The following is a 144179-nucleotide window of genomic DNA, read 5'->3' as shown; positions in this document are numbered from 1 at the left end:
AATGAGTCCATGACAATGGCTATTCAGATCGATAGGCGTTTGCGGGAGCGCAAACCAGTGCACCATCTGGCGGTGTCCACTGAGAAATCGCCAGAGAGTATGCAGTGTGATAGAATTCTGTCCCGAAGCGAGCGGCAGAATTTTAGACGGAAAAATGGGTTGTGTTTCTATTGTGGTGATTCTACTCATGTTATATCAGCATGCTCTAAGCGCACTAAAAAGCTTGGTAAATCTGTTTCCATTTGCACCTTACCGTCTAAGTTTATTCTATCTGTGACCCTGATTTGCTCTTTGTCATCTATTACCACGGACGCCTATGTCGACTCTGGCGCCGCTTTGAGTCTTATGGATTGGTCCTTTGCCAAACGCTGTGGGTATGATTTAGAGCCTTTGGAGACTCCTATTCCTCTGAAGGGGATTGACTCCACCCCATTGGCTAATAATAAACCACAATACTGGACACAAGTAACTATGCGTATTAATCCGGATCACCAGGAGATTATTCGCTTTCTGGTGCTGTATAATCTACATGATGATTTGGTGCTAGGATTGCCTTGGCTGCAATCTCACAACCCAGTCCTCGACTGGAAAGCTATGTCTGTGTTGAGCTGGGGATGTAAGGGGGCTCATGGGGATGTACCTGTGGTTTCCATTTCATCATCTATTCCCTCTGAAATTCCTGAGTTCCTGTCTGACTATCGTGACGTCTTTGAAGAATCCAAGCTTGGTTCGTTACCTCCGCACCGAGAGTGCGATTGTGCCATAGATTTAGTCCCGGGTAGTAAATACCCAAAGGGTCGTTTATTTAATCTGTCTGTGCCTGAACATGCTGCTATGCGTGAATATATAAAGGAGTCCTTGGAAAAGGGACATATTCGTCCATCGTCATCTCCCTTAGGAGCCGGTTTTTTCTTTGTGTCAAAAAAAGACGGCTCTTTGAGACCATGTATTGATTATCGGCTTTTGAATAAAATCACTGTTAGATATCAATACCCATTGCCGTTGCTGACTGATTTGTTTGCTCGCATAAAGGGGGCCAAGTGGTTCTCTAAGATTGACCTTCGTGGGGCGTATAATTTGGTGCGAATCAGGCAGGGGGATGAGTGGAAAACCGCATTTAATACGCCCGAGGGCCACTTTGAGTATTTAGTGATGCCTTTTGGTCTTTCAAATGCTCCGTCAGTTTTCCAGTCCTTTATGCATGATATTTTTCGCGATTATTTGGATAAATTTATGATTGTGTATCTGGATGATATTCTGATTTTTTCGGATGACTGGGACTCTCATGTCCAGCAAGTCAGGAGGGTCTTTCAGGTTTTGCGGTCTAATTCTTTGTGTGTGAAGGGTTCTAAGTGTGTTTTTGGGGTACAGAGGATTTCCTTTTTGGGATATATTTTTTCCCCCTCTTCCATTGAAATGGATCCTGTCAAGGTTCAAGCTATTTGTGATTGGACGCAGCCCTCTTCTCTTAAGAGTCTTCAGAAATTTTTGGGCTTTGCTAACTTTTATCGTCGATTTATTGCTGGTTTTTCGGATATTGCTAAACCATTGACCGATTTGACTAAGAAGGGTGCTGATGTTGCTGATTGGTCCCCTGATGCTGTGGAGGCCTTTCGGGAGCTTAAGCGCCGTTTTTCCTCTGCCCCTGTGTTGCGTCAGCCTGATGTTGCTCTACCTTTTCAGGTTGAGGTCGACGCTTCTGAGATCGGAGCTGGGGCAGTGTTGTCGCAGAAAAGTTCTGACTGCTCCGTGATGAGGCCTTGTGCCTTCTTTTCCCGTAAATTTTCGCCCGCTGAGCGGAATTATGATGTTGGGAATCGGGAGCTTTTGGCCATGAAGTGGGCTTTTGAGGAGTGGCGCCATTGGCTTGAGGGGGCCAGACATCAGGTGGTGGTATTGACTGACCACAAAAATTTGGTTTATCTTGAGACCGCCAGGCGCCTGAATCCTAGACAGGCGCGCTGGTCATTATTTTTCTCTCGGTTTAATTTTGTGGTGTCATACCTACCGGGTTCTAAGAATGTTAAGGCGGATGCCCTTTCTAGGAGTTTTGAGCCTGACTCGCCTGGTAACTCTGAGCCCACAGGTATCCTTAAGGATGGAGTGGTATTGTCAGCCGTTTCTCCAGACCTGCGGCGGGCCTTGCAGGAGTTTCAGGCGGATAGACCTGATCGTTGCCCACCTGATAAACTGTTTGTTCCTGATGATTGGACCAGTAGAGTCATCTCTGAGGTTCATTCTTCTGCGTTGGCAGGTCATCCTGGCATTTTTGGTACCAGGGATTTGGTGGCAAGGTCCTTCTGGTGGCCTTCCCTGTCACGAGATGTGCGAGGCTTTGTGCAGTCTTGTGACGTTTGTGCTCGGGCCAAGCCTTGTTGTTCTCGGGCTAGTGGATTGTTGTTGCCCTTGCCTATTCCTAAGAGGCCTTGGACGCACATCTCGATGGATTTTATTTCAGATCTGCCTGTTTCTCAGAAGATGTCTGTCATCTGGGTGGTGTGTGACCGTTTCTCTAAGATGGTCCATTTGGTTCCTCTGCCCAAGTTGCCTTCTTCTTCTGAGTTGGTTCCTCTGTTTTTTCAAAATGTTGTTCGTTTGCATGGTATTCCTGAGAATATCGTTTCTGACAGAGGGACCCAATTCGTGTCTAGATTTTGGCGGGCATTCTGTGCTAGGATGGGCATAGATTTATCTTTTTCGTCCGCTTTCCATCCTCAGACGAATGGCCAGACTGAGCGGATTAATCAGACCCTGGAGACATATCTGAGGTGTTTTGTGTCTGCTGACCAGGATGATTGGGTTGCTTTTTTGCCATTGGCGGAGTTCGCTCTCAATAATCGGGCCAGCTCTGCCACTTTGGTGTCCCCGTTTTTCTGTAATTCGGGGTTTCATCCTCGATTTTCCTCTGGTCAGGTGGAATCTTCGGATTGTCCTGGAGTGGATGCTGTGGTGGAGAGATTGCATCAGATCTGGGGGCAGGTGGTGGACAATTTGAGGTTGTCCCAGGAGAAGACTCAGCTTTTTGCTAACCGCCGTCGTCGTGTTGGTCCTCGTCTTCGTGTTGGGTACTTGGTGTGGTTGTCTTCTCGTTTTGTCCCTATGAGGGTCTCTTCTCCTAAGTTTAAGCCTCGGTTCATCGGCCCGTATAAGATATTGGAGATTCTTAACCCTGTTTCCTTCCGTTTGGACCTCCCTGCATCCTTTTCTATTCATAACGTTTTTCATCGGTCATTATTGCGCAGGTATGAGGTACCGGTTGTGCCTTCCGTTGAGCCTCCTGCTCCGGTGTTGGTTGAGGGTGAGTTGGAGTACGTTGTGGAGAAAATCTTAGACTCTCGTGTTTCCAGACGGAGACTCCAGTATCTGGTCAAGTGGAAGGGATACGGCCAGGAGGATAATTCTTGGGTGAATGCATCTGATGTTCATGCCTCTGATCTGGTTCGTGCCTTTCATAGGGCCCATCCTGATCGCCCTGGTGGTTCTGGTGAGGGTTCGGTGCCCCCTCCTTGAGGGGGGGGTACTGTTGTGAATTTGGATTCTGGGCTCCCCCGGTGGCTACTGGGGGAATTGAACTGGTGTCTTCATCTTCTCTGTTCACCTGTTCCCATCAAGATGTGGGAGTCGCTATATAACCTTGCTGCTCTGTTAGTTGCTTGCCAGTCAACAATGTTATCAGAAGCCTCTCTGTGCTTGTTCCTGCTCCTAGACAACTACTAGATAAGTTGGACTCTTGTCCATGTTTGTTTTTGCATTTTTGTTCCAGTTCACAGCTGTAGTTTCGTTACTGTGTCTGGAAAGCTCTTGTGAACAGGAATTGCCACTCTGGTGTTATGAGTTAATGCCAGAGTTTTAAAGTAATTTCTGGATGGTGTTTTGATAGGGTTTTTAGCTGACCATGAAAGTGTCCTTTCTGTCTTCTGCTATGTAGTAAGTGGACCTCAAATTTGCTAAACCTATTTTCATACTACGTTTGTTATTTCATCTTGATTCACCGCCAATACATGTGGGGGGCCTCTGTCTCCTTTCGGGGTATTTCTCTAGAGGTGAGCTAGGACTAATATTTTCCTCTGCTAGCTTTATTTAGTCCTCCGGCTGGTGCTGGGCATCTAGAATCAACGTAGGCATGCTACCCGGCCACTGCTAGTTGTGCGTTAGGTTTAGTTCATGGTCAGCTCAGTTTCCATCTTCCAAGAGCTAGTTCCTATATATGCTGATGCTATGATCTCTTGCCATTGAGATCATGACACCTAACCCTACCCCTAACCCTAACCCTACCCCTAACCCTACCCCTAACCCTAACCCTACCCCTAAGCCACCCCCCACCATCAAGGTGATAAAGGGATCCAAACCCTAACCCTACCCCTAACCCTACCCCTACCCCTACCCCTAACCCTACCCCTAAGCCACCCCCCACCATCAAGGTGATAAAGGGATCCAAACCCTGCCCCTAACCCTAACTGTTATGACCCCAATGGCGAGGGTCTCAGAGGTACGTGGAAGTCTGCAGAATACAAAAATCCAGCTCATAGGGCAGTGGTAACTGGGTTGACCATATATCTACTCCTAACGCCAACACTAGAAGTAGCCGGGGATCATTCCTACGTTGATTCTAGATGACACGCTCCAGCCGGAGAATCTAGCTACCCCTAGTAGAGGAAAACAAAAGACCTTTCTTGCCTCCAGAGAAGGGGACCCCAAAGCTGGATAGAAGCCCCCCACAAATAATAACGGTGAGGTAAGAGGAAATGACAAACACAGAAATGAACCAGGTTTAGCACAGAGAGGCCCGCTTACTGATAGCAGAATAAAGAAAGGTAACTTATATGGTCAACCAAAAACCCTATCAAAATCCACACTGGAAATTCAAGAACCCCCGAACCGTCTAACGGTCCGGGGGGAGAACACCAGCCCCCTAGAGCTTCCAGCAAAGGTCAGGATATTGATTTGGAACAAGCTGGACAAAAATACAAAACCAAAACAAATAGCAAAAAGCAAAAGGCAGACTTAGCTGATATAACTGGAACCAGGATCAGTAGACAAGAGCACAGCAGACTAGCTCTGATAACTACGTTGCCAGGCATTGAACTGAAGGTCTAGGGAGCTTATATAGCAACACCCCTAACTAACGACCCAGGTGCGGATAAAAGGAATGACAGAAAAACCAGAGTCAAAAAACTAGTAACCACTAGAGGGAGCAAAAAGCAAATTCACAACAGTACCCCCCCCTTAGTGAGGGGTCACCGAACCCTCACCACGACCACCAGGGCGATCAGGATGAGCGGCATGAAAGGCACAAACTAAATCGGCCGCATGAACATCAGAGGCGACCACCCAGGAATTATCCTCCTGACCATAGCCCTTCCACTTGACCAGGTACTGAAGCCTCCGCCTGGAGAGGCGAGAATCCAAGATCTTCTCCACCACGTACTCCAACTCGCCCTCAACCAACACCGGAGCAGGAGGCTCAGCAGAAGGAACTACAGGCACAATGTACCGCCGCAACAAGGACCTATGAAATACATTGTGAATAGCAAACGACACAGGAAGATCCAGACGAAAAGATACAGGATTAAGGATTTCCAATATCTTGTAAGGCCCAATAAAACGAGGTTTAAATTTGGGAGAGGAGACCTTCATAGGAACAAAGCGGGAAGAAAGCCATACCAAATCCCCAACGCGTAGTCGGGGACCCACACCGCGACGGCGGTTGGCAAAGCGCTGAGCCCTCTCCTGTGACAACTTCAAGTTGTCCACCACATGATTCCAGATCCGCTGCAACCTATCTACCACAGAATCCACCCCAGGACAGTCAGAAGGCTCCACATGACCCGAAGAAAAGCGAGGATGGAAACCAGAGTTGCAGAAAAAAGGCGAAACCAAGGTGGCGGAACTAGCCCGATTATTAAGGGCAAACTCAGCCAACGGCAAGAATGTCACCCAATCGTCCTGATCAGCAGAGACAAAACACCTCAAATAAGCCTCCAAAGTCTGATTGGTTCGCTCCGTCTGTCCATTAGTCTGAGGATGGAAAGCAGACGAAAACGACAAATCAATGCCCATCCTACTACAAAAGGATCGCCAGAACCTAGAAACGAACTGGGATCCTCTGTCTGACACAATATTCTCAGGGATGCCGTGCAAACGAACCACGTTCTGGAAAAACACAGGAACCAGATCGGAAGAGGAAGGCAGCTTAGGCAAAGGAACCAAATGGACCATCTTGGAGAAGCGATCACATATCACCCAGATAACGGACATGCCCTGAGATAGCGGAAGATCAGAAATGAAATCCATGGAGATATGTGTCCAAGGTCTCTTCGGGACAGGCAAGGGCAAGAGCAAACCGCTGGCACGAGAACAGCAAGGCTTAGCTCGAGCACAAGTCCCACAGGACTGCACAAATGACCGCACATCCCTTGACAAGGAAGGCCACCAAAAGGACCTGGCCACCAGATCTCTGGTGCCAAAAATTCCCGGGTGACCTGCCAACACCGAGGAATGAACCTCGGAAATGACTCTGCTGGTCCATTTATCCGGGACAAACAGTCTGTCAGGTGGACAAGACTCAGGCCTATCAGCCTGAAATCTCTGCAACACACGTCGCAGATCCGGAGAAATAGCTGACAAGATAACTCCATCTTTAAGAATACCAACAGGATCAGCGACTCCAGGAGCATCAGGCACAAAGCTCCTAGAAAGAGCATCGGCCTTCACATTCTTTGAACCTGGTAAATACGAGACAACAAAATCAAAGCGGGAGAAAAACAATGACCAGCGGGCCTGTCTCGGATTAAGGCGTTTAGCAGACTCGAGATACATCAGATTTTTGTGATCAGTCAAGACCACCACACGATGCTTAGCACCCTCGAGCCAATGACGCCACTCCTCAAATGCCCATTTCATGGCCAACAACTCCCGATTGCCCACATCATAATTTCGCTCGGCAGGCAAAAACTTCCTGGAGAAAAAGGCACAAGGTTTCATAACAGAGCAACCAGGGCCTCTCTGCGACAAAACGGCCCCTGCTCCAATCTCTGAAGCATCCACCTCAACCTGAAAGGGAAGTGAGACATCGGGCTGGCACAAAACAGGCGCCGAAGTAAACCGGCGCTTCAACTCCTGGAAAGCCTCCACGGCAGCAGGAGACCAGTTAGCTACATCGGAGCCCTTCTTGGTCATATCCGTCAACGGTTTCACAATGCTAGAAAAATTAGCGATAAAACGACGGTAGAAGTTAGCGAAACCCAAGAACTTCTGAAGACTCTTAACCGACGAGGGCTGAGTCCAATCAAGAATAGCTCGGACCTTGACTGGGTCCATCTCCACAGCAGAAGGGGAAAAAATGAACCCCAAAAAGGGAACCTTCTGTACACCAAAGAGACACTTTGAGCCCTTGACAAACAAAGAATTTTCACGCAAAATTTTAAAGACCAACCTGACCTGCTCCACATGCGAATCCCAATCATCAGAAAAAACCAAAATATCATCCAGATAAACAATCAAAAATTTATCCAGATACTTCCGGAAAATGTCATGCATAAAGGACTGAAAAACTGAAGGCGCATTGGAGAGCCCAAAAGGCATCACCAAGTACTCAAAATGACCTTCGGGCGTATTGAATGCGGTTTTCCATTCATCACCTTGCTTAATGCGCACAAGGTTGTACGCACCACGAAGGTCTATCTTGGTGAACCACTTGGCACCTTTAATCCGGGCAAACAAGTCAGACAACAGCGGTAAAGGATACTGAAATTTGACAGTGATCTTATTTAAAAGCCGATAATCAATACAAGGTCTCAAAGATCCGTCCTTTATTGCCACAAAAAAGAATCCCGCACCAAGGGGGGAAGAAGACGGACGAATATGTCCTTTCTCCAGAGACTCCCTGATATATGAACGCATAGCGGTATGTTCAGGTACCGACAGATTAAACAGTCTTCCCTTAGGAAACTTACTGCCTGGGATCAAATCTATAGCACAGTCACAGTCCCTATGAGGAGGCAGTGCACTGGACTCAGACTCACTGAAGACATCCTGATAATCAGACAAATACTCCGGAACTTCCGAAGGCGTAGAAGAAGCAATAGACACAGGCAGGGAATCCCCATGAATACCACGACAGCCCCAACTTGAGACTGACATAGCCTTCCAGTCCAGGACTGGATTATGGGTCTGTAACCATGGCAGCCCTAAAACAACCAAATCATGCATTTTATGTAAAACCAGGAAACGTATCACCTCGCGGTGTTCAGGAGTCATGCACATGATAACCTGTGTCCAATACTGCGGTTTATTTGCTGCCAATGGCGTAGCATCAATACCCCTAAGAGGAATAGGATTTTCTAATGGTTCAAGAGTAAAACCACAGTGCTTAGCAAATGACAGATCCATAAGACTCAGGGCAGCACCTGAATCTACAAACGCCATGACAGGATAAGACGACAGTGAGCAAATCAAAGTTACAGACAGAATAAATTTAGGTTGCAAATTACCAACGGTGACAGGACTAACAACCTTAGCTATACGTTTAGAGCATGCTGAGATAACATGTGTAGAATCACCACAGTAGTAGCACAAGCCATTCCGGCGTCTATGAATTTTCCGCTCATTTCTAGTCAGGATTCTATCACATTGCATTAAATCAGGTGTCTGTTCAGACAACACCATGAGGGAATTTGCGGTTTTTCTATCACATTGCACCGAATTAGGTGTCTGTTCAGACAACACCATGAGGGAATTTGCGGTTTTGCGCTCCCGCAACCGCTGGTCAATTTGAATAGCCAGTGCCATAGTATCATTGAGACCTGTGGGAATGGGAAAACCCACCATAACATTCTTAATGGCTTCAGATAGGCCATTTCTAAAATTAGCGGCCAGTGCACACTCGTTCCAATGTGTCAGCACGGACCATTTCCGAAATTTTTGGCAATACACTTCAGCCTCGTCCTGCCCCTGAGACATAGCCAGCAAGGCCTTTTCTGCCTGAATCTCAAGATTGGGTTCCTCATAAAGTAAACCGAGCGCCAGAAAAAACGCATCAATATCAGCCAATGCCGGATCTCCTGGCGCCAGCGAAAAAGCCCAATCCTGAGGGTCGCCCCGTAAGAACGAAATAACTATTTTTACTTGCTGAGCAGAGTCTCCAGATGAACAGGGTCTCAGGGACAAAAACAATTTACAATTATTCACAAAATTCCTAAACTTAAACCTGTCTCCGGAAAACAGTTCAGGAATCGGTATTTTAGGTTCTGACCTAGGATTTCTGATAACATAGTCTTGTATGCCCTGCACACGAGTAGCCAGCTGGTCCACACTTGTAATCAAGGTCTGGACATTCATGTCTGCAGCAAGCATAGCCACTCTGAGGTAAAGGGGAAGAAGAAAGAGAAAAAAAAAAAAACTCAGAATCTTCTTTCTTATAATCCCTCTTCTGCAACGCATTAAACATTTAATACTGGCCTGGCAAACTATTATGACCCCAATGGCGAGGGTCTCAGAGGTACGTGGAAGTCTGCAGAATACAAAAATCCAGCTCATAGGGCAGTGGTAACTGGGTTGACCATATATCTACTCCTAACGCCAACACTAGAAGTAGCCGGGGATCATTCCTACGTTGATTCTAGATGACACGCTCCAGCCGGAGAATCTAGCTACCCCTAGTAGAGGAAAACAAAAGACCTTTCTTGCCTCCAGAGAAGGGGACCCCAAAGCTGGATAGAAGCCCCCCACAAATAATAACGGTGAGGTAAGAGGAAATGACAAACACAGAAATGAACCAGGTTTAGCACAGAGAGGCCCGCTTACTGATAGCAGAATAAAGAAAGGTAACTTATATGGTCAACCAAAAACCCTATCAAAATCCACACTGGAAATTCAAGAACCCCCGAACCGTCTAACGGTCCGGGGGGAGAACACCAGCCCCCTAGAGCTTCCAGCAAAGGTCAGGATATTGATTTGGAACAAGCTGGACAAAAATACAAAACCAAAACAAATAGCAAAAAGCAAAAGGCAGACTTAGCTGATATAACTGGAACCAGGATCAGTAGACAAGAGCACAGCAGACTAGCTCTGATAACTACGTTGCCAGGCATTGAACTGAAGGTCTAGGGAGCTTATATAGCAACACCCCTAACTAACGACCCAGGTGCGGATAAAAGGAATGACAGAAAAACCAGAGTCAAAAAACTAGTAACCACTAGAGGGAGCAAAAAGCAAATTCACAACACCTAACCCTACCCCTAACCCTAACCCCACCCCTAACCCTAACCTGAAATACGTGGCACTGAAATACGTGGCACTGAAATACGTTTATATACGTATATACGTATATAAGTGCCACGATATTTCAGTGGCCACGTATTTACGTGCCACGTATGTAAATGCCACGTATTTAAGTGCCACGTATATAAGTGCCACGTATTTAAGTGCCACGTATTTCACGTAAATGCCACGATATTTAAGTGCCACGTATTTAAGTGCCACGTATTTAAGTGCAACGTATTTAAGTGCCACATATATAAGTGCCATGTATTTAAGTGCCACGTATTTCACGTAAATGCAATGATATTTAAGTGACATGTATTTAAGTGCCACGTATTTAAGTGCCACGTATTTAAGTGCCACGTATATAAGTGCCACGTATTTAAGTGCCATGTATTTCACATAAAAGCCACAATATTTCAGTGCCACATATTTCAGTGGCACGCATTTAAGTGCCACATATTTACGTGCCACGATATTTCAGTGCCACGTATAACCACGTAGTTATAGTATTTATAGTACGTGGCACTTAAATACGTGGCACTTAAATACGTGGCACTATGACTGTCAGAAAATGTTCATTAAACGGTTAGGGGTGAGGTTAGGGGTAGGGTTAGGGTTAGGGTTTTCTTTTTTTGTGTGTTTCCTTGTGTTTTTCTATAAAAACGCATGCGTTTTTAACGCAAACAAACGCATGTGCTTAAAACGCATGCGTTTACATAGACAGCAATGCATTTTTTTGCCGCGAAAAAACGCATGCTTTTTTTGCGGCAAAAAAAAAAAGCCGCAAGAAATTACTACAGGTAGCATTTCTGCAAATGAACGCACGCGTCAAAAAACGCATGCGTTGCCGAAAACGCGTCACAACGCATGCGAAAAAAACGCATGCATTTTTAATGTTAAGTATAGGGGAAAAACGCATGCGTTTTTTGCGTTTTTTAGCGCTAAAACGCAGCTTACAAAAACGCAAGTGTGAAACCAGCCTAATACAGAGATCACCAGTGACATTAGGCTACGTTCACATTTGCGGTCCTCGCCGCAGCGTCGGGCGCCGCAGCGGCGCCGCATGCATCATGCGCCCCTATATTTAACATGGGGGCGCATGCACATGCGGTGCACTTGCGTTTGGCGCCGCATGCGTCCCTGCGGCGCCCGCGTCGGGGCGCAGAGGACGCAGCAAGTTGCATTTTTGCTGCGTCCAAAATCAATGAAAAAAAGGACGCATGCGGCGCAAAACGCAGCGTTGTGCATGCGTTTTGCCGTGTTTTGTTTGCGTTGTGCGCTGCGGCGCCGACGCTGCGGCGCACAACGCAAATGTGAACGTAGCCTTATACACATGAGATCAGGTAATACAGTGATCACAACTGCCAGTGACATTATACACAGGAGCTCTGTATATAGAATACAGTGTATAATGTCAGTGTACAGGTAATACAGGGATTACCGGTGCCATTATACACAGGAGCTTTGTATATAGTGTCAGTGTACAGGTAATACAGTGATCACTAGGGTTGAGCAACTTTTACTTTTTTGGGGTCGAGTTGGGTTTTGCGAAACCCGCCTTTGTTAAAAGTCGAGTCGAGTGAAGTCGGCCGATTATCGCGAAAAGTCGTGGATCGACCGAAACATGAAACCTAATGCAAGTCAATGGGGAAGCATAGTCGGCAGTGAGTGGAGGCCAGGAAAACACCTACAGTGCCCATTTTAATGGCAAAAACATCCATTCTTGTTACTGAAGCTTGTCAATATTAATTTACTTTATAATAATAGTTAGGCATTGGAAATTGGGGGTCATTTGGCTAAAGTTGTGGGGGTAGAGTTGGTTAAAGTTTTTAGTGGGCCCAGGAAATGTGGACTACGTCACGGCGGTGGAGCAGGGAGAGGTAAGAATTTCAACTTTGCAAGTGCTGTGATCCTGAGCAAGCAGGGGGGGCCCACTAATTCGCATTGGCACTGGCACAGGGCCCCTCACAGTACGGCAGTGTGTTTGCACAGCGGGGGTGCCTCCCACCGGCAGTGACACTTTTGCGTAGTATGAGGGGCCCTGTGCCAGTGACATTGCCAACGAGTATGCCTCCCCCCACCTGATGAAGGAACCTGCACTTTCATCTGCACCTTCCTCTTTGTCCCTGTGTAAGGTGGTATAGCATGCGGGAAGGGGAACCTTACTTTCAGCAGGGTCAGATTCTGGCTGTGTAGAGTGCAAGGGGAATGTAGTGGTCTGGGTCAATGTACCAGCAGACTCATCTAGCAGTGGCTGGGCAATGGGCAGGATGAGGAGGAAACACAGATATAGGGCCAAAGAATAAAGTAGGCTAAATGCAGTTCAAAATTGGTAACAGGACTAACCAGGCGGCATTGCTTTGTTCAGTGAAGGACAACTGTAATGAGAGGCTGACACAGTTAGTAGGCCCAAGTAAAAAAGTGGGCCAAATGAAGTTTAAAATTGGTAACAGGAGTAAACAGGCGGCACTGCTTTGTTCAGTGGAGGAGAACACCAAGGAGCGTCAGACACCGTTACTAGGCCCCAACCAAAGTAGTAGGGCAACTGCAATGTGACATTAAAAAATACTCAATGAGAGCCTGAAGGTTGAAGCTCAGACAAGGAAACCTGGAGGAGAACACCAAGGAGGAGGAGAACACCAAGGAGCGGCAGACACCTTTACTAGGCCCCAACCAAAGTAGTAGGGCAACTGCAGTGTGACATTAAAAAATACTCAATGAGAGCCTGAAGGTTGAAGCTCAGACAAGGAAACCTGGAGGAGAACACCAAGGAGGAGGAGAACACCAAGGAGCGGCATACACCGTTACTAGGCCCCAACCAAAGTAGTAGGGCAACTGCAGTGTGACATTAAAAAATACTCAATGAGAGCCTGAAGGTTGTAGCTCAGACAAGGAAACCTGGAGGAGAACACCAAGGAGGAGGAGAACACCAAGGAGCGGCAGACACCATTACTAGGCCCCAACCAAAGTAGTAGGGCAACTGCAGTGTGACATTAAAAAATACTCAATGAGAGCCTGAAGGTTGAAGCTCAGACAAGGAAACCTGGAGAAGAACACCAAGGAGGAGAACACCAAGGAGCGGCAGACACCGTTACTAGGCCCCAACCAAAGTAGTAGGGCAACTGCATTGTGATATTAAAAAATACTCAATGAGAGCCTGAAGGTTGAAGCTCAGACAAGGAAACCTGGAGGAGAAAACAAAGGAGGAGGAGAACACCAAGGAGTGGCAGACACTGTTACTAGGCCCCAACCAAAGTATTAGGGCAACTGCAGTGTGACATTAAAAATACTCAATGAGAGCCTGAAGGTTGAAGCTCAGACAAGGAAACCTGGAGGAGAACTCCAAGGAGGAGGAGAACACCAAGGAGCGGCAGACACCGTTACTAGGCCCCAACCAAAGTAGTAGGGCAACTGCAGTGTGACATTAAAAAATACTCAATAAGAGCCTGAAGGTTGAAGCTCAGACAAGGAAACCTGGAGGAGAACACCAAGGAGGAGGAGAACACCAAGGAGCGGCAGACACTGTTACTAGGCCCCAACCAAAGTAGTAGGGCAACTGCAGTGGGATATTAAAAAATACTCAATGAGAGCCTGAAGGTTGAAGCTCAGACAAGGAAACCTGGAGGAGAACACCAAGGAGGAGGAGAACACCAAGGAGCGGCAGACACCGTTACTAGGCCCCAACCAAAGTAGTAGGGCAACTGCAGTGTGACATTAAAAAATACTCAATGAGAGCCTGAAGGTTGAAGCTCAGAAAAGGAAACCTGGAGGAGAACACCAAGGAGGAGGAGAACACCAAGGAGCGGCAGACACCGTTACTAGGCCCCAAGCAAAGTAGTAGGGCAACTGCAGTGTGACATTAAAAAGTACTCAATGAGAGGCTGAAAGTTGTAGCTCAGACAAGGAAACCAAGAGGAGAACACCAAGGAGGAGGAGAACACCAAGGAGCGTCAGACACCGTTACTAGGCCCCAACCAAAGTAGTAGGGCAACTGCAGTGTGACATTAAAAAATACTCAATGAGAGCCTGAAGGTTGAAGCTCAGACAAGGAAACCTGAAGGAGAACACCAAGGAGGAGGAGAACACCAAGGAGCGGCAGACACCGTTACTAGGCCCCAACCAAAGTAGTAGGGCAACTGCAGTATGACATTAAAAAATACTCAATGAGAGCCTGAAGGATGAAGCTCAGACAAGGAAACCTGGAGGAGAACACCAAGGAGGAGGAGAACACCAAGGAGCGGCAGACACCGTTACTAGGCCCCAACCAATGTAGTAGGGCAACTTCAGTGTGACACTAAAAAATACTCAATGAGAGCCTGAAGGTTGAAGCTCAGACAAGGAAACCTGGAGGAGAACACCAAGGAGGAGGAGAACACCAAGGAGCGGCAGAAACCGTTACTAGGCCCCAACCAAAGTAGTAGGGCAACTGCAGTATGACATTAAAAAATACTCAATGAGAGCCTGAAGGTTGAAGCTCAGACAAGGAAACCTGGAGGAGAACACCAAGGAGGAGGAGAACACCAAGGAGCGGCAGACACCGTTACTAGGCCCCAACCAAAGTAGTAGGGCAACTTCAGTGTGACACTAAAAAATACTCAATGAGAGCCTGAAGGTTGAAGCTCAGACAAGGAAACCTGGAGGAGAACACCAAGGAGGAGGAGAACACCAAGGAGCGGCAGACACTGTTACTAGGCCCCAAGCAAAGTAGTAGGGCAACTGCAGTGTGACATTAAAAATACTCAATGAGAGCCCGAAGGTTGAAGCTCAGACAAGGAAACCTGGAGGAGAACACCAAGGAGGAGGAGAACACCAAGGAGCGGCAGACACCATTACTAGGCCCCAACCAAAGTAGTAGGGCAACTGCAGTGTGACATTAAAAAATACTCAATGAGAGCCTGAAGGTTGAAGCTCAGACAAGGAAACCTGGAGGAGAACACCAAGGAGGAGGAGAACACCAAGGAGCGGCAGACACCGTTACTAGGCCCCAACCAAAGTAGTAGGGCAACTGCAGTGTGACACTAAAAAATACTCAATGAGAGCTCTCAGGTTGAAGCTCAGACAAGAAAACCTGGAGGAGAACACCAAGGAGGAGGAGATCACCAAGGAGCGGCAGACATCGTTACTAGGCCCCAACCAAAGTAGTAGGGCAACTGCAGTGTGATATTAAAAAATACTCATTGAGAGCCTGAAGGTTGAAGCTCAGACAAGGAAACCTGGAGGAGAACACCAAGGAGGAGGAGAACACCAAGGAGTGGCAGACACCGTTACTAGGCCCCAACCAAAGTAGTAGGGCAACTGCAGTGTGACATTAAAAATACTCAATGAGAGGCCGAAGGTTGAAGCTCAGACAAGGAAACCTGGAGGAGAACACCAAGGAGGAGGAGAACACCAAGGAGCGGCAGACACCGTTACTAGGCCCCAACCAAAGTAGTAGGGCAACTGCAGTGTGACATTAACAAATACTCAATGAGAGCCTGAAGGTTGAAGCTCAGACAAGGAAACCTGGAGGAGAACACCAAGGAGGAGGAGAACACCAAGGAGCGGCAGACACCGTTACTAGGCCCCAAGCAAAGTAGTAGGGCAACTGCAGTGTGACATTAAAAAGTACTCAATGAGAGGCTGAAGGTTGTAGCTCAGACAAGAAAACCTGGAGGAGAACACCAAGGAGGAGGAGAACACCAAGGAGCGGCAGACACCGTTACTAGGCCCCAACCAAAGTAGTAGGGCAACTGCAGTGTGACATTAAAAAATACTCAATGAGAGCCTGAAGGTTGAAGCTCAGACAAGGAAACCTGGAGGAGAACACCAAGGAGGAGGAGAACACCAAGGAGCGGCAGACACCGTTACTAGGCCCCAACCAAAATAGTAGGGCAACTGCAGTATGACATTAAAAAATACTCAATGAGAGCCTGAAGGTTAAAGCTCAGACAAGGAAACCTGGAGGAGAACACCAAGGAGGAGGAGAACACCAAGGAGCGGCAGACACCGTTACTAGGCCCCAACCAAAGTAGTAGGGCAACTTCAGTGTGACACTAAAAAATACTCAATGAGAGCCCTAAGGTTGAAGCTCAGACAAGGAAACCTGGAGGAGAACACCAAGGAGGAGGAGAACACCAAGGAGCGGTAGACACCGTTACTAGGCCCCAAGCAAAGTAGTAGGGCAACTGCAGTGTGACACTAAAAAATACTCAATGAGAGCTCTAAGGTTGAAGCTCAGACAAGGAAACCTGGAGGAGAACACCAAGGAGGAGGAGATCACCAAAGAGCGGCAGACACCGTTACTAGGCCCCAACCAAAGTAGTAGGGCAACTGCAGTGTGACATCAAAAAATACTCATTGAGAGCCTGAAGGTTGAAGCTCAGACAAGGAAACCTGGAGGAGAACACCAAGGAGGAGGAGAACACCAAGGAGTGGCAGACACCGTTACTAGGCCCCAACCAAAGTAGTAGGGCAACTGCAGTGTGACATTAAAAAGTACTCAATGAGAGCTCTAAGGTTGAAGCTCAGACAAGGAAACCTGGAGGAGAACACCAAGGAGGAGGAGAACACCAAGGAGCGGCAGACACCGTTACTAGGCCCCAACCAAAGTAGTAGGGCAACTGCAGTGTGACATTAACAAATACTCAATGAGAGCCTGAAGGTTGAAGCTCAGACAAGGAAACCTGGAGGAGAACACCAAGGAGGAGGAGAACACCAAGGAGCGGCAGACACCGTTACTAGGCCCCAACCAAAGTAGTAGGGCAACTGCAGTGTGACATTAAAAAATACTCAATGAGAGCCTGAAGGTTGAAGCCCAGACAAGGAAACCTGGAGGAGAACACCAAGGAGGAGGAGAACACCAAGGAGCGGCAGACACCATTACTAGGCCCCAACCAAAGTAGTAGGGCAACTTCAGTGTGACATTAAAAAATACTCAATGAGAGTCTGAAGGTTGAAGCTCAGACAAGGAAACCTGGAGGAGAACATCAAGGAGGAGGAGAACACCAAGGAGCGGCAGATACCGTTACTAGGACCCAACCAAAGTAGTAGGGCAACTGCAGTGGGATATTAAAAAATACTCAATGAGAGTCTGAAGGTTGAAGCTCAGACAAGGAAACCTGGAGGAGAACATCAAGGAGGAGGAGAACACCAAGGAGCGGCAGACACCGTTACTAGGCCCCAACCAAAGTAGTAGGGCAACTGCAGTGGGATATTAAAAAATACTCAATGAGAGCCTGAAGGTTGAAGCTCAGACAAGGAAACCTGGAGGAGAACACCAAGGAGGAGGAGAACACCAAGGAGCGGCAGACACCGTTACTAGGCCCCAATCAAAGTAGTAGGGCAACTGCAGTGTGACATTAAAAATACTCAATGAGAGCCCGAAGGTTGAAGCTCAGACAAGGAATCCTGGAGGAGAACACCAAGGAGGAGGAGAACACCAAGGAGAAGCAGACACCGTTACTAGGCCCCAACCAAAGTAGTAGGGCAACTGCAGTGTGACATTAAAAAATACTCAATGAGAGCCTGAAGGGTGAAGCTCAGACAAGGAAACCTGGAGGAGAACACCAAGGAGGAGAACACCAAGGTGCGGCAGACACCGTTACTAGGCCCCAACCAAAGTAGTAGGGCAACTGCAGTGTGACATTAAAAATACTCAATGAGAGCCTGAAGGTTGAAGCTCAGACAAGGAAACCTGGAGGAGAACACCAAGGAGGAGGAGAACACCAAGGAGCGGCAGACACCGTTACTAGGCCCCAGCCAAAGTAGTAGGGCAACTGCAGTGTGACATTAAAAAATACTCAATGAGAGCCTGAAGGTTGAAGCTCAGAAAAGGAAACCTGGAGGAGAACACCAAGGAGGAGGAGAACACCAAGGAGCGGCAGACACCGTTACTAGGCCCCAAGCAAAGTAGTAGGGCAACTGCAGTGTGACATTAAAAAGTACTCAATGAGAGGCTGAAGGTTGTAGCTCAGACAAGGAAACCTGGAGGAGAACACCAAGGAGGAGGAGAACACCAAGGAGCGGCAGACACCGTTACTAGGCCCCAACCAAAGTAGTAGGGCAACTTCAGTGTGACACTAAAAAATACTCAATGAGAGCCTGAAGGTTGAAGCTCAGACAAGGAAACCTGGAGGAGAACACCAAGGAGGAGGAGAACACCAAGGAGCGGCAGACACTGTTACTAGGCCCCAACCAAAGTAGTAGGGCAACTGCAGTGTGACATTAAAAATACTCAATGAGAGCCTGAAGGTTGAAGCTCAGACAAGGAAACCTGGAGGAGAGAACCAAGGAGGAGGAGAACACCAAGGAGCGGCAGACACCGTTACTAGGCCCCAACCAAAGTAGTAGGGCAACTGCAGTGTGACATTAAAAATACTCAATGAGAGCCCTAAGGTTGAAGCTCAGACAAGGAAACCTGGAGGAGAACACCAAGGAGGAGGAGAACACCAAGGAGCGGCAGACACCATTACTAGGCCCCAACCAAAGTAGTAGGGCAACTGCAGTGTGACATTAAAAAATACTCAATGAGAGCCTGAAGGTTGAAGCTCAGACAAGGAAACCTGGAGGAGAACACCAAGGAGGAGGAGAACACCAAGGATTGGCAGACACCTTTACTAGGCCCCAACCAAAGTAGTAGGGCAACTGCAGTGTGACACTAAAAAATACTCAATGAGAGCCCTAAGGTTGAAGCTCAGACAAGGAAACCTGGAGGAGAACACCAAGGAGGAGGAGATCACCAAGGAGCAGCAGACACCGTTACTAGGCCCCAACCAAAGTAGTAGGGCAACTGCAGTGTGACATTAAAAAATACTCATTGAGAGCCTGAAGGTTGAAGCTCAGACAAGGAAACCTGGAGGAGAACACCAAGGAGGAGGAGAACACCAAGAGTGGCAGACACCGTTACTAGGCCCCAACCAAAGTAGTAGGGCAACTGCAGTGTGACATTAAAAATACTCAATGAGAGCCCGAAGGTTGAAGCTCAGACAAGGAAACCTGGAGGAGAACACCAAGGAGGAGGAGAACACCAAGGAGCGGCAGACACCGTTACTAGGCCCCAACCAAAGTAGTAGGGCAACTGCAGTGTGACATTAAAAAATACTCAATGAGAGCCTGAAGGTTGAAGCCCAGACAAGGAAACCTGGAGGAGAACACCAAGGAGGAGGAGAACACCAAGGAGCGGCAGACACCGTTACTAGGCCCCAACCAAAGTAGTAGGGCAACTTCAGTGAGACATTAAAAAATACTCAATGAGAGTCTGAAGGTTGAAGCTCAGACAAGGATACCTGGAGGAGAACATCAAGGAGGAGGAGAACACCAAGGAGCGGCAGACACCGTTACTAGGCCCCAACCAAAGTAGTAGGGCAACTGCAGTGGGATATTAAAAAATACTCAATGAGAGTCTGAAGGTTGAAGCTCAGACAAGGAAACCTGGAGGAGAACATCAAGGAGGAGGAGAACACCAGGGAGCGACAGACACCGTTACTAGGCCCAAACCAAAGTAGTAGGACAACTGCAGTGTGACATTAAAAAATACTCATTGAGAGCCTGAAGGTTGAAGCTCAGACAAGGAAACCTGGAGGAGAACACCAAGGAGGAGGAGAACACCAAGGAGCGGCAGACACCGTTACTAGGCCCCAACCAAAGTAGTAGGGCAACTGCAGTGGGATATTAAAAAATACTCAATGAGCGTCTGAAGGTTGAAGCTCAGACAAGGAAACCTGGAGGAGAACATCAAGGAGGAGGAGAACACCAGGGAGCGGCAGACACCGTTACTAGGCCCCAACCAAAGTAGTAGGACAACTGCAGTGTGACATTAAAAAATACTCATTGAGAGCCTGAAGGTTGAAGCTCAGACAAGGAAACCTGGAGGAGAACACCAAGGAGGAGGAGAACACCAAGAGTGGCAGACACCGTTACTAGGCCCCAACCAAAGTAGTAGGGCAACTGCAGTGTGACATTAAAAATACTCAATGAGAGCCCGAAGGTTGAAGCTCAGACAAGGAAACATGGAGGAGAACACCAAGGAGGAGGAGAACACCAAGGAGCGGCAGACACCGTTACTAGGCCCCAACCAAAGTAGTAGGGCAACTGCAGTGTGACATTAAAAAATACTCAATGAGAGCCTGAAGGTTGAAGCTCAGACAATGAAACCTGGAGGAGAACACCAAGGAGGAGGAGATCACCAAGGAGCGGCAGACACTGTTACTAGGCCCCAACCAAAGTAGTAGGGCAACTGCAGTGTGACATTAAAAATACTCAATGTGAGCCTGAAGGTTGAAGCTCAGACAAGGAAACCTGGAGGAGAGAACCAAGGAGGAGGAGAACACCAAGGAGCGGCAGACACTGTTACTAGGCCCCAACCAAAGTAGTAGGGCAACTGCAGTGTGACATTAAAAATACTCAATGAGAGCCCTAAGGTTGAAGCTCAGACAAGGAAACCTGGAGGAGAACACCAAGGAGGAGGAGAACACCAAGGAGCGGCAGACACCATTACTAGGCCCCAACCAAAGTAGTAGGGTAACTGCAGTGTGACATTAAAAAATACTCAATGAGAGCCTGAAGGTTGAAGCTCAGACAAGGAAACCTGGAGGAGAACACCAAGGAGGAGGAGAACACCAAGGAGTGGCAGACACCGTTACTAGGCCCCAACCAAAGTAGTAGGGCAACTGCAGTGTGACACTAAAAAATACTCAATGAGAGCCCTAAGGTTGAAGCTCAGACAAGGAAACCTGGAGGAGAACACCAAGGAGGAGGAGATCACCAAGGAGCGGCAGACACCGTTACTAGGCCCCAACCAAAGTAGTAGGGCAACTGCAGTGTGACATTAAAAAATACTCATTGAGAGCCTGAAGGTTGAAGCTCAGACAAGGAAACCTGGAGGAGAACACCAAGGAGGAGGAGAACACCAAGAGTGGCAGACACCGTTACTAGGCCCCAACCAAAGTAGTAGGGCAACTGCAGTGTGACATTAAAAATACTCAATGAGAGCCCGAAGGTTGAAGCTCAGACAAGGAAACCTGGAGGAGAACACCAAGGAGGAGGAGAACACCAAGGAGCGGCAGACACCGTTACTAGGCCCCAACCAAAGTAGTAGGGCAACTGCAGTGTGACATTAAAAAATACTCAATGAGAGCCTGAAGGTTGAAGCCCAGACATGGAAACCTGGAGGAGAACACCAAGGAGGAGGAGAACACCAAGGAGCGGCAGACACCGTTACTAGGCCCCAACCAAAGTAGTAGGGCAACTTCAGTGAGACATTAAAAAATACTCAATGAGAGTCTGAAGGTTGAAGCTCAGACAAGGAAACCTGGAGGAGAACATCAAGGAGGAGGAGAACACCAAGGAGCGGCAGACACCGTTACTAGGCCCCAACCAAAGTAGTAGGGCAACTGCAGTGGGATATTAAAAAATACTCAATGAGAGTCTGAAGGTTGAAGCTCAGACAAGGAAACCTGGAGGAGAACATCAAGGAGGAGGAGAACACCAAGGAGCGGCAGACACCGTTACTAGGCCCCAACCAAAGTAGTAGGGCAACTGCAGTGGGATATTAAAAAATACTCAATGAGAGCCTGAAGGTTGAAGCTCAGACAAAGAAACCTGGAGGAGAACACCAAGGAGGAGGAGAACACCAAGGAGCGGCAGACAACGTTACTAGGCCCCAACCAAAGTAGTAGGGCAACTGCAGTGTGACATTAAAAAATACTCAATGAGAGCCTGAAGGTTGAAGCTCAGACAAGGAAACCTGGAGGAGAACACCAAGGAGGAGGAGAACACCAAGGAGCGGCAGACACCGTTACTAGGCCCCAACCAAAGTAGTAGGGCAACTTCAGTGTGACACTAAAAAATACTCAATGAGAGCCTGAAGGTTGAAGCTCAGACAAGGAAACCTGGAGGAGAACACCAAGGAGGAGGAGAACACCAAGGAGCGGCAGACACTGTTACTAGGCCCCAACCAAAGTAGTAGGGCAACTGCAGTGTGACATTAAAAATACTCAATGAGAGCCTGAAGGTTGAAGCTCAGACAAGGAAACCTGGAGGAGAGAACGAAGGAGGAGGAGAACACCAAGGAGCGGCAGACACCATTACTAGGCCCCAACCAAAGTAGTAGGGCAACTGCAGTGTGACATTAAAAAATACTCAATGAGAGCCTGAAGGTTGAAGCTCAGACAAGGAAACCTGGAGGAGAACACCAAGGAGGAGGAGAACACCAAGGAGTGGCAGACACCGTTACTAGGCCCCAACCAAAGTAGTAGGGCAACTGCAGTGTGACACTAAAAAATACTCAATGAGAGCCCTAAGGTTGAAGCTCAGACAAGGAAACCTGGAGGAGAACACCAAGGAGGAGGAGATCACCAAGGAGCGGCAGACACCGTTACTAGGCCCCAACCAAAGTAGTAGGGCAACTGCAGTGTGACATTAAAAAATACTCATTGAGAGCCTGAAGGTTGAAGCTCAGACAAGGTAACCTGGAGGAGAACACCAAGGAGGAGGAGAACACCAAGAGTGGCAGACACCGTTACTAGGCCCCAACCAAAGTAGTAGGGCAACTGCAGTGTGACATTAAAAATACTCAATGAGAGCCCGAAGGTTGAAGCTCAGACAAGGAAACCTGGAGGAGAACACCAAGGAGGAGGAGAACACCAAGGAGTGGCAGACACCGTTACTAGGCCCCAACCAAAGTAGTAGGGCAACTTCAGTGAGACATTAAAAAATACTCAATGAGAGTCTGAAGGTTGAAGCTCAGACAAGGAAACCTGGAGGAGAACATCAAGGAGGAGGAGAAAACCAAGGAGCGGCAGACACCGTTACTAGGCCCCAACCAAAGTAGTAGGGCAACTGCAGTGGGATATTAAAAAATACTCAATGAGAGTCTGAAGGTTGAAGCTCAGACAAGGAAACCTGGAGGAGAACATCAAGGAGGAGGAGAACACCAAGGAGCGGCAGACACCGTTACTAGGCCCCAACCAAAGTAGTAGGGCAACTGCAGTGTGACATTAAAAAATACTCATTGAGAGCCTGAAGGTTGAAGCTCAGACAAGGAAACCTGGAGGAGAACACCAAGGAGGAGAACACCAAGGTGCGGCAGACACCGTTACTAGGCCCCAACCAAAGTAGTAGGGCAACTGCAGTGTGACATTAAAAAATACTCAATGAGAGCCTGAAGGTTGAAGCTCAGACAAGGAAACCTGGAGGAGAACACCAAGGAGGAGGAGAACACCAAGGAGCGGCAGACACCGTTACTAGGACCCAACCAAAGTAGTAGGGCAACTTCAGTGTGACATTAAAAAATACTCAATGAGAGCCTGAAGCTTGAAGCTCAGACAAGGAAACCTGGAGGAGAACATCAAGGAGGAGGAGAACACCAAGGAGCGGCAGACACCGTTACAAGGCCCCAACCAAAGTAGTAGGGCAACTGCAGTGTGACATTAAAAAATACTCAATGAGAGCCTGAAGGTTGAAGCTCAGACAAGGAAACCTGGAGGAGAACACCAAAGACGAGGAGAACACCAAGGAGTGGCAGACACCGTTACTAGGCCCCAAACAAAGTAGTAGGGCAACTGCAGTGTGACATTAAAAAATACCCAATGAGAGCCTGAAGGTTGAAGCTCAGACAAGGAAACCTGGAGGAGAACACCAAGGAGGAGGAGAACACCAAGGAGCGGAAGACACTGGTACTAGGCCCCAACCAAAGTAGTAGGGCAACTGCAGTGTGATATTAAAAAATACTCAATGAGAGCCTGAAGGTTGAAGCTCAGACAAGGAAACCTGGAGGAGAACACCAAGGAGGAGGAGAACACCAAGGAGCGGCAGACACCGCTACTAGGCCCCAACCAAATTAGTAGGGCAACTGCAGTGTGACATTAAAAAATACTCAATGAGAGCCTGAAGGTTGAAGCTCAGACAAGGAAACCTGGAGGAGAACACCAAGGAGGAGGAGAACACCAAGGAGCGGCAGACACCGTTACTAGGCCCCAACCAAAGTAGTAGGGCAACTGCAGTGTGACATTAAAAAATACTCAATGAGAGCCTGAAGGTTGAAGCTCAGACAAGGAAACCTGGAGGAGAACACCAAGGAGGAGGAGAACACCAAGGAGCGGCAGACACCGTTACTAGGCCCCAACCAAAGTAGTAGGGCAACTGCAGTGTGACATTAAAAAATACTCAAAGAGAGCCTGAAGGTTGAAGCTCAGACAAGGAAACCTGGAGGAGAACACCAAGGAGGAGGAGAACACCAAGGAGCGGCAGACACCGTTACTAGGCCCCAACCATTGTAGTAGGGCAACTGCAGTGTGACATTAAAAAATACTCAATGAGAGCCTGAAGGTTGAAGCCCAGACAAGGAAACCAGGAGGAGAACACCAAGGAGGAGGAGAACACCAAGGAGCGGCAGACACCGTTACTAGGCCCCAACCAAAGTAGTAGGGCAACTTCAGTGTGACATAAAAAAATACTCAATGAGAGCCTGAAGGTTGAAGCTCAGACAAGGAAACCTGGAAGAGAACACCAAGGAGGAGGAGAACACCAAGGAGCAGCAGACACCGTTACTAGGCCCCAACCAAAGTAGTAGGGCAACTGCAGTGTGACATTAAAAAATACTCAATGAGAGCCTGAAGGTTGAAGCTCAGACAAGGAAAACTGGAGGAGAACACCAAGGAGGAGGAGAACACCACGGAGCGGCAGACATCGTTACTAGGCCCCAACCAAAGTAGTAGGGCAACTGCAGTGTGACATTAAAAAATACTCAATGAGAGCCTGAAGGTTGAAGCTCAGAGAAGGAAATCTGGAGGAGAACACCAAGGACGAGGAGAACACCAAGGAGTGGCAGACACCGTTACTAGGCCCCAACCAAAGTAGTAGGGCAACTGCAGTGTGACATTAAAAAATACTCAATGAGAGCCTGAAGGTTGAAGCTCAGACAAGGAAACCTGGAGGAGAACACCAAGGAGGAGGAGAACACCAAGGAGCGGCAGACACTGTTACTAGGCCCAACCAAAGTAGTAGGGCAACTGCAGTGTGATATTAAAAAATACTCAATGAGAGCCTGAAGGTTGAAGCTCAGACAAGGAAACCTTGTTTAGAACACCAAGGAGGAGGAGAACACCAAGGAGCGGCAGACACCGTTACTAGGCCCCAACCAAAGTAGTAGGGCAACTGCAGTGTGACATTAAAAATACTCAATGAGAGCCCGAAGGTTGAAGCTCAGACAAGGAAACCTGGAGGAGAACACCAAGGAGGAGGAGAACACCAAGGAGCGGCAGACACCGTTACTAGGCCCCAACCAAAGTAGTAGGGCAACTGCAGTGTGACATTAAAAAATACTCAATGAGAGCCTAAAGGTTGAAGCTCGGACAAGGAAACCTGGAGGAGAACACCAAGGAGGAGGAGAACACCAAGGATCGGCAGACACCGTTACTAGGCCCCAACCAAAGTGGTAGGGCAACTGCAGTGTGACATTAAAAAATACTCAATGAGAGCCTGAAGGTTGAAGCCCAGACAAGGAAACCTGGAGGAGAACACCAAGGAGGAGGAGAACACCAAGGAGCGGCAGACACCGTTACTAGGCCCCAACCAAAGTAGTGGGGCAACTGCAGTGTGACATTAAAAAATACTCAATGAGAGCCTGAAGGTTGAAGCTCAGACAAGGAAACCTGGAGGAGAACACCAAGGAGGAGGAGAACACCAAGGAGCGGCAGACACCATTACTAGGCCCCAACCAAAGTAGTAGGGCAACTGCAGTGTGACATAAAAAAATACTCAATGAGAGCCTGAAGGTTGAAGCCCAGACAAGGAAACCTGGAGGAGAACACCAAGGAGGAGGAGAACACCAAGGAGCAGCAGACACCGTTACTAGGCCCCAACCAAAGTAGTTGGGCAACTTCAGTGTGACATTAAAAAATACTCAATGAGAGCCTGAAGGTTGAAGCTCAGACATGGAAACCTGGAGGAGAACACCAAGGAGGAGGAGAACACCAAGGAGCGGCAGACACCGTTACTAGGCCCCAACCAACGTAGTAGGGCAACTGCAATGTGACATTAAAAAATACTCAATGAGAGCCTGAAGGTTGAAGCTCAGACAAGGAAACCTGGAGGAGAACACCAAGGAGGAGGAGAACACCAAGGAGCGGCAGACACCGTTACTAGGCCCCAAGTAGAGTAGTAGGGCAACTGCAGTGTGACATTAAAAAGTACTCAATGAGAGGCTGAAGGTTGTAGCTCAGACAAGAAAACCTGGAGGAGAACACCAAGGAGGAGGAGAACACCAAGGAGCGGCAGACACCGTTACTAGGCCCCAACCAAAGTAGTAGGGCAACTGCAGTGTGACATTAAAAAATACTCAATGAGAGCCTGAAGGTTGAAGCTCAGACAAGGAAACCTGGAGGAGAACACCAAGGAGGAGGAGAACACCAAGGAGCGGCAGACACCGTTACTAGGCCCCAACCAAAGTAGTAGGGCAACTGCAGTATGACATTAAAAAATACTCAATGAGAGCCTGAAGGTTAAAGCTCAGACAAGGAAACCTGGAGGAGAACACCAAGGAGGAGGAGAACACCAAGGAGCGGCAGACACCGTTACTAGGCCCCAACCAAAGTAGTAGGGCAACTTCAGTGTGACACTAAAAAATACTCAATGAGAGCCTGAAGGTTGAAGCTCAGACAAGGAAACCTGGAGGAGAACACCAAGGAGGAGGAGAACACCAAGGAGCGGCAGACACTGTTACTAGGCCCCAACCAAAGTAGTAGGGCAACTGCAGTGTGACATTAAAAATACTCAATGAGAGCCCTAAGGTTGAAGCTCAGACAAGGAAACCTGGAGGAGAACACCAAGGAGGAGGAGAACACCAAGGAGCGGCAGACACCGTTACTAGGCCCCAACCAAAGTAGTAGGGCAACTGCAGTGTGACACTAAAAAATACTCAATGAGAGCTCTAAGGTTGAAGCTCAGACAAGGAAACCTGGAGGAGAACACCAAGGAGGAGGAGATCACCAAAGAGCGGCAGACACCGTTACTAGGCCCCAACCAAAGTAGTAGGGCAACTGCAGTGTGACATCAAAAAATACTCATTGAGAGCCTGAAGGTTGAATCTCAGACAAGGAAACCTGGAGGAGAACACCAAGGAGGAGGAGAACACCAAGGAGTGGCAGACACCGTTACTAGGCCCCAACCAAAGTAGTAGGGCAACTGCAGTGTGACATTAAAAATACTCAATGAGAGCCCGAAGGTTGAAGCTCAGACAAGGAAACCTGGAGGAGAACACCAAGGAGGAGGAGAACACCAAGGAGCGGCAGACACCGTTACTAGGCCCCAACCAAAGTAGTAGGGCAACTGCAGTGTGACATTAACAAATACTCAATGAGAGCCTGAAGGTTGAAGCTCAGACAAGGAAACCTGGAGGAGAACACCAAGGAGGAGAAGAACACCAAGGAGCGGCAGACACCGTTACTAGGCCCCAACCAAAGTAGTAGGGCAACTGCAGTGTGACATTAAAAAATACTCAATGAGAGCCTGAAGGTTGAATCTCAGACAAGGAAACCTGGAGGAGAACACCAAGGAGGAGGAGAACACCAAGGAGCGGCAGACACCGTTACTAGGCCCCAACCAAAGTAGTAGGGCAACTGCAGTGTGACATTAAAAAATACTCAATGAGAGCCTGAAGGTTGAAGCCCAGACAAGGAAACCTGGAGGAGAACACCAAGGAGGAGGAGAACACCAAGGAGCGGCAGACACCATTACTAGGCCCCAACCAAAGTAGTAGGGCAACTTCAGTGTGACATTAAAAAATACTCAATGAGAGTCTGAAGGTTGAAGCTCAGACAAGGAAACCTGGAGGAAAACATCAAGGAGGAGGAGAACACCAAGGAGCGGCAGACACCGTTACTAGGCCCCAACCAAAGTAGTAGGGCAACTGCAGTGGGATATTAAAAAATACTCAATGAGAGTCTGAAGGTTGAAGCTCAGACAAGGAAACCTGGAGGAGAACATCAAGGAGGAGGAGAACACCAAGGAGCGGCAGACACCGTTACTAGGCCCCAACCAAAGTAGTAGGGCAACTGCAGTGTGACATTAAAAATACTCAATGAGAGCCTGAAGGTTGAAGCTCAGACAAGGAAACCTGGAGGAGAACACCAAGGAGGAGGAGAACACCAAGGAGCGGCAGACACCGTTACTAGGCCCCAACCAAAGTAGTAGGGCAACTGCAGTGTGACATTAAAAAATACTCAATGAGAGCCTGAAGGTTGAAGCCCAGACAAGGAAACCTGGAGGAGAACACCAAGGAGGAGGAGAACACCAAGGAGCGGCAGACACCATTACTAGGCCCCAACCAAAGTAGTAGGGCAACTTCAGTGTGACATTAAAAAATACTCAATGAGAGTCTGAAGGTTGAAGCTCAGACAAGGAAACCTGGAGGAAAACATCAAGGAGGAGGAGAACACCAAGGAGCGGCAGACACCGTTACTAGGCCCCAACCAAAGTAGTAGGGCAACTTCAGTGTGACACTAAAAAATACTCAATGAGAGCCTGAAGGTTGAAGCTCAGACAAGGAAACCTGGAGGAGAACACCAAGGAGGAGGAGAACACCAAGGAGCGGCAGACACTGTTACTAGGCCCCAACCAAAGTAGTAGGGCAACTGCAGTGTGACATTAAAAATACTCAATGAGAGCCCTAAGGTTGAAGCTCAGACAAGGAAACCTGGAGGAGAACACCAAGGAGGAGGAGAACACCAAGGAGCGGCAGACACCGTTACTAGGCCCCAACCAAAGTAGTAGGGCAACTGCAGTGTGACACTAAAAAATACTCAATGAGAGCTCTAAGGTTGAAGCTCAGACAAGGAAACCTGGAGGAGAACACCAAGGAGGAGGAGATCACCAAAGAGCGGCAGACACCGTTACTAGGCCCCAACCAAAGTAGTAGGGCAACTGCAGTGTGACATCAAAAAATACTCATTGAGAGCCTGAAGGTTGAATCTCAGACAAGGAAACCTGGAGGAGAACACCAAGGAGGAGGAGAACACCAAGGAGTGGCAGACACCGTTACTAGGCCCCAACCAAAGTAGTAGGGCAACTGCAGTGTGACATTAAAAATACTCAATGAGAGCCCGAAGGTTGAAGCTCAGACAAGGAAACCTGGAGGAGAACACCAAGGAGGAGGAGAACACCAAGGAGCGGCAGACACCGTTACTAGGCCCCAACCAAAGTAGTAGGGCAACTGCAGTGTGACATTAACAAATACTCAATGAGAGCCTGAAGGTTGAAGCTCAGACAAGGAAACCTGGAGGAGAACACCAAGGAGGAGGAGAACACCAAGGAGCGGCAGACACCGTTACTAGGCCCCAACCAAAGTAGTAGGGCAACTGCAGTGTGACATTAAAAAATACTCAATGAGAGCCTGAAGGTTGAATCTCAGACAAGGAAACCTGGAGGAGAACACCAAGGAGGAGGAGAACACCAAGGAGCGGCAGACACCGTTACTAGGCCCCAACCAAAGTAGTAGGGCAACTGCAGTGTGACATTAAAAAATACTCAATGAGAGCCTGAAGGTTGAAGCCCAGACAAGGAAACCTGGAGGAGAACACCAAGGAGGAGGAGAACACCAAGGAGCGGCAGACACCATTACTAGGCCCCAACCAAAGTAGTAGGGCAACTTCAGTGTGACATTAAAAAATACTCAATGAGAGTCTGAAGGTTGAAGCTCAGACAAGGAAACCTGGAGGAAAACATCAAGGAGGAGGAGAACACCAAGGAGCGGCAGACACCGTTACTAGGCCCCAACCAAAGTAGTAGGGCAACTGCAGTGGGATATTAAAAAATACTCAATGAGAGTCTGAAGGTTGAAGCTCAGACAAGGAAACCTGGAGGAGAACATCAAGGAGGAGGAGAACACCAAGGAGCGGCAGACACCGTTACTAGGCCCCAACCAAAGTAGTAGGGCAACTGCAGTGTGACATTAAAAATACTCAATGAGAGCCTGAAGGTTGAAGCTCAGACAAGGAAACCTGGAGGAGAACACCAAGGAGGAGGAGAACACCAAGGAGCGGCAGACACCGTTACTAGGCCCCAACCAAAGTAGTAGGGCAACTGCAGTGTGACATTAAAAAATACTCAATGAGAGCCTGAAGGTTGAAGCCCAGACAAGGAAACCTGGAGGAGAACACCAAGGAGGAGGAGAACACCAAGGAGCGGCAGACACCATTACTAGGCCCCAACCAAAGTAGTAGGGCAACTTCAGTGTGACATTAAAAAATACTCAATGAGAGTCTGAAGGTTGAAGCTCAGACAAGGAAACCTGGAGGAAAACATCAAGGAGGAGGAGAACACCAAGGAGCGGCAGACACCGTTACTAGGCCCCAACCAAAGTAGTAGGGCAACTGCAGTGGGATATTAAAAAATACTCAATGAGAGTCTGAAGGTTGAAGCTCAGACAAGGAAACCTGGAGGAGAACATCAAGGAGGAGGAGAACACCAAGGAGCGGCAGACACCGTTACTAGGCCCCAACCAAAGTAGTAGGGCAACTGCAGTGTGACATTAAAAATACTCAATGAGAGCCTGAAGGTTGAAGCTCAGACAAGGAAACCTGGAGGAGAACACCAAGGAGGAGGAGAACACCAAGGAGCAGCAGACACCGTTACTAGTCCCCAACCAAAGTAGTAGGGCAACTGCAGTGTGACATTAAAAAATACTCATTGAGAGCCTGAAGGTTGAAGCTCAGACAAGGAAACCTGGAGGAGAACACCAAGGAGGAGAACACCAAGGAGCGGCAGACACCGTTACTAGGCCCCAACCAAAGTAGTAGGGCAACTGCAGTGTGACATTAAAAATACTCAATGAGAGTCTGAAGGTTGAAGCTCAGACAAGGAAACCTGGAGGAGAACATCAAGGAGGAGGAGAACACCAAGGAGCGGCAGACACCGTTACTAGGCCCCAACCAAAGTAGTAGGGCAACTGCAGTGTGACATTAAAAATACTCAATGAGAGCCTGAAGGTTGAAGCTCAGACAAGGAAACCTGGAGGAGAACACCAAGGAGGAGGAGAACACCAAGGAGCAGCAGACACCGTTACTAGGCCCAAACCAAAGTAGTCGGGCAACTGCAGTGTGACATTAAAAAATACTCAATGAGAGCCTGAAGGTTGAAGCTCAGACAAGGAAACCTGGAGGAGAACACCAAGGAGGAGGAGAACACCAAGGAGCGGCAGACACCGTTACTAGGACCCAACCAAAGTAGTAGGGCAACTTCAGTGTGACATTAAAAAATACTCAATGAGAGCCTGAAGCTTGAAGCTCAGACAAGGAAACCTGGAGGAGAACATCAAGGAGGAGGAGAACACCAAGGAGCGGCAGACACCGTTACTAGGCCCCAACCAAAGTAGTAGGGCAACTGCAGTGTGACATTAAAAAATACTCAATGAGAGCCTGAAGGTTGAAGCTCAGACAAGGAAACCTGGAGGAGAACACCAAAGACGAGGAGAACACCAAGGAGTGGCAGACACCGTTACTAGGCCCCAAACAAAGTAGTAGGGCAACTGCAGTGTGACATTAAAAAATACCCAATGAGAGCCTGAAGGTTGAAGCTCAGACAAGGAAACCTGGAGGAGAACACCAAGGAGGAGGAGAACACCAAGGAGCGGAAGACACTGGTACTAGGCCCCAACCAAAGTAGTAGGGCAACTGCAGTGTTATATTAAAAAATACTCAATGAGAGCCTGAAGGTTGAAGCTCAGACAAGGAAACCTGGAGGAGAACACCAAGGAGGAGGAGAACACCAAGGAGCGGCAGACACCGCTACTAGGCCCCAACCAAATTAGTAGGGCAACTGCAGTGTGACATTAAAAAATACTCAATGAGAGCCTGAAGGTTGAAGCTCAGACAAGGAAACCTGGAGGAGAACACCAAGGAGGAGGAGAACACCAAGGAGCGGCAGACACCGTTACTAGGCCCCAACCAAAGTAGTAGGGCAACTGCAGTGTGACATTAAAAAATACTCAATGAGAGCCTGAAGGTTGAAGCTCAGACAAGGAAACCTGGAGGAGAACACCAAGGAGGAGGAGAACACCAAGGAGCGGCAGACACCGTTACTAGGCCCCAACCAAAGTAGTAGGGCAACTGCAGTGTGACATTAAAAAATACTCAAAGAGAGCCTGAAGGTTGAAGCTCAGACAAGGAAACCTGGAGGAGAACACCAAGGAGGAGGAGAACACCAAGGAGCGGCAGACACCGTTACTAGGCCCCAACCATTGTAGTAGGGCAACTGCAGTGTGACATTAAAAAATACTCAATGAGAGCCTGAAGGTTGAAGCTCAGACAAGGAAACCTGGAAGAGAACACCAAGGAGGAGGAGAACACCAAGGAGCAGCAGACACCGTTACTAGGCCCCAACCAAAGTAGTAGGGCAACTGCAGTGTGACATTAAAAAATACTCAATGAGAGCCTGAAGGTTGAAGCTCAGACAAGGAAAACTGGAGGAGAACACCAAGGAGGAGGAGAACACCACGGAGCGGCAGACATCGTTACTAGACCCAACCAAAGTAGTAGGGCAACTGCAGTGTGACATTAAAAAATACTCAATGAGAGCCTGAAGGTTGAAGCTCAGAGAAGGAAATCTGGAGGAGAACACCAAGGACGAGGAGAACACCAAGGAGTGGCAGACACCGTTACTAGGCCCCAACCAAAGTAGTAGGGCAACTGCAGTGTGACATTAAAAAATACTCAATGAGAGCCTGAAGGTTGAAGCTCAGACAAGGAAACCTGGAGGAGAACACCAAGGAGGAGGAGAACACCAAGGAGCGGCAGACACTGTTACTAGGCCCAACCAAAGTAGTAGGGCAACTGCAGTGTGATATTAAAAAATACTCAATGAGAGCCTGAAGGTTGAAGCTCAGACAAGGAAACCTTGTTTAGAACACCAAGGAGGAGGAGAACACCAAGGAGCGGCAGACACCGTTACTAGGCCCCAACCAAAGTAGTAGGGCAACTGCAGTGTGACATTAAAAATACTCAATGAGAGCCCGAAGGTTGAAGCTCAGACAAGGAAACCTGGAGGAGAACACCAAGGAGGAGGAGAACACCAAGGAGCGGCAGACACCGTTACTAGGCCCCAACCAAAGTAGTAGGGCAACTGCAGTGTGACATTAAAAAATACTCAATGAGAGCCTAAAGGTTGAAGCTCGGACAAGGAAACCTGGAGGAGAACACCAAGGAGGAGGAGAACACCAAGGAGCGGCAGACACCGTTACTAGGCCCCAACCAAAGTGGTAGGGCAACTGCAGTGTGACATTAAAAAATACTCAATGAGAGCCTGAAGGTTGAAGCCCAGACAAGGAAACCTGGAGGAGAACACCAAGGAGGAGGAGAACACCAAGGAGCGGCAGACACCGTTACTAGGCCCCAACCAAAGTAGTGGGGCAACTGCAGTGTGACATTAAAAAATACTCAATGAGAGCCTGAAGGTTGAAGCTCAGACAAGGAAACCTGGAGGAGAACACCAAGGAGGAGGAGAACACCAAGGAGCGGCAGACACCGTTACTAGGCCCCAACCAAAGTAGTAGGGCAACTGCAGTGTGACATAAAAAAATACTCAATGAGAGCCTGAAGGTTGAAGCCCAGACAAGGAAACCTGGAGGAGAACACCAAGGAGGAGGAGAACACCAAGGAGCAGCAGACACCGTTACTAGGCCCCAACCAAAGTAGTTGGGCAACTTCAGTGTGACATTAAAAAATACTCAATGAGAGCCTGAAGGTTGAAGCTCAGACATGGAAACCTGGAGGAGAACACCAAGGAGGAGGAGAACACCAAGGAGCGGCAGACACCGTTACTAGGCCCCAACCAACGTAGTAGGGCAACTGCAATGTGACATTAAAAAATACTCAATGAGAGCCTGAAGGTTGAAGCTCAGACAAGGAAACCTGGAGGAGAACACCAAGGAGGAGGAGAACACCAAGGAGCGGCAGACACTGTTACTAGGCCCCAACCAAAGTAGTAGGGCAACTGCAGTGTGATATTAAAAAATACTCAATGAGAGCCTGAAGGTTGAAGCTCAGACAAGGAAACCTTGTTTAGAACACCAAGGAGGAGGAGAACACCAAGGAGCGGCAGACACCGTTACTAGGCCCCAACCAAAGTAGTAGGGCAACTGCAATGTGTCATTAAAAAATACTCAATGAGAGCCTGAAGGTTGAAGCTCAGACAAGGAAACCTGGAGGAGAACACCAAGGAGGAGGAGAACACCAAGGAGCGGCAGACACCGTTACTAGGACCCAACCAAAGTAGTAGGGCAACTGCTGTCTTATATAAACAACTACTTAATGAGAGCCTGAAGGTTGGAGTTCAGCTTTTTCAGTGGAGGACAGCGTGATTGAGTGGCGCCGCAGACAGACAAAGGTAGTATGTGTTAACGAAAAAAGTTGGCTCTATGCATTTTTAAATTAGTTACAGGGGTACACAGGCAGCATTGGTGTGGTCAGCGGAGGACAATTGGAAGGAGGGCCCGCAGACAGACTTCCTAGGCCTAAAATAAGAAAATAGGCTCTATGCAGCTTCCATTAGGTGGCAGGGGTACTCAGGCAGCATTGGTGTGGTCAGCGGAGGACAATTGGAAGGAGGGACCGCAGACAGACTTCCTAGGCCTAAAATAAGAAAATAGGCTCTATGCAGCTTCCATTAGGTGGCAGGGGTACACAGGCAGCATTGGTGTGGTCAGCGGAGGACAATTGGAAGGAGGGACCGCAGACAGACTTCCTAGGCCTAAAATAAGAAAATAGGCTCTATGCAGCTTCCATTAGGTGGCAGGGGTACTCAGGCAGCATTGGTGTGGTCAGCGGAGGACAATTGGAAGGAGGGTCTGACACAGTAAGTACTCCGAGTCCCAAAACCTAAATTGATGTTAATGTATCCCAAAAAAAACAAAACAAAGCAAAAAAAAAGGGTGGCATACTTAGGTACAGGGGTGTGCTTCTATGATGACTTTCATACATTGTAATTGGGCTCAAAGTATTTACTGGTGTAAATGTAGGACAGGGCCCCTGACTATTTTAACTAGCATCATACATGTCAACAAATTGTTATTCTCTGTGTCAGCCATTGAAGGATTTCAGCGCATACACTAAACAGTGGTGGAGCAGCGAGAGATAATTTTGCAAGTGGTAGAGCACTGTTTGACCTGGTGGGGGGAAACTCTCTCCTGGCTGGCGGTACAAGCCCAGGGCCCCTCATGTTACAACGGTGTGTCCGACGTTGGGTGCGCCACCACCGCCAGAGACACTTCATTGTACTATGAGGGACCCAGTGCCAGTGCCGTCGACCAAAAGTGGGCACACCCACCTCTTCAGACAAACGGCACTCTGACGGGTGCTTGCACCAAGTGGCGAGACCACGGCCCCGTGGGGGGAGTTAGGCCATTTAGGGAGGTGTAAACATGTCGTATGCTGGACAAACAGCAGCTGCAAAGTCAGAGATTGGAACAGTCAGTAACACCAGTCCCAAAGCAAGACCTTTTTTGCAGGAAAGCTAGGTGTCAGCCGGGAAAGGTGGGGCAAAATAATTTGAAATCCATGAGTGGTTCATTTTAATGAAGGTGAGATCATCAACATTTTGGGTAGCCAGACGAGTCCTTTTTTATGGTCAGGATTGAACCAGCAGTAGTGTTGAGCGATACCGTCCAATACTTGAAAGTATCGGTATCGGAAAGTATCGGCCGATACCGGCAAAGTATCGGATCTAATCCGATACCGATACCCGATACCAATACAAGTCAATGGGACTCAAGTATCGGACGGTATCCCTGATGGTTCCCAGGGTCTAAAGGAGAGGAAACTCTCCTTCAGGCCCTGGGATCCATATTAATGTGTAAAATAAAGAATTAAAATAAAAAATATTGCTATACTCACCTCTCCGACGCAGCCTGGACCTTACCGAGGGAACCGGCAGCGTTGTTTGCTTAAAATGCGCGCTTTTACTTCCTTCCGTGACGTCACGGCTTGTGATTGGTCGCGTGCCGCCCATGTGGCCGCGACGCGACCAATTACAGCAAGCCGTGACGTAATTTTCAGGTCCTCAATGCCTAATTCTAGGCATTCATGATTTTAAAATTACGTTCCGGCTTGTGATTGGTCGCGTCGCGGTCACATGGGCGACGCGACCAATCACAAGCCGTGACGTCACGGGAGGCAGGAGACGCGCGCATTTTTAAAATTACATCACGGCTTGTGATTGGTCGCGTGCCGCCCATGTGGCCGCGACGCGACCAAACACAGCAAGCCGTGACGTAATTTTCAGGTCCTCAATGCCTAATTCTAGGCATTCATGATTTTAAAATTACGTTCCGGCTTGTGATTGGTCGCGTTGCGGTCACATGGGCGACGCGACCAATCACAAGCCGTGACGTCACGGGAGGCAGGAGACGCACGCATTTTTAAAATTAATGAATGCAGAAATAGGCATCAGGACCTGAAATTACGTCACGGCTTGCTGTGATTGGTCGCATCGCGGTCACATGGGCGGCACGCAACCAATCACAAGCCGTGATGTAATTTTAAAAATGCGCGCGTCTCCTGCCTCCCGTGACGTCACGGCTTGTGATTGGTCGCGTCGCCCATGTGACCGCGACGCGACCAATCACAAGCCGGAACGTAATTTTAAAATCATGAATGCCTAGAATTAGGCATTGAGGACCTGAAAATTACGTCACGGCTTGCTGTGATTGGTCGCGTCGAGGCCACATGGGCGGCACGCGACCAATCACAAGCCGTGACGTCACGGAAGGAAGTAAAAGCGTGCATTTTAAAGCAAAGAACGCTGCCGGTTCCCTCGGTGAGGTCCAGGCTGCGTCGGAGAGGTGAGTATAGCAATATTTTTTATTTTAATTCTTTATTTTACACATTAATGTTGTTTCGATACCGATACCCGATACCACAAAAGTATCGGATCTCGGTATCGGAATTCCGATACCCGCAAGTATCGGCCGATACCCGATACTTGCGGTATCGGAATGCTCAACACTAACCAGCAGCACTGAATACTCTTTCTGATAGCACACTAGCTGCTGGGCAAGCAAGCTCCTGCAATGCATATTCGGCCAATTCAGGCCAGGTGTCTATTTTGGATGCCCAGTAATCAAAGGGGAATGACGGTTGAGAGAGAACATCGATAATGGAGGAAAAATACTTAGTAACCATACTGTACAAATGTTGTCTCCTGTCACTTTGAATTGATGCTTCAGTACCTGTCGTGTCTGCGGTCATTGCAAAATCACTCCACAACCTGGTCAGAAAACCCCTCTGTCCAACGCCACTTCTGATTTGTGCACCTCTAACACCTCTGCCCTGTTGCCCCCTGCATCTCGTGTGAGAACCATCACCGGCGCTGTGTGCTGGGAATGCCTGAATCAAACGGTCTACAAGAGTAGCTTGTTTGGTTGCCAATATCTGTTCGAGGTTCTCATGTGGCATGATATTTTGCAATTTGCCTTTTATAGCAAGGATCAAGGAGGCAGGCCAACCAGTAATCGTCATCGGTCATCATTTTTATAATGCGTGGGTCCCTTTTGAGGATACGCAAGGCATAATCTGCCATGAGGGCCAATGTTCCAGTTGTCAACTCAGTGCATATGCTGGGTTGAGGAGCACTTTCTTGCAAATCAACGTCACTAGTCTCCCTCAAAACCCTGAACCCGGCCTTGCACCGCCAGCAGTTTCTATTGCCCCCTTAGAAGCTTCCTCATCCCAAAAATACTCATCCCCATCATCCTCCTCGTCCTCCTCCTCTTCGCCCGCCACCTCGTCATGTAGACTTCCCTGAGCAGACAATGGCTGACTGTCATCAAGGCTTCCGTCGTCCTCGGCTGCAGACGCCTGTTCCTTTATGTGCGTCAAACTTTGCATCAGCAGACGCGTTAGGGGGATGCTCATGCTTATTACGGCATTGTCTGCACTAACCAGCCGTGTGCATTCCTCAAAACACTGAAGGACTTGACACAGGTCTTGGAGCTTCGACCACTGCACAGCTGACAACTCCATGTCTGCCATCCAACTGCCTGCCCGTGTATGTGTATCCTCCCACAAATACATTACAGCACGCCTCTGTTCGCACAGTCTCTGAAGCATGTGCAGTGTGGAGTTCCACCTTGTTGCAACGTCGATTATTAGACAGTGCTGGGGAAGCTTCGGCGATCGCTGATGGTTCTGCATACGGCTGGAGTGTACGGGCGAACGGCGGATGTGAAAGCAAAGTCTGCGCACTTTCAGCAGCAGGTCGGGTAACCCCGGATAACTTTTCAGGAAGAAATACGCCACCAGGTTTAAGGTGTGAGCCACGCAAGGAATGTGTTTCAGTTGTGAAAGGGATATGGCAGCCATAAAATTCCTTCCGTTATCACTCACTACCTTGCCTGCCTCAAGATGTACAGTGCCCAGCCATGACCAAGTTTCTTGCTGCAAGAACTCGGACAGAACTTTCGCGGTGTGTCTGTTGTCGCCCAAACACTTCATTGCCAATACAGCCTGCTGATGCTTGCCATTAGCTGTTCCATAATTGAACACCTCGTGTGCTACAGTGGCAACTGCGGATGGAGTGGTCGTGCGACTGCGGTCTGTGGACGAGCTCTTGCTTCTGCTGGAGGACGAGGAGGAGGGGTGACAAATGCCTACAGCCAACTGTTTCCTAGACCGTGGGCTAGGCAGAACTGTCCCAATATTACTGTCCCCTGTGGACCCTGCATCCACCACATTAACCCAGTGCGCCGTGATGGAGACGTAACGCCCCTGGCCATGCCTACTGGTCCATGCATCTGTTGTCAGGTGCACCTTTCTACTGACAGATTGCCTGAGTGCATGGACAATGCGGTCTTTTACATGCTGGTGGAGGGCTGGGATGGATTTTCTGGAAAAAAGTCGACTGGGTAGCTCGTAGCGTGGTACAGCATAGTCCATCAGGGCTTTGAAAGCTTCGCTTTCAACTAACCGGTAGGGCATCATCTCTAACGAGATTAGTCTAGCAATGTGGGCGTTCAAACCCTGTGTACGCGGATGCGAGGATGAGTACTTCCTTTTCCTAACGAGAGTCTCATGTAGGGTGAGCTGGACTGGAGAGCTGCATAGGGTGGAACTAGCGGGGTTGCCGGTGGACATGGGTGACTGAGAGAGGGTTGGTGATGGTATTCTTGCTGTTGCCCTACATACAGTTTTTGCTACCACGAACCTGGTGATTCCATGACTGCTTTGGCCTTGAGACGAAACCGCCACATTACCTGCAGGTGGTGTGGTAAACGGTGGGCTTACAGTGAGGGAAGGGATGTCGCGTTGCTGACTAGCTTCATTGTGAGAGGGTGCTACAACGTTAAGGGACGTTTGGTATTTTGTCCAGGCTTGCAAGTGCATGGTGGTTAAATGTCTATGCATGCAACTTGTGTTTAGATTTTTAACATTCTGACCTCTGCTGAAGGTCCTTGAGTATTTCTTACAGATGACTTTGCGCTGTTCATTGGGATCTTGGTTAAAAAAATTCCAGACTGCACTCTTCCTACTATCTGATACCTTTTCAGGCATTGCACACTGAGCTACTTTAACCGGATGGCCACACTGTCCTACAACTGGTTTTGCTTTTGCCACACGTTTTTGGCCAGATACGGGCCTGCCAGATGGAACCTGTTGTGATGTTGATGCCTGCTGCGGCTCCTCCTCCTCCGCTTCAGAGCTACTGCCGCCTGCCCCCTGTTCCCCAATGGCTGCCAATCGGGGTCAACAACTGGGTCATCTATGACCTCCTCTTCTATGTTCTGTGCACCTTCCTCTGGGTCACCGTGTAAGCCGGTGCTATATCATTCGTGACGGGGCTCCATCGTCTCATCGGGGTCAGATTCTGGATCAGTACACTGCGAGGGCAATGTTCTGATCTGAGTCAAAGGAACAGCATAATAATCTGGCTGTGGCTGTGCATCTGTGCACTCCATGTCCAATTCATCTTGTAATGGGCATGGCCTGTTAACAATTTCCTTTTCTAACCCAGGCACGGTATGTGTAAAGAGCTCCATGGAGTAACCAGTTGTGTCGCCTGATGCTTCCTTCACTGTTGTTCCGGGTGAAGGACACAAGGAAGCGATTTGTTCCTGACCGGGAGCATCCACTGACGATGCACTGCTCTGACATTTGGCACTTTCCAAGGAGGAGGCGAAAGAGCTAGAGGCAGAGTCAGCAATGAAAGCCGAAACTTGTTCCTGCTGCTCCGGCTTCAAAAGCGGTTTTCCTACTCCCAGAAAAGGGAGCCTTCGAGGCCTTGTGTAGCCAGACGATGACGCTGGCTCAACAACTCGAGACTTAGGAGCTATATTGCTTTTCCCACGAACACCTGATGCTCCACGACCACCACCACTACCATCATTACCAGCTGGCAGTGAACGCCCATGGCCACGACCTCTTCCACCAGACTTCCTCATTCTTGGGAAAATGTTACCAAACTAACAACCGTTATGTGGTCCTGTAAAACCAGGTACAAGGTGTGTGTGAACTTGTTGTGAATGTAAATCTCCCTTTTTTATATGTGGGAGAATGTAGTGAAAAATAAGGCCCACTGTATTACACTAGACAGTTTGATTGGCAGAAAGAGGCTGGCAGATATGGCACTAACCGGACTGACGCAGATGCACACACTGGCAATAGAAATGTCCCTCTTTATGTGTGGGAGAATGCAGTGAAAAATCAGGCCCACTGTATTACACAACAACACAGTTTGATTAGCAGAAAGAGGCTGGCAGATATGGCACTAACAGGAGTGACGCAGATAAAAACACTGGCAATAGAAATGACCCTCTTTATGTGTGGGAGAAAGCAGTGAAAAATCAGGCCCACTATATTAAAGTAGACAGTTTGATTGGCAGAAAGAGGCTGGCAGATATGGCACTAACCGGACTGACGCAGATGCACACACTGGCAATAGAAATGTCCCTCTTTATGTGTGGGAGATTCCAGGGAAAAATCAGGCCCACTGTATTACACAACACGGTTTGATTAGCAGAAAGAGGCTGGCAGATATGGCACTAACAGGAGTGATGCTGATAAAAACACTGGCAATAGAAATGTCCCTCTTTATGTGTGGGAGAATGCAGTGAAAAATCAGGCCCACTGTATTACACTACACTGTTTGATTGGCAGAAAGAGGCTGGCAGATATGGCACTAACAGGAGTGACACAGATAAAAACACTGGCAATAGAAATGTCCCTCTTTATATGTGGGAGAATCCAGGGAAAAATCAGGCCCACTGTATTACACAACACAGTTTGATTAGCAGAAAGAGGCTGGCAGATATGGCACTAACAGGAGTGACGCTGATAAAAACACTGGCAATAGAAATGTCCCTCTTTATGTGTGGGAGAATGCAGTGAAAAATCAGGCCCACTGTATTACACTACACTGTTTGATTGGCAGAAAGAGGCTGGCAGATATGGCACTAACAGGAGTGACGCAGATAAAAACAGTGGCAATAGAAATGTCCCTCTTTTTTGATATGGGAGAAAAGGGATTGATTCAGGCCCACTATATCACGGTATAGTTCCTGTGGCACAAAATGACTGACAGATACCATAGACAGCACTCGCACAGATGCACAGGTTTGGCAAGATTATTCTCCCTTTATTTTATTTTTTGGGGGGATATGTGAGACAAGTGATTTAATCTGGCCCACTGTTATACAGTAGGCTTTCTGTGGTAGAAAAACAAAGACAGATGCCTCACACAGGACTGGCACTAATGCAGATTTGCCAATCTTAATCTCCCACTTTTATTTTTTTTTCTGGGAGAATTGTGAAGAAATCAGGCCCACTGTTACACAGTAGGTTTTCTGTGGCAGAAAAAACAAAGACAGATGCCACACACAGGACTGGCACTAATGCAGATTTGCCAATCTTAATCTCCCACTTTTATTTTTTTTCTGGGAGAATTGTGAAGAAATCAGGCCCACTGTTATACAGTAGGTTTTCTGTGGCAGAAAAAAAAAAAAGATGCCACACACAGGACTGGCACTAATGCAGATTTGCCAATCTTAATCTCCCACTTTTATTTTTTTTCTGGGAGAATTGTGAAGAAATCAGGCCCACTGTTACACAGTAGGTTTTCTGTGGCAGAAAAAAAAAGATGCCACACACAGGACTGGCACTAATGCAGATTTGCCAATCTTAATCTCCCACTTTTATTTTTTTCTGGGAGAATTGTGAAGAAATCAGGCCCACTGTTATACAGTAGGTTTTCTGTGGCAGAAAAAACAAAGACAGATGCCACACACAGGACTGGCACTAATGCAGATTTGACAATCTTAATCTCCCACTTTTATTTTTTTTTCTGGGAGAATTGTGAAGAAATCAGGCCCACTGTTACACAGTAGGTTTTCTGTGGCAGAAAAAAAAAAAAAAGATGCCACACACAGGACTGGCACTAATGCAGATTTGCCAATCTTAATCTCCCACTTTTATTTATTTTTCTGGGAGAATTGTGAAGAAATCAGGCCCACTGTTATACAGTAGGTTTTCTGTGGCAGAAAAAACAAAGACAGATGCCACACACAGGACTGGCACTAATGCAGATTTGCCAATTTTAATCTCCCACTTTATTTTTTTTTCTGGGAGAATTGTGAAGAAATCAGGCCCACTGTTATACAGTAGGTTTTCTGTGGCAGAAAAAACAAAGACAGATGCCACACACAGGACTGGCACTAATGCAGATTTGCCAATCTTAATCTCCCACTTTTATTTTTTTTTCTGGGAGAATTGTGAATAAATCTGGGCCACTGTATTAGAGTATATTTTCTGTGTCAAAAAGTGGCTTGAAGAGATATAACCAAAAAAAAAAAAAAGAAAGGGACTGTACTACAATTACTATCTCCCTACAGTTATCTCAGAAAAGTATGTCAGGCAGCAATAAAAAGGACTGTTGCACACAAAAGTCAAAAGTGTGGACAAACAAACAAGATAGCTGTGCAGAAAGGAAGGAGCAACAGGATTTGTGCTTTGAAAAAAGCAGTTGGTTTGCACAGCGGCGTACACACAGCAACGCAGCTATCAGGGAGCCTTATAACCTACAGAGCTGTTGCACAGAAATCGAGCCTCCACTGTCCCAAAAAGAAAAGGTGGTGTTGGACAGTGGAAATCGCTACAGCACAAGTGGTTTGGGGGTTAATTTACCCTGACTAACGCTATCCCTGCTTCTGACGAAGCGGCAGCAACCTCTACCTATGCTCAGATCAGCAGCAGTAAGATGGCGGTCGGCGGGAACGCCCCTTTATAGCCCCTGTGACGCCGCAGAAAGCAAGCCAATCACTGCCATGCTCTTCTCTAAGATGGTGAGGACCAGGACCTATGTCATCACGCTGCCCACACTCTGTGTGCACCTTCATTGGCTGAGAAATGGCGCTTTAAGCGTTATAGGAAACGCGACTTTGGCGCGAAGATCGTGTACCGCATGGCCGATCCCACGCTGGGATCGGGTCGGGTTTCATGAAACCCTACTTTGCCAAAAGTCGGCGACGTATGAAAATGACCGATCCCTTTCGCTCAACCCTAGTGATCACCACTGTCAGTGACATTATACAACGGAGCTCTGCATATAGTATACAGTGTATAGTGTCAGTGTACAGGTAACACACTGTCTAACCAGTGATGTCTCTAGCTGAAGTCCTTCATCTTTGCTTTTCCTTTTCATCCAGCACAGACCCCCATCACTTCTTCCAGCCAGGACTCCTTTTTGCATAAAATAACACAGTTACCTAGAGCTCTGCTTCCAGAGCACATACCCTACTTTTTCCGTTTCTTCTACACTACACATCTGAATATAGAGGTGCACCCACAATCAATATATAATTGGTTATTATGCAAGCTCATAGATTGTAAGCTTGCGAGCAGGGCCCTCATTCCTTTTGATATCTGTTGATCTATGTGTTTATTGTTATGCTTAATGTTCATTGTCTGTACAAGTCGCCTCTAAAATGTAAAGTGTTGTGGAATATGTTGGCGCTATATAAATAAAATTATTATTATTATTATTATTATTATTATTAACCCACCATTCTAAAAATAAATTGTAATCCACCACTGTGCCACCACTATCTTTACATAGCCATTTTCCCCATTTTATAAATTAATCAGCACCTGTACTCTTTCCCCCAATTCATTACCAGTCACTTCATCCTCATCGCCCCTTACTATGTACCTCCCGCTCTAACCCTAAGGCCGGCATCACAATGGGGTATTGCATCCAATGCGAGATCATCGGATGCGATATGCTAATGACACTCGGCTACTGCTCGCAGCAGAGCAGGAGCCAAGTGTCATGTGTCTGTGCTCCGATTCTCTCGCACAGGGAGGATCGGAGCACAGCTGCTGTGGAGTTGGAGAACTGAATTTCTCCATCTCCTCGATTGCTGGGGTCCGCTTATAACGCACATCACTCGGATGATATCCAAGTGATGTGCGTTGTCTCACTCGCACCCATAGGCTTATATGGGTGTGAGTGAGCCGAGAGTTTTCCTCGGTCCGAGACAATCGCAGCATGCTGCCATTGTCTCGGACCGAGGAAAACACCCGACAAAAAGTCGGCTGGTGGGAGCTGCCCCATAGCTTAACATAGGTCCGAGTGCAATGCGATGCCTAACCCTGATTCATTACATTTACATGCTTCTCCCACCCGAATACATTGTCATGTCTTTCTCTCCCACCCTCTATTCATCAACTGCTCTACCCCACATTCAATACATCATTTACTCCCTCACCCTCAAAATTCATTATTTGTTCTGCCCCTAGATCATCATTTGCTCTCCCCACCCTCCTTCAATTCATCATTTGCTCTCCCCACCCCCACCTTCAATTAAATTGCTGTCCCTGTCACTCACACTGAATTCATCATTTGCAGTCCCCCATCCTCTTCCCACTTCATCATTTGCAGTCCCCGTCCTCTCTCCACTTCATCATTTGCAGTCACCCCGATTTAATTTGAAGTCCTCTTTCTTCATCCATTGCAGTCCCCTATCATCAACTCACTTAATTTGCAGTGCCCATTCATCATTTGCAGCCCCCTATCCCCTTCAATTTCATCATGTGCAGACCCCCCTCAGACACACTTCATCATGTGCAGTCCTGTTCCCCCACTTCATCATGTGCAATTCCCCTTAACCCCACTTCATGTGCAGTCCACCTTACCCCCACTTGATGTGCAGTCTCCCTTACCCCCAATTCATCATGTGCAGTCCCCCTTAACCCCACTTCGTGTGCAGTCCCCCTTACCCCCACTTGATGTGCAGTCCCCCTTACCCCCATTTCATCATGTGCAGCCCCACTCCCCAAACTTCATCATGTGCAGCCCCACTCCCCCCACTTCATCATGTGCAGTCCCCCTTATCCCCCACTTCATGTGCAGCCCCACTCCCCCTTCATCATGTGCAGTTCCCCTTATCCCCCACTTCATGTGCAGCCCCACTCCCCCTTCATCATGTGCAGTCCCCCTTACCCCCACAACATCATGTGCATCCCCACTCCATTATGTAAAGCCCCACTCCCTCCAATTCATCATGTGCAGCCCCACTTAACCCCCCACTCAATCATGTGCAGCCTCACTCCCCTTTCATCATGTGCAGTCCTACTTACCCCCCACTCAATCATGTGCAACCCCACTTACCCCCACTCTATCATGTGCAGTCTCCTTTAACCCCCAAACTCTTTAATCTGCAGCCTCACTCCCCCTTCATCATGCGCAGCTCCACTTACCCCCACTCCATAATGTGCAGTCTTCTTTAACCCCCAAATTCCATCATGTCAGCCTCACTCCCCTTCTGCATGTGCAGCCCCACTTACCCCCCACTCCATCATGTGCAGTCTCCTTTAACCCCTAAACTCCATCATGTGCAGGGACAGGAGGGGAGGACGCCCACCGCCATCAGTTAAACTGAGTACCGATGACTGAATAGGGTCGGAGGCGGGTGATCCATTTTTTCCTTATATACCAGCCATACCTTGTTTTTTCTCGATTATGCTGAATCAGATGTACATACAGTCTCGATTGGACTGAATAAGGTACAATATCGGCATTTGTGGAAGAGAATTTTTTTTATTCCGGGGTGCATTATACATTGTAGATGATTGAATTGCACCTAGGTATAATATCCTATAATGGTGTTGCAGGTAGTGGCAGTGGTGAAGATAAGGATTCTGTTGTACTTATACACTGAGGACGGGTCCCTGCAGTAGGGTTTGCGCTGATATAACCCAATACAGTGCTTGAGAACATCCTAGTAAATTGACAGTTTGTATATAGCAGTGGTCTCTATAGCGCAACCCATACAGATATGTGTATGTTTGCTTATTGTTTGCACTTTGCACTTTGTGATAGTTTGCTTTTAAAATAATAAGTAAAAGTTATATTTTATCCCACACATGTTCCATCATGTGCAGCCCCACTTACCTCCTACTCCATCATGTGCAGTCTCCTTTAACACCCAAACTCCATCATGTGCAGTCCTCCTTACACCCCCCACTTCATCACTTGCAGTGCAGTTACCCCCACCCACTGAATTCATTTTATAAAGAAAACAAAAAAGTTTTTCATACTTACCTCACCAGTCACTCCCCTGCAATGCCTCTCTGCTTCCAGCGTCCGGGACATGTCGGCGTGTGCGCGATGATGTCATCGCGCACGCTTGACACCTGACCTGGAAGTAAAGAGAACATGGAGGGAGCAGGAGCTGCACAGCCATCAAGGTGACGGCCGTGCACTGCTCCCAGCCCCGGCACAGATGTGTGCACTGATACTGTGATGTAGCTGTGTCTGTAGCTGGCTGCGTCACAGTACAGCGCACACGGCCACACTTAATTTCCATCAGGTGGCCGGCCCTGTACTGCTGCAGGGGGAGTGGCCGAGGGGGGCATTTTCCTCTCTGCCACCTGGCCCAGCCTGCCCTTGGTGATGGGTATATGGACACTGGACTATGAGATGGAGGATATGTATGATGGGTATATGGTCATGGGACTATGGGATGGAGGATATGTATGATGGGTATATTGGCACGGCACTATGGGATGGAGGATATGTGTGATGAGTACTGTATATGGGCACGGGACTATTATTATTATTATTATTTATTTATATAGCGCCATTAATTCCATGGTGCTGTACATGAGACTATGGGATGGAGGATATGTGTGATGGGTATATGGGCACAGGACTATGGGACAGAAGATATATATGATGGATATATGGGCATGGGACTATGGGATGGAGGATGTGCTTGATGGGTATATGGGCACTGGACTATGTGATGGAGGATATGTATGATGGGTAGTGTTGAGCGATACCTTCCGATATCCAGAAGTATCAGTATCGGATTGGATCAGCCAATATCCCAAAAATATCGGATATCGCCGATACCGATATCTGATACCAATGCAAGTCAATGGGACACAAATATTGGAATGTAAATAAGCCCTTTCTGTCCTTCTACATCCTGTTCCGGAGGGGGAAAGAGTGTGGGCAGTGTGTGGGCGGACACTGTGCGTGTCTGTGTGTGTGGGCGGGCTCTGTACGGGCTGCTGGGGCTCTGTGCAGGCTGCTGGGGCACTGTGCGGGCCTGCCGGGGTTCTGTGTGGGCTGCCGGGGCTCTGTGTGGGCCTGCCGTGTTTCTGTGTGGGCTGCCGGGGGTCTGTGTGGGCCTGCCGAGGCTCTGTGCGGGCTGCTGGGGTCTGTTCGAGCCTTGCGGGGCTCAGTACGGGCTGCCAGGGCTCTGTGCAGGCTGCCGGGGCTCAGTGCGGGCTGCAGGGGCTCTGTGTGGGCCTGCCGGGGCCCTGTGCGGGCTGCCGGGGCTCTGTGCAGGCTGCCGGGGCTCTGTGTGGGCTGCCGGGGGTCTGTGCGGGCCTGCTGGGGATCTGTGCGGGCTGCCGGGGGTCTGTGAGGGCCAGCCGGGGCTCTTTGCAGGCTGCCGGGGCTCTGTGTGGGCTGCCGGGGCTCTGTGTGGGCCTGCCGGGGCTCTTTGCGGGCTGCCGGAGCTCTGTGCAGGCTGCCCGGGCTCTGTGCGGGCTGCCGGGGCTCTGTGCGGGCCCGCCGAGGCTCTGTGCAGGCTGCCGGGGCTCTGTGCAGGCGGCTGTGGCTCTGTGCGGGCTGCCGGGGGTCTGTGCGGGCCTGCTGAGGATCTGTGCGGGCTGCCGGGGGTCTGTGTGGGCCAGCTGGGGCTCTTTGCGGGCTGCCGGGGCTCAGTGCGAGCTGCCGGGGCTCTGTGTGGCTGCTGGGGCTCTGTGCGGGCTGCTGGGGCTCTGTGTGGGCCTGCCGGGGCTCTGTGCGGGCTGCCGGGGCTCTGTGTGGGCTGCTGGGGCTCTGTGCAGACTGCCAGGGCTCTGTGTGGGCTGTCGGGGCTCTGTTTGGGCCTGCCGAGGCTCTGTGCTGGCTGCCAGGGCTCTGTGCATGCTGATGGGGCTCTTTGCGGGCTGTCAGGGCTCTGTGCAGGCCTGCCGGGGCTCTGTGCAGGCTGCCGGGGCTCTGAGCGGGCCTGCTGGGGCTCTGTGCGGGCTGCCGGGGGTCTGTGCGGGCTGCCTGGGCTCTGTGCGTGTGTGCAGGTATCGTGTGTGATAGGTATATGGGCCCTGGACTATGGGATGGAAGATATGTATGATGGGTAGTGTTGAGCGATACCTTCCGATATCCAGAAGTATGGGTTTCGGATTGGATCAGCCGATATCCAAAAAATATCGGATATCACCGATACCGATACCCGATACCAATGCAAGTCAATGGGACACAAATATCGGAATGTAAAGGGGGGAAGAGTGTGGGCGGACAGTGTGCATGTCTGTGTGAGCGGGCGGGGTCTGTGCGGGCCTGCCAGGGATCCGTACGGGCCTGCCGGGTCTCTGTGCGGGATGCCGGGGGTCTGCGCGGGCCTGCTGGGGCTGTGTGCGGGCTGCCGGGGCTCTGTGTGGGCTGCCGGGGGTCTGTGCGTTCCTGCCAGGGGTCTGTGCGGGCTGCCGGGGCTCTGTGTGGGTGCAGGTATCGTACAATGGGACTACAAGTCACATCAGATGATGCCTGCTGCAGTGACAGTGATTGACACATTAGCCAATGATGGGACAGTAGTAGTCCCATCATCCGGCTAATGTGTTGAATGTAAAAAAGAACAAAAAAAAAACCCATACATACTACATACATACTACATACAATACATTCATGCATTACATACAATACATACATATAGACATACAGAACAGCAAACATAGATTACATACTCACCATTACTTGTCATTTTGATCCCCGAAGCCAGTGTCACCTGTAAAAAATATTAAAATAGCAAACAACCAATATACTCCCTGTCCGCAGAAATCCACGAGTGTCCCATGACGATCTCCCGTGGAGACCGACAGCATCAGCTGATGCGACCGCTCTCCAGGGGCTCCAGGAACCCAATGACGGGAGGAAGGTATCCTTCCGCACTGTATTCCTCCGCCGCCTTAAAAAAATAGTCCCTAGTCTCACTTTTGGCATTGCTGTGTGAGAAATTTTCCCAAGCAGCAATTGCCATAAAGTGAGACTTTGAACTAAAGTAATCTCAGTGATGCACTGCAGGAGCCATTATCTCCTGTCAGTGTGTCACTGAGGGTCCTATAGAGCAGTGACATCACCCGATGTCACTGTTCTATAGGGGAGATCGTCGTGGGACACTCGTTATTAATTGGACTACAGCAGATAGGTAGTATACAGTTTATTATTTTACGTTTTTTGCAGGTGCTGTAGTATGGTAAGTATGGTTAAATGAAGAATATTAAAATACTTTTTTACTAATGTCTGTGTGTTTTATTAACCCTTTATTACTTTTGGATTAATAATGGATAGGCGTCTTATTGACGACTCTCCGTTATTAACCCGGTGTAATGTCACCTTACAAAGCAAGGTGACATTAACCCCTTATTACCCCATATCCCACCGCTACACGGGAGTGGGAAGAGAGGGGCTAAGTGCCGGAATTGGCGCCATTTCTGGGGCGACTGCGGACTGGTATTTGTAGCCGGGGGGGCCAATATCCATGGCCCCTCTCTAGGCTATGAATATCAGCCTGCAGCTGTCTGCGTAGCCTTTCTGGCTATAAAATATGAGGGGACCCCACGTAATTTTTTTGGTCAGCTGCAGGCTGTTATCCATAGCAGGCTACAAATATTGGCTACCGGCCATCGGCTTTCCCCCTCTGGTGCAGAAAATTGCATGGGAGCCCACGCTGTTTTTTTTTTTTTAAATTAAACGCTCATTAAGACCTCTTTCATACTTGCGTCGGAACGGGTCTGTCGCTATGCGTCAGACTGACGTACCGACACACGTTGTGAAATTTGTGCATGACGTGGGCAGCAGATGCAGTTTTTCAACGCATCCGCTGCCCATTCTGAAGTCCGGGGAGGAGGGGGCAGAGTTTCGGCCGCGCATGCGCGGTTGAAAATGGCGGACGCGATGGACAAAAAAGGTTCACTTGAATGTTTTTTCGTGCCGACGGTCCGCCAAAACACGACGGATCCATTGCACGATGGACGCGACGTGTGGCCATCCGTCGCAATCCGTCACTAATACAAGTCTATGGGTAAAAAACGCATCCTGTGAGCACATTTGCAGGATCCGTTTTTTTCCCATAATGACAGATTGCGACGGATTGCTAAACACGCAAGTGTGAAAGTAGCCTTAGAAACATCGGGCTTTCTAATATATATCTATGGATATATCTATCTATAGATATATTTATAGATAGATATATCTATGGATACATAGATGTATCTATCCATATATCTGGCTGCTTTCACACATCAGGTTTTTGCCGTCAGGCACAATCCGGTGAGTTTTGAAAAAAATGGATGCGGTGGAAAAAACGGATCCGGCGGACAAAAACGGATCCGGCGGAAAAAAACGGATCCGGTGGAAAAAAACGGATCCTGCAAATGTGCTCGCAGGTTGCGGTTTTTACCCATAGACTTGTATTAGCGACGGATCGCGACGGATGGCCACACGTAGCATCCGTTGTGCAACGGATCCGTCGTGTTTTGGTGGACCGTCGGTACGAAAAAATGTTCAAGTGAACATTTTTTTGTCCGTCGCGTCCGCCATTTTCTACCGCGCATGCTCAGCCGCAACTCCGCCCCCTCCTCCCCAGACTGCAGAATGGGCAGCGGATGCGTTGAAAAACTGCATCCGCTGCCCTCGTCGTGCACAAATTTCGCAACGTGCATTGGTACTTCGGCCCGACGCATAGCGATGGACCCGTACGGACGCAAGTGTGAAAGAGGCCTTAATGAGCATTAAATTTAAATTAAAAAATGGTAAAAAACAGCGCGGGCTCACGCGCAATTTTCTGCGCCAGAGGGGGAAAGCCGACGGTAGCCTGCTATGAATATCAGCCCGCAGATGTCTGCGTAGCCTTTACTGGCTATTAAATTAGGGGGACCCCCCAAAAAAATGACGTGGGGTCCCCCTATATTTTATAGCCAGAAAGGCTATGGAGACAGCTTCGGGCTGATATTCATAGCCTAGAGAGGGGCCATGTATATCTGCCCCCCGGCTACAAATACCAGTCCGCAGCCGCCCCAGAAATGGCGCCAATTCCAGCACTTAGCCCCTCTCTTCCCACTCCCGTGTAGCGGTGGGATATGGGGTAATAAGGGGTTATTGTTACATTGCTATTGTAAGGTGACATTAAGCCGCGTTAATAACGGAGAGGTGTCAATAAGACGCCTATCCATTATTAATCCAATAGTTATAAAGGGTTAATAAAACACACACACATTAGGAAAAAAGTATTTTAATATTCTTCATTTAACCATACTTACCATACTTCAGCGCCTGCAAAAAACGTTAAATAATAAACCGTATACTACCTGTCCGCCATATTCCAATTAATAATGAGTGTCCCACGACAATCTCCCCTATAGAACAGTGACATCGGGTGATGTCACTGCTCTATAGGACCCTCAGTGACACACTGACAGGAGACAATTGCTCCTGCAGTGCATCACTGAGGTTACTATAGTTCTAAGTCTCACTTTATGGCAACTGCTGCATGGGAAAATTTCTCACACAGCAATGCCAAAAGTGAGACTAGGGACTATTTTTTTACAGCGGCGGAGGAATACAGTGCGGAAGGATACCTTCCTCCCGTCATTGGATTCCTGGAGCCCCTGGAGAGCGGTCGCATCAGCTGATGCTGCCGTTCTCCACGGGAGATCGTCGTGGGATACTCGTAGATTTCTGCGGACAGGGAGTATATTGGTTGTGTGTTATTTAAATCTTTTTACAGATAACACTGGCTTCAGGGAACAAAGTGACAAGTAATGGTGAGTATGTAATCTTTGTTATATGTACTGTATGTCTGTATGTATGTATTGTATGTAATGTATGAATGTATTGTATGTAGTATGTATGTAGTATGTATGTATGTGGTATGTATGTAGCATGTATGCAGTATGTAGTATGTATGTAGTATGTAGTATGTATGTATGTAGTATGTATGTAGTATGTATGTAGTATGTATGTAGTATGTAGTATGTATGTAGTATATAGTATGTAGTATGTATGTAGTATGTATGTATGTAGTATGTAGTATGTATGTAGTATGTATGTAGTATGTAGTATGTATGTATGTGGTATGTATGTAGTATGCATGTATGTAGTATGTATGCAGTATGTATATATGTATGTATTATGTATGTAGTATGTTGTATGTATGTAGTATGTATGTAGTATGTATGTAGTATTTTTTTATTACATTCCACACATTAGCCGGATGATGAGACTACTATTGTCCCATCATTGGCTAATGTGCCAATTACTGTCACTGTTGCAGGTATCATCCGATGGGACTTGTGGTCCCATCGGACGATGCCTGCACACACACACAGAGCCCCGGCAGCCCGCACAAAGCCCCAGCAGGCCCGCACAGACCCCCGGCAGCCCGCACAGACCCCCTGCAGCCCGCACAGAGCCCCATCAGGCCCGCACAGACCCCCGGCAGCCCACACAGAGCCCCTAAAGCCCGCACAGAGCCTTGGCAACCCGCACAGAGCCCCGGCAGCCCGCACAGAGCCCCGGTAGGCCCACACAGACCCCCGGCAGGCACGCACAGACCCCCGGCAGGCACGCGCAGACCCCGCCCACACACACACGCAGTTTCCGCCCATGCACCGCCCACACTCCATTATAGTGCATCATTGCACTATGGGAACTTCCGATTCCGGTATCCGATATCACAAAAGCATCGGAACTCGGTATCGGAATTCCGATACAGCGAATATCGGCCGATACCCAATATTTGCAGTATCGGAATGCTCAACACTATGGGCATGGAACTATGGGATGGAGGATGTGCATGATGGGTATATGGGCACTGGACTATGGGATGGTAGGATGTGTGATGGGTATATGGGCCCTGGTCTTTAGGGTGAAGGATATGTATGTTGGGTGTATGGTTCCTGGACTATAGGATGGAGGATATGTAAGATGGGTGCATGGGCACTGGACTATGGGATGGAGGGTGTGTGATGGGTATCTTGGCACTGCACTATGGGATGGAGGCTATGTGATGGGTATATGGGCATGGGACTATGGGACGGAGAATGTATGATAGGTATATGGGCACGGGACTATGGGATGGAGAATGTGTGATGTGTATATGGGCACGGGACTATGGGATGGAGGATGTGTGATGGGTATATGGGCACTGGACTGTGGGATGGAGGATATGTATGATAGGTATGTTGGCACAGGACTATGGGATATAGCATGTGTATGATGGGTATATGGGCATGGGATTATGGAATGGAGGATGTGTATGATGGGTATATGGGCACAGGACTATGGAATGGAGGACCACAGTTAGTTACTATGCCCGGGCAATGCTGGGCTCTACAGCTAGTTTCCAATTTTAAAAAAAAATCAATTTTGGTTTACTTAAGTTATTATTATTTTTTAATCCTTTTTAAATGTTACCTCATACGCAAGTCAGTATATAGGAACAAAACTAAACTACAACTTATCTTGATATTTAATGTTTTTGTCAGCCCTTAAAGTGGCGTAAACTTGTGACACCATTGTTATCAGCAGCTGTGTAGACACTGGGGGTTGGCGGGTGCCCAGATCCACTAGCTTGAACAGCATGGACCACCGCAGGCCCGCTCTCCTTTTAAAGTGGGCATTACACTGCTCAGAAAACACAGGGTGAGGGTAAAACAGTGTGGCAATGCTTCATTAAACCACAAAACAGGCAGATAACACATAGAACAGTCCCAGCAAAATACCCTAAGATGGAGTACATTACAGAGACTCCCCCTTCCATTGACTCACTGGGATAATGGCAGCTGTTACTTCAGAGCTTCCAGGGTCGACTATCCCGCCTATGGCACACACACAGAGAGGAGATAATGACAAGCATAGGAAGATGACAGTCCATTCAGGTACAAGGCCAGTTGACCCGAGGGTCACAACCTGGCTTCTCCATACATCTCCATGGATCCAGGCGACCGGTGGGTTCCAATCCTGGCTTTCTCCAAACGTATCCATGGATCAGCGATGGTCAATAGAGCAAATCAGTATTCTTCCAACCAGGGCCGAGGTCTCCTAGATTGTTTCCTGTAGAATGATGGATCCATGTCCCTCGTGATGGAGCCATGATATATTGCCAGCAGTCCTGTAGGGTTCCCTGGATGTTTGAATGTCTTTGCAGAATCTCTGGCTGTCTCTCTCTCTGTGTATTTCAGTCTCTCAGTCTCTCTGTCTCTATAGCTGCATGTAACATCTTTTTATACTTAATAAGTGTCCTTCATTCAGTAATGACATAAAGGGTAAGAAAGGAGATGAGATCATGTAGCATTTCTTGATTATTTAATCTATTTGCACAGTTTTTCCTCCTTTGTTTTCAAAGTCACCAGACTATGTAGCCTACATAATGCATAATTAGCATACCAGTATACATCACTAGTCATCAAGGATAAGAGCACACTAAGATATATCAAATATCTACTTGCAAGTCAATATTTCAGGCTTTCACAAACAAAAGTTTGTTTTCTTGACCAGTCAGCAAGAAATGCTTAAATTCAAAAGTCAACATTCTTTCTGAATTGCTGAAAATAGTCGTTTGGCTAATTAAGATACAATGCTGTGTCTCCATAGCAGCAATCTCATAGTCAGAGATTCCATTCTCCTTCCATTCAGCACTTTTTCTATCCATTTCATTATTTTCACTGCACCCCAGATCTCCTTGTAGGGTCTGCCAGAAAAATGCTCAGATTTCCCGTTGACTTTCATTATACTTGTTACTCGAAATGAGCATCCGAGTATTAGTAATTGCTCGGTTCCAGTAACAAACATCCAAGCATTTTAGTGCTCGCTCATTCCTAACTATATACTATATATACAGTATATATATATATATATATATATATATATATATATATATATATATATATATATATATATATAGTGCTTTGAGAAAGTATTCGGCTCCCTGGAACATTTTTCAACCTTTTCCCACATATGATGCTTCAAACATAAAGATACCAAATTTTTGGTGAAGAATCAACAAGTGGAACACAATTGTGAAGTTGAATGAAATTTATTGTTTTTTTTTAATTTTTGGGGAAATGCAAAAACTGAAAAGTGGGGCATGCAACATTATTTGGTCCATTTACTTACAGTGCAGCAAACTCACTCCAGAAGTTCATTGTGGATCTCTGAATGATCAAATGTTGTCCTAAATGCCTAATGATGACAAATATAATTTACCTGTGTGTAATCAAGTCACCGTATAAATGAACCTGCTCTGTGATAATCTCAGGGTTCTGCTTGAAGCACAGAGCGCATCATGAAGACCAAGGAACACAACAGGCAGGTCCGTGATACTGTTGTGGAGACGTTTAAGGCTGGATTTGGATACAAAATGATTTCCAAAACTTTAAACATCCCAAGGAGCACTGTGCAAGTGATCATATTGAAATGAAAGGAGTATCATACCACTTAAAATCTACCAAGACTCGGCCGTCCCTCTAAACTTTCATTTCAAACAAGGAAAAGACTGATTAGAGATGCAGCCGAGAGGCCCATGATCACTTTGAATGAGCTGCAGAGAGCAACAGCTGAGGTGGGACAGTCTGTCCATAGGACAACAGTCATTCGTACACTGCACAAATCTGGCCTTTATGGAAGAGTGGCAAGAAGAAAGCCATTTCTCAAAGATATCCATAAAAAGTGTAATTTAGAGATTGCAACAAGCCACCTGGGAGAAACACCAAACATATGGAAGAAGGTGGTCTGGTCAGATGAAGCCAAAATCGAACTTTTTGGCAAAAATGCTCATATATGTTTGATATGTTTTGCTTAAAGGCAACACAGATCATCACCATGAACACACCATCCCCACTGTCAAACATGGTGGTGACAGCATCATGGTTTGGGCCTGCTTTTCTTCAGCAGGGACAGGGAAGATGGTTAAAATTGATGGGAAGATGGATAAAGCCAGATACAGGACCATTCTTGAAGAAACCCTGTTGGAGTCTGCAAAGACCTGAGACTGGGATGTAGATTTGTCTTCCAACAAAACAATGATCCCAAACATAGAGCAAAATCTACAATGGAATGGTTCACAAATAAACTTATCCAGGTGTTAGAATGGCCAAGTCAAAGTCCAGACCTCAATACATCCGGGAATCTGTGGAAAGAGCTGAAAACTGCTGTTCACAAACGATTTCCATCAAACCTTACTGAGCTCGAGCTGTTTGCCAAGAAAGAATGGGCAAGAATTTCAGTCTCTCGATGTACAAAACTGATTGAGACATACCCCAAGCGACTTGCAGATGTAATCGCAGCAAAAGTTGGTGCAACAAAGTATTAAGTTAAAGGGGCCGAATAATATTGCACGCCCCACTTTTCAGTTTTTGAATTTCAACAAAAATTTAAAATAACCAATAAATTTCATTCAACTTCACAATTGTGTTCCACTTGTTGTTGATTCTTCACCAAAAATTTACATTTGGTATCTTTATGTTTGAAGCATGATATGTGGGAAAAGGTTGAATAGTTCCAGAGAGCCGAATACTTTCACAAGGCACTATATATATATATATATATATATATATATATATATATATATATATATATATATATATATACACTGCTCAAAAAAAATAAAGGGAACACTTAAACAACAGAATATAACTCCAAATAAATCAAACTACTGTGAAATCAAACTGTCCACTTAGGAAGCAACACTGCTTGACAATCAATTTCACATGCTGTTGTGCAAATGGAATAGACAACAAATGGAAATTATTTTCAATTATCAAGACACATCAATAAAGGAGTGGTTCTGCAGGTGAGGACCACAGACCACATCTCAGTACTAATGCTTTCTGGCTGATGTTTTGGTCACTTTTGAATGTTGGTTGTGCTTTCACACTTGTGGTAGCATGAGACGGACTTTACAACCCACACAAGTGGTTCAGGTACTGCAGCTCATCCAGGATGGCACATCATTGCGAGCTGTAGCAAGAAGGTCTACTGTGTCTGTAAGCGTAATGTCCAGAGGCTGGAGGCGCTACCAGGAGACAGGCCAGTACTCCTTGAGACGTGGAAGGGGCCATAGGAGGGTCCCAACCCAGCAGCAGAACCGCTACCTCTGCCTTTGTGCAAGGAGGAACAGGAGGAGCACTGCCAGAGTCCTGCAAAATGACCTCCAGCAGGCCACAATGTGCATGTGTCTGCACAAACGGTTAGAAACCAACTCCATGAGGATGGTCTGAGTGCCTGATGTCCACAGTTGGGGGTTGTGCTCACAGCCCAACACCGTGCAGGATGCTTGTCATTTGCCACAGAACACCAGGATTAGCAAATTCGCCTCTGGTGCCCTGTGCTCTTCACAGATGAAAGCAGGTTCACACTGAGCACATGTGATAGACGTGACAGAGTCTGGAGACACCGTGGAGAGCGATCTGCTGCCTGCAACATCCTTCAGCATGACCAGTTTAGATGTGGGCCAGTAATGGTGTGGGGTGGCATTTTTTTGGGAGGGCCACACAGCCCTTCATTTGCTCCCCAGAGGTAGCCTGACTGCCATTAGGTACCGAGATGAGATCCTCAGACACCTTGTGAGACCATATTCTGGTGCAGTTGGCCCTGGGTGCCTCCTAATGCAGGACAATGCCAGACCTCATGTGGCTGGAGTGTGTCAGCAGTTCCTGCAAGATGAAGGCACTGAAGCTATGGACTGGCCCGCCTGTTCCCCGGTCCTGAATCCGATTGAACACATCTGGGACATCATGACTCACACCATCCACCAACGTCACGTTGCACCACAGACTGTCCATGAGTTGGCTAATGCTTTAGTCCCGTTCAGGCAGGAGTTCCTTTATGAGACCATCCGCCGCCTCATCAGGAGCATGCCCAGGCATTGTAGAGAGGTGATACAGGCGCGTGAAGGCCACACACACACACACAACAGAACATCATTTCCTTGTCTTGAGGCATTTCCACTGAAGTTGGACTAGCCTGTAATTTGATTTTCCACTTTGATTTTGAGTATCATTCCAAATCCAGACCTCCATGGGATATTAATTTTGATTTACATTGAGCATTTTTATGTTTCATTGTTCTCAAAACATTCCACTATGTAATGAATAAAGATTTGCAATAGATTATTAAAATAGAGGTGATTTATAGAAATCTGATGCCCATTGTGCTTTTAAAAAACGCATATGAGTTTTTACACAGCAGAAAGGCACTAAAAATTCATGGAATCCATAAATTACCATATATACAGGTATAGAAATGTTGCAGAAAATCTGCAACATTGTTTAAGCTTAACCTTTGGCTTCCTTTCTGGATGTTTTTTTTTTCAGCATTTGTAATCCCATACATATTATTAGTATCAGCTGCCTATTATAATGGAGAGTAAACTTGTATATCTTTGTATCTTGGCCCAGACCCAATCTAGTTATTTGTGGGCTTTGACAACTTGACTATCAAATATTGTAACATCTAATTGACACCTTTCAAAGTGGTATTATAGTCACAATTAATTATTTACCTATGTGGAGCACCTTCAGTAGGGCAGTGGGGTACTCGAAGCCAGGTCCTTCGGTTCTCAGTGGGGATGTCACGGTGGCTGACCCGGTCCGTGGCCCTAGGGGCATCCGTATTGAAAGGGAAAGGTCTTTAAAGGGATAGTGTTTGTGACACCACCTGTGGTATTCGGTCAGGGTGACCGCGCTGCTTAGGGATCCGCTGGGGTGGTGTTATGGCAGCTAGGTGGAATACCTTCCCACAGGTGAAGTGTTCCCCAGGGCTTTCCATAGTGTAGATGGTGGATGGTGTGAGGTGCGGTGAAGAACGAGGACACAAGGTTGCAGTCTCTTTACGTTTTACTGAAGACTTCAGCATCCACAGTCCAGGGTACAGACCACAGGGTAGGTAGAGTCCAGCCAGTCCGAAGGCAAATCCAGAGTCCCCTTATCCAGGTGGAAATCAGTAGCCTTCCTACTAGCACCTGTGTGTTGTAGTACCTCCCTGCTGAGCAACTCGGTAAGGTCCCACAACTCTTGTAGATGTTCTAGGTGATATTTCTTCCTCTCTGTCCCCCAGATGGTGTGGATAAGACAAACCCTTATGACTGATGGCCTGAGGCTTGTTTATAGGGACCCTAGAGATGCCCCGACCCCCACAATTTGCCACTGTGTCTTCTTAGGTAATAAGGTCGGGCAGCCAACTTGGAATTGACTGTCCTGCCGGTCTCTGAAGTAAAGCGTAGAGTCAATTACTCCCTCGGTATTCCGGCCACCGGCTATGTGCCTCAGAAGGAGGCAGCCTATTTCAGGGCAGAACTCCTCCCGGTGTTTTCTCTTTGTACTGTGACTTTGTTTCTCACCCTCTACAATACAGTTCTTATCATGTCCTTTCTTAGGATGCTGCCGCACGTGGGGCAGGCGCAGCTCCATAGCTTTCTGTCTTGCTAGGCCTCTGTCAGGATCCCACCCCTGACAGGGACCCTCTGTCTGCAGCTCAGATGTTCCTCATTTCCCCCTGTCTGCCTGACAGGTGTTGCCTGGGCAAAGCCCAGCCAGCGTCTCTCTAACTTTCTATCCAGCCCACCAGTTTTACCCTTCTGTGAGCAGTGCCCTAGTAGATAGGAGCAAGGCTCCCCCTGGTGGTCTGGAGTGTGAAGTGTAGTTTATGGTTTGTGATACCTGGTAGTAAGATCTCCTTTATTACCTTCAGATGTAATATCACTCCCCCTGGTGGAAGAATGACATTACTGCAATGACCAGGACTCTGGGGCGCTGCATATGCAGTCATAAGCATTTATCTACCAATTGAATAGATAATAAATGTAACATAAGCATGTGGTGGGAGTGCTGACCAAATTGACTCCCATTGGCTAAGAAGAAATTAAATGAAGCAGAGGAGATAAGCAGAAACTGTGCTACTTTATTCAAAGCCAATGGTGCTGGTCTAGAACTTATTTCTATAGATGGGCAGATTGATTAGTGGGACTCTAGTCCATAGACCAGGTCAGTAGCCTTTAGTTGCTGAATGGGAGGCTCAAAAACCTCTTACCTTGAAGAATCCCTAGTGTGGATTTCAATTGATGACATCATCTCAATCCTGCTAATCAAAACCCATGCTAGGGATCCTGGAAGGAGAAAACCTCCCATATAGCAGCCAGAAACTACTGATCTGGCTGATTGACCAGAGTTCCATAAATCGATCATTTACCATCTAGTAGGTCAGAGGTAAATGTTTCTGACTAAAAAAGCCCTTTAGATATATAGGACGAAGATACAGTTATATGAAAAAGTTTGGGAACCCCTATTAATATTAAGCTTAATGTTTTATAAAAATAGTTTTTTTTGCAACAGCTATTTCAATTTCATATATCTAATAACTGTTGGACACAGTAATGTTTCTGCCTTGAAATGAGGTTTATTGTACTAACAGAAAATGTGCAATCTGCATTCAAACAAAATTTGACAGGTGCATAAGTATGGGCACCTTTATTATTTTCTTGTTTTGGCACCTTTATTATTTTCTTGTTTTAAATACTCCTACCTACTTTTTACTGACTTACTAAAGCACTTTTTTTGGTTTTGTAACCTCATTGACCTTTGAACTTCATAGCCAGGTGTATGCAATCATGAGAAAAGCTGCTTAAAGTGGCTACTTGCAAGTTGTTCTCCTGTTTGAATCTCCTCTGAAGAGTGGTATCATGGGCTCCTCAAAACATCTGTCAAATGATCTGAAAACAAAGATTATTCAACATAGTTGTTCAGGGGAAGGATACAAAAAGCTGTCTAAGAGATTTAACCTGTCAATTTCCACTGTGAGGAACATAGTAAGGAAATGGAAGAACAGAGGTACAGTTCTTGTTAAGGCCAGAAGTGGCAGGCCAAGAAAAACATCAGAAAGGCAGAGAAGAATTGTGAGATCAGTCAAGGACAATCCTCAGACCACCTCCAGAGAGCTGCAACATCAACTTGCTGCAGATGGTGTCACTGTGCATCGGTCAACTATACAACACACTTTGCACTAGGAGAAGCTGTATGGGAGAGTGATGCGATATAAGCCGTTTCTGCAAGCACGCCACAAACAGAGTCAGCTGAGCTATGCAAAAGCACATTTGGAGAAGCCAATTTCTTTTTGGAAGAAGGTCCTGTGGACTGATGAAACCAAGATTGAGTTGTTTGGTCATACAAAAAGGCGTTATGCATGGCGGCAAAAAAACACAGCATTCCAAGAAAAACACTTGCTACCCACAGTAAAATTTGGTGGAGGTTCCATCATGCTTTGGGGCTGTGTGGCCAATGCCAGCACTGGGAATCTTGTTAAAGTTGAGGGACGCATGGATTCCTCTCAGTATCAGCAGATTCTTTACAATAATGTTCATGAATCAGTGACAAAGTTGAAGTTACGCAGGGGAAGGATCTTTCAGCAAGACAATGATCCAAAACACCGCTCAAAATCTACTCAGGCATTCATGCAGAGGAACAATTACACTGTTCTGGAATGGTCATCCCAGTCCCCAGACCTGAATATCATTGATCATATGTGGGATCATTTGAAGAGGGCTGTCCATGCTCGGCGACCATCAAACTTAACTGAACTGGAATTGTTTTGTAAAGAGGAATGGTCAAAAATACCTTCATCCAGGATCCAGGAACTCATAAAAAGCTACAGGAAGCGACTAGAGGCTGTTATTTTTGCAAAAGGAGGATCTAATAAATATTAATGTCACTTTTCCTGTGAGGTGCCCTTACTTATGCACCTGTCAAATTTTGTTTGAATGCAGATTGCACATTTTCTGTTAGTACAATAAACAGGGCCGTATTTGCGTGAGGGCACATGCCTAGGGCGGGGACAATGCAGGGGGCGGCACCTGAGCAAGGTTTGTTGTTTTTTTGTTTTTTTTTCAATAACAGCTGGGTCTCCTCCTGACCGACCCCGCCCCCCCTTTCCTTCTTCAAAAGTTGGGAGGTATGGTACCGCATTTGCCAGATCATGGCAAGTGCTGCAAATCTATAGGGAATAAATGAGGCCGAACGCAGTGTTGCCGTAAGTGATCCGTTACGCGGCAGATGGAGAAAAACTGCCCGATCTGCTGCAAAAGGCGTCTTTCACATCAGCGATTCTTGCCAAAGTCACTGCCGATAGTGTCATACTCACCAAAGGCGGAGGCAGCACTAAAAGTGCCTAGGGCAGCAGAAACTCTAAATACGACCCTGACAATAAACCTCATTTCAAGGCAGAAACATTACTGAGTCCAACAGTTATTAGATATATGAAACTGAAATAGCTGTTGCAAAAAAAAAAATTATAAAACATTAAGCCTAAGATTAATCGGGGTGCCCAAACTTTTTCATATAACTGTAACATTTACATCCAAAACCTGTATGTGACAGTCTTCATATAAATGCCAGCATGAATTTATAGTCTTAATAAAAATCCTTAAAAAGTTTACTACTGAAAAGATGTGTTTTCTTTTAATGTATTGGATTGACCTTATAAAGTTTCATAGTTATTGAAGTTGGAAAAAGATAATGATCCAACAATCTGTTTTTCATTTTAAAAAATGTGTCATGCCGGTCCAGTACCTGCAGATTAGAACTCCTAGGGAGTCGTCTGTCATTTATACCTTATGAAAATAAGCACATATTCTTGCGCATGCTATAAAAGGCAAGAAGAGGCAACCTCAGGATTAATCGTTACATATCGAATTTTATTCTTGGTAATTAACCAACAGTTGACAAAATTCAGGACCAAGACCAAATATAAGTTGTCCGATATATCTAAGTAACATCAAACTGAAGATGCACCTACTAGGCTTATATTCTACATCCCAAGCTTTTATTACTTTTTTTTTTACCCCAGAAGCATGTGGCATACTGAGATGAGAGGGTACCTCATAGCAAAGTACACATTAGACCCCAATGTGATACTGGATTTTGCCACCCAAGTGTTGCTTTTATAAGCCTTTACCATAATCTTTCATTTCCCCAACCACTTGTCTGCAGAAATCTTGTTCTACACAGGTTCATGTCAACCAATACCAGAAAAGGAAATGACCAACAATCAAGTATGACGGTACTCTTTACAAAAATGAAAAGTTATTGAAAAATAAAATAACTATTCTGTAGCACCCGCATCTCCACCATCAGTCCCTCTCTCCCTGTAGAGACACCAGCATACTCACCACCACGGCCCCTGTCTTGCCCCGTCTGGGTCTGCTGCTCTCTGGGGTGCATGCACCACATGCAGGTCCCCAGGCCCTGTGCTTAGGGCCCACATGCACACTTCCTCTTTCTTAAAGGGGCCACGCGCATTCCTCTAAAGTGTCCCCAGCCAATAGCTGGAGGACACATACTATTTAAAGCACCTGCTCCAACAGGGAGGTGCCTGTACAATCTTGTGAGTTTGTTTTCCTAACACTCTTGTGAGCTCTCAGGTCCTAGGGCTTGTATCTCAGCCTGCTGCACTGACCAGAGGTCATATCAATGGCAGCCGATCCAGTTGCACCCACAAGTGCTCATCTCAATGGCAGTTGATCCAGTTATACCTGCCAGTGCTCACCTCAATGGCAGCTTGTCCTGTTGCTCCAGCCAGTGCTCATCTTAATGGCAGTTGGTCCCGCTCCACCCGCCAGTGTTCATCCCAATGGCATCTGGTCCAGTTGCACCCACCAGTGCTCAACTCAATGGCAGCCGGTCCAGTTGTTTCTGCTAGTGCTCATCTCTCCGTCAGCTGGTCCTGTCTGCATCTGCATTTCCTGTCATTTTTCTCTACCTGCATCTGTTGGACATTCCCTCGGACCGCCCCAGCTACTAGTTTCTAGGTTTCAGCTGCCATTTATCCAAGGTAAGTGTTGGTGTAGCGCCTGGACCACCTCCTTTGTCTCTGCTCGAATCTCGGTGTTGTTAGCTGCTGCGTATCTGTGGTCAAATTGGGTGAGGCTCCCACTCACGCTCCTCCAGCCCATTACATATTCTGCATTTTTTTACCTTTTCTTTTACAGCTTCTATGTCTTCACACAATATCAGATGCTACTTCATTCCTGTGGGCAAGCTGTTGACACTTATTCGTCTTCATCCTCATCTTTCTTGTTCCTGGCTATATTTCTCAAGCAATATAATTTCTAGAATGAAAAATGAAATAATTTTTTATTCTGCCAGCATATACTTTCATGTGTATAGTTTTATTTTATGACTAGATGGTGACCCGATTCTAATGAATTGGGTATTCTAGAATATGTATGTAGAATGTATGTAGTTTATTTATGAAGATTTCACAATAATGCAATGAATACACAGGATTTTCTGGGTAAAATGTATTTATTATCATTAAAATTTATTGCTCATAGAACTTAATACAATTGAATGAAATTATGAAACAGATCATCAAACTATAAAAAATTACATGAATATGTAACTGTATTTAAATAAATTTTCGAACAAAAGAAGTACATCGACCAATATTATATACTAGCTGTTTCCAGCCAGCTAACGCTCGGCACGCTCATTGCTATCAAATTAATGCTGCTAGTGATTAAACTAAAGTAAATAATGACAACAAAAATCTGAAAAATACTAATAATACATTTTATTCACAGTGTAAAATCAAAAACAAACTGGATTCAGTAAGATGTGTGTTTTTTATTCATTCCAGCATCTAAACAAATTTCATAACAAAACATAAATTAAGTTAAAATTTCTCTGTAAACACAATTAATTTTATAGTCATTTTCGTCATTTTCAAAGATATTTCCTTGACTTCTACCAGGTACAATTTGAACTGAAAGACCTTTACAACTTGTTACTCTAGAGAATGCAGTATAATGTGGTGGGGGGACGGGATTATCTGTGGCAATGTGGTGTGGGGGCAGGATTATGTGTGGTGATGTGGTGGGAGGGCGTGATTATGTGTGGTAATGTGGTGGGGGGTGGGATTATGTGTGGTGATGTGCTGGGGGGGCGGGATTATGTGTGGTAATGTGGCGGGGGGCGGGATTATGTGTGGTAATGTTGTGAGGGGGCGGGATTATGTGTGGTAATGTGGTGGGGGCGGGATTATCTGTGGTAATGTGGTAAGGGGGCCGGATTATGCCTGGTGATGTGGAGATCTGGCGGGATTATGTGTGGTAATGTGGTGGGGGCAGGATTATGTGTGATAATGTAATGGGGTGGTGGGATTATCTGTGGTAATGTGGTGATCTGGCGGGATTATGTGTGGTAATGTGGTGGAGGGCAGGATTAAGTGTGGTAATGTAGTGGTGGGGTGGGATTATCTGTGGTAATGTGGTGGGGGGTGGGAGGGATTATGTGCCGTAATGTGGTGGGGGGAGGGATTGTGTGTGGTAATGGGGTGGGGGCGGGATTATTTGTGGTGATGTGGTGGGGTGGAGCTACTGTGCAGGGGGCGGGATTAGAGAGTGTGATGTTGTGGGGGGCGGGATTATGTGTGGTGATGTGCTGGGGGAGCGGGATTATGTGTGGTAATGGGGTGGGGGGTGGGATTATGTGTAATAATGGGGTGGGGGAGCGGGATTATGTGTGGTAATGGGGTGGGGGGCGGGATTATGTGTGGCGATGTGGTGGGGGAGTGGGATTATGTGTGGTAATGGGGTGGCAGGCAGGATTATGTGTTATAATGGGGTGGGGGAGCGGGATTATGTGTGGTGATGTGGTGGGGGGGTGGGATTATGTGTGGTGATGTGGTGGGCGGGCGGGATTATGTGTGGTGATGTGTTGGGGGGCGGGATTATGTGTGGTGATGTGTTGGGGGCAGGATTACGTGTGGTGAAGTGGGGGGCGAGATTGTGTGTGGTAATGTGGTGGGGGGCGGGATTATGTGTTGTAATGTGGTGGGGGGCGGGATTATGTGTGGTAATGGGGTGGGGGGCGGGATTATGCAAGGTGATGTGTTGGGGGCGGGACTATGCGTGGTGATGTGGTGGGGGGCAGAATTATGTGTGGTGATGTGGTGGGCGGGCGGGATTATGTGTGGTGTTGTGGTAGGGGCGGGATTATGTGTGGTAATGCGGTGGGGGCGGGATTATGTGTCGTAATGTGGTGGGGGCAGGATCATCTGTGGTAATGTGGTGGGGGGCATGATTATCTGTGGTAATGTGGTGGGGGGCGGGATAATGCGTGATGATGTGGTGGTCTGGCTGGATTATGTGGTAATGTGGTGGGGGGTGGGATTATGTGTAATAATGAGGTTGAAGAGCGGGATTATGTGTCGTAATGGGGTGGGGGCAGGATTATGTGTGTTAATGGGGTGGAAGGTGGGATTATCTGTGGTAATGGGGAGCGGGATTATGTGTGGTGATGTGGTGGGGGCAGGGTTATGTGTGGTGATGTGGTGGGTGGGCGGGATTATGTGTGGTGATGTGGTGGGTGTGGGATTATGTGTGGTAATGTGGTGGGGGTGGGATTATGTGTGGTAATGTGGTGGGGGGGCAGGATTATGTGTGGTAATCGGGTGGGGGGCGGGATTATGTGTGGTGATGTGTTGGGGGGTGGGATTATGTGTGGTGATGTGTTGGGGGGGTGGGATTATGTGTGGTGATGTGGTGGTCTGGCTGGATTATGTGTGGTAATGTGGTGGGTGTGCGGGATTATGTGTGATGATGTGGTGGGTGCGGGATTGTGTGTGGTAATGTGGTGGGGGGCGGGATTATGTGTGGTGATGTGGTGGGGGCGGGATTATCTGTGGTGATGTGGTGGGGGAAGGGATTATGTGTGGTAATGTGGTGGGCGGGCGGGACTATGTGTGGTGATGTGTTGGGGGCGGGATTATGTGTGGTGATGTGTTGGGGGGCAGGATTACGTGTGGTGAAGTGGGGGGCGAGATTGTGTGTGGTAATGTGGTGGGGGGCGCGATTATGTGTGGTAATGTGGTGGGGGGGCGAGATTATCTGTGGTAATGTGGTGGGGGGTATGATTATCTGTCGTAATGTGTTGGGGGCGGGATTATGCATGGTGATGTGGTGGTCTGGCTGGAATATGTGTGGTAATGTGGTGGGGGGGCGGGATTATGTGTAATAATGGGGTGGGGGAGCGGGATAATGTGTCGTAATGGGGTGTGGGCGGGATTATGTGTGGTAATGGGGTGGGGGTGGGATTATGTGTGGTAATGGGGTGGGGGTGGGATTATGTGTGGTGATGTGGTGGGGGCAGGGTTATGTGTGGTGATGTAGTGGGTGGGCGGGATTATGTCTGGTGATGTGGTGGGTGTGGGATTGTGTGTGGTAATGTGGTGGGGGGCAGGATTATGTGTGGTGATGTGGTTTGGGGCAGGATTATCTGTGGCAATGTAGTGAGGGGCAGAATTATGTGTGGTAATAGGGTGGGGGGTGGGATTATGTGTGGTGATGTGTTGGGTGAGCAGGATTATGGGTTGTGATATGGTTGGGGCAGGGTTATGTGTGGTGATGTAGTGGGTGGGCGGGATTATGTCTGGTGATGTGGTGGGTGCGGGATTGTGTGTGGTAATGTGGTGGGGGGCGGGATTATGTGTGGTAATGTGGTGAGGGGCAGAATTATGTGTGGTAATAGGGTGGGGGGGTGGGATTATGTGTGGTGATGTGTTGGGTGAGCGGGATTATGTGTTGTGATATGGTTGGGGCAGGGTTATGTGTGGTGATGTAGTGGGTGGGCGGGATTATGTCTGGTGATGTGGTGGGTGCAGGATTGTGTGTGGTAATATGGTGGGGGGCGGGATTATGTCTGGTGATGTGGTGGGTGCTGGATTGTGTGTGGTAATGTGGTGGGGGCGGGATTATGTGTGGTGATGTGGTTTGGGGCAGGATTATCTGTGTCAATGTGGTGAGGGGCAGAATTATGTGTGGTAATAGGGTGGGGGGTGGGATTATGTGTGGTGATGTGTTGGGTGAGCAGGATTATGGGTTGTGATATGGTTGGGGCAGGGTTATGTGTGGTGATGTAGTGGGTGGGCGGGATTATGTATGGTGATGTGGTGGGTGCGGGATTGTGTGTGGTAATGTGGTGGGGGGTGGGATTATGTGTGGTAATGTGGTGAGGGGCAGAAATATGTGTGGTAATAGGGTGGGGGGTGGGATTATGTGTGGTGATGTGGTTGGGGGGCGGCATTATGTGTGGTAATGTGGGGGGCGGGATTGTGTGTGGTAATGTGGTGGGGGTGGGATTGTGTGTGGTGATGTGGTGGGGGGCGGGATTATGTGTGGTAATTTGGTGGGAGGGCAGGATTATGTGCGGTAATGTGGTGGGGCGGCGGGATTATGTGTGGTAATGTGGTGGTGGGCGGGATTATGTGTGGTGATGTGGTGTGGGGCGGAGGTACTGTGCAGTGGGCAGGATTAGTGAGTGTGATGTGTTGTTGGCGGGATTATGTATGGTGATGTGGAGGGGGAGCGGGATTATGTGTGGCAATAGGGAGGGGGGGCGGGATTATGTGTGGTAATGGAGAGGGGGGGCGGGATTATGTGTGGTAATGTGGTGGGGGCAGGATAATGGGTGGTAATGTGGTGGTGGGCGGGATTAAGTGTGATGAGGTGCTGGGGGGTTGGATTATGTGTGGTAATGTGGTGGGAGGGCGGGACTATGTGTGGTAATGTGGTGTGGGGGCGGGATTATGTGTGCTGATGTGGTGGGGGGTGGGATTGTGTGTGGTAATGTGGTGGGGGCGGGATTGTGTGTGGTGATGTGGTGGGGGGTTGGATTATGTGTGGTAATGTGGTGGGAGGGCGGGACTATGTGTGGTAATGTGGTGTGGGGGCAGGATTATGTGTGATGATGTGGTGAGGGGCGGGATTATGTGCGGTGATGTGGTGGGGGGCCTGGACTGTGTGTGGTAATGGGTTGGGAGGTGGGATTGTGTGTGGTAATAAGATGGGGCGGGAATGTGTGTGGTGATGTGGTGGGGGGCGAGATTATGTGTGGTAATGTGGTGGTGGGCGGGATTATGTGTGGTGATGTGGTGTGGGGCGGAGGTACTGTGCAGTGGGCAGGATTAGTGAGTGTGATGTGTTGGGGGCGGGATTATGTATGGTGATGTGGTGGGGGAGCGGGATTATGTGTGGCAATAGGGAGGGGGGGCGGGATTATGTGTGGTAATGGAGAGGGGGGGCGGGATTATGTGTGGTAATGTGGTGGGGGCAGGATAATGGGTGGTAATGTGGTGGTGGGCGGGATTAAGTGTGATGAGGTGCTGGGGGGTTGGATTATGTGTGGTAATGTGGTGGGAGGGCGAGACTATGTGTGGTAATGTGGTGTGGGGGCGGGATTATGTGTGCTGATGTGGTGGGGGGTGGGATTGTGTGTGGTAATGTGGTGGGGGCGGGATTGTGTGTGGTGATGTGGTGGGGGGTTGGATTATGTGTGGTAATGTGGTGGGAGGGCGGGACTATGTGTGGTAATGTGGTGTGGGGGCAGGATTATGTGTGATGATGTGGTGAGGGGCGGGATTATGTGCGGTGATGTGGTGGGGGGCCTGGACTGTGTGTGGTAATGGGTTGGGAGGTGGGATTGTGTGTGGTAATAAGATGGGGCGGGAATGTGTGTGGTGATGTGGTGGGGGGCGAGATTATATGTGGTAATGTGGTGGGAGGGCGGGATTATGTGTGGTAATGTGGTGGGGGGGCGGGATTATGTGTAGTAATGTGGTGGGGGGCGGAATTATATGTGGTAATGTGGTGGGTGGGCGGGATTATGTGTGGTGATGTGGTAGGTGCGGGATTGTGTGTGGTAATGTGGTGGGGGGTGGGATTATGTGTGGTGATGTGGTGGGGGAAGGGATTATGTGAGGTGATGTGGTGGGCGGGCGGGATTATGTGTGGTGATGTGTTGGGGGCAGGATTATGTGTGGTGATGTGTTGGGGGGCAGGATTACGTGTGGTGAAGTGGGGGGCGAGATTGTGTGCGGTAATGAGGTGGGGGGGCGGGATTATATGTGGTAATGTGGTGGGGGGCGGGATTATGTGTGGTAATGGGGTGGGGGGCAGGATTATGCGTGGTAATGGGGTGGGGTGGAATTATCTGAGGTAATGTGGTGGGGGCGGGATTATGTGTGGTAATGTGGTGTGGGCGGGATTATGTGTGGTAATGTGGTGGGGGAGTGAGATTATGTGATAATGTGGTGGTGCCGGGAATATATGTGGTGATGTGGTGGGGGTCGGGAATGTGTGGTAATGTGGTGGGGGCAGGATTGTGTTTGGTAATGAATTGGGGGGCGGGATAGTGTGTGGTGATGTGGTGGGGGGCGGAGTTACTGTGCTGGGTGCAGGATTAGCTAGTGTGATGTGGTATGGGGCGGGATTATGTATGGTGATGTGGTGGGGAACGGGATTATGTGTGGTAATGGGGAGGGGGGTGGGATTATGTGTGGTAATGGGGAGGAGGGGTGGGATTATGTGTGGTAATGGGGAGGGGGGGAGGGATTATGTGTGGTAATGGGGAGGGGGGGGGGGGATTATGTGTGGTAATTTGGTGGGGGCGGTATTATGTGTTTTGATGTGGTGGGGGGCTGGATTATGAGTGGTAATGTGGTGGGGGGCGGGATTATGTGTGGTAATGTGGTGGGGGCGGGATTATCTGTTGTAATGTGGTGGGGGGCAGGATTATCTGTGGTAATGTGTTGGGGGTGGGATTATGTGTGGTGATGTGTTGGGGGGCGGGATTATGTGTGGTGATTTGGAGGGTGAGATTGTGTGTGGTAATGTGGTGGGGGCGGAATTATGTGGTAAATGTGGTGTGGGCAGGAATATGTGTGGTGATGTGTTGGGGGGCGGGATTATGTGTGGTGATGTGTTGGGGGGCGGGATTATGTGTGGTGATGTGGTGGGGGCAGGATTATGTGTGGTGATGTGGTGGGGGGGTGGGATTATGTGTGGTGATGTGGTGGAGGCGGGATTATGTGTGGTGATGTGGTTGGTGGGCGGCATTATGTGTGGTAATGTGGGGAACGGGATTGTGTGTGGTAATGTGGTGGGGGTGGGATTATGTGTGGTAATTTGGTGGGAGGGCAGGATTATGTGTGGTAATGTGGTGGGGCGGCGGGATCATGTGTGGTAATGTGGTGGGGGCATAATTATGTGTGGTAATGTGGTGGTGGGCAGGATTATGTGTGGTGATGTGGTGTGGGGCGGAGGTACTGTGCAGGGTGCAGGATTAGCGAGTGTTATTTGTTGGGGGTGGGATTTTGTATGGTGATGTGGTGGGGGAGCGGGATTATGTGTGGCAATGGGGAGGGGAGCGGGATTATGTGTGGTAATGGAGAGGGGGGGGCGGGATTATGTGTGGTAATGTGGTGGGGGCAGGATTATGTGTGGTAATGTGGTGGTGGGCGCGATTAAGTGTGATGATGTGGTGGGGGGTTGGATTATGTGTGGTAATGTGGTGGGAGGGCGGAACTATGTGTGGTAATGTGGTGTGGGGGCGGGATTATGTGTGATAATGTTGTGGGGTCGGGATTATGTGTGGTGATGTGGTGGGGGTCGGGAATGTGTGGTAATGTGGTGGGGGCAGGATTGTGTTTGGTAATGAATTGGGGGGCGGGATTATGTGTGGTGATGTGGTGGGGGGCGGAGTTACTGTGCTGGGGGCAGGATTAGCTAGTGTGATGTGGTATGGGGCGGGATTATGTATGGTGATGTGGTGGGGAACGGGATTGTGTGTGGTAATGGGGAGGGGGGTGGGATTATGTGTGGTAATGGGGAGGGGGGTGGGATTATGTGTGGTAATGGGGAGGGGGGTGGGATTATGTGTGGTAATGGGGAGGGGGGTGGGATTATGTGTGGTAATGGGGAGGAGGGGTGGGATTATGTGTGGTAATGGGGAGGGGGGTGGGATTATGTGCGGTAATGTGGTGGGGGCGGGATTATGTGTGGTGATGTGGTGGGGGGCAGGATTATGTGTGGTAATGTGGTGGGGGGCGGGATTATGTGTGGTAATGTGGTGGGGGCGGGATTATCTGTGGTAATGTGGTGGGGGGCAGGATTATCTGTGGTAATGTGTTGGGGGTGGGATATGTGTGGTGATGTGTTGGGGGGCGGGATTATGTGTGGTGATGTGGAGGGTGTCACGATTCACACTGTGACTGTCAAGGTCCCTTAGCCGCTGCCCACAATATGTCATGGTTTGGGGTGACTTTAAACCAACAGACGGCTATCACATGTGCAGTGGGCTTATCCTAGTTATCCCTCCACTGCCACAATGTGATGGAAAAACACACACGAGGCTATTGACCTCTTAGTTTACAGCAGGGGCTTATTTTAGGTATCCCACTGCTCTTCAATATACCATGAACTGCAGGGATTTGTGTCTATCCCGCTTACAGTTCCACTTAACACTTGCAGATCTCTGGCGCCCCCCTTACTCTCAGGTCAGATTAGGTACTGCACCCTGGGTAATTAGTCGCCAGAAAGGCTGCCTGCTATGTACTGGCTATTGGGCGCGCTGCAGCGACGCGATAACTACTCCCACTCAGGCAGGAACAATAATTATCAAGCCGCAGTCGCTACAGTGACCCCCCAAAAGCCGGCACACGGTAAGCTGCCACCAGCTCCGAAGCTAACCCCAAAACAGTAGCGTAAATTCCCTTCAAAGACAGGGTACGTTTTTAGAGCATGGAGAAATAACTGGCATGAAATAATATACCCATAAAGTTTATGCAGTGTTTATCAAAATATTTTACAAAGATGTTATAAATGAGACAATTGCAAATATGTACAAGGTAATTATGAAAATAAAAGGATTAAAGGAAGAAAAGATAACTCACATGTTCTTATTTCATATCAGTTCAAGCAAACACCATGCTAGGGGGAGGGGCTCCCAAAAATCCCAATGCATGAGGTACAGCTCTTCAGGTCAGACCCACATGTTCTTCCAGCAACAGACTGACTGCTGGAGTCCGGCCAAAACAGTTATAGCTTAGGTCGGTGACATCACCAAAAGGGCTGGCTATCCCAGACCCTCCTCTCTCTACATTCTGACTAAGTATAAGCTAAATCTTTCTAAGACTTGTAATTCCGCTGCTGAACATATCATAATCGCACCATACCCCTCATTCATCTCGTATCATCGCCGGCATTCCAGTGAGACCAAACATGTCCCACCTGTCACGCACACGGACAGAGAAATCCCTACCTCTGTACCAGATGGAGCTAGAAACCTGTGTTTCGAGGGCTGGGTAGATCCTCCGAGTGTGATTATGACGATATATTTTTGTGTTTGTATTTTAAATCGTTTGCCTAATATCTTACAAAAACAGAACAAAGGACTTTCATGATTCTAGAATCTTCTCTAACAGTTAAAGCTGAGCACTTTCTACTACAGGAAATGCCGGTCGTAAATGCCTTTCGTCAATAAAACTCTCTTCCCCCATGCACAGTGGAAAGGCAGCTCAACTCTGAAGTAAAAGAGAAGGGGGGGTTTCTTAGCCCACATCCTGGGCTGACAAGAGAAACTAAACCTATATGATATTTCATACCATACCGTGACAGAGGGGGCGGGACTATGTGTGGTGATTTGGAGGGTGAGATTGTGTTTGGTAATGTGGTGGGGGGCGGGATTATGTGGTAAATGTGGTGGGGGCAGGATTATGTGTGGTGATGTGTTGGGGGGCGGGATTATGTGTGGTGATGTGGTGGGGGGCGGGATTATGTGTGGTAATTTGGTGGGAGGGCAGGATTATGTGTGGTAATGTGGTGGGGCGGCGGGATTATGTGTGGTAATGTGGTGGGGGCATAATTATGTGTGGTAATGTGGTGGTGAGCGGGATTATGTGTGGTGATGTGGTGTGGGGCGGAGGTACTGTGCAGGGGGCAGGATTAGCGAGTGTGATGTGTTGGGGGCGGGATTATGTATGGTGTTGTGGTGGGGGAGCGGGACTATGTGTGGCAATGGGGAGGGGGGGCGGGATTATGTGTGGTAATGGAGAGGGGTGGCGGGATTATGTGTGGTAATGTGGTGGGGGCAGGATTATGTGTGGTAATGTGGTGGTGGGCGGGATTAAGTGTGATGATGTGGTGGGGGGTTGGATTATGTGTGGTAATGTGGTGGGAGGGTGGGACTATGTGTGGTAATGTGGTGTAGGGGCGGGATTATGTGTGCTGATGTGGTGGGGGGTGGGATTGTGTGTGGTAATGTGGTGGGGGCGGGATTGTGTGTGGTGATGTGGTGGGGGGTTGGATTATGTGTGGTAATGTGGTGGGAGGGCGGGACTATGTGTGGTAATGTGGTGTGCGGGCGGGATTATGTGTGATGATGTGGTGAGGGGTGGGATTATGTGCGGTGATGTGGTGGGGGGCCTGGACTCTGTGTGGTAATGGGTTGGGAGGTGGGATTGTGTGAGGTAATAAGGTGGGGCGGGAATGTGTGTGGTGATGTGGTGGGGGGCGAGATTATGTGTGGTAATGTGGTGGGAGGGCGGGATTATGTGTGGTAATGTGGTGGGGGGGCGGGATTATGTGTGGTAATGTGGTGGGGGGCGGGATTATATGTGGTAATGTGGTGGGTGGGCGGGATTATGTGTGGTGATGTGGTGGGTGCGGGATTGTGTGTGGTAATGTGGTGGGGGCGGGATTATGTGTGGTGATGTGGTGGGGGAAGGGATTATGTGTGGTGATGTGGTGGGCGGGCGGGATTATGTGTGGTGATGTGTTGGGGATGGGATTATGTGTGGTGATGTGTTGGGGGGCAGGATTACGTGTGGTGAAGTGGGGGGCGAGATTGTGTGTGGTAGTGAGGTGGGGGGGCGGGATTATGTGTGGTAATGTGGTGGGGGGCGGGATTTTGTGTGGTAATGGGGTGGGGGGCAGGATTATGCGTGGTAATGGGGTGGGGTGGAATCATCTGTGGTAATGTGGTGGGGGGGTGAGATTATGTGTGATAATGTGGTGGGGGCGGGATTATGTGTGGTGATGTGGTGGGGGTCGGGAATGTGTGGTAATGTGGTGGGGGCAGGATTGTGTTTGGTAATGAATTGGGGGGCGGATTATGTGTGGTGATGTGGTGGGGGGGCTGAGTTACTGTGCTGGGGGCAGGATTAGCTAGTGTGATGTGGTATGGGGCGGGATTATGTATGGTGATGTGGTGGGGAACGGGATTATGTGTGGTAATGGGGAGGGGGGTGGGATTATGTGTGATAATGTGGTGGGGGCGGGATTATCTGTTGTAATGTGGTGGGGGGCAGGATTATCTGTGGTAATGTGTTGGGGGTGGGATTATATGTGGTGATGTGTTGGGGGGCGGGATTATGTGTGGTGATGTGGAGGGGGCGGGACTATGTGTGGTGATTTGGAGGGTGAGATTGTGTGTGGTAATGTGGTGGGGGCGGAATTATGTGGTAAATGTGGTGGGGGCAGGATTATGTGTGGTGATGTGTTGGGGGGCGGGATTATGTGTGGTGATGTGTTGGGGGGCGGGATTATGTGTGGTGATGTGGTGGGGGCAGGATTATGTGTGGTGATGTGGTGTGGGGGTGGGATTATGTGTGGTGATGTGGTGGAGGCGGGATTATGTGTGGTGATGTGGTTGGGGGGCGGCATTATGTGAGGTAATGTGGGGGGCGGGATTGTGTGTGGTAATGTGGTGGGGGTGGGATTGTGTGTGGTGATGTGGTGGGGGGCGGGATTATGTGTGGTAATTTGGTGGGAGGGCAGGATTATGTGTGGTAATGTGGTGGGGCGGCGGGATTATGTGTGGTAATGTGGTGGGGGCATAATTATGTGTGGTAATGTGGTGGTGGGCGGGATTATGTGTGGTGATGTGGTGTGGGGCGGAGGTACTGTGCAGGGGGCAGGATTAGCGAGTGTTATGTGTTGGGGGCGGGATTATGTATGGTGATGTGGTGGGGGAGCGGGGTTATGTGTGGCAACGGGGAGCGGGGCGGGATTATGTGTGGTAATGGAGAGGGGGGGCGGGATTATGTGTGGTAATGTGGTGGGGGCAGGATTATGTGTGGTAATGTGGTGGTGGGCGGGATTAAGTGTGATGATGTGGTTGGGGGTTGGATTATGTGTGGTAATGTGGTGGGAGGGCGGGACTATGTGTGGTAATGTGGTGTGGGGGCGGGATTATGTGTGATAATGTTGTGGGGGCGGGATTATGTGTGGTGATGTGGTGGGGGTCGGGAATGTGTGGTAATGTGGTGGGGGCAGGATTGTGTTTGGTAATGAATTGGGGGGCGGGATTATGTGTGGTGATGTGGTGGGGGGCGGAGTTACTGTGCTGGGGGCAGGATTAGCTAGTGTGATGTGGTATGGGGCGGGATTATGTATGGTGATGTGGTGGGGAACGGGATTATGTGTAGTAATGGGGAGGGGGGTGGGATTATGTGTGGTAAAGGGGAGGAGGGGTGGGATTATGTGTGGTAATGGGGAGGGGGGTGGGATTATGTGTGGTAATTGGGAGGGGGGGTGGGATTATGTGTGGTAATGGGGAGGGGGGGTGGGAATATGTGTGGTAATGTGGTGGGGGCGGGATTATGGTGGTGATGTGGTGGGCGGCAGGATTATGTGTGGTAATGTGGTGGGGGCGGGATTATCTGTGGTAATGTGGTGGGGGGCAGGATTATCTGTGGTAATGTGTTGGGGGGCGGGATTATGTGTGGTGATGTGTTGGGGGGGCGGGATTATGTGTGGTGATGTGGAGGGGGCGGGACTATGTGTGGTGATTTGGAGGGTGAGATTGTGTGTGGTAATGTGGTGGGGGGCGGGATTATGTGGTAAATGTGGTGGAGGCAGGATTATGTGTGGTGATGTGTTTGGGGGCGGGATTATGTGTGGTGATGTGTTGGGGGGCGGGATTATGTGTGGTGATGTGGTGGGGGCAGGATTATGTGTGGTGATGTGGTGGGGGGGTGGGATTATGTGTGGTGATGTGGTGGGAGGGCAGGATTATGTGTGGTAATGTGGTGGGGCGGAGGGATTATGTGTGGTAATGTGGTGGGGGCATAATTATGTGTGGTAATGTGGTGGTGGGCGGGATTATGTGTGGTGATGTGGAGTGGGGTGGAGGTACTGTGCAGGTGGCAGGATTAGCGAGTGTGATGTGTTGGGGGCGGGATTATGTATGGTGTTGAGGTGGGAGAGCAGGATTATGTGTGGCAATGGGGAGGGGGAGCGGGATTATGTGTGGTAATGGAGAGGGGGTTCGGGATTATGTGTGGTAATGTGGTGGGGGCAGGATTATGTGTGGTAATGTGGTGGTGGGCGGGATTAAGTGTGATGATGTGGTGGGGGGTTGGATTATGTGTGGTAATGTGGTGGGAGGGCGGGACTATGTGTGGTAATGTGGTGTGGGGGCGGGATTATGTGTGCTGATGTGATGCGGGGGGGGATTGTGTGTGGTAATGTGGTGGGGGCAGGATTGTGTGTGGTGATGTGGTGGGGGGTTGGATTATGTGTGGTAATGTGGTGGGAGGGCGGGACTATGTGTGGTAATGTGGTGTGGGGGCGGGATTATGTGTGATGATGTGGTGAGGGGCGGGATTATGTGCGGTGATGTGGTGGGGTGCCTGGACTGTGTGTGGTAATGGGTTGGGAGGTTGGATTGTGTGTGGTAATGTGGTGGTGGGCGGGATTATGTGTGGTGATGTGGTGTGGGGCGGAGGTACTGTGCAGGGGGCAGGATTAGCGAGTGTTATGTGTTGGGGGCGGGATTATGTATGGTGATGTGGTGGGGGAGCGGGGTTATGTGTGGCAACGGGGAGCGGGGCGGGATTATGTGTGGTAATGGAGAGGGGGGGCGGGATTATGTGTGGTAATGTGGTGGGGGCAGGATTATGTGTGGTAATGTGGTGGTGGGCGGGATTAAGTGTGATGATGTGGTTGGGGGTTGGATTATGTGTGGTAATGTGGTGGGAGGGCGGGACTATGTGTGGTAATGTGGTGTGGGGGCGGGATTATGTGTGATAATGTTGTGGGGGCGGGATTATGTGTGGTGATGTGGTGGGGGTCGGGAATGTGTGGTAATGTGGTGGGGGCAGGATTGTGTTTGGTAATGAATTGGGGGGCGGGATTATGTGTGGTGATGTGGTGGGGGGCGGAGTTACTGTGCTGGGGGCAGGATTAGCTAGTGTGATGTGGTATGGGGCGGGATTATGTATGGTGATGTGGTGGGGAACGGGATTATGTGTAGTAATGGGGAGGGGGGTGGGATTATGTGTGGTAAAGGGGAGGAGGGGTGGGATTATGTGTGGTAATGGGGAGGGGGGTGGGATTATGTGTGGTAATTGGGAGGGGGGGTGGGATTATGTGTGGTAATGGGGAGGGGGGGTGGGAATATGTGTGGTAATGTGGTGGGGGCGGGATTATGGTGGTGATGTGGTGGGCGGCAGGATTATGTGTGGTAATGTGGTGGGGGCGGGATTATCTGTGGTAATGTGGTGGGGGGCAGGATTATCTGTGGTAATGTGTTGGGGGGCGGGATTATGTGTGGTGATGTGTTGGGGGGGCGGGATTATGTGTGGTGATGTGGAGGGGGCGGGACTATGTGTGGTGATTTGGAGGGTGAGATTGTGTGTGGTAATGTGGTGGGGGGCGGGATTATGTGGTAAATGTGGTGGAGGCAGGATTATGTGTGGTGATGTGTTTGGGGGCGGGATTATGTGTGGTGATGTGTTGGGGGGCGGGATTATGTGTGGTGATGTGGTGGGGGCAGGATTATGTGTGGTGATGTGGTGGGGGGGGTGGGATTATGTGTGGTGATGTGGTGGGAGGGCAGGATTATGTGTGGTAATGTGGTGGGGCGGAGGGATTATGTGTGGTAATGTGGTGGGGGCATAATTATGTGTGGTAATGTGGTGGTGGGCGGGATTATGTGTGGTGATGTGGAGTGGGGTGGAGGTACTGTGCAGGTGGCAGGATTAGCGAGTGTGATGTGTTGGGGGCGGGATTATGTATGGTGTTGAGGTGGGAGAGCAGGATTATGTGTGGCAATGGGGAGGGGGAGCGGGATTATGTGTGGTAATGGAGAGGGGGTTCGGGATTATGTGTGGTAATGTGGTGGGGGCAGGATTATGTGTGGTAATGTGGTGGTGGGCGGGATTAAGTGTGATGATGTGGTGGGGGGTTGGATTATGTGTGGTAATGTGGTGGGAGGGCGGGACTATGTGTGGTAATGTGGTGTGGGGGCGGGATTATGTGTGCTGATGTGATGCGGGGGGGGGATTGTGTGTGGTAATGTGGTGGGGGCAGGATTGTGTGTGGTGATGTGGTGGGGGGTTGGATTATGTGTGGTAATGTGGTGGGAGGGCGGGACTATGTGTGGTAATGTGGTGTGGGGGCGGGATTATGTGTGATGATGTGGTGAGGGGCGGGATTATGTGCGGTGATGTGGTGGGGTGCCTGGACTGTGTGTGGTAATGGGTTGGGAGGTTGGATTGTGTGTGGTAATAAGGTGGGGCGGGAATGTGTGTGGTGATGTGGTGGGGGCTGAGATTATGTGTGGTAATGTGGTGGGAGGGCGGGATTATGTGTGGTAATGTGGTGGGGGGCGGGATTATGTGTGGTAATGTGGTGGGGGGTGGGATTATACGTGGTAATGTGGTGGGTGGGTGGGATTATGTGTGGTGATGTGGTGGGTGCGGGATTGTGTGTGGTAATGTGTGGGGGGCGGGATTATGTGTGGTGATGTGGTGGGGGAAGGGATTATGTGTGGTGATGTGGTGGGTGGGCGTGATTATGTGTGGTGATGTGTTGGGGGGCAGGATTACGTGTGGTGAAGTGGGGGGCGGGATTATGTGTGGTAATGTGGTGGGGGGCGGGATTATGTGTGGTAATAGGGTGGGGGGCAGGATTATGCGTGGTAATGGGGTGGGGTGGAATTATCTGTGGTAATGTGGTGGGGGGCGGGATTATGTGTGGTAATGTGGTGTGGGCGGGATTATGTGTGGTAATGTGGTGGGGGGGTGAGATTATGTGTGATAATGTGGTGGGGGCGGGATTATGTGTGGTGATGTGGTGGGGGTCGGGAATGTGTGGTAATGTGGTGGGGGCAGGATTGCGTTTGGTAATGAATTGGGGGGCGGTATAATGTGTGGTGATGTGGTGGGGGGCTGAGTTACCGTGCTGGGGGCAGGATTAGCTAGTGTGATGTGGTATGGGGCAGGATTATGTATGGTGACATGGTGGGGAACGGGATTATGTGTGGTAATGGGGAGGGGGGTGGGATTATGTGTGGTAATGTGGTGGGGGCGGGATTATGTGTGGTGATGTGGTGGGGGGCAGGATTATGTGTGGTAATGTGGTGGGGGGCGGGATTATGTGTGGTAATGTGGTGGGGGCGGGATTATCTGTGGTAATGTGGTGGAGGCGGGATTATCTGTGGTAATGTGGTGGGGGCAGGATTATCTGTGGTAATGTGTTGGGGGTGGGATTATGTGTGGTGATGTGTTGGGGGGGGCGGGATTATGTGTGGTAATGTGGAGGGGGCGGGACTATGTGTGGTGATTTGGAGGGTGAGATTGTGTGTGGTAATGTGGTGGGGGCCGAGATTATGTGTGGTAATGTGGTGGGAGGGCGGGATTATGTGTGGTAATGTGGTGGGGGGGCGGGATTATGTGTGGTAATGTGGTGGGGGGCGGGATTATGCGTGGTAATGTGGTGGGTGGGCGGGATTATGTGTGGTGATGTGGTGGGTGTGGGATTGTGTGTGGTAATGTGGTGGGGGGCGGGATTATGTGTGGTAATGTGGTGGGGGGCGGGATTATGTGTGGTAATGTGGTGGGGGTGGGATTATACGTGGTAATGTGGTGGGTGGGTGGGATTATGTGTGGTGATGTGGTGGGTGCGGGATTGTGTGTGGTAATGTGTGGGGGGCGGGATTATGTGTGGTGATGTGGTGGGGGAAGGGATTATGTGTGGTGATGTGGTGGGTGGGCGTGATTATGTGTGGTGATGTGTTGGGGGGCAGGATTACGTGTGGTGAAGTGGGGGGCGGGATTATGTGTGGTAATGTGGTGGGGGGCGGGATTATGTGTGGTAATAGGGTGGGGGGCAGGATTATGCGTGGTAATGGGGTGGGGTGGAATTATCTGTGGTAATGTGGTGGGGGGCGGGATTATGTGTGGTAATGTGGTGTGGGCGGGATTATGTGTGGTAATGTGGTGGGGGGGTGAGATTATGTGTGATAATGTGGTGGGGGCGGGATTATGTGTGGTGATGTGGTGGGGGTCGGGAATGTGTGGTAATGTGGTGGGGGCAGGATTGCGTTTGGTAATGAATTGGGGGGCGGTATTATGTGTGGTGATGTGGTGGGGGGCTGAGTTACCATGCTGGGGGCAGGATTAGCTAGTGTGATGTGGTATGGGGCAGGATTATGTATGGTGATGTGGTGGGGAACGGGATTATGTGTGGTAATGGGGAGGGGGGTGGGATTATGTGTGGTAATGTGGTGGGGGCGGGATTATGTGTGGTGATGTGGTGGGGGGCAGGATTATGTGTGGTAATGTGGTGGGGGGCGGGATTATGTGTGGTAATGTGGTGGGGGCGGGATTATCTGTGGTAATGTGGTGGGGGCGGGATTATCTGTGGTAATGTGGTGGGGGCAGGATTATCTGTGGTAATGTGTTGGGGGTGGGATTATGTGTGGTGATTTGTTGGGGGGGCGGGATTATGTGTGGTAATGTGGAGGGGGCGGGACTATGTGTGGTGATTTGGAGGGTGAGATTGTGTGTGGTAATGTGGTGGGGGCCGAGATTATGTGTGGTAATGTGGTGGGAGGGCGGGATTATGTGTGGTAATGTGGTGGGGGGGCGGGATTATGTGTGGTAATGTGGTGGGGGGCGGGATTATGCGTGGTAATGTGGTGGGTGGGCGGGATTATGTGTGGTGATGTGGTGGGTGCGGGATTGTGTGTGGTAATGTGTGGGGGCGGGATTATGTGTGGTGATGTGGTGGGGGAAGGGATTATGTGTGGTGATGTGGTGGGTGGGCGTGATTATGTGTGGTGATGTGGTGGGGTGGCTGAGTTACCGTGCTGGGGGCAGGATTAGCTAGTGTGATGTGGTATGGGGCAGGATTATGTATGGTGATGTGGTGGGGAACGGGATTATGTGTGGTAATGGGGAGGGGGGTGGGATTATGTGTGGTAATGTGGTGGGGGCGGGATTATGTGTGGTGATGTGGTGGGGGGCAGGATTATGTGTGGTAATGTGGTGGGGGGCGGGATTATGTGTGGTAATGTGGTGGGGGCGGGATTATCTGTGGTAATGTGGTGGGGGCAGGATTATCTGTGGTAATGTGTTGGGGATGGGATTATGTGTGGTGATGTGTTGGGGGGGCGGGATTATGTGTGGTAATGTGGAGGGGGGCGGGACTATGTGTGGTGATTTGGAGGGTGAGATTGTGTGTGGTAATGTGGTGGGGGGCAGGATTATGTGGTAAATGTGGTGGGGGCAGGATTATGTGTGGTGATGTGTTGGGGGCGGGATTATGTGTGGTGATGTGTTGGGTGCGGGATTATGTGTGGTGATGTGGTTGGGGCAGGATTATGTGTGGTGATGTGGTGGGGGGTGGGATTATGTGTGGTGATGTGGTGGAGGCGGGATTATGTGTGATGATGTGGTTGGGGGGCGACATTATGTGTGGTAATGTGGGGGGCAGGATTGTGTGTGGTAATGTGGTGGGGGTGGGATTGTGTGTGGTGATGTGGTGATTGGCGGGATTATGTGTGGTAATTTGGTGGGAGAGCTGGATTATGTGTGGTAATGTGGTGTGGCGGCGGGATTATGTGTGGTAATGTGGTGGGGGCATAATTATGTGTGGTAATGTGGTGGTGGGCGGGATTATGTGTGGTGATGTGGTGTGGGGCGGAGGTACTGTGCAGGGGGCAGGATTAGCGAGTGTGATGTGTTGGGGGCGGGATTATGTATGGTGATGTGGTGGGGGAGCGGGATTATGTGTGGCAATGGGGAGGGAGGGCGGGATTATGTGTAGTAATGGAGAGGGGGGGCGGGATTATGTGTGGTAATGTGGTGGGGGCAGGATTATGTGTGGTAATGTGGTGAGGGGCAGAATTATGTGTGGTAATAGGGTGGGGGGTGGGATTATGTGTGGTGATGTGTTGGGTGAACGGGATTATGCGTTGTGATATGGTTGGGGCAGGGTTATGTGTGGTGATGTAGTGGGTGGGCGGGATTATGTCTGGTGATGTGGTGGGTGCAGGATTGTGTGTGGTAATGTGGTGGGGGGCGGGATTATGTCTGGTGATGTGGTGGGTGCTGGATTGTGTGTGGTAATGTGGTGGGGGCGGGATTATGTGTGGTAATGTGGTGTGGGCGGGATTATGTGTGGTAATGTGGTGGGGGGGTGAGATTATGTGTGATAATGTGGTGGGGGTGGGATTATGTGTGGTGATGTGGTGGGGGTCGGGAATGTGTGTGGTAATGTGGTGGGGGGTGGGATTATGTGTGGTAATGTGGTGGGGGCGGGATTATCTGTAGTAATGTGGTGGGGGCAGGATTATCTGTGGTAATGTGTTGGGGGTGGGATTATGTGTGGTGATGTGTTGGGGGGGCGGGATTATGTGTGGTAATGTGGAGGGGGGGGTGGGATTATGTGTGGTAATGGGGAGGGGGGGTGGGATTATGTGTGGTAATGTGGTGGGGGCAGGATTATGTGTGGTGATGTGGTGGGGGGCAGGAATATGTGTGGTAATGTGGTGGGGGGCGGGATTATGTGTGGTAATGTGGTGGGGGCGGGATTATCTGTGGTAATGTGGTGGGGGCAGGATTATCTGTGGTAATGTGTTGGGGGTGGGATTATGTGTGGTGATGTGTTGGGGGGGCGGGATTATGTGTGGTAATGTGGAGGGGGCGGGACTATGTGTGGTGATTTGGAGGGTGAGATTGTGTGTGGTAATGTGGTGGGGGGCAGGATTATGTGGTAAATGTGGTTGGGGCAGGATTATGTGTGGTGATGTGGTGGGGGGTGGGATTATGTGTGGTGATGTGGTGGAGGCGGGATTATGTGTGATGATGTGGTTGGGGGGCGGCATTATGTGTGGTAATGTGGGGGGCGGGATTGTGTGTGGTAATGTGGTGGGGGTGGGATTGTGTGTGGTGATGTGGTGGTTGGCGGGATTATGTGTGGTAATTTGGTGGGAGGGCTGGATTATGTGTGGTAATGTGGTGGGGCGGCGGGATTATGTGTGGTAATGTGGTGGGGGCATAATTATGTGTGGTAATGTGGTGGTGGGCGGGATTATGTGTGGTGATGTGGTGTGGGGCAAAGGTACTGTGCAGGGGGCAGGATTACCGAGTGTGATGTGTTGGGGGTGGGATTATGTACGGTGATGTGGTGGGGGAGCGGGATTATGTGTGGCAATGGGGAGGGGGGGCGGGAATATGTGTGGTAATGGAGGGGGGGGCGGGATTATGTGTGGTAATGTGGTGGGGGCAGGATTATGTGTGGTAATGTGGTGGTGGGCGGGATTAAGTGTGATGATGTGGTGGGGGCGGGATTATGTGTGCTGATGTGGTGGGGGTGGGATTGTTTGTGGTAATGTGGTGGGGGCGGGATTGTGTGTGGTGATGTGGTGGGGGTATGAATATGTGTGGTAATGTGGTGGTAGGGCGGGATTATGTGTGGTAATGTGGTGTGGGGGCGGGATTATGTGTGATGATGTGGTGGGGGGCGGGATTATGTGCGGTGATGTGGTGGGGGGCCTGGATTGTGTGTGGTAATGGGTTGGGAGGTGGGATTGTGTGTGGTAATAAGGTGGGGCGGGAATGTGTGTGGTGACGTGGTGGGGGGCGGGATTATGTGTGGTAATGTGGTGGGAGGGCGGGATTATGTGTGGTAATGTGGTGGGGGAGCGGAATTAGGTGTGGTAATGTGGAGGGGGGCGGGATTATATGTGGTAATGTGGTGTGTGGGCGGGATTTTGTGTGGTGATGTGGTGGGTGCGGGATTGTGTGTGGTTATGGTGTGGGGGGCGGGATTATGTGTGGTGATGTGGTGGGGGAAGGGATTATGTGTAGTGATGTGGTGGACGGGAGGGATTATGTGTGGTGATGTGTTGGGGGCGGGATTATGTGTGGTGATGTGTTGGGGGGCAGGATTACGTGTGCTGAAGTGGGGGGCGAGTATGTGCGTGGTAATGAGGTGGGGGGTTGGATTATGTGTGGTAATGTGGTGGGAGGGCGGGACTATGTTTGGTAATGTGGTGGGGGCAGGATTGTGTTTGGTAATGAATTGGGGGGCGGGATTATGTGTGGTGATGTGGTGGGGGGCGGAGTTACTGTGCTGGGGGCAGGATTAGCTAGTGTGATGTGGTATGGGGCGGGATTATGTATGGTCATGTGGTGGGGAACGGGTTTATGTGTGGTAATGGGGAGGGGGGTGGGATTATGTGTGGTAATGGGGAGGAGGGGTGGGATTATGTGTGGTAATGGGGAGGGGGGGTTGGATTATGTGTGGTAATGTGGTGGGGCGGGATTATGTGTGGTGATGTGGTGGGGGGCAGGATTATGTGTGGTAATGTGGTGGGCGGGATTATGTGTGGTAATGTGGTGGGGGCGGGATTATCTGTGGTAATGTGGTGGGGGGCAGGATTATCTGTGGTAATGTGTTGGGGGTGGGATTATGTGTGGTGATGTGTTGGGGGGCGGGATTATGTGTGGTGATGTGGAGGGGGCGGGATTATGTGTGGTGATTTGGAGGGTGAGATTGTGTGTGGCAATATGTTGGGGGGCGGGATTATGTGGTAAATGTGGTGGGGGCAGGATTATGTGTGGTGATGTGTTGGGGGGCGGGATTATGTGTGGTGATGTGTTGGGGGGCGGGATTATGTGTGGTGATGTGGTGGGGGCAGGATTATGTGTGGTAATATGGTGGGGGGTGGGATTATGTGTGGTGATGTGGTGTAGGCGGGATTATGTGTGGTGATGTGGTTGGGGGGCGGGATTGTGTGTGGTAATGTGATGGGGGTGGGATTGTGTGTGGTGATGTGGTGGGGGGCGGGATTATGTGTGGTAATTTGGTGGGAGGGCAGGATTATGTGTGGTAATGTGGTGGGGGTGGGATTGTGTGTGGTGATGTGGTGATTGGCGGGATTATGTGTGGTAATTTGGTGGGAGGGCTGAATTATGTGTGGTAATGTGGTGTGGCGGCGGGATTATGTGTGGTAATGTGGTGGGAGCATAATTATGTGTGGTAATGTGGTGGTGGGCGGGATTATGTGTGGTGATGTGGTGTGGGGCGGACGTACTGTGCAGGGGGCAGGATTAGCGAGTGTGATGTGTTGGGGGCGGGATTATGTATGGTGATGTGGTGGGGGAGCGGGATTATGTGTGGCAATGGGGAGGGGGGGCGGGAATATGTGTGGTAATGGAGAGGGGGGGCGGGATTATGTGTGGTAATGTGGTGGGGGCAGGATTATGTGTGGTAATGTGGTGGTGGGCGGGATTAAGTGTGATGATGTGGTGGGGGCGGGATTATGTGTGCTGATGTGGTGGGGGTGGGATTGTTTGTGGTAATGTGGTGGGGGCGGGATTGTGTGTGGTGATGTGGTGGGGGTATGAATATGTGTGGTAATGTGGTGGTAGGGCGGGATTATGTGTGGTAATGTGGTGTGGGGGCGGGATTATGTGTGATGATGTGGTGGGGGGCGGGATTATGTGCGGTGATGTGGTGGGGGGCCTGGATTGTGTGTGGTAATGGGTTGGGAGGTGGGATTGTGTGTGGTAATAAGGTGGGGCGGGAATGTGTGTGGTGACGTGGTGGGGGGCGGGATTATGTGTGGTAATGTGGTGGGAGGGCGGGATTATGTGTGGTAATGTGGTGGGGGAGCGGAATTAGGTGTGGTAATGTGGAGGGGGGCGGGATTATATGTGGTAATGTGGTGTGTGGGCGGGATTTTGTGTGGTGATGTGGTGGGTGCGGGATTGTGTGTGGTTATGGTGTGGGGGGCGGGATTATGTGTGGTGATGTGGTGGGGGAAGGGATTATGTGTAGTGATGTGGTGGACGGGAGGGATTATGTGTGGTGATGTGGTGGGGGGCGGGATTATGTGTGGTAATTTGGTGGGAGGGCAGGATTATGTGTGGTAATGTGGTGGGGGTGGGATTGTGTGTGGTGATGTGGTGATTGGCGGGATTATGTGTGGTAATTTGGTGGGAGGGCTGAATTATGTGTGGTAATGTGGTGTGGCGGCGGGATTATGTGTGGTAATGTGGTGGGAGCATAATTATGTGTGGTAATGTGGTGGTGGGCGGGATTATGTGTGGTGATGTGGTGTGGGGCGGAGGTACTGTGCAGGGGGCAGGATTAGCGAGTGTGATGTGTTGGGGGCGGGATTATGTATGGTGATGTGGTGGGGGAGCGGGATTATGTGTGGCAATGGGGAGGGAGGGCGGGATTATGTGTAGTAATGGAGAGGGGGGGCGGGATTATGTGTGGTAATGTGGTGGGGGCAGGATTATGTGTGGTAATGTGGTGAGGGGCAGAATTATGTGTGGTAATAGGGTGGGGGGGTGGGATTATGTGTGGTGATGTGTTGGGTGAACGGGATTATGCGTTGTGATATGGTTGGGGCAGGGTTATGTGTGGTGATGTAGTGGGTGGGCGGGATTATGTCTGGTGATGTGGTGGGTGCAGGATTGTGTGTGGCAATGTGGTGGGGGGCGGGATTATGTCTGGTGATGTGGTGGGTGCTGGATTGTGTGTGGTAATGTGGTGGGGGCGGGATTATGTGTGGTAATGTGGTGTGGGCGGGATTATGTGTGGTAATGTGGTGGGGGGGTGAGATTATGTGTGATAATGTGGTGGGGGCGGGATTATGTGTGGTGATGTGGTGGGGGTCGGGAATGTGTGGTAATGTGGTGGGGGCAGGATTGTGTTTGGTAATGAATTGGGGGGCGGTATTATGTGTGGTGATGTGGTGGGGGGGCTGAGTTACCGTGCTGGGGACAGGATTAGCTAGTGTGATGTGGTATGGGGCAGGATTATGTATGGTGATGTGGTGGGGAACGGGATTATGTGTGGTAATGGGGAGGGGGTGGGATTATGTGTGGTAATGGGGAGGAGGGGTGGGATTATGTGTGGTAATGGGGAGGGGGGGTGGGATTATGTGTGGTAATGGGGAGGGGGGGTGGGATTATGTGTGGTAATGGGGAGGGGGGGTGGGATTATGTGTGGTAATGTGGTGGGGGCAGGATTATGTGTGGTAATGTGGTGGGGGGCAGGAATATGTGTGGTAATGTGGTGGGGGGCGGGATTATGTGTGGTAATGTGGTGGGGGCGGGATTATCTGTTTTAATGTGGTGGGGGCAGGATTATCTGTGGTAATGTGTTGGGGGTGGGATTATGTGTGGTGATGTGTTGGGGGGGCGGGATTATGTGTGGTAATGTGGAGGGGGCGGGACTATGTGTGGTGATTTGGAGGGTGAGATTGTGTGTGGTAATGTGGTGGGGGGCAGGATTATGTGGTAAATGTGGTTGGGGCAGGATTATGTGTGGTGATGTGGTGGGGGGTGGGATTATGTGTGGTGATGTGGTGGAGGCGGGATTATGTGTGGTGATGTGGTGGTGGGCGGGATTATGTGTTGTGATGTGGTGTGGGGCAAAGGTACTGTGCAGGGGGCAGGATTAGCGAGTGTGATGTGTTGGGGGCGGGATTATGTACGGTGATGTGGTGGGGGAGCGGGATTATGTGTTGCAATGGGGAGGGGGGGCGGGAATATGTGTGGTAATGGAGAGGGGGGGCGGGATTATGTGTGGTAATGTGGTGGGGGCAGGATTATGTGTGGTAATGTGGTGGTGGGCGGGATTAAGTGTGATGATGTGGTGGGGGCGGGATTATGTGTGCTGATGTGGTGGGGGTGGGATTGTTTGTGGTAATGTGGTGGGGGCGGGATTGTGTGTGGAGATGTGGTGGGGGTATGAATATGTGTGGTAATGTGGTGGTAGGGCGGGATTATGTGTGGTAATGTGGTGTGGGGGCGGGATTATGTGTGATGATGTGGTGGGGGGCGGGATTATGTGCGGTGATGTAGTGGGGGGCCTGGATTGTGTGTGGTAATGGGTTGGGAGGTGGGATTGTGTGTGGTAATAAGGTGGGGCGGGAATGTGTGTGGTGACGTGGTGGGGGGCGGGATTATGTGTGGTAATGTGGTGGGAGGGCGGGATTATGTGTGGTAATGTGGTGGGGGAGCGGAATTAGGTGTGGTAATGTGGAGGGGGGCGGGATTATATGTGTTAATGTGGTGTGTGGGCGGGATTTTGTGTGGTGATGTGGTGGGTGCGGGATTGTGTGTGGTTATGGTGTGGGGGGCGGGATTATGTGTGGTGATGTGGTGGGGGAAGGGATTATGTGTAGTGATGTGGTGGACGGGCGGGATTATGTGTGGTGATGTGTTGGGGGCGGGATTATGTGTGGTGATGTGTTGGGGGCAGGATTACGTGTGCTGAAGTGGGGGGCGAGTATGTGCGTGGTAATGAGGTGGGGGGTTGGATTATGTGTGGTAATGTGGTGGGAGGGCGGGACTATGTGTGGTAATGTGGTGGGGGCAGGATTGTGTTTGGTAATGAATTGGGGGGCGGGATTATGTGTGGTGATGTGGTGGGGGGCGGAGTTACTGTGCTGGGGGCAGGATTAGCTAGTGTGATGTGGTATGGGGCGGGATTATGTATGGTCATGTGGTGGGGAACGGGTTTATGTGTGGTAATGGGGAGGGGGGGTGGGATTATGTGTGGTAATGGGGAGGGGGGGTTGGATTATGTGTGGTAATGTGGTGGGGCGGGATTATGTGTGGTGATGTGGTGGGGGGCAGGATTATGTGTGGTAATGTGGTGGGCGGGATTATGTGTGGTAATGTGGTGGGGGCGGGATTATCTGTGGTAATGTGGTGGGGGGCAGGATTATCTGTGGTAATGTGTTGGGGGTGGGATTATGTGTGGTGATGTGTTGGGGGGCAGGATTATGTGTGGTGATGTGGAGGGGGCGGGATTATGTGTGGTGATTTGGAGGGTGAGATTGTGTGTGGTAATGTGTTGGGGGGCGGGATTATGTGGTAAATGTGGTGGGGGCAGGATTATGTGTGGTGATGTGTTGGGGGGCGGGATTATGTGTGGTGATGTGTTGGGGGGCGGGATTATGTGTGGTGATGTGGTGGGGGCAGGATTATGTGTGGTAATATGGTGGGGGGTGGGATTATGTGTGGTGATGTGGTGTAGGCGGGATTATGTGTGGTGATGTGGTTGGGGGGTGGGATTGTGTGTGGTAATGTTATGGGGGTGGGATTGTGTGTGGTGATGTGGTGGGGGGCGGGATTATGTGTGGTAATTTGGTGGGAGGGCAGGATTATGTGTGGTAATGTGGTGGGGCGGCGAGATAATGTGTGGTAATGTGGTGGGGGCATAATTATGTGTGGTAATGTAGTGGTGGGCGGGATTATGTGTGGTGATGTGGTGTGGGGCGGAGGTACTGTGCAGGGGGCAGGATTAGCGAGTGTGATGTGTTGGGGGTGGGATTATGTATGGTGTTGTGGTGGGGGAGCGGGATTATGTGTGGCAATGGGGAGGGGGGGCGGGATTATGTGTGGTAATGTGGTGGGGGCAGGATTATGTGTGGTAATGTGGTGTTGGGCGGGATTAAGTGTGATGATGTGGTGGAGGGTGGAATTGTGTGTGGTAATGTGGTGGGGGCGGGATTGTGTGTGGTGATGTGGTGGGGGGTTGGATTATGTGTGGTAATGTGGTGGGAGGGCGGGACTATGTGTGGTAATGTGGTGTGGGGGCGGGATTATGTGTGATGATGTGGTGAGGGGCGGGATTATGTGCGGTGATGTGGTGGGGGGCCTGGACTGTGTGTGGTAATGAGTTGGGAGGTGGGATTGTGTGTGGTAATAAGGTGGCGCGGGAATGTGTGTGGTGATGTGTTGGGGGGCGAGATTATGTGTGGTAATGTGGTGGGAGGGCGGGATTATGTGTGGTAATGTGGTGGGGGGGTGGGATTATTTGTGGTAATGTGGTGGTGGGGGGATTATATGTGGTAATGTGGTGGGTGGGCGGGATTATGTGTGGTGATGTGGTGGGTGCGGGATTGTGTGTGGTAATGTGGTGGGGGGTGGGATTATGTGTGGTGATGTGGTGGGGGAAGGGATTATGTGTGGTGATGTGGTGGGCGGGCGAGATTATGTGTGGTGATGTGTTGGGGGGCAGGATTACGTGTGGTGAAGTGGGGGGCGAGATTGTGTGTGGTAGTGAGGTGGGGGGGCGGGATTATGTGTGGTAATGTGGTGGGGGGCGGGATTATGTGTGGTAATGGGGTGGGGGACAGGATTATGCGTGGTAATGGGGTGGGGTGGAATTATCTGTGGTAATGTGGTGGGGGGCGGGATTATGTGTGGTAATGTGGTGTGGGCGGGATTATGTGTGGTAATGTGGTGGGGGGTGAGATTATGTGTGATAATGTGGTGGGGGCTGGATTATGTGTGGTGATGTGGTGGGGGTCGGGAATGTGTGGTAATGTGGTGGGGGCAGGATTGTGTTTGGTAATGAATTGGGGGGAGGGATTATGTGTGGTTATGTGGTGGGGGGGCTGAGTTACTGTGCTGGGGGCAGGATTAGCTAGTGTGATGTGGTGTGGGGCGGGATTATGTATGGTGATGTGGTGGGGAACGGGATTACGTGTGGTAATGGGGAGGGGGGTGGGATTATGTGTGGTAATGGGGAGGAGGGGTGGGATTATGTGTGGTAATGGGGAGGGGGGTGGGATTATGTGTGGTAATGTGGTGGGGGCGGGATTATGTATGGTGATGTGGTGGGGGGCAGGATTATGTGTGGTAATGTGGTGGGGGGCGGGAATATGTGTGGTAATGTGGTGGGGGCGGGATTATCTGTGGTAATGTGGTGGGGGCAGGATTATCTGTGGTAATGTGTTGGGGGTGGGATTATGTGTGGTGATGTGTTGGGGGGGCGGGATTATGTGTGGTGATGTGGAGGGGGCGGGACTATGTGTGGTGATTTGGAGGGTGAGATTGTGTGTGGTAATGTGGTGGGGGGCAGGATTATGTGGTAAATGTGGTGGGGGCAGGATTATGTGTGGTGATGTGTTGGGGGCAGGATTATGTGTGGTGATGTGTTGGGGGCGGGATTATGTGTGGTGATGTGGTTGGGGCAGGATTATGTGTGGTGATGTGGTGGGGGGTGGGATTATGTGTGGTGATGTGGTGGAGGCGGGATTATGTGTGGTGATGTGGTTGGGGGGCGGCATTATGTGTGGTAATGTGGGGGGCGGGATTGTGTGTGGTAATGTGGTGGGGGTGGGATTGTGTGTGGTGATGTGGTGGTTGGGGGGATTATGTGTGGTAATTTGGTGGGAGGGCAGGATTATGTGTGGTAATGTGGTGGGGCGGCGGGATTATGTGTGGTAATGTGGTGGGGGCATAATTATGTGTGGTAATGTGGTGGTGGGCGGGATTATGTGTGGTGATGTGGTGTGGGGCGGAGGAACTGTGCAGGGGGCAGGATTAGCGAGTGTGATGTGTTGGGGGCAGGATTATGTATGGTGATGTGGTGGGGGAGCGGGATTAAGTGTGGTAATGGAGAGGGGGGGCGGGATTATGTGTGGTAATGTGGTGGGGGCAGGATTATGTGTGGTAATGTGGTGGTGGGTGGGATTAAGTGTGATGATGTGGTGGGGGTGGGATTATGTGTGCTGATGTGGTGGGGGGTGGGATTGTGTGTGGTAATGTGGTGGGGGCGGGATTGTGTGTGGTGATGTGGTGGGGGGTTGGATTATGTGTGGTAATGTGGTGGGAGGGCGGGATTATGTGTGGTAATGTGGTGTGGGGGCGGGATTATGTGTGATGATGTGGTGGGGGTGGGATTATGTGCGTTGATGTGGTGGGGGGCCTGGATTGTGTGTGGTAATGGGTTGGGAGGTGGGATTGTGTGTGGTAATAAGGTGGGGCGGGAATGTGTGTGGTGATGTGGTGGGGGCGGGATTATGTGTAATAATGTGGTGGGAGGGCGGGATCATGTGTGGTAATGTGGTGGGGGAGCGGGATTATTTGTGGTAATGTGGAGGGGGGCGGGATTATATGTGGTAATGTGGTGTGTGGGCGGGATTATGTGTGGTGATGTGGTGGGTGCGGGATTGTGTGTGGTAATGTGGTGGGGGGCGGGATTATGTGTGGTGATGTGGTGGGCGGGCAGGATTATGTGTGGTGATGTGTTGGGGGCGGGATTATGTGTAATGATGTGTTGGGGGGCAGGATTACGTGTAGTGAAGTGGGGGCGAGATTGTGTGTGGTAATGTGGTGGTGGGGGGATTATGTGTGGTAATGGGGAGGGGGGTGGGATTATGTGTGGTAATGGGGAGGAGGGGTGGGATTATGTGTAGTAATGGGGACGGGGGGTTGGATTATGTGTGGTGATGTGGTGGGGGGCAGGATTATGTGTGGTAATGTGGTGTTGGGCGGGATTAAGTGTGATGATGTGGTGGAGGGTGGGATTGTGTGTGGTAATGTGGTGGGGGCGGGATTGTGTGTGGTGATGTGGTGGGGGGTTGGATTATGTGTGGTAATGTGGTGGGAGGGCGGGACTATGTGTGGTAATGTGGTGTGGGGGCGGGATTATGTGTGATGATGTGGTGAGGGGCGGGATTATGTGCGGTGATGTGGTGGGGGGCCTGGACTGTGTGTGGTAATGAGTTGGGAGGTGGGATTGTGTGTGGTAATAAGGTGGCGCGGGAATGTGTGTGGTGATGTGTTGGGGGGCGAGATTATGTGTGGGAATGTGGTGGGAGGGCGGGATTATGTGTGGTAATGTGGTGGTGGGGTGGGATTATGTGTGGTAATGTGGTGGGGGGGGATTATATGTGGTAATGTGGTGGGTGGGCGGGATTATGTGTGGTGATGTGGTGGGTGCGGGATTGTGTGTGGTAATGTGGTGGGGGGTGGGATTATGTGTGGTGATGTGGTGGGGGAAGGGATTATGTGTGGTGAATTGGTGGGCGGGCGGGATTATGTGTGGTGATGTGTTGGGGGCGGGATTATGTGTGGTGATGTGTTGGGGGGCAGGATTACGTGTGGTGAAGTGGGGGGCGAGATTGTGTGTGGTAGTGAGGTGGGGGGGCGGGATTATGTGTGGTAATGTGGTGGGGGGCGGGATTATGTGTGGTAATGGGGTGGGGGGCAGGATTATGCGTGGTAATGGGGTGGGGTGGAATTATCTGTGGTAATGTGGTGGGGGGCGGGATTATGTGTGGTAATGTGGTGTGGGCGGGATTATGTGTGGTAATGTGGTGGGGGGGTGAGATTATGTGTGATAATGTGGTGGGGGCGGGATTATGTGTGGTGATGTGGTGGGGGTCGGGAATGTGTGGTAATGTGGTGGGGGCAGGATTGTGTTTGGTAATGAATTGGGGGGAGGGATTATGTGTGGTTATGTGGTGGGGGGGCTGAGTTACTGTGCTGGGGGCAGGATTAGCTAGTGTGATGTGGTATGGGGCGGGATTATGTATGGTGATGTGGTGGGGAACGGGATTATGTGTGGTAATGAGGAGGGGGGTGGGATTATGTGTGGTAATGGGGAGGAGGGGTGGGATTATGTGTGGTAATGGGGAGGGGGTGGGATTATGTGTGGTAATGTGGTGGGGGCGGGATTATGTATGGTGATGTGGTGGGGGGCAGGATTATGTGTGGTAATGTGGTGGGGGGCGGGATTATGTGTGGTAATATGGTGGGGGCGGGATTATCTGTGGTAATGTGGTGGGGGCAGGATTATCTGTGGTAATGTGTTGGGGGTGGGATTATGTGTGGTGATGTGTTGGGGGGGCGGGATTATGTGTGGTGATGTGGAGGGGGCGGGACTATGTGTGGTGATTTGGAGGGTGAGATTGTGTGTGGTAATGTGGTGGGGGGCAGGATTATGTGGTAAATGTGGTGGGGGCAGGATTATGTGTGGTGATGTGTTGGGGGCAGGATTATGTGTGGTGATGTGTTGGGGGCGGGATTATGTGTGGTGATGTGGTTGGGGCAGGATTATGTGTGGTGATGTGGTGGGGGGTGGGATTATGTGTGGTGATGTGGTGGAGGTGGGATTATGTGTGGTGATGTGGTTGGGGGGCAGCATTATGTGTGGTAATGTGGGGGGCGGGATTGTGTGTGGTAATGTGGTGTGGGCGGGATTATGTGTGGTAATGTGGTGGGGGGGTGAGATTATGTGTGATAATGTGGTGGGGGCGGGATTATGTGTGGTGATGTGGTGGGGGTCGGGAATGTGTGGTAATGTGGTGGGGGCAGGATTGTGTTTGGTAATGAATTGGGGGGAGGGATTATGTGTGGTTATGTGGTGGGGGGGCTGAGTTACTGTGCTGGGGGCAGGATTAGCTAGTGTGATGTGGTATGGGGCGGGATTATGTATGGTGATGTGGTGGGGAACGGGATTATGTGTGGTAATGAGGAGGGGGGTGGGATTATGTGTGGTAATGGGAGGAGGGGTGGGATTATGTGTGATAATGGGGAGGGGGGTGGGATTATGTGTGGTAATGTGGTGGGGGCGGGATTATGTATGGTGATGTGGTGGGGGGCAGGATTATGTGTGGTAATGTGGTGGGGGGCGGGATTATGTGTGGTAATGTGGTGGGGGCGGGATTATCTGTGGTAATGTGGTGGGGGCAGGATTATCTGTGGTAATGTGTTGGGGGTGGGATTATGTGTGGTGATGTGTTGGGGGGGCGGGATTATGTGTGGTGATGTGGAGGGGGCGGGACTATGTGTGGTGATTTAGAGGGTGAGATTGTGTGTGGTAATGTGGTGGGGGGCAGGATTATGTGGTAAATGTGGTGGGGGCAGGATTATGTGTGGTGATGTGTTGGGGGCAGGATTATGTGTGGTGATGTGTTGGGGGCGGGATTATGTGTGATGATGTGGTTGGGGCAGGATTATGTGTGGTGATGTGGTGGGGGGTGGGATTATGTGTGGTGATGTGGTGGAGGCGGGATTATGTGTGGTGATGTGGTTGGGGGGCGGCATTATTTGTGGTAATGTGGGGGGCGGGATTGTGTGTGGTAATGTGGTGGGGGTGGGATTGTGTGTGGGGATGTGGTGGTTGGGGGGATTATGTGTGGCAATTTGGTGGGAGGGCAGGATTATGTGTGGTAATGTGGTGGGGCGGCGGGATTATGTGTGGTAATGTGGTGGGGGCATAATTATGTGTGGTAATGTGGTGGTGGGCGGGATTATGTGTGGTGATGTGGTGTGGGGCGGAGGAACTGTGCAGGGGGCAGGATTAGCGAGTGTGATGTGTTGGGGGCAGGATTATGTGTGGTAATGTGGTGGGGCGGCGAGATAATGTGTGGTAATGTGGTGGGGGCATAATTATGTGTGGTAATGTAGTGGTGGGCGGGATTATGTGTGGTGATGTGGTGTGGGGCGGAGGTACTGTGCAGGGGGCAGGATTAGCGAGTGTGATGTGTTGGGGGTGGGATTATGTATGGTGTTGTGGTGGGGGAGCGGGATTATGTGTGGCAATGGGGAGGGGGGGCGGGATTATGTGTGGTAATGTGGTGGGGGCAGGATTATGTGTGGTAATGTGGTGTTGGGCGGGATTAAGTGTGATGATGTGGTGGAGGGTGGGATTGTGTGTGGTAATGTGGTGGTGGCGGGATTGTGTGTGGTGATGTGGTGGGGGGTTGGATTATGTGTGGTAATGTGGTGGGAGGGCGGGACTATGTGTGGTAATGTGGTGTGGGGGCGGGATTATGTGTGATGATGTGGTGAGGGGCGGGATTATGTGCGGTGATGTGGTGGGGGGCCTGGACTGTGTGTGGTAATGAGTTGGGAGGTGGGATTGTGTGTGGTAATAAGGTGGCGCGGGAATGTGTGTGGTGATGTGTTGGGGGGCGAGATTATGTGTGGTAATGTGGTGGGAGGGCGGGATTATGTGTGGTAATGTGGTGGGGGGGTGGGATTATGTGTGGTAATGTGGTGGTGGGGGGGATTATATGTGGTAATGTGGTGGGTGGGCGGGATTATGTGTGGTGTGGTGGGTGCGGGATTGTGTGTGGTAATGTGGTGGGGGGTGGGATTATGTGTGGTGATGTGGTGGGGGAAGGGATTATGTGTGGTGATGTGGTGGGCGGGCGGGATTATGTGTGGTGATGTGTTGGGGGCGGGATTATGTGTGGTGATGTGTTGGGGGGCAGGATTACGTGTGGTGAAGTGGGGGGCGAGATTGTGTGTGGTAGTGAGGTGGGGGGGCGGGATTATGTGTGGTAATGTGGTGGGGGGCGGGATTATGTGTGGTAATGGGGTGGGGGGCAGGATTATGCGTGGTAATGGGGTGGGGTGGAATTATCTGTGGTAATGTGGTGGGGGGCGGGATTATGTGTGGTAATGTGGTGTGGGCGGGATTATGTGTGGTAATGTGGTGGGGGGGTGAGATTATGTGATAATGTGGTGGGGGCTGGATTATGTGTGGTGATGTGGTGGGGGTCGGGAATGTGTGGTAATGTGGTGGGGGCAGGATTGTGTTTGGTAATGAATTGGGGGGAGGGATTATGTGTGGTTATGTGGTGGGGGGCGGGATTATGTGTGGTAATGTGGTGGGGGCGGGATTATCTGTGGTAATGTGGTGGGGGCAGGATTATCTGTGGTAATGTGTTGGGGGTGGGATTATGTGTGGTGATGTGTTGGGGGGGCGGGATTATGTGTAATGATGTGGAGGGGGCGGGACTATGTGTGGTGATTTGGAGGGTGAGATTGTGTGTGGTAATGTGGTGGGGGGCAGGAGTATGTGGTAAATGTGGTGGGGGCAGGATTATGTGTGGTGATGTGTTGGGGGCAGGATTATGTGTGGTGATGTGTTGGGGGCGGGATTATGTGTGGTGATGTGGTTGGGGCAGGATTATGTGTGGTGATGTGGTGGGGGGTGGGATTATGTGTGGTGATGTGGTGGAGGTGGGATTATGTGTGGTGATGTGGTTGGGGGGCGGCATTATGTGTGGTAATGTGGGGGGCGGGATTGTGTGTGGTAATGTGGTGGGGGTGGGATTGTGTGTGGTGATGTGGTGGTTGGGGGGATTATGTGTGGTAATTTGGTGGGAGGGCAGGATTATGTGTGGTAATGTGGTGGGGCGGCGGGATTATGTGTGGTAATGTGGTGGGGGCATAATTATGTGTGGTAATGTGGTGGTGGGCGGGATTATGTGTGGTGATGTGGTGTGGGGCGGAGGAACTGTGCAGGGGGCAGGATTAGCGAGTGTGATGTGTTGGGGGCGGGATTATGTATGGTGATGTGGTGGGGGAGCGGGATTATGTGTGGCAATGGGGAGGGGGGGCGGGATTATGTGTGGTAATGGAGAGGGGGGGTGGGATTATGTGTGGTAATGTGGTGGGGGCAGGATTATGTGTGGTAATGTGGTGGTGGGCGGGATTAAGTGTGATGTGGTGGGGGCGGGATTATGTGTGCTGATGTGGTGGGGGGTGGGATTGTGTGTGGTAATGTGGTGGGGGCGGGATTGTGTGTGGTGATGTGGTGGGGGGTTGGATTATGTGTGGTAATGTGGTGGGAGGGCGGGATTATGTGTGGTAATGTGGTGTGGGGGCGGGATTATGTGTGATGATGTGGTGGGGGCGGGATTATGTGCGTTGATGTGGTGGGGGGCCTGGATTGTGTGTGGTAATGGGGTGGGGGGTGGGATTATGTGTGGTGATGTGGTGGGGGAAGGGATTATGTGTGGTGATGTGGTGGGCGGGCGGGATTATGTGTGGTGATGTGGTGGGCGGGCGGGATTATGTGTGGTGATGTGTTGGGGGGCAGGATTACGTGTGGTGAAGTGGGGGGCGAGATTGTGTGTGGTAGTGAGGTGGGGGGGCGGGATTATGTGTGGTAATGTGGTGGGGGGCGGGATTATGTGTGGTAATGGGGTGGGGGACAGGATTATGCGTGGTAATGGGGTGGGGTGGAATTATCTGTGGTAATGTGGTGGGGGGCGGGATTATGTGTGGTAATGTGGTGTGGGCGGGATTATGTGTGGTAATGTGGTGGGGGGTGAGATTATGTGTGATAATGTGGTGGGGGCTGGATTATGTGTGGTGATGTGGTGGGGGTCAGGAATGTGTGGTAATGTGGTGGGGGCAGGATTGTGTTTGGTAATGAATTGGGGGGAGGGATTATGTGTGGTTATGTGGTGGGGGGGCTGAGTTACTGTGCTGGGGGCAGGATTAGCTAGTGTGATGTGGTGTGGGGCGGGATTATGTATGGTGATGTGGTGGGGAACGGGATTACGTGTGGTAATGGGGAGGGGGGTGGGATTATGTGTGGTAATGGGGAGGAGGGGTGGGATTATGTGTGGTAATGGGGAGGGGGGTGGGATTATGTGTGGTAATGTGGTGGGGGCGGGATTATGTATGGTGATGTGGTGGGGGGCAGGATTATGTGTGGTAATGTGGTGGGGGGCGGGATTATGTGTGGTAATGTGGTGGGGGCGGGATTATCTGTGGTAATGTGGTGGGGGCAGGATTATCTGTGGTAATGTGTTGGGGGTGGGATTATGTGTGGTGATGTGTTGGGGGGGCGGGATTATGTGTGGTGATGTGGAGGGGGCGGGACTATGTGTGGTGATTTGGAGGGTGAGATTGTGTGTGGTAATGTGGTGGGGGGCAGGATTATGTGGTAAATGTGGTGGGGGCAGGATTATGTGTGGTGATGTGTTGGGGGCAGGATTATGTGTGGTGATGTGTTGGGGGCGGGATTATGTGTGGTGATGTGGTTGGGGCAGGATTATGTGTGGTGATGTGGTGGGGGGTGGGATTATGTGTGGTGATGTGGTGGAGGCGGGATTATGTGTGGTGATGTGGTTGGGGGGCGGCATTATGTGTGGTAATGTGGGGGGCGGGATTGTGTGTGGTAATGTGGTGGGGGTGGGATTGTGTGTGGTGATGTGGTGGTTGGGGGGATTATGTGTGGTAATTTGGTGGGAGGGCAGGATTATGTGTGGTAATGTGGTGGGGCGGCGGGATTATGTGTGGTAATGTGGTGGGGGCATAATTATGTGTGGTAATGTGGTGGTGGGCGGGATTATGTGTGGTGATGTGGTGTGGGGCGGAGGAACTGTGCAGGGGGCAGGATTAGCGAGTGTGATGTGTTGGGGGCAGGATTATGTATGGTGATGTGGTGGGGGAGCGGGATTAAGTGTGGTAATGGAGAGGGGGGGCGGGATTATGTGTGGTAATGTGGTGGGGGCAGGATTATGTGTGGTAATGTGGTGGTGGGTGGGATTAAGTGTGATGATGTGGTGGGGGTGGGATTATGTGTGCTGATGTGGTGGGGGGTGGGATTGTGTGTGGTAATGTGGTGGGGGCGGGATTGTGTGTGGTGATGTGGTGGGGGGTTGGATTATGTGTGGTAATGTGGTGGGAGGGCGGGATTATGTGTGGTAATGTGGTGTGGGGGCGGGATTATGTGTGATGATGTGGTGGGGGTGGGATTATGTGCGTTGATGTGGTGGGGGGCCTGGATTGTGTGTGGTAATGGGTTGGGAGGTGGGATTGTGTGTGGTAATAAGGTGGGGCGGGAATGTGTGTGGTGATGTGGTGGGGGCGGGATTATGTGTAATAATGTGGTGGGAGGGCGGGATCATGTGTGGTAATGTGGTGGGGGAGCGGGATTATTTGTGGTAATGTGGAGGGGGGCGGGATTATATGTGGTAATGTGGTGTGTGGGCGGGATTATGTGTGGTGATGTGGTGGGTGCGGGATTGTGTGTGGTAATGTGGTGGGGGGCGGGATTATGTGTGGTGATGTGGTGGGCGGGCAGGATTATGTGTGGTGATGTGTTGGGGGCGGGATTATGTGTAATGATGTGTTGGGGGGCAGGATTACGTGTAGTGAAGTGGGGGCGAGATTGTGTGTGGTAAAGAGGTGGGGGGGCGGGATTATGTGTGGTAATGTGGTGGTGGGGGGATTATGTGTGGTAATGGGGAGGGGGGTGGGATTATGTGTGGTAATGGGGAGGAGGGGTGGGATTATGTGTAGTAATGGGGACGGGGGGTTGGATTATGTGTGGTGATGTGGTGGGGGGCAGGATTATGTGTGGTAATGTGGTGTTGGGCGGGATTAAGTGTGATGATGTGGTGGAGGGTGGGATTGTGTGTGGTAATGTGGTGGGGGCGGGATTGTGTGTGGTGATGTGGTGGGGGGTTGGATTATGTGTGGTAATGTGGTGGGAGGGCGGGACTATGTGTGGTAATGTGGTGTGGGGGCGGGATTATGTGTGATGATGTGGTGAGGGGCGGGATTATGTGCGGTGATGTGGTGGGGGGCCTGGACTGTGTGTGGTAATGAGTTGGGAGGTGGGATTGTGTGTGGTAATAAGGTGGCGCGGGAATGTGTGTGGTGATGTGTTGGGGGGCGAGATTATGTGTGGGAATGTGGTGGGAGGGCGGGATTATGTGTGGTAATGTGGTGGTGGGGTGGGATTATGTGTGGTAATGTGGTGGGGGGGATTATATGTGGTAATGTGGTGGGTGGGCGGGATTATGTGTGGTGATGTGGTGGGTGCGGGATTGTGTGTGGTAATGTGGTGGGGGGTGGGATTATGTGTGGTGATGTGGTGGGGGAAGGGATTATGTGTGGTGAATTGGTGGGCGGGCGGGATTATGTGTGGTGATGTGTTGGGGGCGGGATTATGTGTGGTGATGTGTTGGGGGGCAGGATTACGTGTGGTGAAGTGGGGGGCGAGATTGTGTGTGGTAGTGAGGTGGGGGGGCGGGATTATGTGTGGTAATGTGGTGGGGGGCGGGATTATGTGTGGTAATGGGGTGGGGGGCAGGATTATGCGTGGTAATGGGGTGGGGTGGAATTATCTGTGGTAATGTGGTGGGGGGCGGGATTATGTGTGGTAATGTGGTGTGGGCGGGATTATGTGTGGTAATGTGGTGGGGGGGTGAGATTATGTGTGATAATGTGGTGGGGGCGGGATTATGTGTGGTGATGTGGTGGGGGTCGGGAATGTGTGGTAATGTGGTGGGGGCAGGATTGTGTTTGGTAATGAATTGGGGGGAGGGATTATGTGTGGTTATGTGGTGGGGGGGCTGAGTTACTGTGCTGGGGGCAGGATTAGCTAGTGTGATGTGGTATGGGGCGGGATTATGTATGGTGATGTGGTGGGGAACGGGATTATGTGTGGTAATGAGGAGGGGGGTGGGATTATGTGTGGTAATGGGGAGGAGGGGTGGGATTATGTGTGGTAATGGGGAGGGGGGTGGGATTATGTGTGGTAATGTGGTGGGGGCGGGATTATGTATGGTGATGTGGTGGGGGGCAGGATTATGTGTGGTAATGTGGTGGGGGGCGGGATTATGTGTGGTAATATGGTGGGGGCGGGATTATCTGTGGTAATGTGGTGGGGGCAGGATTATCTGTGGTAATGTGTTGGGGGTGGGATTATGTGTGGTGATGTGTTGGGGGGGCGGGATTATGTGTGGTGATGTGGAGGGGGCGGGACTATGTGTGGTGATTTGGAGGGTGAGATTGTGTGTGGTAATGTGGTGGGGGGCAGGATTATGTGGTAAATGTGGTGGGGGCAGGATTATGTGTGGTGATGTGTTGGGGGCAGGATTATGTGTGGTGATGTGTTGGGGGCGGGATTATGTGTGGTGATGTGGTTGGGGCAGGATTATGTGTGGTGATGTGGTGGGGGGTGGGATTATGTGTGGTGATGTGGTGGAGGTGGGATTATGTGTGGTGATGTGGTTGGGGGGCAGCATTATGTGTGGTAATGTGGGGGGCGGGATTGTGTGTGGTAATGTGGTGTGGGCGGGATTATGTGTGGTAATGTGGTGGGGGGGTGAGATTATGTGTGATAATGTGGTGGGGGCGGGATTATGTGTGGTGATGTGGTGGGGGTCGGGAATGTGTGGTAATGTGGTGGGGGCAGGATTGTGTTTGGTAATGAATTGGGGGGAGGGATTATGTGTGGTTATGTGGTGGGGGGGCTGAGTTACTGTGCTGGGGGCAGGATTAGCTAGTGTGATGTGGTATGGGGCGGGATTATGTATGGTGATGTGGTGGGGAACGGGATTATGTGTGGTAATGAGGAGGGGGGTGGGATTATGTGTGGTAATGGGGAGGAGGGGTGGGATTATGTGTGATAATGGGGAGGGGGGTGGGATTATGTGTGGTAATGTGGTGGGGGCGAGATTATGTATGGTGATGTGGTGGGGGGCAGGATTATGTGTGGTAATGTGGTGGGGGGCGGGATTATGTGTGGTAATGTGGTGGGGGCGGGATTATCTGTGGTAATGTGGTGGGGGCAGGATTATCTGTGGTAATGTGTTGGGGGTGGGATTATGTGTGGTGATGTGTTGGGGGGGCGGGATTATGTGTGGTGATGTGGAGGGGGCGGGACTATGTGTGGTGATTTAGAGGGTGAGATTGTGTGTGGTAATGTGGTGGGGGGCAGGATTATGTGGTAAATGTGGTGGGGGCAGGATTATGTGTGGTGATGTGTTGGGGGCAGGATTATGTGTGGTGATGTGTTGGGGGCGGGATTATGTGTGATGATGTGGTTGGGGCAGGATTATGTGTGGTGATGTGGTGGGGGGTGGGATTATGTGTGGTGATGTGGTGGAGGCGGGATTATGTGTGGTGATGTGGTTGGGGGGCGGCATTATGTGTGGTAATGTGGGGGGCGGGATTGTGTGTGGTAATGTGGTGGGGGTGGGATTGTGTGTGGGGATGTGGTGGTTGGGGGGATTATGTGTGGCAATTTGGTGGGAGGGCAGGATTATGTGTGGTAATGTGGTGGGGCGGCGGGATTATGTGTGGTAATGTGGTGGGGGCATAATTATGTGTGGTAATGTGGTGGTGGGCGGGATTATGTGTGGTGATGTGGTGTGGGGCGGAGGAACTGTGCAGGGGGCAGGATTAGCGAGTGTGATGTGTTGGGGGCAGGATTATGTGTGGTAATGTGGTGGGGCGGCGAGATAATGTGTGGTAATGTGGTGGGGGCATAATTATGTGTGGTAATGTAGTGGTGGGCGGGATTATGTGTGGTGATGTGGTGTGGGGCGGAGGTACTGTGCAGGGGGCAGGATTAGCGAGTGTGATGTGTTGGGGGTGGGATTATGTATGGTGTTGTGGTGGGGGAGCGGGATTATGTGTGGCAATGGGGAGGGGGGGCGGGATTATGTGTGGTAATGTGGTGGGGGCAGGATTATGTGTGGTAATGTGGTGTTGGGCGGGATTAAGTGTGATGATGTGGTGGAGGGTGGGATTGTGTGTGGTAATGTGGTGGTGGCGGGATTGTGTGTGGTGATGTGGTGGGGGGTTGGATTATGTGTGGTAATGTGGTGGGAGGGCGGGACTATGTGTGGTAATGTGGTGTGGGGGCGGGATTATGTGTGATGATGTGGTGAGGGGCGGGATTATGTGCGGTGATGTGGTGGGGGGCCTGGACTGTGTGTGGTAATGAGTTGGGAGGTGGGATTGTGTGTGGTAATAAGGTGGCGCGGGAATGTGTGTGGTGATGTGTTGGGGGGCGAGATTATGTGTGGTAATGTGGTGGGAGGGCGGGATTATGTGTGGTAATGTGGTGGGGGGGTGGGATTATGTGTGGTAATGTGGTGGTGGGGGGGATTATATGTGGTAATGTGGTGGGTGGGCGGGATTATGTGTGGTGTGGTGGGTGCGGGATTGTGTGTGGTAATGTGGTGGGGGGTGGGATTATGTGTGGTGATGTGGTGGGGGAAGGGATTATGTGTGGTGATGTGGTGGGCGGGCGGGATTATGTGTGGTGATGTGTTGGGGGCGGGATTATGTGTGGTGATGTGTTGGGGGGCAGGATTACGTGTGGTGAAGTGGGGGGCGAGATTGTGTGTGGTAGTGAGGTGGGGGGGCGGGATTATGTGTGGTAATGTGGTGGGGGGCGGGATTATGTGTGGTAATGGGGTGGGGGGCAGGATTATGCGTGGTAATGGGGTGGGGTGGAATTATCTGTGGTAATGTGGTGGGGGGCGGGATTATGTGTGGTAATGTGGTGTGGGCGGGATTATGTGTGGTAATGTGGTGGGGGGGTGAGATTATGTGATAATGTGGTGGGGGCTGGATTATGTGTGGTGATGTGGTGGGGGTCGGGAATGTGTGGTAATGTGGTGGGGGCAGGATTGTGTTTGGTAATGAATTGGGGGGAGGGATTATGTGTGGTTATGTGGTGGGGGGCGGGATTATGTGTGGTAATGTGGTGGGGGCGGGATTATCTGTGGTAATGTGGTGGGGGCAGGATTATCTGTGGTAATGTGTTGGGGGTGGGATTATGTGTGGTGATGTGTTGGGGGGGCGGGATTATGTGTAATGATGTGGAGGGGGCGGGACTATGTGTGGTGATTTGGAGGGTGAGATTGTGTGTGGTAATGTGGTGGGGGGCAGGATTATGTGGTAAATGTGGTGGGGGCAGGATTATGTGTGGTGATGTGTTGGGGGCAGGATTATGTGTGGTGATGTGTTGGGGGCGGGATTATGTGTGGTGATGTGGTTGGGGCAGGATTATGTGTGGTGATGTGGTGGGGGGTGGGATTATGTGTGGTGATGTGGTGGAGGTGGGATTATGTGTGGTGATGTGGTTGGGGGGCGGCATTATGTGTGGTAATGTGGGGGGCGGGATTGTGTGTGGTAATGTGGTGGGGGTGGGATTGTGTGTGGTGATGTGGTGGTTGGGGGGATTATGTGTGGTAATTTGGTGGGAGGGCAGGATTATGTGTGGTAATGTGGTGGGGCGGCGGGATTATGTGTGGTAATGTGGTGGGGGCATAATTATGTGTGGTAATGTGGTGGTGGGCGGGATTATGTGTGGTGATGTGGTGTGGGGCGGAGGAACTGTGCAGGGGGCAGGATTAGCGAGTGTGATGTGTTGGGGGCGGGATTATGTATGGTGATGTGGTGGGGGAGCGGGATTATGTGTGGCAATGGGGAGGGGGGGCGGGATTATGTGTGGTAATGGAGAGGGGGGGTGGGATTATGTGTGGTAATGTGGTGGGGGCAGGATTATGTGTGGTAATGTGGTGGTGGGCGGGATTAAGTGTGATGTGGTGGGGGCGGGATTATGTGTGCTGATGTGGTGGGGGGTGGGATTGTGTGTGGTAATGTGGTGGGGGCGGGATTGTGTTTGGTGATGTGGTGGGGGGTTGGATTATGTGTGGTAATGTGGTGGGAGGGCGGGATTATGTGTGGTAATGTGGTGTGGGGGCGGGATTATGTGTGATGATGTGGTGGGGGCGGGATTATGTGCGTTGATGTGGTGGGGGGCCTGGATTGTGTGTGGTAATGGGTTGGGAGGTGGGATTGTGTGTGGTAATAAGGTGGGGCGGGAATGTGTGTGGTGATGTGGTGGGGGCGGGATTATGTGTAATAATGTGGTGGGAGGGCGGGATCATGTGTGGTAATGTGGTGGGGGAGCGGGATTATGTGTGGTAATGTGGAGGGGGGCGGGATTATATGTGGTAATGTGGTGTGTGGGCGGGATTATGTGTGGTGATGTGGTGGGTGTGGGATTGTGTGTGGTAATGGGGTGGGGGTGGGATTATGCAAGGTGATGTGGTGGGGGGCAGAATTATGTGTGGTGATGTGGTGGGGGCAGGGTTATGTGTGGTGATGTGGTGGGTGGGATTATGTGTGGTGATGTGGTGGGTACGGGATTATGTGTGGTAATTTAGTGGGGGGCGGGATTATGTGTGGTAATGTGGTGAGGGGCAGAATTATGTGTGGTAATAGGGTGGGGGGCGGGATTATGTGTGGTGATGTGTTGGGGTGGGATTATGTGTGGTGATATGTTGGGTGAGCGGGATTATGCGTTGTGATATGGTTGGGTGAGGGTTATGTGTGGTGATGTAGTGGGTGGGCGGGATTATGTCTGGTGATGTGGTGGGTGCGGGATAGTGTGTGGTAATGTGGTTGGGGGTGGGATTATGTGTGGTGATGTGGTTTGGGGCGGGATTATCTGTGGCAATGTGGTGGGGGTGGGATTATGTGTGGTAATGTGGTGGGGGCGGGAATATGTGTGGTGATGTGGTGGGGGGGCGAGATTATATGTGGTAATGTGGTGGGGGCGGGATTATGTGTGGTAATGTGGTGGGGGGTGGGATTATGTGTGGTGCTGTGGTGGGGGGCGGGTTTATGTGTGGTAATGTGGTGGGGGGCGGGTTTATGTGTGGTAATGTGGTGGGGGCAGGATTATCTGCGGTAATGTGGTGGGGGGCAGGATTATCTGTGGTAATGTGGTGGGGGGCAGGATTATGTGTGGTAATAGGGTGGGGGTGGGATTATGCAAGGTGATGTGTTGGGGGCGGGATTATGCGAGGTGATGTGGTGGGGGGCAGAATTATGTGTGGTGATGTGGTGGGCGGGCGGGATTATGTGTGGTGATGTGGTGGGGCGGGATTATGTGTGGTAATGTGGTGGGGGGCGGCATTATGTGTGGTAATGTGGTGAGGGGCGGTGTTAAAACCCCAATGGCAGAGGGTCTCAGGAATCAATACCAAGTCTGCAAACACAAAAAATCAGCTCATAGGGCAGTGGTAACTGGGCTGACCATATATCTAATCCTAGCACCACAAATAGAAGTAGCCGGGGAACGTGCCTACGTTGGTTCTAGACGTCTCGCGCCAGCCGGAGAACTAACTAACCCTAGAAGGGAAAAGAAAGACCTTTCTTGCCTCCAGAGAAAAGACCCCAAAAGTTGGATACAAGCCCCCAACAAATAATAACGGTGAGGTAAGAGGAAAAGACAAACGTAAGAATGAGCTAGGTATTTAGCAAAGAGAGGCCCACTAGCTAATAGCAGAATAAGTAAGATGACTTATATGGTCAGCAAAAACCCTATTAAAATATCCACGCTGGATATTCAAGAACCCCCGAACCGTCTAACGGCCGGGGGGAGAACACCAGCCTCCTAGAGCTTCCAGCAAGGTCAGAAATCACATTTAGTACAAGCTGGACAAAAATAGTAGCAAAGCAAGTAACTCAAAAAACAAAGAAGCAAGACTTAGCTTAATTTTGCAAGAGCCAGGACCAGCAGACAGGAGCAACAGAAGGATCTGATTACAACGATGCCAGGCACTGGACTAAGGATCCAGGAAGTTAATATAGCGACACCCCTGGACTAACGACCCAGGTGAGTGCCAAACAGAAAAAAAAGACAATCCCAGAGTCATACCACTAGTGACCACAAGAGGGAGCCAAAAAGTCTAATTCACAACAGTACCCCCCCCCCTTAAGGAGGGGTCACCAAACCCTCACCAAGACCACCAGGGCGATCAGGATGAGCAGCGTGAAAGGCACGAACTAAATCGGCCGCATGCACATCAGAGGCAACCACCCAGGAATTATCCTCCTGACCATAGCCCTTCCACTTGACCAGATACTGAAGCCTCCACCTGGAGAGACAAGAATCCAAGATCTTCTCCACCACGTACTCCAACTCGCCCTCAACCAACACCGGAGCAGGAGGCTCAACAGAAGGAACCACAGGTACAACGTACCGCCGCAACAAAGACCTATGGAACACGTTGTGAATGGCAAACGACACAGGAAGATTCAAGCGAAAGGACACAGGATTAAGGATTTCCAATATCTTGTAAGGACCGATGAAGCGAGGCTTAAATTTAGGAGAGGAGACCTTCATAGGAACAAATCGAGAAGACAGCCATACCAAATCCCCAACACGAAGTCGGGGACCCACACCGCGGCGGCGGTTGGAAAAACGCTGAGCCTTCTCTTGTGACAACTTTAAGTTGTCCACCACATGATTCCAGATCTGCTGCAACCTATCCACCACAGAATCTACCCCAGGACAGTCAGAAGGCTCCACATGTCCCGAGGAAAAACAAGAATGGAAACCAGAGTTGCAGAAAAATGGCAAAACCAATGTAGCGGAACTAGCCCGATTATTAAGGGCAAACTCAGCCAACGGCAAGAAGGTCACCCAATCATCCTGATCCGCAGAAACAAAACACCTCAAATAAGCCTCCAGAGTCTGATTAGTTCGCTCCGTTTGTCCATTAGTCTGAGGATGAAAGGCAGACGAAAACGACAACTCAATGCCCATCCTAGCACAAAAGGATAGCCAGAACCTGAAAACAAACTGGGATCCTCTGTCAGACACAATATTCTCAGGAATGCCGTGTAAACGAACCACATTCTGAAAGAACACAGGAACCAGATCGGAAGAGGATGGCAGCTTAGGCAAAGGTACCAAATGGACCATCTTAGAAAAGCGATCACATACCACCCAGATGACAGACATGCCCTGAGACACCGGGAGATCTGAAATGAAATCCATGGAAATGTGTGTCCAAGGCCTCATCGGGACAGGCAAGGGCAAGAGCAACCCGCTGGCACGCGAACAGCAAGGCTTAGCTCGAGCACAAGTCCCACAGGACTGCACAAACGACCGCACATCCCGTGACAAGGAAGGCCACCAAAAGGACCTAGCCACCAGATCTCTGGTGCCAAAAATTCCCGGATGCCCTGCCAACACCGAGGAATGAACCTCGGAAATGACTCTGCTGGTCCACTTATCAGGAACAAACAGTCTGTCAGGTGGACAAGAGTCAGGTCTACCAGCCTGAAATCTCTGCAACACACGTCGCAAATCAGGAGAAATGGCCGACAAGATAACTCCCTCTTTAAGAATACCAACTGGTTCTGCGACTCCAGGAGAGTCAGGCACAAAGCTCCTTGAAAGAGCATCAGCCTTCACATTCTTTGAACCTGGTAAATACGAGACCACAAAGTCAAAACGGGAGAAAAACAATGACCAGCGGGCCTGTCTAGGATTCAGGCGTTTAGCAGACTCGAGATACATCAAATTTTTGTGATCAGTCAAGACCACCACACGATGCTTAGCACCCTCGAGCCAATGACGCCACTCCTCAAATGCCCACTTCATGGCCAACAACTCCCGATTGCCAACATCATAATTCTGCTCAGCAGGCGAAAACTTCCTCGAGAAAAAGGCACAAGGTCTCATCACAGAGCAACCAGGGCCTCTCTGCGACAAAACGGCCCCTGCCCCAATCTCAGAAGCATCCACTTCAACCTGAAAGGGAATTGAGACATCAGGCTGGCACAAAACAGGCGCCGAAGTAAACCGGCGCTTCAACTCCTGGAAAGCCTCCACGGCTGCAGGAGCCCAGTTAGCAACATCAGAACCTTTCTTGGTCATATCCGTCAAAGGTTTAGCAATGCTAGAAAAATTAGCAATAAAACAACGGTAGAAGTTTGCAAAACCCAAGAACTTCTGAAGACTCTTAACTGACGTGGGTTGAGTCCAATCATGAATAGCACGGACCTTGACTGGGTCCATCTCCACCGCAGAAGGGGAAAAAATAAACCCCAAAAAGGGAACCTTCTGTACTCCAAAGAGACACTTTGAGCCCTTAACAAATAAAGCATTCTCACGCAAAACCTGAAACACCATCCTGACCTGCTCTACATGCGAGTCCCAGTCATCAGAAAAAACCAGAATATCATCCAGATAAACGATCATAAATTTATCCAGATACTTCCGGAAAATATCATGCATAAAGGACTGAAACACTGAAGGAGCATTAGAGAGCCCAAAAGGCATCACCAAGTACTCAAAATGACCTTCGGGCGTATTAAACGCGGTTTTCCATTCATCTCCTCGCTTAATGCGCACAAGGTTGTACGCACCACGAAGATCTATCTTGGTGAACCACTTGGCACCTTTAATTCGGGCAAACAAGTCTGACAACAAAGGCAAAGGATACTGAAATTTAACAGTGATTTTATTCAGAAGCCGATAGTCAATACAAGGTCTCAAAGATCCGTCCTTCTTGGCCACAAAAAAGAATCCCGCACCAAGAGGGGAAGAGGAAGGACGGATATGCCCCTTCTCCAGAGATTCCTTGATATACGAACGCATTGCGGTATGCTCAGGTACAGACAGATTAAATAGTCTTCCCTTAGGAAATTTGCTACCTGGAATCAAATCTATGGCACAGTCACAGTCCCTATGAGGAGGCAGAACACTGGACCTGGACTCGCTGAACACATCCTGATAATCAGACAAATACTCAGGAACTTCCGAAGGAGTAGAGGAAGCAATAGACACCGGCGGGGAATCACCATGAGTACCCTTACAGCCCCAACTTGACACAGACATTGCCTTCCAATCCAAGACTGGATTATGAGTCTGTAACCATGGCAAACCCAAAACGACCAAATCATGCATTTTATGTAGAACAAGAAAACGAATCACCTCCCGATGTTCAGGAGTCATGCACATGGTTACCTGTGTCCAAAACTGCGGTTTATTTTCCGCCAATGGCGTAGCATCAATACCCCTCAGAGGGATAGGATTAACCAACGGCTCAAGAACAAAACCACAGCGCTTGGCAAATGACAGATCCATAAGACTCAGGGCAGCACCTGAATCCACAAATGCCATAACAGGGTAAGAGGACAATGAGCAAATTAAGGTCACAGACAAAATAAATTTAGGTTGCAAATTACCAATGGCGACAGGACTAACAACCCTTGTTAGGCATTTAGAGCATGCTGATATAACATGTGTAGAATCACCACAGTAAAAACACAACCCATTCTGACGTCTATGATTTTTCCGCTCATTTCTGGTCTGAATTCTATCACATTGCATCAAATCAGGTGTTTGTTTAGACAACACCACCAGAGGATTAGCGATTTTGCGCTCCCGCAAACGCCGGTCAATTTGAATAGCCAGCACCATGGAATCATTCAGACTTGTAGGAATGGAGAAACCCACCATCACATTCTTAATGGCTTCAGAAAGGCCATTTCTGAAGTTTGCGGCCAGAGCACACTCATTCCACTGAGTAAGCACGGACCATTTCCGAAATTTTTGGCAATACACTTCAGCCTCATCCTGGCCCTGAGAAATAGCCAGCAAGGCTTTTTCTGCCTGAACCTCAAGATTGGGTTCCTCGTAAAGCAAAAAACGCATCAATATTTGCCAATGCCGGATCTCCTGGCGCTAGCGAGAAAGCCCAAATCCTGAGGGTCGCCCCATAAAAAAGAGATAACAATTTTAACTTGCTGAACTGAGTCTCCAGATGAACGGGGTCTCAGAGATAGAAACAATTTACAATTATCCCTGAAATTCCTAAACTTAAATTGGTCTCCAGAAAACAGTTCAGGAATAGGTATTTTAGGTTCAGACATAGGACTACTGGTAACAAAATCTTGTATGCTTTGCACACGAGCAGCAAGCTGGTCCACACTTGTAATCAAGGTCTGGACATTCATGTCTGCAGCAAGCTCAAGCCACTCAGAGGTAAAGGGGAGGAAGAGAGGAAAAAAAAAAATTCAGAATTTCCTTTCTTATATCCCACTTCTGCAATGCATTAAACATTCAATGTTGGCCTGGCATACTGTTAAAACCCCAATGGCAGAGGGTCTCAGGAATCAATACCAAGTCTGCAAACACAAAAAACCAGCTCATAGGGCAGTGGTAACTGGGCTGACCATATATCTAATCCTAGCACCACAAATAGAAGTAGCCGGGGAACGTGCCTACGTTGGTTCTAGACGTCTCGCGCCAGCCAGAGAACTAACTAACCCTAGAAGGGAAAAGAAAGACCTTTCTTGCCTCCAGAGAAAAGACCCCAAAAGTTGGATACAATCCCCCAACAAATAATAACGGTGAGGTAAGAGGAAAAGACAAACATAAGAATGAGCTAGGTATTTAGCAAAGAGAGGCCCACTAGCTAATAGCAGAATAAGTAAGATGACTTATATGGTCAGCAAAAACCCTATTAAAATATCCACACTGGATATTCAAGAACCCCCGAACCGTCTAACGGCCGAGGGGAGAACACCAGCCCCCTAGAGCTTCCAGCAAGGTCAGAAATCACATTTAGTACAAGCTGGACAAAAATAGTAGCAAAGCAAGTAACTCAAAAAACAAAGAAGCAAGACTTAGCTTAATTTTGCAAGAGCCAGGACCAGCAGACAGGAGCAACAGAAGGATCTGATTACAACGATGCCAGGCACTGGACTAAGGATCCAGGAAGTTAATATAGCGACACCCCTGGACTAACGACCCAGGTGAGTGCCAAACAGAAAAAAAAGACAATCCCAGAGTCATACCACTAGTGACCACGAGAGGGAGCCAAAAAGTCTAATTCACAACAGGGCGGGTTTATCTGTGGTAATGTGGTGGGGGGCATGATTATCTGTGGGAATGTGTTGGGGGCGGGATTATGCGTGGTGATGTGGTGGTCTGGCTGGATTATGTGTAGTAATGTGGTGGGGGGCTGGATTATGTATAATAATGGGGTGGTGGAGCGGGATAATGTGTCGTAATGGGGTGGGGGTGGGATTATGTGTGGTAATGGGGGGGCGGGATTATGTGTGGTGATGTGGTGGGGGCAGGGTTATGTGTGGTGATGTGGTGGGTGGGATTATGTGTGGTGATGTGGTGGGTACGGGATTATGTGTGGTAATTTGGTGGGGGCGGGATTATGTGTGGTAATGTGGTGAGGGGCAGAATTATGTGTGGTAATAGGGTGGGGGGCAGGATTATGTGTGGTGATGTGTTGGGGTGGGATTATGTGTGGTGATGTGTTGGGTGAGCGGGATTATGCGTTGTGATATGGTTGGGGGAGGGTTATGTGTGGTGATGTAGTGGGTGGGCGGGATTATGTCTGGTGATGTGGTGGGTGCGGGATAGTGTGTGGTAATGTGGTGGGGGGCGGGATTATGTGTGGTGATGTGGTTTGGGGCGGGATTATCTGTGGCAATGTGGTGGGGGTGGGATTATGTGTGGTAATGTGGTGGGGGCGGGAATATGTGTGGTGATGTGGTGGGGGGGCGAGATTATGTGTGGTAATGTGGTGGGGGCGGGATTATGTGTGGTGATGTGGTGAGGGGGCGGGATTGTGTGTAGTAATGTGGTGGGGGGCAGGATTATGTGTGGTGATATGGTGGGCAGGTGGGATTATGTGTGGTAATGTTGTGGGGGCAGGGTTATGTGTGGTGATGTGGTGGGCGGGCGGGATTATGTGTGGTGATGTGGTGGGTACAGGATTATGTGTGGTAATGTGGTGGGGGGCGGGATTATGTATGGTAATGTGGTGGGGGGCGAGATTATCTGTGGCAATGTGGTGAGGGGGCAGGATTGTGTGTGGTTATGTGGTGGGGGCGGGATTATGTGTGGTGCTGTGGTGGGGGGCGGGATTATGTGTGGTAATGTGGTGGAAGGAGGGATTATGTGTGGTAATGTGGTGGGGGCAGGATTATCTGCGGTAATGTGGTGGGGGGCAGGATTTTGTGTGGTAATGTGGTGGGGGGGCAGGATCATGTGTGGTAATAGGGTGGGCGTGGGATTATGCAAGGTGATGTGTTGGGGGCGGGATTATGCGAGGTGATGTGGTGGGGGGTAGAATTATGTGTGGTGATGTGGTGGGCGGGCGGGATTATGTGTGGTGATGTGGTGGGGGGCGGGATTATGTGTGGTAATGTGGTGGGAGGGCGGGACTATTTGTGGTAATGTGGTGGGGGCAGGATTGTGTTTGGTAATGAATTGGGGGGCGGGATTATGTGTGGTGATGTGGTGGGGGGCGGGATTATGTGTGGTAATGTGGTGAGGGGCGGGATTATCTGTGGTAATGTGGTGGGGGGTGGGATCATGTGTGGTGCTGTGGTGGGGGGCGGGATTATGTGTGGTAATGTGGTGGAAGGAGGGATTATGTGTGGTAATGTGGTGGGGGCAGGATTATCTGCGGTAATGTGGTGGGGGGCAGGATTTTCTGTGGTAATGTGGTGGGGGGGCAGGATCATGTGTGGTAATAGGGTGGGCGTGGGATTATGCAAGGTGATGTGTTGGGGGCGGGATTATGCGAGGTGATGTGGTGGGGGGTAGAATTATGTGTGGTGATGTGGTGGGCGGGCGGGATTATGTGTGGTGATGTGGTGGGGGGCGGGATTATGTGTGGTAATGTGGTGGGAGGGCGGGACTATGTGTGGTAATGTGGTGGGGGCAGGATTGTGTTTGGTAATGAATTGGGGGGCGGGATTATGTGTGGTGATGTGGTGGGGGGCAGGATTATGTGTGGTAATGTGGTGAGGGGCGGGATTATCTGTGGTAATGTGGTGGGGGGCATGATTATCTGTGGTAATGTGTTTGGGGCGGGATTATGCGTGGTGATGTAGTGGTCTGGATGGATTATGTGTGGTAATGTGGTGGGGGGGCTGGATTATGTGTAATAATGGGGTGGGGGAGCGGGATAATGTGTCGTAATGGGGTGGGGGTGGAATTATGTGTGGTAATGGGGGGGCGGGATTATGTGTGGTGATGTGGTGGGGCAGGGTTATGTGTGGTGATGTGGTGGGTGGGATTATGTGTGGTGATGTGGTGGGTACGGGATTATGTGTGGTAATTTGGTGGGGGGCAGGATTATGTGTGGTAATGTGGTGAGGGGCAGAATTATGTGTGGTAATAGGGTGGGGGGCGGGATTATGTGTGGTGATGTGTTGGGTGAGCGGGATTATGCGTTGTGATATGGTTGGGGCAGGGTTATGTGTGGTGATGTAGTGGGTGGGCGGGATTATGTCTGGTGATGTGGTGGGTGCGGGATTGTGTGTGGTAATGTGGTGGGGGGTGGGATTATGTGTGGTGATGTGGTTTGGGGCGGGATTATCTGTGGCACTGTGGTGGGGGTGGGATTATGTGTGGTAATGTGGTGGGGGTGGGAATATGTGTGGTGATGTGGTGGGGGGGCGAGATTATGTGTGGTAATGTGGTGGGGCAGGATTATGTGTGGTAATGTGGTGGGAGCGGGATTATGTGTGGTGATGTGGTGAGGGGGCGGGATTGTGTGTGGTAATGTGGTGGGGGGCAGGATTATGTGTGATGATGTGGTGGGCAGGTGGGATTATGTGTGGTAATGTGGTGGGGGCGGGATTATGTGTGGTGATGTTGTGGGGGCAGGGTTATGTGTGGTGATGTGGTGGGAGGGCGGGATTATGTGTGGTGATGTGGTGGGTACGGGATTATGTGTGGTAATGTGGTGGGGGGCGGGATTATGTATGGTAATGTGATGGGGGCGGGATTATCTGTGGTAATGTGGTGGGGGGGCAGGATTGTGTGTGGTTATGTGGTGGGGGTGGGATTATGTGTGGTGATGTGGTTGGGGGTGGGATTATCTGTGGCAATGTGGTGGGGGGTGGGATTATGTGTGGTGCTGTGGTGGGGGGCGGGTTTATGTGTGGTAATGTGGTGGGGGGAGGGATTATGTGTGGTAATATGGTGGGGGGCAGGATTATCTGTGGTAATGTGGTGGGGGGCAGGATTATGTGTGTTGATGTGGTGGTCTGGCGATATTATGTGTGGTAATGTGGTGGGGGGTGGGATTATGTGTTTTAATGTGGTGTGGGGCGGAGGTACTGTTCAGGGGGCAGGATTAGCGAGTGTGATGTGTTGGGGGCGGGATTATGTATGGTGATGTGGTGGGGGAGCGGGATTATGTGTGGCAATGGGGAGGGGGGGCGGGATAATGTCTGGTAATGGAGAGGGGGGGCGGGATTATGTGTGGTAATGTGGTGGGGGCAGGATTATGTGTGGTAATGTGGTGGTGGGCGGGATTAAGTGTGATGATGTGGTGGGGGGTTGGATTATGTGTGGTAATGTGGTGGGAGGGCGGGACTATGTGTGGTAATGTGGTGTGGGGGCAGGATTATGTGTGGTGATGTGGTGGGGGTCGGGAATGTGTGGTAATGTGGTGGGGGCAAGATTGTGTTTGGTAATGAATTGAGGGGCGGGATTATGTGTGGTAATTTGGTGGGGGCGGGATTATGTGTGGTGATGTTGTGGGGGCAGGGTTATGTGTGGTGATGTGGTGGGCGGGCGGGATTATGTGTGGTGATGTGGTGGGTACAGGATTATGTGTGGTAATGTGGTGGGGGGCGGGATTATGTATGGTAATGTGGTGGGGGGCGAGATTATCTGTGGCAATGTGGTGAGGGGGCAGGATTGTGTGTGGTTATGTGGTGGGGGCGGGATTATGTGTGGTGATGTGGTGGGGGGTGGGATTATCTGTGGCAATGTGGTGGGGGGTGGGATTATGTGTGGTGCTGTGGTGGGGGGCGGGATTATGTGTGGTAATGTGGTGGAAGGAGGGATTATGTGTGGTAATGTGGTGGGGGGCAGGATTTTCTGTGGTAATGTGGTGGGGGGGCAGGATCATGTGTGGTAATAGGGTGGGCGTGGGATTATGCAAGGTGATGTGTTGGGGGTGGCATTATGCGGGGTGATGTGGTGGGGGGTAGAATTATGTGTGGTGATGTGGTGGGCGGGCGGGATTATGTGTGGTGATGTGGTGGGGGGCGGGATTATGTGTGGTAATGTGGTGGGAGGGCGGGACTATGTGTGGTAATGTGGTGGGGGCAGGATTGTGTTTGGTAATGAATTGGGGGGCGGGATTATGTGTGGTGATGTGGTGGGGGGCGGGATTATGTGTGGTAATGTGGTGAGGGGCGGGATTATCTGTGGTAATGTGGTGGGGGGCATGATTATCTGTGGTAATGTGTTGGGGGCGGGATTATGCGTGGTGATGTAGTGGTCTGGATGGATTATGTGTGGTAATGTGGTGGGGGGGCTGGATTATGTGTAATAATGGGGTGGGGGAGCGGGATAATGTGTCGTAATGGGGTGGGGGTGGAATTATGTGTGGTAATGGGGGGGCGGGATTATGCGTGGTGATGTGGTGGGGCAGGGTTATGTGTGGTGATGTGGTGGGTGGGATTATGTGTGGTGATGTGGTGGGTACGGGATTATGTGTGGTAATTTGGTGGGGGGCAGGATTATGTGTGGTAATGTGGTGAGGGGCAGAATTATGTGTGGTAATAGGGTGGGGGGCGGGATTATGTGTGGTGATGTGTTGGGTGAGCGGGATTATGCGTTGTGATATGGTTGGGGCAGGGTTATGTGTGGTGATGTAGTGGGTTGGGCGGGATTATGTCTGGTGATGTGGTGGGTGCGGGATTGTGTGTGGTAATGTGGTGGGGGGCGGGATTATGTGTGGTGATGTGGTTTGGGGCGGGATTATCTGTGGCACTGTGGTGGGGGTGGGATTATGTGTGGTAATGTGGTGGGGGTGGGAATATGTGTGGTGATGTGGTGGGGGGGCGAGATTATGTGTGGTAATGTGGTGGGGCGGGATTATGTGTGGTAATGTGGTGGGAGCGGGATTATGTGTGGTGATGTGGTGAGGGGGCGGGATTGTGTGTGGTAATGTGGTGGGGGGCAGGATTATGTGTGATGATGTGGTGGGCAGGTGGGATTATGTGTGGTAATGTGGTGGGGGCGGGATTATGTGTGGTGATGTTGTGGGGGCAGGGTTATGTGTGGTGATGTGGTGGGAGGGTGGGATTATGTGTGGTGATGTGGTGGGTACGGGATTATGTGTGGTAATGTGATGGGGGTGGGATTATCTGTGGTAATGTGGTGGGGGGGCAGGATTGTGTGTGGTTATGTGGTGGGGGTGGGATTATGTGTGGTGATGTGGTGGGGGGTTGGATTATCTGTGGCAATGTGGTGGGGGGTGGGATTATGTGTGGTGCTGTGGTGGGGGGCGGGTTTATGTGTGGTAATGTGGTGGGGGGAGGGATTATGTGTGGTAATATGGTGGGGGACAGGATTATCTGTGGTAATGTGGTGGGGGGCAGGATTATGTGTGTTGATGTGGTGGTCTGGCGATATTATGTGTGGTGGGGGGTGGGATTATGTGTGGTAATGTGGTGTGGGGCGGAGGTACTGTTCAGGGGGCAGGATTAGCGAGTGTGATGTGTTGGGGGCGGGATTATGTATGGTGATGTGGTGGGGGAGCGGGATTATGTGTGGCAATGGGGAGGGGGGGCGGGATAATGTCTGGTAATGGAGAGGGGGGGCGGGATTATGTGTGGTAATGTGGTGGGGGCAGGATTATGTGTGGTAATGTGGTGGTGGGCGGGATTAAGTGTGATGATGTGGTGGGGGGTTGGATTATGTGTGGTAATGTGGTGGGAGGGCGGGACTATGTGTGGTAATGTGGTGTGGGGGCAGGATTATGTGTGGTGATGTGGTGGGGGTCGGGAATGTGTGGTAATGTGGTGGGGGCAAGATTGTGTTTGGTAATGAATTGAGGGGCGGGATTATGTGTGGTGATGTGGTGGGGGGGCGGAGTTACTGTGCTGGGGGCAGGATTAGCTAGTGTGATGTGGTATGGGGAGGGATTATGTATGGTGATGTGGTGGGGAACAGGATTATGTGTGGTAATGGGGAGGAGGGGTGGGATTATGTGTGGTAATGGGGAGGGGGGTGGGATTATGTGTGGTAATGTGGTGGGGGGCAGGATTATGTGTGGTAATGTGGTGGTGGGCGGGATTATTTGTGGTAATGTGGTGGGGGCGGGATTATCTGTGGTATTGTGGTGGGGGGCAGGATTATGTTGTAAATGTGGTGGGGGCAGGATTATGTGTGGTGATGTGTTGGGGGGTGGGATTATGTGTGGTGATGTGTTGGGGGCGGGATTATGTGTGGTGATGTGGTGGGGGCAGGATTATGTGTGGTGATGTGTTGGTGGGGTGAGATTATGTGTGGTGATGTGGTGGAGGCGGGATTATGTGTGGTGATGTGGTTGGGGAGCGGCATTATGTGTGGTAATGTGGGGGGCAGGATTGTGTGTGGTAATGTGATGGGGGTGGGATTGTGTGTGGTGATGTGGTGGGGGGCGGGATTATGTGTGGTAATTTGGTGGGAGGGCAGGATTATGTGTGGTAATGTGGTGGGGCGGCGGGATTATGTGTGGTGATGTGGTGGGGGAGCGGGATTATGTGTGGCAATGGGGAGGGGGGGCGGGATTATGTGTGGTGATTAGATGGGGGTGGGATTGTGTGTGGTGATGTGGTGGGGGGCGGGATTATGTGTGGTAATTTGGTGGGAGGGCATAATTATAGTGCTTTGGAACAAAGCACTATACTGTTATTCCATCGTGGATAACTTTTTCTTATTCTTATTATTATAGTGCTTTGGAACAAAGCACTATACTGTTATTCCACCGTGGTAAACTTCTTATTATAGTGCTTTGGAACAAAGCACTATACTGTTATTCCATCGTGGATAACTTCTTATTATAGTGCTTTGGAACAAAGCACTATACTGTTATTCCATCGTGGATAACTTCTTCTTATTCTTATTATAGTGCTTTGGAACAAAGCACTATACTGTTATTCCACCGTGGTAAACTTCTTATTATAGTGCTTTGGAACAAAGCACTATACTGTTATTCCATCGTGGTAAACTTCTTATTATTATTATTATAGTGCTTTGGAACAAAGCACTATATTGTAATCCGAACGTGGATAACTTATTATAGTGCTTTGGAACAAAGCACTATACTGTTATTCCACCGTGGTAAACTTCTTCTTATTATTATTATAGTGCTTTGGAACAAAGCACTATACTGTTATTCCACCGTGGTAAACTTCTTATTCTTATTATTATTATTCGGTCCGCACGTAATGCGGCCCGAACCGCTAAACTCACAGACTCCAGTGAGGTGTCATTTCGAAGCCAGCGTTCCTGAGAGGTGTGCTAAGTATTTTTCGTGTCGATCGGATTTGTAGTTTGGGCGCAATTTGCGTTTGAAAAAAGTGTCTCAATGCATTTCAATAGGGAAATTTTCCAATACGTTTATAATGGGCCTGATTTCTGAGGCAATTTCTAAAAATAACTGCCACCTGGCTGATTACCTCATTGATATGCGCAGTGAGACCCAGTTACTATGCCAACGCCTATAAACTCTACCAGCCCACCAGGTCACAAGTTTTGTCAGATAATATCAGCTCTTAAAGTGACAGTACAGCACAATTACAAAGCACTATCTGTAGTCTTATCATTATTGCCCCGCTCACCAAATCGGACCCAGCCCACCAAATCGGACGAGAGTGCCCCCGCTTGCCAAATCGGACCCAGAGTGCCCCCGCCCGCCAAATCGGACCCAGAGTGGCGCCGCCCGCCAAATCGGACCCAGAGTGGCGCCGCCCGCCAAATCGGACCCAGAGTGGCGCCGCCCGCCAAATTGGACCCAGAGTTGCGCCGCCCGCCAAATCGGACCCAGAGAGGCGCCGCCCGCCAAATCGGACCCAGAGTGGCGCCGCCCGCAAAATCGGACCCAGAGTGGCGCCGCCCGCCAAATCGGACCCAGAGTGACCCGGGCCGCCAAATCGGACCCAGAGTGACCCGGGCCGCCAAATCGGACCCAGAGTGACCCGGGCCGCCAAATCGGACCCAGAGTGGCGCCGCCCGCCAAATCGGACCCAGAGTGGCGCCGCCCACCAAATCGGACCCAGAGTGGCGCCGCCCGCCAAATCGGACCCAGAGTGGCGCCGCCCGCCAAATCGGACCCAGAGTGGCGCCGCCCGCCAAATCGGACCCAGAGTGGCGCCGCCCGCCAAATCGGACCCAGAGTGGCGCTGCCCACCAAATCGGACCCAGAGTGACCCGGGCCGCCAAATCGGACCCAGAGTGGCGCCGCCCGCCAAATCGGACCCAGAGTGGCGCCGCCCGCCAAATCGGACCCAGAGTGGCGCCGCCCGCCAAATCGGACCCAGAGTGACCCGGCCCGCCAAATCGGACCCAGAGTGACCCGGCCCGCCAAATCGGACCCAGAGTGACCCGGGCCCCCAAATCGGACCCAGAGTGACCCAGGCCACCAAATCGGACCCAGAGTGACCCGGGCCACCAAATCGGACCCAGAGTGACCCGGGCCACCAAATCGGACCCAGAGTGACCCGGGCCACCAAATCGGGCCCAGAGTGACCCGGGCCACCAAATCGGACCCAGAGTGACCCGGGTTGACCAAATCGGGCCCAGAGTGACCCGGGCCACCAAATCGGACCAAGAGTTACCCGGGCCACCAAATGGGACCCAGAGTGACCCGGGCCACCAAATGGGACCCAGAGTGACCCGGGCCACCAAATGGGACCCAGAGTGACCCGGCCCACCAAATGGGACCCAGAGTGACCCGGCCCACCAAATGGGACCCAGAGTGACCCGGCCCACCAAATGGGACCCAGAGTGACCCGGCCCACCAAATGGGACCCAGAGTGACCCTGCCCACCAAATGGGACCCAGAGTGACCCGGTTCACCAAATCGGACCCAGAGTGACCCGGCCCACCAAATCGGACCCAGAGTGACCCGGCCCACCAAGCCTCAACCCTGAGGGGCTACAACTACCAAACCAGCGCCTGAGGGGCACCCAAGTGTGAAAGTCTTGCAGGGGCAGCCCGGGCACCATTCCAAAGCACTATCTGTAGTTCCTTCAGGAAATACCCATCTAGTTCTTATTATTATTCAGTCCGCACGTAATGCGGCCCGAACCGCTAAACTCACAGACTCCAGTGAGGTGTCATTTTGAAGCCAGCGTTCCTGAGAGGTGTGCTAAGTATTTTTCGTGTCGATCGGATTTGTAGTTTTGGCGCAATTTGCGTTTGAAAAAAGTGTCTCAATGCGTTTCAATAGGGAAATTTTCCAATACGTTTATAATGGGCCTGATTTCTGAGGCAATTTCTAAAAATAACTCCACCTGGCTGATTAGCTCATTGATATGCGCAGTGAGACCCAGTTACTATGCCAACGCCTATAAACTCTACATCAGCCCACCAGGTCACAAGTTTTGTCAGATAATGTCCGCTCTTAAAGTGACAGTAGAGCACAATTCCAAAAAACTATCTGTAGTCTTATAATTATTGCCCCGCTCACCAAATCGGACCCAGCCCACCAAATCGGACCAGAGTGCCCCCGCTTGCCAAATCGGACCCAGAGTGCCCCCGCTTGCCAAATCGGACCCAGCCCACCAAATCGGACCAGAGTGCCCCCGCTTGCCAAATCGGACCCAGAGTGCCCCCGCTTGCCAAATCGGACCCAGAGTGGCGCCGCCCGCCAAATCGGACCCAGAGTGGCGCCGCCTGCCAAATCGGGCCCAGAGTGGCGCCGCCCGCCAAATCGGGCCCAGAGTGGCGCCGCCCGCTAAATCGGACCCAGTGTGGCGCCGCCCGCCAAATCGGACCCGGTGTAGCGCCGCCCGCCAAATCGGACCCGGAGTGGCGCCGCCCGCCAAGTCGGACCCAGAGTGGCGCCGCCCACCAAGTCGGACCCAGAGTGGCGCCGCCCACCAAATCGGACCCGGAGTGGCGCCACCCGCCAAATCGGACCCAGAGTGGCGCCGCCCGCCAAATCGGACCCAGAGTGGCGCCGCCCGCCAAATCGGACCCGGAGTGGCGCCGCCCGCCAAATCGGACCCGGAGTGGCGCCGCCCGCCAAATCGGACCCGGAGTGGCGCCGCCCGCCAAATCGGACCCGGAGTGGCGCCGCCCGCCAAATCGGACCCAGAGTGGCGCCGCCCGCCAAATCGGACCCAGAGTGACCCCACCCGCCAAATCGGACCCAGAGTGACCCCGCCTACTAAATCGGTCCCAGAGTGACCCCGCCCACCAAATCGGACCCAGAGTGACCCGGCCCACCAAATCGAACCCAGAGTGACCCGGCCCACCAAATCGGACCCTGAGTGACCCCGCCCACCAAATCGGACCCAGACTGACCCCGCCCACCATATCGGACCCAGAGTGACCCCGCCCACCAAATCGGACCCAGAGTGACCCCGCCCACCAAATCGGATCCAGAGTGGCCTCAACCCTGAGGGGCTACAACTACCAAACCAGCGCCTGAGGGGCACCCAAGTGTGAAAGTCTTGCAGAGGCAGCCCGGGCACAATTCCAAAGCACTATCTGTAGTTCCTTCAGGAAATACCCATCTAGTTATAGTGCTTTGGAACAAAGCACTATACTGTTATTCCACCGTGGTAAACTTCTTCTTATTCTTATTATTCAGTCCGCACGTAATGCGGCCCGAACCGCTAAACTCACAGACTCCAGTGAGGTGTCATTTCGAAGCCAGCGTCCCCAAGAGGTGTGCTAAGTATTTTTCGTGCCGATCGGATTTGTAGTTTTTGCGCAATTTGTGTTTGAAAAAAGTCTTTCAATGCGTTTCAATGGAGAAATTTTCCTATACGTTTATAATGGGCTGGTTTCTGAGGCAATTTCTAAAAATAACTGCCACCTGGCTGATTAGCTCATTGATATGCGCAGTCAGACACAGTTACTATGCCAACGCCTATGAAATCTACATCAGCTCACAAGTTTTGTCAGATAATATCAGCTCTTAAAGTGACAGTACAGCACAATTCCAAACCACTATCTGTAGTCTTATAATTATTAGATGGTGGCCCGATTCTAACTCATCGGGTATTCTAGAATATGCATGTCCACGTAGTATATTGCACAGCCACGCAGTATACAGTGCAGAGCCGCGCAGTACACAGCGCAGAGCCGCGCAGTACACAGCGCAGAGCCGCGTAGTATACAGCGAAGAGCCACGCAGTATATAGCGCAGAGCCGCGCAGTACAAAGCGCAGAGCTGCGCAGTATACAGCGCAGAGCCGCGCAGTATACAGCGCAGAGCCGCGCAGTATACAGCGCAGAACGCGCAGTACACAGTGCAGAGCTGCGCAGTACACAGCGCAGAGCCGTGCAGTACACAGCGCAGAGCCGCGCAGTACACAGCACAGAGCCGCGCAGTACACAGCGCAGAGCCACGCAGTATACAGCGCAGAGCCGCGTAGTATACAGCGCAGAGCCGCGTAGTATACAGCGCAGAGCCACGCAGTATACAGCACAGAGCCACGCAGTATACAGCGCAGAGCCACGTAGTTATACTGCCCAGTCACGTAGTATATTGTCCAGTCACATAGTATACTGCATATCTCTGTTAAAAAAAAAAAAAGAATTAAAATAAAAAAGTTACATACTCACCTCCTGGAGCGGCCGGTATCTGATGGTTGTTGCACCTCCTAGAGCGGCCGGTACACGATGCTTGTTGCACCTGGAGTGGCCGGTACCCGATGCTTGTTGCGCGCTCCGGTCCCAAGAGTGCATTGCGGTCTCACGAGATGATGACATAGCGGTGTTGTGAGACAGAAAGACGGAAGTGCCCTTAGACAATTAGATAGTAGATTACCCCGCTCACCAATTCGGAACCCGAGAGGCCCGGCCCACCAAATCGGACCCCGAGGGGCCCGGCCCACCAAATCGGACCCAGAGTGACCCCGCCCCCTAAATCAGACCCAGAGTGACCCCGCCCACCAAATCGGACCCAGAGTGGCTCCGCCCACCAAATCGGACCCAGGTTGACCCCTTCCACCAAATCAGACCCAGAGTGACCCCTTCCACCAAATCGGACCCAGAGTGACCCCTTCCACCAAATCGGGCCCAGAGTGACCCCGCCCACCAAATCGGACCCAGAGTGACCCCACCCACCAAATCGGACCCTGAGGTGCCCAGCCCACCAAATCAGACCCTGAGGTGCCCAGCCCACCAAATCGGACCGAGTGACCCCACCCACCAAATTGGTCCCTAAGGTGCCCCGCCCACCAAATCGGACCCAGAGTGGCTCCGCCCACCGAATCGGACCCAGAGTGGCCGCGCCCACAGAATCGGACCAAAAGTGACCCCGCCCACCGAATCGGACCTAGATTTACCCCGCCCACAAAATCAGACCCACATTGACCCAACCCACCAAATCGGACCGCCTGAGGGGCACCCAAGTGTCAAAGTCTTGCAGGGGCAGCCCGGGCACCATTCCAAAGCACTATCTGTAGTTCCTTCAGGAAATACCCATCTAGTTATTATTATTATTATTATTAGGCTTTTTTCCGCAATTAATGCGGCCCGAACCGCTAAACGCACAGACTCCAGTGAGGTGTCATTTCAAAGCCAGCGTCCACGAGAGGTGTGCTAAGTATTTTTCGTGTCGATTGGATTTGTAGTTTTGGCGCAATTTGCGTTTGAAAATTGTTTTCCCCCCATTGGAAAGCATTGCTCAATGCATTTCAATAGGGAAATTTCCTCATAGGGTATAATGGCCTGGTTTCTGAGGCAATTTCAAAACTGCCACCTGGCTGATTAGCTCATTGATATGCGCAGTCAGACGCAGTTACTATGCCAACGCCTATGAGCCCACTAGGAAACAGGTTTTGTCAGTCAGATAATTTTAGCTCCTCTCTGTTATCAGCCATTCCCCTGTCCTGCTGTCAGTCTATTTATTCTTATTAGGCTTTTTTCCCGCAATTATTCTCTCTGTTATCAGCCATTCCCCGTACTGCTGTCAGTCTATTTCTCTCTGTTATCAGCCATTCCCCTGTCCTGCTGTCAGTCTATTCTCTCTGTTATCAGCCATTCCCCGTCCTGCTGTCAGTCTATTCTCTCTGTTATCAGCCATTCCCCCATCCTGCTGTCAGTCTATTTCTCTGTTATCAGCCATTCCCGTCCTGCTGTCAGTCTATTTCTCTCTGTTATCAGCCAATCCCCTGTCCTGCTGTCAGTCTATTTCTCTCTGTTATCAGCCATTCCCTTGTCCTGCTGTCAGTCTATTCTCTGTTATCAGCCATTCCCTTATCCTGCTGTCAGTCAGAGTGACCCGGGCCACCAAATCGGACCCAGAGTGACCCGGGCCACCAAATCGGACCCAGAGTGACCCGGGCCACCAAATCGGACCCAGAGTGACCCGGGCCACCAAATCGGACCCAGAGTGACCCGGGCCACCAAATCGGACCCAGAGTGACCCTGCCCACCAAATCGGACCCAGAGTGACCCGGGCCACCAAATCGGACCCAGAGTGACGCGGCCCACCAAATCGGACCCAGAGTGACCCGGCCCACCAAATCGGACCCAGAGTGGCTCCACCCCCCAAATCAGACCCAGAGTGGCCCCGCCCACCAAATCCTCAACCCTGAAGGGCTACAACTACCAAACCAGCATCTGAGGGGCACCCAAGTGTGAAAGTCTTGCAGGGGCATCCCGGGCACCATTCCAAAGCACTATCTGTAGTTCCTTCAGGAAATACCCATCTAGTTATTATTATTAGGCTTTTTTTCGCAGTTAATGCGGCCCGAACCGCTGAACGCACAGACTCCAGTGAGGTGTCATTTCGAAGCCAGCGTCCACGAGAGGTGTGCTAAGTTATTTTCATGTCGATCGGATTTGTAGTTTTGGCGCAATTTGCATTTGAAAATTGTTTCCCCCTCATTGGAAAGCATTGTTTCAATGCATTTCAATAGGGAAATTTTGCTATACGTTTAAAATGGGCTGGTTTCTGAGGCAATTTCTAAAAATAACTTAACTGCCAAATGCCACCTGGCTGATTAGCTCATTGAAATGCGCAGTCAGACACAGTTACTATGCCAACGCCTATCAACTCCACCAGGTCACAGTTTTGTCAGATAATATCAGCTCTTAAAGTGACAGCACAGCACAATTCCAAAGGACTATCTGTAGTCTTATTATTATTACAGTATACAGCGCAGAGCCCCGCAGCATACAGCGCAGAGCCCCGCAGTATACAGCGCAGAGCTCCGCAGTATACAGCGCAGAGCCGCGCAGTATACAGCGCAGAGCCGCGCAGTATACAGCGCAGAGCCCCGCAGCATACAGCGCAGAGCCCCGCAGCATACAGCGCAGAGCCCCGCAGTATACAGCGCAGAGCCGCGCAGTATACAGCGCAGAGCCGCGCAGTATACAGCGCAGAGCCGCGCAGCATACAGCGCAGAGCCGCGCAGTATACAGCGCAGAGCCGCGCAGCATACAGCGCAGAGCCGCGCAGCATACAGCGCAGAGCCCCGCAGTATACAGCGCGGAGCCGCGCAGTATACAGCACGGAGCCGCGCATTATACAGCGCGGAGCCGCGCAGCATACAGCGCGGAGCCGCGCAGCATACAGCGCAGAGCCGCGCAGCATTCAGCGCAGAGCCGCGCAGCATTCAGCGCAGAGCGGCGCAGCATTCAGCGCAGAGCCGCGCAGCATACAGCCCAGAGCCCCGCAGCATACAGCTCAGAGCCCCGCAGCATACAGCGCAGAGCCCCGGAGCATACAGCTCAGAGCCCCGCAGCATACAGCGCAGAGCCCCGCAGCATACAGCGCAGAGCCCCGCAGCATACAGCGCAGAGCCCCGCAGCATACAGCGCAGAGCCCCGCAGCATACAGCGCAGAGCCGCGCAGTATACAGCGCAGAGCCCCGCAGTATACAACGCAGAGCCGCGCAGCATACAGCGCAGAGCCCCGCAGAATACAGCGCAGAGCCCCGCAGCATACAGCGCAGAGCCCCGCAGTATACAGCGCAGAGCCCCGCAGTATACAGCGCAGAGCCGCGCAGTATACAGCGCAGAGCCGCGCAGTATACAGCGCAGAGCCGCGCAGTATACAGCGCCCACCAAATCGGACCCAGAGTGGCTACAACTACCAAACCAGCGCCTGAGGGGCACCCAAGTGTGAAAGTCTTGCTGGGGCAACCCGGGCACCATTCCAAAGCACTATCTGTAGTTCCTTCAGGAAATACCCATCTTTTTCTCTCTGTTATCAGCCATTCCCCATACTGCTGTCAGTCTATTTCTCTCTGTTATCAGCCATTCCCCTGTCCTGGTGTCAGTCTATTCTCTCTGTTATCAGCCATTCCCCGTCCTGCTGTCAGTCTATTCTCTCTGTTATCAGCCATTCCCCTGTCCTGCTGTCAGTCTATTCTCTCTGTTATCAGCCATTCCGCGTCCTGCTGTCAGTCTATTTCTCTCTGTTATCAGCCATTCCCCGTACTGCTGTCAGTCTATTTCTCTCTGTTATCAGCCATTCCCCTGTCCTGCTGTCAGTCTATTCTCTCTGTTATCAGCCATTCCCCATCCTGCTGTCAGTCTATTCTCTCTGTTATCAGCCATTCCCCTGTCCTGCTGTCAGTCTATTCTCTCTGTTATCAGCCATTCCCCGTCCTGCTGTCAGTCAATTTCTCTCTGTTATCAGCCATTCCCCGTACTGCTGTCAGTCTATTTCTCTCTGTTATCAGCCATTCCCCTGTCCTGCTGTCCGTCTATTCTCTCTGTTATCAGCCATTCCCCTGTCCTGCTGTCAGTCTATTCTCTCTGTTATCAGCCATTCCCCAACCTGCTGTCAGTCTATTTCTCTCTGTTATCAGCAATTCCCCTGTCCTGCTGTCAGTCTATTCTCTCTGTTATCAGCCATTCCCTTGTCCTGCTGTCAGTCTATTCTCTGTTATCAGTCATTCCCTTATCCTGCTGTCAGTCAGAGTGACCCGGCCCACCAAATCGGACCCAGAGTGACCCGGCCCACCAAATCGCACCCAGAGTGACCCGGCCCACCAAACCGGACCTAGAGTGACCCGGCCCACCAAATCGGACCCAGAGTGACCCGGCCCACCAAACCGGACCCAGAGTGACCCGGCCCACCAAACCGGACCCAGAGTGACCCGGCCCACCAAACCGGACCCAGAGTGACCCGGCCCACCAAAACGGACCCAGAATGACCCGGCCAACCAAATCGGACCCAGAGTGACCCGGCCCACCAAATCGGACCCAGAGTGACCCGGCCCACCAAATCGGACCCAGAGTGACCCGGCCCACCAAATCGGACCCAGAGTGACCCGGCCCACCAAATCAGACCCAGAGTGACCCGGCCCACCAAATCGGACCCAGAGTGACCCGGCCCACCAAATCGGACCCAGAGTGACCCGGGCCACCAAATCGGACCCAGAGTGACCCGGGCCACCAAATCGGACCCAGAGTGACCCGGGCCACCAAATCGGACCCAGAGTGACCCGGGCCACCAAATCGGACCCAGAGTGACCCGGGCCACCAAATCGGACCCAGAGTGACCCGGGCCACCAAATCGGACCCAGAGTGACCCGGGCCACCAAATCGGACCCAGAGTGACCCGGGCCACCAAATCGGACCCAGAGTGACCCGGGCCACCAAATCGGACCCAGAGTGACCCGGGCCACCAAATCGGACCCAGAGTGACCCGGGCCACCAAATCGGACCCAGAGTGACCCGGGACACCAAATCGGACCCAGAGTGACCCGGGCCACCAAATCGGACCCAGACTAACCCGGGCCACCAAATCGAGCCCAGAGTGACCCGGGCCACCAAATCGGACCCAGAGTGACCCGGCCCACCAAATCGGACCCAGAGTGACCCGGCCCACCAAATCGGACCCAGAGTGACCCGGCCCACCAAATCGGACCCAGAGTGACCCGGGCCGCCAAATCGGACCCAGAGTGACCCGGGCCGCCAAATCGGACCCAGAGTGACCCGGGCCGCCAAATCGGACCCAGAGTGACCCGGGCCGCCAAATCGGACCCAGAGTGACCCGGGCCGCCAAATCGGACCCAGAGTGGCGCCACCCACCAAATCGGACCCAGAGTGGCGCCGCCCACCAAATCGGACCCGAAGTGGCGCCGCCCGCCAAATCGGACCCAGAGTGGCGCCGCCCGCCAAATCGGACCCAGAGTGGCGCCGCCCGCCAAATCGGACCCAGAGTGGCGCCGCCCGCCAAATCGGTCCCAGAGTGACCCCGCCCACCAAATTGGTCCCAGAGTGACCCCACCCACCAAATCGGACCCAGAGTGGCCTCACCCCTTTAGGGGCTACAACTACCAAGCCAGCGCCTGAGGGGCACCCAAGTGTGAAAGTCTTGCAGGGGCAGCCCGGGCACCATTCCAAAGCACTATCTGTAGTTCCTTAAGGAAATACCCATCTAGTTATGTGTGGTAATGTGGTGGTGGGCGGGATTATGTGTGGTGATGTGGTGGGGGAGCGGGATTATGTGTGGCAATGGGGAGGGGGCGGGATTATGTGTGGTAATGGAGGGGGGGCGGGATTTTGTGTGGTAATGTGGTGGGCGCAGGATTATGTGTGGTAATGTGGTGGTGGGCGGGATTAAGTGTGATGATGTGGTGGGGGGTTGGATTATGTGTGGTAATGTGGCGGGAGGGCGGGACTATGTGTGGTAATGTGGTGTGGGGGCGGGATTATGTGTGCTGATGTGGTGGGGGGTGGGATTGTGTGTGGTAATGTGGTGGGGGCGGGATTGTGTATGGTGATGTGGTGGGGGGTTGGATTATGTGTGGTAATGTGGTGGGAGGGCGGGATTATGTGTGGTAATGTGGTGTGGGGGCGGGATTATGTGTGATGATGTGGTGAGGGGCGGGATTATGTGTGGTGATGTGGTGGGGGGCCTGGACTGTGTGTGGTAATGGGTTGGGATTTGGGATTGTGTGTGGTAATAAGGTGGGGCGGGAATGTGTGTGGTGATGTGGTAGGGGGCGAGATTATGTGTGGTAATGTGGTGGGAGGGCAGGATTATGTGTGTTAATGTGGTGGGGGGGCAGGATTGTGTGTGGTTATGTGGTGGGGGTGAGATTATGTGTGGTGATGTGGTGGGGGGTGGGATTATCTGTGGCAATGTGGTGGGGGGTGGGATAATGTGTGGTGCTGTGGTGGGGGGCAGGTTTATGTGTGGTAATGTGCTGGGAGGAGGGATTATGTGTGGTAATGTGGTGGGGGGTGGGATTATGTGTGGTAATGTGGTGTGGGGCGGAGGTACTGTGCAGGGGGCAGGATTAGCGAGTGTGATGTGTTGGGGGTGGGATTATGTATGGTGATGTGGTGGGGGAGCAGGATTATGTGTGGCAATGGGGAGGGGGGGCGGGATTATGTGTGGTAATGTGGTGGGGGCAGGATTATGTGTGGTAATGTGGTGGGCGGGATTAAGTGTGATGATGTGGTGGGGGGTTGGATTATGTGTGGTAATGTGGTGTGGGGGCGGGATTATGTGTGGCGATGTGGTGGGGGTCGGGAATGTGTGGTAATGTGGTGGGGGCAGGATTGTGTTTGGTAATGGGGAGGGGGGTGGGATTATGTGTGGTAATGGGGAGGAGGGGTGGGATTATATGTGGTAATGGGGAGGGGGGTGGGATTATGTGTGGTAATGTGGTGGGGGGCAGGATTATGTGTGGTAATGTGGTGGGGGGCGGGATTATGTGTGGTAATGTGGTGGGGGCGGGATTATCTGTGTTAATGTGGTGGGGGGCAGGATTATCTGTGTTAATGTGTTGGGGGTGGGATTATGTGTGGTGATGTGTTGGGGGCGGGATTATGTGTGGTGATGTGGAGGGGGCGGGACTATGTGTCGTGATTTGGAGGGTGAGATTGTGTGTGGTAATGTGGTGGGGGGCGGGATTATGTGGTAAATGAGGTGGGGGCAGGATTATGTGTGGTGATGTGTTGGGGGGCGGGATTATGTGTGGTGATGTGTTGGGGGGCGGGATTATGTGTGGTGATGTGGTGGGGGCAGGATTATGTGTGGTGATGTGGTGGGGGGGTGAGATTATGTGTGGTGATGTGGTTGGGGGGCGGCATTATGTGTGGTAATGTGGGGGGCGTGATTGTGTGTGGTAATGTGATGGGGGTGGGATTGTGTGTGGTGATGTGGTGGGGGGCGGGATTATGTGTGGTAATGTGGTGGGGGCATAATTATCTGTGGTAATGTGGTGGTGGGCGGGATTATGTGTGGTGATGTGGTGTGGGGCGGAGGTACTGTGCAGGGGGCAGGATTAGCGAGTGTGATGTGTTGGGGGCGGGATTATGTATGGTGTTGTGGTGGGGGAGCGGGATTATGTGTGGCAATGGGGAGGGGGGGCGGGATTATGTGTGGCAATGGGGAGGGGGGGCGGGATTATGTGTGGTAATGGAGAGGGGGGGCGGGATTATGTGTGGTAATGTGGTGTGGGCAGGATTATGTGTGGTAATGTGGTGGTGTGCGGGATTAAGTGTGATGATGTGGTGGGGGGTTGGATTATGTGTGGTAATGTGGTGGGAGGGCGGGACTATGTGTGGTAATGTGGTGTGGGGGCTGGATTATGTGTGCTGATGTGGTGGGGGGTGGGATTGTGTGTGGTAATGTGGTGGGGGCGGGATTGTGTGTTGTGATGTGGTGGGGGGTTGGATTATGTGTGGTAATGTGGTGGGAGGGCGGGATTATGTGTGGTAATGTGGTGTGGGGGCGGGATTATGTGTGATGATGTGGTGAGGGGCGGGATTATATGTGGTGATGTGGTGGGTGCAGGATTGTGTGTGGTAATGTGGTGGGGGGCGGGATTATGTGTGGTGATGTGGTGGGGGAAGGGATTATGTGTGGTGATGTGGTGGGCGGGCGGAATTATGTGTGGTGATGTGTTGGGGGCGGGATTATGTGTGGTGATGTGTTGGGGTGCAGGATTACGTGTGGTGAAGTGGGGGGCGAGATTGTGTGTGGTAATGAAATGGGGGGGCGGGATTATGTGTGGTAATGTGGTGGGGGGTGGGATTATGCATGGTAATGGGGTGGAATTATCTGTGGTAATGTGGTGGGGGGCGGGATTATGTGTGGTAATGTGGTGTGGGCGGGATTATGTGTGGTAATGGGTTGGGAGGTGGGATTGTGTGTGGTAATAAGGTGGGGCGGGAATGTGTGTTGTGATGTGGTGGGGGGTTGGATTATGTGTGGTAATGTGGTGGGAGGGCGGGATTATGTGTGGTAATGTGGTGGGGGGGCAGGATTATGTGTGGTAATGTGGTGGGGGGCGGGATTATATGTGGTGATGTGGTGGGTGCAGGATTGTGTGTGGTAATGTGGTGGGGGGCGGGATTATGTGTGGTGATGTGGTGGGGGAAGGGATTATGTGTGGTGATGTGGTGGGCGGGCGGAATTATGTGTGGTGATGTGTTGGGGGTGGGATTATGTGTGGTGATGTGTTGGGGGGCAGGATTACGTATGGTGAAGTGGGGTGCGAGATTGTGTGTGGTAATGAGGTGGGGGGGCGGGATTATGTGTGGTAATGTGGTGGGGGGCGGGATTATGCATGGTAATGGGGTGGAATTATCTGTGGTAATGTGGTGGGGAGCGGGATTATGTGTGGTAATGTGGTGTGGGCGGGATTATGTGTGGTAATGTGGTGGGGGGGTGAGATTATGTGTGATAATGTGGTGGGGGCGGGATTATGTGTGGTGATGTAGTGGGGGTCGGGAATGTGGGGTAATGTGGTGGGGGCAGGATTGTGTTTGGTAATGAATTGGGGGGCGGGATTATGTGTGGTGATGTGGTGGGGGGGCTGAGTTACTGTGCTGGGGGCAGGATTAGCTAGTGTGATGTGGTATGGGGCGGGATTATGTATGGTGATGTGGTGGGGAACGGGATTATGTGTGGTAATGGGGAGGGGGGGTGAGATTATGTGTGGTAATGTGGTGGGGGTGGGATTATGTGTGGTGATGTGGTGGGGTGCAGGATTATGTGTGGTAATGTGGTGGGGGGCGGGATTATGTGTGGTAATGTGGGGGCGGGATTATCTGTGGTAATGTGGTGAGGGCAGGATTATCTGTGGTAATGTGTTGGGGGTGGGATTATGTGTGGTGATGTGTTGGGGGGGGCGGGATTATGTGTGGTGATGTGGAGGGGGCGGGACTATGTGTGGTGATTTGGAGGGTGAGTTTGTGTGTGGTAATGTGGTGGGGGGCAGGATTATGTGGTAAATGTGGTGGGGGCAGGATTATGTGTGGTGATGTGCTGGGGGGCGGGATTATGTGTGGTGATGTGTTGGGGGCGGGATTATGTGTGGTGATGTGGTTGGGGCAGGATTATGTGTGGTGATGTGGTGGGGGGTGGGATTATGTGTGGTGATGTGGTGGAGGCGGGATTATGTGTGGTGATGTGGTTGGGGGGCGGCATTATGTGTGGTAATGTGGGGGGCGGGATTGTGTGTGGTAATGTGGTGGGGGTGGGATTGTGTGTGGTGATGTGGTGGTTGGGGGGATTATGTGTGGTAATTTGGTGGGAGGGCAGGATTATGTGTGGTAATGTGGTGGGGCGGCGGGATTATGTGTGGTAATGTGGTGGGGGCATAATTATGTGTGGTAATGTGGTGGTGGGCGGGATTATGTGTGGTGATGTGGTGTGGGGCGGAGGTACAGTGCAGGGGGCAGGATTAGCGAGTGTGATGTGTTGGGGGCGGGATTATGTATGGTGATGTGGTGGGGGCAGGATTATGTGTGGCAATGGGGAGGGGGGGCGGGATTATGTGTGGTAATGGAGAGGGGGGCGGGATTATGTGTGGTAATGTGGTGGGGGCAGGATTATGTGTGGTAATGTGGTGGTGGGTGGGATTAAGTGTGATGATGTGGAGGGGGCGGGATTATGTGTGCTGATGTGGTGGGGGGTGGGATTGTGTGTGGTAATGTGGTGGGGGCGGGATTGTGTGTGGTGATGTGGTGGGGGGTTGGATTATGTGTGGTAAAGTGGTGGGAGGGCGGGATTATGTGTCGTTATGTGGTGTGGGGGCGAGATTATGTGTGATAATGTGGTGGGGGGCGGGATTGTGTGTGGTAATGTGGTGGGAGGGAAGGATTATGTGTGTTAATGTGGTGGGGGAGCGGGATTATGTGTGGTAATGTGGAGGGGGGCGGGATTATATGTGGTAATGTGGTGTGTGGGCGGGATTATGTGTGGTGATGTGGTGGGTGCGGGATTGTGTGTGGTAATGTGGTGGGGGGCGGGATTATGTGTGGTGATGTGGTGGGGGAAGGGATTATGTGTGGTGATGTGGTGGGCGGGCGGAATTATGTGTGGTGATGTGTTGGGGGCGGGATTATGTGTGGTGATGTGTTGGGGGGCAGGATTACGTGTGGTGAAGTGGGGGGCGAGATTGTGTGTGGTAATGAGGTGGGGGGGCGGGATTATGTGTGGTAATGTGGTGGTGGGGGGATTATGTGTGGAAATGGGGTGGGAGGCAGGATTATGCGTGGTAATGGGGTGGGGGTGGGATTATGCAAGGTGATGTGTTGGGGGCGGGATTATGCGAGGTGATGTGGTGGGGGGCAGAATTATGTGTGGTGATGTGGTGGGGCGGGATTATGTGTGGTAATGTGGGGGCGGGATTATGTGTGGTAATGTGGTGGGGGGCGGGATTATCTGTGGTAATGTGGTGGGGGGCATGATTATCTGTGGTAATGTGTTGGGGGCGGGATTATGCGTGGTGATGTGGTGGTCAGGCTGGATTATGTGTGGTAATGTGGTGGGGGGGCTGGATTATGTGTAATAATGGGGTGGGGGAGCGGGATAATGTGTTGTAATGGGGTGGGGGTGGGATTATGTATGGTAATGGGGGGCGGGATTATGTGTGGTGATGTGGTGGGGCAGGGTTATGTGTGGTGATGTGGTGGGTGGGATTATGTGTGGTGATGTGGTGGGTACGGGATTATGTGTGGTAATTTGGTGGGGGGCGGGATTATGTGTGGTAATGTGGTGAGGGGCAGAATTATGTGTGGTAATAGGGTGGGGGGCGGGATTATGTGTAATGATGTGTTGGGGTGGGATTATGTGTGGTGATGTGTTGGGTGAGCGGGATTATGTCTGGTGATGTGGTGGGTGCGGGATAGTGTGTGGTAATGTGGTGGGGGGCGGGATTATGTGTGGTGATGTGGTTTGAGGCGGGATTATCTGTGGCAATGTGGTGGGGGTGGGATTATGTGTGATAATGTGGTGCGGGCGGAATATGTGTGGTGATGTGGTGGGGGAGCGAGATTATGTGTGGTAATGTGGTGGGGGCGGGATTATGTGTGGTAATGTGGTGGGAGCGGGATTATGTGTGGTGATGTGGTGAGGGGGCGGGATTGTGTGTGGTAATGTGGTGGGGGGCAGGATTATGTGTGGTGATGTGGTGGGCAGGTGGGATTATGTGTGGTAATGTGGTGGGGGCGGGATTATGTGTGGTGATGTTGTGGGGGCAGGGTTATGTGTGGTGATGTGGTGGGCGGGCGGGATTATGTGTGGTGATGTGGTGGGTACAGGACTATGTGTGGTAATGTGGTGGGGGGCGGGATTATGTATGGTAATGTGGTGGGGGGCGGGATTATCTGTGGCAATGTGGTGGGGGGACAGGATTGTGTGTGGTTATGTGGTGGGGGTGGGATTATGTGTGGTGATGTGATAGGGGGTGGGATTATCTGTGGCAATGTGGTGGGGGGTGGGATTATGTGTGGTGCTGTGGTGGGGGGCGGGTTTATGTGTGGTAATGTGGTGGGGGGAGGGATTATGTGTGGTAATGTGGTGGGAGCAGGATTATCTGCGGTAATGTGGAGGGGGCAGGATTATCTGTGGTAATGTGGTGGGGGGGCGAGATTATGTGTGGTAATGTGGTGGGGCGGGATTATGTGTTGTAATGTGGTGGGAGCGGGATTATGTGTGGTGATGTGGTGAGGGGGCGGGATTGTGTGTGGTAATGTGGTGGGGGGCAGGATTATGTGTGATGATGTGGTGGGCAGGTGGGATTATGTGTGGTAATGTGGTGGGGCGGGATTATGTGTGGTGATGTTGTGGGGGCATGATTATGTGTGGTGATGTGGTGGGCGAACGGGAATATGTGTGGTGATGTGGTGGGGCAGGATTATGTGTGGTAATGTGGTGGGGGGCGGGATTATGTGTGGTATAGTGGTGGGGGGCGGGATTATCTGTAGTAATGTGGTGGGGGGCATGATTATCTGTGGTAATGTGTTGGGGCGGGATTATGCGTGGTGATGTGGTGGTCTGGCTGGATTATGTGTGGTAATGTGGTGGGGGGGCTGGATTATGTGTAATAATGGGGTGGGGGAGCGGGATAATGTGTCGTAATGGGGTGGGGGTGGGATTATGTGTGGTAATGGGGGGGCGGAATTATGTGTGGTGATGTGGTGGGGGCAGGGTTATGTGTGGTGATGTGGTGGGTGGGATTATGTGTGGTGATGTGGTTGTACGGGATTATGTGTGGTAATTTGGTGGGGGGCGGGATTATGTGTGGTAATGTGGTGAGGGGCAGAATTATGTGTGGTAATAGGGTGGGGGGCGGGATTATGTGTGGTGATGTGTTGGGTGAGCGGGATTATGCGTTGTGATATGGTTGGGGCAGGGTTATGTGTGGTGATGTAGTGGGTGGGCGGGATTATGTCTGGTGATGTGGTGGGTGCGGGATTGTGTGTGGTAATGTGGTGGGGGGCGGGATTATGTGTGGTGATGTGGTTTGGGGCGGGATTATCTGTGGCAATGTGGTGGGGTGGGATTATGTGTGGTAATGTGGTGGGGGCGGGAATATGTGTGGTGATGTGGTGGGGGGGCGAGATTATGTGTGGTAATGTGGTGGGGCGGGATTATGTGTGGTAATGTGGTGGGAGCGGGATTATGTGTGGTGATGTGGTGAGGGGGCGGGATTGTGTGTGGTAATGTGGTGGGGGGCAGGATTATGTGTGATGATGTGGTGGGCAGGTGGGATTATGTGTGGTAATGTGGTGGGGCGGGATTATGTGTGGTGATGTTGTGGGGGCAGGGTTATGTGTGGTGATGTGGTGGTACGGGATTATGTGTGGTAATTTGGTGGGGGGCGGGATTATGTGTGGTAATGTGGTGAGGGGCAGAATTATGTGTGGTAATAGGGTGGGGGGCGGGATTATGTGTGGTGATGTGTTGGGTGAGCGGGATTATGCGTTGTGATATGGTTGGGGCAGGGTTATGTGTGGTGATGTAGTGGGTGGGCGGGATTATGTCTGGTGATGTGGTGGGTGCGGGATTGTGTGTGGTAATGTGGTGGGGGGCGGGATTATGTGTGGTGATGTGGTTTGGGGCGGGATTATCTGTGGCAATGTGGTGGGGGTGGGATTATGTGTGGTAATGTGGTGGGGGCGGGAATATGTGTGGTGATGTGGTGGGGGGGCGAGATTATGTGTGGTAATGTGGTGGGGCGGGATTATGTGTGGTAATGTGGTGGGAGCGGGATTATGTGTGGTGATGTGGTGAGGGGGCGGGATTGTGTGTGGTAATGTGGTGGGGGGCAGGATTATGTGTGATGATGTGGTGGGCAGGTGGGATTATGTGTGGTAATGTGGTGGGGCGGGATTATGTGTGGTGATGTTGTGGGGGCAGGGTTATGTGTGGTGATGTGGTGGGCGGGCGGGATTATGTGTGGTGATGTGGTGGGTACGGGATTATGTGTGGTAATGTGGTGGGGGGCGGGATTATGTATGGTAATGTGGTGGTGGGCGTGATTATCTGTGGTAATGTGGTGGGGGGGGCAGGATTGTGTGTGGTAATGTGGTGAGGGGCAGGATTATGTGTGGTGATGTGGTGGTCTGGCGATATTATGTGTGGTAATGTGGTGGGGGGTGGGATTATGTGTGGTAATGTGCTGGGATCGGGATTATGTGTGGTAATGTGGTGGGGGGGCAGGATTATCTGCAGTAATGTGGTGGGGGGGCTGGATAATGTGTGGTAATGTGGTGGGGGGCGGGATTATGTGTGGTAATGTGGTGGGTGCGGGATTATGTGTGGTAATGTGGTGGGGCGGGATTATGTGTGGTAATGTGGTAGGGGCAGGATTATCTGTGGTAATGTGGTGAGGGGGCAGGATTGTGTGTGGTGATGTGGTGGGTGCAGGATTATGTGTGGTAATGTGGTGGGGGGTGGGATTATGTGTGGTAATGTGGTGGGGGCGGGATTATGTGTGGTGATGTGGTGGGGGGCAGGATTATGTGTGGTAATGTGGTGGGGGGCGGGATTATGTGTGGTAATGTGGTGGGGGGAGGGATTATGTGTGCTAATGTGGTGGGGGCAAGATTTTCTGTGGTAATGTGGTGGGGGGCGTGATTATGTGTGGTGATGTGGTGGTCTGGCGGGATTATGTGTGGTAATGTGGCAGGGGGGCGGGATTATGTGTGGTGATGTGGTGGGGGGGCTGAGTTACTGTGCTGGGGGCAGGATTAGCTAGTGTGATGTGGTATGGGGCGGGATTATGTATGGTGATGTGGTGGGGAACGGGATTATGTGTGGTAATGGGGAGGGGGGGTGAGATTATGTGTGGTAATGTGGTGGGGGTGGGATTATGTGTGGTGATGTGGTGGGGTGCAGGATTATGTGTGGTAATGTGGTGGGGGGCGGGATTATGTGTGGTAATGTGGTGGGGGCGGGATTATCTGTGGTAATGTGGTGAGGGCAGGATTATCTGTGGTAATGTGTTGGGGGTGGGATTATGTGTGGTGATGTGTTGGGGGGGGCGGGATTATGTGTGGTGATGTGGAGGGGGCGGGACTATGTGTGGTGATTTGGAGGGTGAGTTTGTGTGTGGTAATGTGGTGGGGGGCAGGATTATGTGGTAAATGTGGTGGGGGCAGGATTATGTGTGGTGATGTGCTGGGGGGCGGGATTATGTGTGGTGATGTGTTGGGGGCGGGATTATGTGTGGTGATGTGGTTGGGGCAGGATTATGTGTGGTGATGTGGTGGGGGGTGGGATTATGTGTGGTGATGTGGTGGAGGCGGGATTATGTGTGGTGATGTGGTTGGGGGGCGGCATTATGTGTGGTAATGTGGGGGGCGGGATTGTGTGTGGTAATGTGGTGGGGGTGGGATTGTGTGTGGTGATGTGGTGGTTGGGGGGATTATGTGTGGTAATTTGGTGGGAGGGCAGGATTATGTGTGGTAATGTGGTGGGGCGGCGGGATTATGTGTGGTAATGTGGTGGGGGCATAATTATGTGTGGTAATGTGGTGGTGGGCGGGATTATGTGTGGTGATGTGGTGTGGGGCGGAGGTACAGTGCAGGGGGCAGGATTAGCGAGTGTGATGTGTTGGGGGCGGGATTATGTATGGTGATGTGGTGGGGGCAGGATTATGTGTGGCAATGGGGAGGGGGGGCGGGATTATGTGTGGTAATGGAGAGGGGGGCGGGATTATGTGTGGTAATGTGGTGGGGGCAGGATTATGTGTGGTAATGTGGTGGTGGGTGGGATTAAGTGTGATGATGTGGAGGGGGCGGGATTATGTGTGCTGATGTGGTGGGGGGTGGGATTGTGTGTGGTAATGTGGTGGGGGCGGGATTGTGTGTGGTGATGTGGTGGGGGGTTGGATTATGTGTGGTAAAGTGGTGGGAGGGCGGGATTATGTGTCGTTATGTGGTGTGGGGGCGAGATTATGTGTGATAATGTGGTGGGGGGCGGGATTGTGTGTGGTAATGTGGTGGGAGGGAAGGATTATGTGTGTTAATGTGGTGGGGGAGCGGGATTATGTGTGGTAATGTGGAGGGGGGCGGGATTATATGTGGTAATGTGGTGTGTGGGCGGGATTATGTGTGGTGATGTGGTGGGTGCGGGATTGTGTGTGGTAATGTGGTGGGGGGCGGGATTATGTGTGGTGATGTGGTGGGGGAAGGGATTATGTGTGGTGATGTGGTGGGCGGGCGGAATTATGTGTGGTGATGTGTTGGGGGCGGGATTATGTGTGGTGATGTGTTGGGGGGCAGGATTACGTGTGGTGAAGTGGGGGGCGAGATTGTGTGTGGTAATGAGGTGGGGGGGCGGGATTATGTGTGGTAATGTGGTGGTGGGGGGATTATGTGTGGAAATGGGGTGGGAGGCAGGATTATGCGTGGTAATGGGGTGGGGGTGGGATTATGCAAGGTGATGTGTTGGGGGCGGGATTATGCGAGGTGATGTGGTGGGGGGCAGAATTATGTGTGGTGATGTGGTGGGGCGGGATTATGTGTGGTAATGTGGGGGCGGGATTATGTGTGGTAATGTGGTGGGGGGCGGGATTATCTGTGGTAATGTGGTGGGGGGCATGATTATCTGTGGTAATGTGTTGGGGGCGGGATTATGCGTGGTGATGTGGTGGTCAGGCTGGATTATGTGTGGTAATGTGGTGGGGGGGCTGGATTATGTGTAATAATGGGGTGGGGGAGCGGGATAATGTGTTGTAATGGGGTGGGGGTGGGATTATGTATGGTAATGGGGGGCGGGATTATGTGTGGTGATGTGGTGGGGCAGGGTTATGTGTGGTGATGTGGTGGGTGGGATTATGTGTGGTGATGTGGTGGGTACGGGATTATGTGTGGTAATTTGGTGGGGGGCGGGATTATGTGTGGTAATGTGGTGAGGGGCAGAATTATGTGTGGTAATAGGGTGGGGGGCGGGATTATGTGTAATGATGTGTTGGGGTGGGATTATGTGTGGTGATGTGTTGGGTGAGCGGGATTATGTCTGGTGATGTGGTGGGTGCGGGATAGTGTGTGGTAATGTGGTGGGGGGCGGGATTATGTGTGGTGATGTGGTTTGAGGCGGGATTATCTGTGGCAATGTGGTGGGGGTGGGATTATGTGTGATAATGTGGTGCGGGCGGAATATGTGTGGTGATGTGGTGGGGGAGCGAGATTATGTGTGGTAATGTGGTGGGGGCGGGATTATGTGTGGTAATGTGGTGGGAGCGGGATTATGTGTGGTGATGTGGTGAGGGGGCGGGATTGTGTGTGGTAATGTGGTGGGGGGCAGGATTATGTGTGGTGATGTGGTGGGCAGGTGGGATTATGTGTGGTAATGTGGTGGGGGCGGGATTATGTGTGGTGATGTTGTGGGGGCAGGGTTATGTGTGGTGATGTGGTGGGCGGGCGGGATTATGTGTGGTGATGTGGTGGGTACAGGACTATGTGTGGTAATGTGGTGGGGGGCGGGATTATGTATGGTAATGTGGTGGGGGGCGGGATTATCTGTGGCAATGTGGTGGGGGGACAGGATTGTGTGTGGTTATGTGGTGGGGGTGGGATTATGTGTGGTGATGTGATAGGGGGTGGGATTATCTGTGGCAATGTGGTGGGGGGTGGGATTATGTGTGGTGCTGTGGTGGGGGGCGGGTTTATGTGTGGTAATGTGGTGGGGGGAGGGATTATGTGTGGTAATGTGGTGGGAGCAGGATTATCTGCGGTAATGTGGAGGGGGCAGGATTATCTGTGGTAATGTGGTGGGGGGGCGAGATTATGTGTGGTAATGTGGTGGGGCGGGATTATGTGTTGTAATGTGGTGGGAGCGGGATTATGTGTGGTGATGTGGTGAGGGGGCGGGATTGTGTGTGGTAATGTGGTGGGGGGCAGGATTATGTGTGATGATGTGGTGGGCAGGTGGGATTATGTGTGGTAATGTGGTGGGGCGGGATTATGTGTGGTGATGTTGTGGGGGCATGATTATGTGTGGTGATGTGGTGGGCGAACGGGAATATGTGTGGTGATGTGGTGGGGCAGGATTATGTGTGGTAATGTGGTGGGGGGCGGGATTATGTGTGGTATAGTGGTGGGGGGCGGGATTATCTGTAGTAATGTGGTGGGGGGCATGATTATCTGTGGTAATGTGTTGGGGCGGGATTATGCGTGGTGATGTGGTGGTCTGGCTGGATTATGTGTGGTAATGTGGTGGGGGGGCTGGATTATGTGTAATAATGGGGTGGGGGAGCGGGATAATGTGTCGTAATGGGGTGGGGGTGGGATTATGTGTGGTAATGGGGGGGCGGAATTATGTGTGGTGATGTGGTGGGGGCAGGGTTATGTGTGGTGATGTGGTGGGTGGGATTATGTGTGGTGATGTGGTTGTACGGGATTATGTGTGGTAATTTGGTGGGGGGCGGGATTATGTGTGGTAATGTGGTGAGGGGCAGAATTATGTGTGGTAATAGGGTGGGGGGCGGGATTATGT

This window comes from Ranitomeya variabilis, chromosome 2, assembly GCF_051348905.1.
Source record: "Ranitomeya variabilis isolate aRanVar5 chromosome 2, aRanVar5.hap1, whole genome shotgun sequence".
NCBI classification, from domain to species: domain Eukaryota; kingdom Metazoa; phylum Chordata; class Amphibia; order Anura; family Dendrobatidae; genus Ranitomeya; species Ranitomeya variabilis.
Note: the sequence above shows the minus strand (reverse complement) of the source record.